The 144179-nt window shown below is 40.6% G+C and overlaps 3 protein-coding genes across 4 annotated transcripts in view; 1 reads left to right on the plus strand and 2 right to left on the minus strand.

Moving 5' to 3' along the window:
* Window positions 1-6121: 6121 nt before the first annotated feature.
* Window positions 6122-78287, plus strand: LOC139765823 (recQ-like DNA helicase Blm). The gene is made up of 20 exons (XM_071693632.1): window positions 6122-6253; window positions 8961-9765; window positions 17196-17299; window positions 21007-21152; window positions 24078-24258; window positions 27487-27615; window positions 28296-28388; window positions 32473-32554; window positions 37908-38055; window positions 42467-42598; window positions 43472-43658; window positions 43783-43860; window positions 45305-45500; window positions 47254-47435; window positions 50448-50604; window positions 52480-52670; window positions 58272-58465; window positions 58781-58911; window positions 60222-60381; window positions 77852-78287. The coding sequence occupies exons 2-20, from the start codon at window positions 9027-9029 to the stop codon at window positions 78177-78179; spliced, it is 3558 nt and encodes a 1185-aa protein (XP_071549733.1). The 5' UTR covers window positions 6122-6253; window positions 8961-9026; the 3' UTR covers window positions 78180-78287.
* A 44505-nt stretch (window positions 78288-122792) lies between these two features.
* LOC139765824 (uncharacterized) lies at window positions 122793-132839 on the minus strand. Of its 2 annotated transcripts, XM_071693634.1 has the most exons (4): window positions 132681-132839; window positions 127168-127284; window positions 126512-126606; window positions 122793-126393 (listed from the first exon to the last, which is right to left on the minus strand). In XM_071693634.1, exon 4 carries the CDS (start codon window positions 126390-126392, stop codon window positions 124203-124205), a length of 2190 nt encoding a protein of 729 aa, XP_071549735.1. In that variant the 5' UTR covers window position 126393; window positions 126512-126606; window positions 127168-127284; window positions 132681-132839; the 3' UTR covers window positions 122793-124202. The 2 variants fall into 2 exon arrangements, with proteins under 2 accessions (XP_071549735.1, XP_071549734.1); XM_071693633.1 differs by having other exon boundaries at window positions 122793-126606; window positions 132038-132751.
* A 6497-nt stretch (window positions 132840-139336) lies between these two features.
* The window catches only part of LOC139765772 (uncharacterized), a 35159-nt gene continuing 30316 nt past the window's right edge, over window positions 139337-144179 (minus strand). Inside the window, exons 4-5 of the mRNA XM_071693561.1 lie at window positions 142582-142710; window positions 139337-140303 (exon numbers count right to left, since the gene is read on the minus strand). Of these exons, the coding sequence (XP_071549662.1) occupies window positions 140256-140303; window positions 142582-142710 (177 nt within the window). The 3' untranslated portion in view covers window positions 139337-140255. The remainder of the gene's footprint in view (window positions 140304-142581; window positions 142711-144179) is intronic.

The following is a 144179-nucleotide window of genomic DNA, read 5'->3' on the forward strand; positions in this document are numbered from 1 at the left end:
ATAGTGAATATGTATGAAAATGCATGGGATATGTAAAATCATGCCTGGAAAAACCATAAAGTGCATAATTTGTTAAGATGTATGAAGAATGAAATCACACTTGCTAAAACTCATAATCATTGTATGCTGTACTTACATAAGGAACATCCATGCCTCCAACTAGAGCTTTCACTGTCCACTGATTACCTTCTCACCCCAAGATATTGGAAAGTATACTACCTTTCAAGGAATTTTTTTATTAACTTAAGTTATAAAGATTTTGAGCAGTTGGGGTCTGAAGATACAGAAAGGTGAGAGGCGTGCAAGGAATAGAGTGAATTGGAATGATGTAGGATACCAGGGTTGATGTGCTGTCAGTGGACTGAACCAGGGCACATGAAACGTCTGGGATAAACCATGGAAAGGTCTGTGGGGCCTGGATGTGGATAGGGAGCTGTGGTTTCAGTGCATTACAGATGACTACTAGAGACTGAGTATGAACAAATGTGGCCTTTTTTTTGTGTCTAATTTCCTGGTGCTACCTTGCTGAAGCATGGGGTATCGATGCTGTTTCCTGTGGGGTAGGGTAGCACCAGGAATTGGATGAAGGCAAGCAAGTATGAGTATGTACATGTGTATATGTTTATCCCTGGGGATAGGGGAGAAAAATACTTCCCACGTATTCCCTGTGTGTCATAAAAGGTGACTTAAAGGGGAGGGAGCTGGGGATGGAAATCCTCCCCTCCAGCTTTTACTTCTCGTAAAGAAGGAACAGAGAAGTGGGCCAAATGAAGATTTTCCCTCTTAGGCTCAGTCCTTTGTTCTTAATGCTACCTTGCTAATGTGGAAAGTGGCGAATATGTATGAAAGAAATATATATATATGTGTATGTGTATATGAGTGGATATACCCTAGTTTGAGCCAGGTACCCATTTCATCGACCACCCCTAGGGGTGGATGAACAGCTGCACTGAGTGTGGACTGACTGCCACAGCCAGGATTCGAACCTATACACTTGACTCTTGGTGACCTGTAAATGTGTCATGGTTAGGAATGCTAACCGCTACACCATGGGAGTCCATGTAAGTCTATATACTGGTATACATGATTTTTTTTATAAAGCTCGTGAAGTTCAGAAAGCAGTTTTACAAATTATTTACAGAAAAATAGTAGTTTAGAGGCAAATGTTGAGTCACAACGTGTTTGAAGTATGGAAGTCTCAAAACCATGCGGCAGTTGTATTTGTCATAAAGTTATTACAAACTCATCTGTGTGATGAAAATGAAGGTGTTGATGATAGATGTTAAAAGAATGAGTGGAAACGTCATTGTGATTATTGTTAATATGATTGAAAAAAATGTTAGGGAGGAGCTAATAGTGTTGTCTGAGGTCTCCCACCTGTTGGCAGCAGTAAAACCAATTATTCTCCAAAGAATAGATTAGACTCGGTTCAGATTAGATTTTCTTTAATCTTCACTATTGATATACGTTTATCAATGAGACATTGTAATTCAGTTGTGAATTTTATGTTGCAGGCTGAGGTTGACTATATAGAGTGTGCTCCTCTCTCCCCTCCTGTGGTATCCTTGAACACACAGGCAGTGGATGACATGGTCAAGTCTAATGCTTTACATCATTCTACACCACGCATACATGGTAATTATTTGCTGTGATTGTGTGAGTTGCCTGGGATTAGATGGTGTAGGAATGAAAAAGTGGAGAGAATTTAGTAGAACTGCAGTTGTCTAGTCATGGTATATGTTTTGGAAAAGAATAGTTTTAAAATTTGGATGATTGAGTGTTCCACTTTATTGAATATATGTCTACTATATTTTCATCACTCCATTTCTTATGCAATGGGGTGGATCAGAATAAGGAAATGTTTAGCATGATGTACATAATCTATTTGAGGCTGAAACCAGAATATACTTCTAAAAATTGGTCTTGCCTAAGAATTGCACGTAGAAATATGGGAGAATGTCCACAGGATGGCAACGAAGATGGTGCAAGAAGTAAGAGATGGTTATATGTAGCTAGGTAATTGATTAGGGTGAGGGATAATTCAGTTGAAGATGGTAAAGGAATGATTGGAGACCATTAGCAATGGAAGTATATAAGATACAGCAGTTTCGTGATTTGAGACTTTTGTCTTGAATCATTTTTGGTATACAGCTTTTCCTTGATTTATGCTCATGTTATAGGCATTTGACTTAATTATATTGAAAAAAGTATGGACACTTTTTTTGTTTACACTTCATGGTTTTTGTTTTAATGCATTTTCATGCATTTATTTTCTTTAAAACTGCAACAGAACTTATTATGTTGCAATGCCTTTGCTACACCACTCCACAGTACAGCTTCACTATTCAGGGCAATGTTAGGTACTGGAAATGTTTTTCATACTTTTTCAGAACAATCATCATGAGTGGAAGACAGATGCAGCAATCCACAGCAGGTACATCCCCCTAGAGGGCTTGTCATATTATGAGTTTGGAGTTGAAATCCATGGGTCATCTGTTCCTGTCCTGAGACTGTTCAGGCAAGGGATTAGGCTTATCAGGTTGACAAAACTCTCCTTTATTCGACTCCCATTAATTATTTATCACAACCCATAATCATTGCATGTACATTATCTGTGAGTCAAAGCATTCTTTTATTCAAAGAAAGTACAATAATCCCTCTTCATCCACTGATAAGTTTTTCAGGTCTTTAGCTTTGGGCATTACTCACAACTTCTTTCATTCTACCTTTCTTTCATTTTTCCATTCTGATGGTATGATGGCTGTCTACCCAGAAGACAAGCAACTGTCTTTGATTCTCGTTTTTCTTCTAACTCTACCCTGGATAGCTTTAACATTCGTTCATCCTTTGATGCTCCTCTTACTCCTCCAATACCCATCCCTATAATCTCTGAGCTGCCTGAAAAGCTTTTCTCTCTCTAGACACAAGCAAATCTTATGGACTTGATGGCATCCATCCCTGTGTCTTGTAAGAGTGTGCCTCCGAACTTACACCTGTGCTTGCTAGTCTGCTCTCTTTCTGTTTACAAACCAGAATTTTTCCTTCTTAGAAATGTGTCTTAGTACATCCTACCCTGAGGAAGGCTGACTGTTCTAACCCCTGCAACTTACTAACTATCTTCTTTTTGCTCTTGACATCTACAATTTCCTAAGTTTTTTGATCCCTCCTCGACTCCCATATCCTCTGACTTCTTGAATTTCACAGTCTTCTCTCTGAGGACCAGCTTGGATTTTGCAAGGCTAGATCCATTGGCAGTATTCTTTCTTATCTTACTAATGTCTGATCATCACCCTTGAAAGATTTTTGGGAATCCAATGTAATTGCCCTTGAGATATATCCAAAGCTTTTGATAGGGTGTGGCATCAGGGTCTCATCTCTAAGCTCCCCTGTTTTGGCTTCCCTGCCTCCCTTTGCAGCTTCATATCTAGCTTCCTTTCTGACTGAGCTTCTTCCCCTCTCTCCATCAATAGTGGTGTCCTTCAAGGTTCAGTCCTGTTTCGTACACTTTTTCCTTTTTATCAATGATTCCCTTATTTCTGATGATTCTACACCACGTTCCTCCACATCTTTCAAATCATAATTTATTCCTCTTTCATGTCTTTCCCAAAACCTGTGACCTGGCACTTTTTAAGAGAGGGTTTTCATTTCCCCAAAAATTTGTAAATATTTTTCCTTGTCTTTTCTGTTTCCCTTTCATACCCTCTTTGTATTTCAGTTAATGCCCAGGCTTGATGTGGACTTTTATCTTGAAAATGGGGAAGGGGATGTCATACACTTAGGTCACCAACTTCAAATGTGTGGATAGTTACTGAATTACGAACTCTGCCAGAATATTGTGTAGCACTGAAAGTATTCCCCACTACTGTTTTTGGCATGTGCAAAAATTTATTTACTTCTATCTGTCTATCTATACCTCTGATCCCTGTTCCCTCTGGGAGCTTCTATGAATGGGATGGTCATGGTGAAAGTCTCTCCTTATCCCTGTTCTTATATGCCTCCTTCACATACACCATTCTACTCATTATTCCACCATTACTCTCCTTTCTGTACTCCACTCCATTTCTCCATGTCACAGGTGGTCTTCCTCTGACTGTCATGCACTCTCCTTGTAAACTCCCTGTCTTGCACTCTTTCCACAAACCCAGATCACCTCAAAGTATTACATTTGACCCACCCATCCACTCCATAGTTCATTCCTTTTACATTCCCTGCCATACAAAATCTCTTATACACTCGCTCATTTCTTTTTTCATTCCATCTAGACATACCACGTTCTCCTCTCAGATAGCTCATTTCCATAGCTGGGATTCTTGACCTCTGTAACTCATTTGATGTTCATGTTTTGGCTGCATAGGTCAGGGTCAGGAGGACTATGCTGTCCCTTAACGCTTTCTTGATGTCCACATTTACACCTCTACTCTTCATTATTCTATTAAGGGACCCAGTGACTACTACCCTGTCCTGCTTTTTAATGTTTTGTTTCACCGATTTTTCCACTCAACAATTTAATCCCTTTGCATTCCCAGCCATACCAGATATCATATATCCCCTTATTTCTTTTTTTCATTCCATCTAATCATACCACATGCTCCTCAGACAACTCATTTTCACAGTCATTCCATATCCATTACCTGTGTGTGGCTGCTGTCCCGTAACCCTTTCTTCAGTTCCACACTTATACTTTCACCCTTTAATATTCCATCAAGAGACCCAGTAACTTCTACCCTGTCCTTCTCTTAAGTGATATGTTTAGTTACTTTCTTTCTTTCTTTCAAACTATTCGCCATTTCCCGCATTAGCAAGGTAGCGTTAAGAACAGAGGACTGGGCCTCTGAGGGAATATCCTCACCTGGCCCCCTTCTCTGTTCCTTCTTTTGGAAAATTAGAAGAACAAAAAAAACAAGAGGGGAGGATTTCCAGCCCCCCACTCCCTCCCCTTTTAGTCGCCTTCTACGACATGCAGGGAATACGTGGGAAGTATTCTTTCTCCCCTATCCCCAGGGATATGTTTAGTTACTATCTTCACTATTTATTTATTTTCACTTATCAGCAATATGCATGGATTTACTCAATTATGTCTTTAGTATTTACTGTAGGTAGATCGGAATGACTAAAATCTACTGCCCAGGAACACATTTTGAGAAAAATTTTGTAGCTTTGAATATTGTGATTTACACTCAGGTTTTCAGGATTGCATTTTAAGGGTAAATAGATGATAAGGTATAAGATGAGAAAGTAAGAAGTGCTTTTACAAATTTTGAAGCCCATGTTTCACTTCAACGCACAGGCCATGGGTTGAGGATGTGTGTGAGTGATATGAAGGTTGTATGCACCTGATCCACCCCTGATTTATTGTGGTGAGTGATACTGTGAACAGATGAAGAAATGGCCTCATTTGCTTACGGCACTAGTGTACACTATTGCTACACCTGAGGCTAACCGTCATGTCCACCAGCCAGCCAGGGCTTTACAGTGAGCAAAAGAGGCCACATCTTTGTCTGTTACTGGTGTTACATCCCAAATGCAGGATATGGTAAACAAGTATGAAAAGAAAAAGAATGAAGTTGAATTACTCTTTGATTGTGAGAGAGTGTTCTTGGTGGATGGAGATGAAGTGGAAAAGTATAGTGAAAAGGATATTTAACATAGATGGTATTATGAAAGAGAATCAAAATTTGCAGTTATTGTTATATTTGTTGAATATTCTACATGTTTTTGGAATGCTGTGTAATGTGTGTGTAGGAGTTTGAATTAAGAGATAATCCTTGATGATATAACAAAAATACAGACGACTTCAGCTCATGCAGCTCTGATTTTGACTGATATTGACACAACTTTTCTACATTCACAACAGATAGTCGAAAGGAAAGAAAGCTGGTAGAGACCGATAGAGATCCTCAGGACATGATGAGATCTCGTATTGAATCTGCAGTCACTAAACAGACTACTGAGTCAACTTCTACACCTTCAAAAGTTGCCTCTGCAGTAGTTAATGTTATGCCACCAGTTGGAGATGAATCTCATCCTACAGTACAAGATGCAGATCAGTTGTCTTCAAGTCTAAAAGATGTAAAGCTGTGTCCTCCTTGCAACACCTGTTACAAGTGGCTATACAGCAGTGCCATCATCACATATAAGTGCCACCCCTCCAGCCTCGCACCAACCAGTTAGAAGTCAGTTTCCCTCCCCACCAATACAATCTACCTCAGAAGAGTTTTCCATTGACCAGATTCTAAAACATCCAGTTCTTAGAGTGAGTTCAGTCTGTCTTCTTAGGGAAGTAATAGTGTCCTGATGTACATTAGAATATTAATTTTACTGTATATATTTTTCAAGTACTAGTTCTTTGTATTTCCTGCAGTTTTGGATTGGCTGTAAAGATGTTGATTGCCTTCATGGAAGTGGGAATGGAATGAAATGTACCACAAACAGAGATCAAATGAAGCTCCTACAGTTTCAATCGCACATGGTTTGGGGTGCATACTTTCAGCCATCATTCCATACTTTGCAAGAAAAAGTTTTGCTAAGAGGATATCTGATAGCGTGTTAAGGAATTAGTCATAGCCATTTCTATGATACATGATGATATATTACAAGATTTCTGTGTTTTTCATGTATAACTGAAGCATACAGGTGGCCACCCACTTGAGGGAGTTCCCAGAGGGAATGGGCATTAGAGACATAGATATATAGATAGATTCCAAGAGCGGGTGACAGAGTCTGGTAGAATGTGTGAGAGAAAGTTAAGAGTAAATGTGATCAAATGTAAGGCTAATCAGGTGCTGCAGGGGAATTTGATGAGATAGTTTGTATAAGTTTGAAAGGGGAGGACCTAGAGGAAGTATAGTGCTCTGGGCACTTGTGATTTTGGTCATGGCAGTGGATCTTTTCTCACCTCATAAGGTTTTACAAGTTTCAGTGACTTCTCGTAGACATATCTTTGATGGTAAATATGATGAATGATATTTACACAAAGTTACATGTCTTTGTGGTTTCATACTTTTGTTTTACTTATCCTCCATTTCCTGTGATAGCACCAGGAGTAGACGAAGAAAGGCCACATTCTCTTACAACCATCCTCTTGTGTAATATTGTCGAAACCACAGCCGTGTGTCCAAAGTTGGGCCCCAGCAAACCTTTCCACGGTTTACTCCAGATGTTTCACATGCCATGCTTCAGTCCATTGATAGCACATCACCCCTTGTATACCACATCTTTCTAGTTCATTCTATCCCATGCATGCCTTTCACTCGCCAGCATGTTCAAGCCCTGATTACTCATCTTTTTCACTCCATCCATCCATCTCCAAGTTGATATCCCTCTTCTCCCATCTTTATTTACACTAAAAGCTGTATGATTTTGTGCAGCACATGTTTAAATATATTTTGTCACCATTGCTGGATTTTGTACTTACCAAGAGCGTGAATGTCCTTGGAGAAATCCCTAGTCCACAAGCCATATTTACACCATGTGCCAGTTGATTTTTTCTGTCACTCTCTGTGTACAGTATGTACCCATGGCACTTAGTATTTTCCCTTTATTCCTGTTGAAGACATTTTCAGAAAGTGTTATGTTCCTTGGCTACCAGCCTGTCTAGAGCAGAAGCAGGGATTTGGTCAGTGTGACCTCCTATTATCCTTAAAGATGCTTACAGACAGAGGCATTTAGATTAATCTTTGATCAAAGAAAAAGTCTGAAATCAAAGTAATTTTTCTTTTTCTTTTCACACTCATAACCCTTAAACTGTAGATTTCCCTCCCTGGTTCAATCCTTTGTGCTGTACAATTTTTTTCCTTTCAGAATTTGTCTTTCATACTATTCGCCATTTCCCGCATTAGCGAGGTAGCGTTAAGAACAGAGGACTGGGCCTTTGAGGGAATATCCTCACCAGGCCCCCTTCTCTGTTCCTTCCTTTGGAGAAAAAAAAAAAAAAACGAGAGGGGAGGATTTCCAGCCACCTGCTCCCTCCCCTTTTAGTCGCCTTCTACGACACGCAGGGAACACGTGGGAAGTATGGTGTATATATGCCAAAAATTAGCGAACTCTGTTAGTGTGGCAAGATGTAGAGTGGATAGGGGAGGGCCTAAGGTGATAGCATGGATGCTGCCTGTATATGATGATTATGTGCTTTTCTAGGCATGATTTCATTTTGTATACATTTAATCACATTATGCAATTTAGATTTTTTTTGTCAAAATTTCACACTAGACATACATATTTTGTATGCTTCTTTCACATATTTTTTGTGTTTATTTACATATACATGTTTTTCTATGTTTACATGTTAGTTACACAGAAAACTTCTTAAACATGAATAGATGAACAAATTACTTTTATTTGTAACAAAAATGTCACACTAATACTGCAGAAATTGTTTTTGTAGTTTAGAACTATCTACATGCTCAGATGAAAAACATGCATGTTATTTTTTTTTCATCTATGGTGGTTGACTGCTTTGAAGACTGTATTTTGTTCTAGTCATGAGCAACTTTCTTCTTTTCTGTCAGCATTTAGTAGCAGAATATTTCTCCTTAAGGCAGAAGCTGATGTTTCAAGATTTGTGACCATATTGATCCCAGCCACAGTGAATGGGTCGTTGGAAGTTACTCCTTTCAAGTGGTAGGATCTTTAGGACCTTCACTCATGATGATTGGAAAGTTTTTCATATAAGTTTGGGACAGCTGTCATATATGGCCCTATTGTGTTTAGCTTATGCTTTTAGACTCTGAAGGGAGCACATGAAATCTCGCCTTCTTAAAGCTTTGAAATGGTAGAAATGCTGACTAATGAGGCCTAGTTTCTGGCTATCAAGGTTTTTTCTTTTGATAAAATTCACTTTCTGAATGTATGATAAGTGTAGTGCTGTTACATACTCAGCATATGTATATTGATTGAGAGAGGTTGGTTCATTTAGTTGTGATAATTTTTCGCTGTTTATTTATATAAGTTTCTCTTAACAGGTTAATCACCTAGAAGAGGAAGACTTTGTTATATTGAATTGCCTAAGATCTTCATTGCTCAGTCTGATGGCTGAAATGTTTTCCAGCATTCCTGTTGATTTACTTCGGCAAGTGCCCAGTTATGACTGTATCAAACACTTAAAGATTTTGAATGCTTGCACAAAAGTAACAAAACTATTTGAGATGGAAAAAGCATACAGGAGCAAAGATTCTGGATCCTTGGTAAATACTTCATTGAAGAAAAATAGTCATGTGTGTCAAATGGAAGCTCATCCATTAAGTCTTAGTCCTAATGATAAGCATTATAAGCAAAGTGGTCATTTAGTGAAAGCTTGCTCAAGCGAAAAAGATAGATTTCCAGATTCATATGAAGAAGAAGAATTTGCTGAAGAAACTATGTCACGTCTTCATAGCCATATAATTAAAAAAGAATTTAGTGGGACAAATTCATTTCATAGAAAGCTGTCAGACATTTCATTAGAAAAAGCGAACAAAAACATTGCCTCTGATTCAACAAGTTCAGGTGGTGTAGGAACTTTACCAAACAGTGCTACAAAAGATATATCTACCTTATCCAGCATTCCATGTGGAGAAAGTTTCTTTGATGTGTCCTTCACCCCAAGTCAGTCAGCCAGGAATGTAGGACAAACTGCAGTACAAACGGCTGTGCCTCGAAGATTCTCGTTTGGAGTAAAGCAGAAGCAAAGGCTGGGCAAAGATAATCCAGAGGAACACAAGGAGTTAGCAAGTGGAAGATCATCTCCAGTTTTCAAGTCTTCTCGCATGAAACGGGAATCTAATAAAGGTACGATATTTGGTTCTCTCTTTACTCAGCTTAGACTTGATTATTACTTTGTTTTGGATGGTTTATGAAGAAGATTAGATGCTTATATAATGTGGTAAGAGAGGATATATGGAGTTCATTAGTTATTGAGACTATTGCTATGGCCATCCCTATGAGGGAATTCCATTTGGGAACAGGTATCAGAGATATAGATAGATAGGTAAGGAACCCCAGCTTAAGAATAAGGTAGTGCTGTAAGTGCATAATTGTGCTGATGGTAGACAAATTGAAAGAAAGAGTGGAAAAGTTGAAACTAAACATGAAAGTGTTTCAGAGAGGTGTGCCCGAGGACAAAATTGAATGTGAATGGAAATATAAGTCTTGCATTATCAGCAAATGTGAAATATGATGGAATGTAGATGAAGGATTCATTATTATTTTTATTTTGCTTTGTCGCTGTCTCCCGCATTTGCGAGGTAGCGCAAGGAAACAGACGAAAGAAATGGCCCAACCCACCCCCATACACATGTATGTACATACACGTACACACACGCAAATATACATACCTATACATCTCAATGTACACATATATATACACACACAGACACATACATATATACCCATGCACACAATTCACACTGTCTGCCATTATTCATTCCCAGCGCCACCTCGCCACACATGGAATACCATCCCCCTCCCCCCTCATGTGTGTGAGCTAGCGCTAGGAAAAGACAACAAAGGCCCCATTGGTTCACACTCAGTCTCTAGCTGTCATGCAATAATGTCCGAAACCACAGCTCCCTTTCCACATCCAGGCCCCACACAACTTTCCATGGTTTACCCCAGACACTTCACATGCCCTGGTTCAATCCACTGACATCATGTCAACCCCGGTATACCACATTGATCCAATTCACTCTATTCCTTGCCCGCCTTTCACCCTCCTGCATGTTCAGGCCCCGATCACTCAAAATCTTTTTCACTCCATCTTTCCACCTCCAATTTGGTCTCCCACTTCTCCTCGTTCCCTCCACCTCCGACACATATATCTTCTTGGTCAATGTTTCCTCACTCATTCTCTCCATGTGCCCAAACCATTTCAAAACACTGTCTTCTGCTCTCTCAACCATACTCTTTTTATTTCCACACATCTCTCTTATCCTTACATTACTTACTCGATCAAACCACCTCACACCACATATTGTCCTCAAACATCTCATTTCCAGCACATCCACCCTCCTGCGCACAGCTCTATCCATAGCCTACGCCTCGCAACCATACAACATTGTTGGAACCACTAATCCTTCAAACATACCCATTTTTGCTTTCTGAGATAATGTTCTCGACTTCCAAACATTCTTCAAGGCTCCCAGAATTTTCGCCCCCTCCCCCACCCTATGATTCACTTCCGCTTCCATGGTTCCATCCACTGCCAAATCCACTCCCAGATGTCTAAAACACTTCACTTCCTCCAGTTTTTCTCCATTCAAACTTACCTCCCAATTGACTTAATAACCTTGCTCTTATTCACATTTACTCTCAGCTTTCTTCTTTCACACACTTTACAAAACTCAGTCACCAGCTTCTGCAGTTTCTCACATGAATCAGCCACCAGTGCTGTATCATCAGTGAACAACAACTGACTCACTTCCCAAGCTCTCCCATCCACAACAGACTGCATACTTGCCCCTCTTTGCAAAACTCTTGCATTCACCTCCCTAACAACCCCATCCATAAACAAATCAAACAACCATGGAGACATCACACACCCCTGCCGCAAACCTACTTACTGAGAACCAATCACTTTCCTCTCTTCCTACACGTACCCATGCCTTACATCCTCGATAAAAACTTTTCACTGCTTCTAACAACTTGCCTCCCACACCATATATTCTTAATACCTTCCACAGCGTCTCTATCAACTCTATATCATATGCTTTCTCCAGATCCATAAATGCTACATACAAATCCATTTGCTTTTCTAAGTATTTCTCACATACATTCTTCAAAGCAAGCACCTGATCCACACAACCTCTACCACTTCTGAAACCACACTGCTCTTCCCCAATCTGATGCTCTGTACATGCCTTCACCCTCTCAATCAATACCCTCCCATATAATTTACCAGGAATACTCAACAAACTTACACCTCTGTAATTTGAGCACTCACTTTTATCCCCTTTGCCTTTGTACAGTGGCACTATGCAAGCATTCCGCAAATCCTCAGGCACCTCATCATGAATTATACATACATTAAATAACCTTACCAACCAGTCAACAATACAGTCACCCCCTTTTTTAATAAATTCCACTGCAATACCATCCAAACCTGCTGCCTTGCCGGCTTTCATCTTCCGCAAAGCTTTTGCTATCTCTTCTCTGTTTGCCAAATTATTTTCCCTGACCCTCTCACTTTGCACACCACCCCGACCAAAACACCCTATATCTGCCACTCTATCATCAAACACATTCAACAAACCTTCAAAATACTCACTCCATCTGCTTCTCACATCACCACTACTTGTTTTCACTTCCCTATCAGCCCCCTTCATTGAAGTTCCCATTTGTTCCCTTGTCTTACGCACTTTATTTACCTCCTTCCAAAACATCTTTTTATGCTCCCTAAAATGTAATGATACTCTCTCACCCCAACTCTCATTTGCCCTCTTTTTCACTTCTTGCACCTTTCTCTTGACCTCCTGCCTCTTTCTTTTATACATATCCCACTCATTTGCATTATTTCCCTGCAAAATTTGTCCAAATGCCTCTCTCTTCTCTTTCACTAATACTCTTACTTCTTCATCCCACCACCCACTACCCTTTCTAATCTGCCCACCTCCCACGCTTCTCATGCCACAAGCATCTTTTGCACAAGCCGTCACTGCTTCCCTAAATACATCCCATCCCCCCCACTCCCCTTACTTCCTTTGTTCTCGCTTTTTTCCATTCTTTACTCAGTCTCTCATGGTATTTCCTCACACAAGTCTCCTTCCCAAGCTCACTTACTCTCACCACTCTTTTCACCCCAACATTCTCTCTTCTTTTCTGAAAACCTCTACAAATCTTCACCTTTGCCTCCACAGGATAATGATCAGACATCCCTCCAGTTACACCTCTCAGCACATTAACATCCAAAAGTCTCTCTTTCGCGCGTGTGTCAATTAACACGTATTGGAAATACTTGGTTTAAAAAGTCACACACACTAAGTACAGGAAACTACATTGTTCAGTCTTTAAGTTTTTAAACAGATCAATGAAGCAGATGGTGAACAGTTCTTCCAGAGATGTGGGGATCGAACAACTGGAGAACATAACATGAAAATAAACAAGGAACTTGTCAAAGAAGATGTATAGAGATTTTTTTATTATATGTGTGGTGAAGAAGGTGGTGAGAGTAAGTGAGCTTGGGAAGGAGACCTGTGTGAAGAAGTATCAGGAGAGACTGTGTACAGAATGGAAAAAGGTGAGAACAATGGAAGTAAGGGGAGTGGGGGAGGAATGGGATGTATTTAGGGAATCAGTGATGGATTGCGCAAAAGATGCTTGTGGCATGAGAAGAGTGGGAGGTGGGCTGTTTAGAAAGGGTAGTGAGTGGTGGGATGAAGAAGTAAGAGTATTAGTGAAAGAGAAGAGAGAGGCATTTGGACGATTTTTGCAGGGAAAAAATGCAATTGAGTGGGAGAAGTATAAAAGAAAGAGACAGGAGGTCAAGAGAAAGGTGCAAGAGGTGAAAAAAAGGGCAAATGAGAGTTGGGGTGAGAGACTATCAGTAAATTTTAGGGAGAATAAAAAGATGTTCTGGAAGGAGGTAAATAGGGTGCGTAAGACAAGGGAGCAAATGGGAACTTCAGTAAAGGGCGTAAATGGGGAGGTGATAACAAGTAGTGGTGATGTGAGAAGGAGATGGAATGAGTATTTTGAAGGTTTGTTGAATGTGTCTGATGACAGAGTGGCAGATATAGGGTGTTTGGGTCGAGGTGGTGTGCAAAGTGAGAGGGTTAGGGAAAATGATTTGGTAAACAGAGAAGAGGTAGTAAAAGCTTTGCGGAAGATGAAAGCCGGCAAGGCAGCAGGTTTGGATGGTATTGCAGTGGAATTTATTAAAAAAGGGGGTGACTGTATTGTTGACTGGTTGGTAAGGTTATTTAATGTATGTATGACTCATGGTGAGGTGCCTGAGGATTGGCGGAATGCTTGCATAGTGCCATTGTACAAAGGCAAAGGGGATAAGAGTGAGTGCTCAAATTACAGAGGTATAAGTTTGTTGAGTATTCCTGGTAAATTATATGGGAGGGTATTGATTGAGAGGGTGAAGGCATGTACAGAGCATCAGATTGGGGAAGAGCAGTGTGGTTTCAGAAGTGGTAGAGGATGTGTGGATCAGGTGTTTGCTTTGAAGAATGTATGTGAGAAATACTTAGAAAAGCAAATGGATTTGTATGTAGCATTTATGGATCTGGAGAAGGCATATGATAGAGTTGATAGAGATGCTCTGTGGAAGGTATTAAGAATATATGGTGTGGGAGGCAAGTTGTTAGAAGCAGTGAAAAGTTTTTATCGAGGATGTAAGGCATGTGTACGTGTAGGAAGAGAGGAAAGTGATTGGTTCTCAGTGAATGTAGGTTTGCGGCAGGGGTGTGTGATGTCTCCATGGTTGTTTAATTTGTTTATGGATGGGGTTGTTAGGGAGGTAAATGCAAGAGTTTTGGAAAGAGGGGCAAGTATGAAGTCTGTTGGGGATGAGAGAGCTTGGGAAGTGAGTCAGTTGTTGTTCGCTGATGATACAGCGCTGGTGGCGGATTCATGTGAGAAACTGCAGAAGCTGGTGACGGAGTTTGGTAAAGTGTGTGGAAGAAGAAAGCTAAGAGTGAATGTCAATAAGAGCAAGGTTATTAGGTACAGTAGGGTTGAGGGTCAAGTCAATTGGGAGGTGAGTTTGAATGGTGAGAGGCTGGAGGAAGTGAAGTGTTTTAGATATCTGGGAGTGGATCTGTCAGCGGATGGAACCATGGAAGCGGAAGTGGATCATAGGGTGGGGGAGGGGGCGAAAATTTTGGGAGCCTTGAAAAATGTGTGGAAGTCGAGAACATTATCCCGGAAAGCAAAAATGGGTATGTTTGAAGGAATAGTGGTTCCAACAATGTTGTATGGTTGCGAGGCGTGGGCTATGGATAGAGTTGTGCGCAGGAGGATGGATGTGCTGGAAATGAGATGTTTGAGGACAATGTGTGGTGTGAGGTGGTTTGATCGAGTAAGTAACGTAAGGGTAAGAGGGATGTGTGGAAATAAAAAGAGCGTGGTTGAGAGAGCAGAAGAGGGTGTTTTGAAGTGGTTTGGGCACATGGAGAGAATGAGTGAGGAAAGATTGACCAAGAGGATATATGTGTCGGAGGTGGAGGGAACGAGGAGAAGAGGGAGACCAAATTGGAGGTGGAAAGATGGAGTGAAAAGGATTTTGTGTGATCGGGGCCTGAACATGCAGGAGGGTGAAAGGAGGGCAAGGAATAGAGTGAATTGGAGCGATGTGGTATACAGGGGTTGACGTGCTGTCAGTGGATTGAATCAAGGCATGTGAAGCGTCTGGGGTAAACCATGGAAAGCTGTGTAGGTATGTATATTGCGTGTGTGGACGTGTGTATGTACATGTGTATGGGGGGGGTTGGGCCATTTCTTTCGTCTGTTTCCTTGCGCTACCTCGCAAACGCGGGAGACAGCGACAAAGTATAAAAAAAAAAAAAAAAAAAAAAAAAAAATGTGTGGTGGATGAGGCAACAAAAGGCTAAGAAGTGGCATGAGTGCACTGGTTATGGAGACTATCCATGAGGGAGTTCCAGGTGGGAACAGGCATTATAGATGTAGATAGATAGGCCATTTATTTTGTTTATGGCCTCTATATTGATGTTATTGATGTAAGGAGTGAATGTTGCATACCTGTCGTTTGTGATATCTAGCATGGTTAGAGTTTTGTTTAGTGAGACTGGTTGATCAGTAAGGGTTTTGGGAGGGTGCTGGTTGGATTTGCATCTGTTGGGGTTAAAAAAGGTAATGGTAGGCTTTTGTGGTGATGCATACATGATGATGTGAGCAAACCGGTTTTCTGGTTGTGTGATATTGTGCTGCATGTTTGTCATTGCTTTGAATAGTGTCAGGGTACATATGTACTTGTGAGGTCATCTGTTCAAGAGATGACTTTCACACCGGTTTGCTTGAGGTGAAAGGAGGTTTGTAGATCATAGGAAAAAGAGGTGATTCTTGGGGTATGTATAGCTCGAGGATTTTGGTGGTGTAGCCTTTGCAAGAACTCTGGCTTGGTAGACTATTTGAAGCTGATCAACCATTTTTTTTAGATTTTTTTGAGGATGACAGGGGATGATGTCGAATGCTTTGTTTATGATTGACCACTAGTGCTGGTTGAAGTCATGCAAGATGCATTGTGTGAAGTTTGTATGCTGTCAGGTAATGCAGTGACTGGGTTTAAGTTAAAGCTTTTATTTGCCTGGGTGAGAGTGGGATGTTTTGGCTGCTTCTGTTTTTGATCAGGTTTTTCAAGAAGAGTTTGATAACAATGACATGGGGCAGAAGGAGGAAGGGGAGTTTGGGGGTTTGAAGGGTTTCAAGATGGTTTCTATTTTAGACATGTTTCCAAATATTTGGGAATTTGTTGTGTAACCAGAAGTCTTGGAGATGATGTATGTGCTTGATTGCATTTGGGCCACTGTCTTATGTGGAAGTGTGCTGTACTTTTGGGACATGTTGAAAGGGAGTTACATAGGGGTAAAATTTTAATTGGATTTTGTGTGTTAGTGGGGATGCAGGACGAAAGAGCAGTAGTGCTGCTGGATTTTGTGTAGGTTTTTCATGCTTGTTCTGTTGAAGGGTATGGTTTATCTGTGCTTTGTTTTTGAGCAGTGTTTCATGAGTATGGTTGTGTGTTCTTTGGGGAGAAGGGATGTTATTGCTTTGGATTAGAAGTATTTCATATATGGGGGCCATGGTGGTGTGAATTTTCATTATCATTTGTTCGAGTCGAGTTCTGTTGGTTTCATGGTATTGTGTTAAGGAAGGAGCGCCAGCTTGCTGTTTTCATTTCCATGATTAGTTTTGTTATGGTGTTGTTTACATTTTGGATTTGTTTTATGGCCTGTATTGATGGTGAGTGGTTTTGTTTGACCTGTAAGAAGTCTTCGTAATACACTGCTACTTTTCTCCTCCCTCTCTTTCCCAAGGATGTATGCCAGCTTGTTTGTATCATGAACCGGCAGGTGTTGTATTCATTAATGTCAAAATTTTTTTTTTTTGAAGAAAACTCTGTTAATACCATTTACTGTTTACATTTTGATAAATTGATATCAATTTATATATCTGTATCTTAATGTTAAATGCTATGATGGGTATCAAATGCTTCAAAACAATGTATTTGCTCATATGATGTTTCTTCCATATTATTCCAGATGCCCCAACACACTATATAGAAAATCCTGATGATGATGCTGATTTTCCAAGCGCTGATATAGAAAATGATTTTGTTGAGATTATCCAGACTGAAGATAATCAGGTTAGTGATTCACTTTTAAAAGAGAAGCAACTTTGTGAAAAGTTATATATATGTATCCGTTATAACCCAGTTATTTAAGATTATTATAGATTTGTTTTTTGAATATGAATAATCTTGGGAGATTTCATTCCAAATTAATTTTTTTGATCAAAGCATTTACGGTTTCCCCACTTTGTTTTGTTGTAGTGTAAAGCTAGGCCACCTAGACATATAATATCTTTTCTCTCGACTATTTTCATTCATTATCCAGAGAAAAGATTGTAGGTATTTCATTTTGAGATGTAAGGGGAGTTATTAGTCCTTTTTGATGAATCAACTTATTATGCAGAGTTAGATGTTAAAACTAAATGGAATGTTGTAGATTCCCTTGTTTACTTTTAGCTCACTGGAAATAGGTTGGAGATTGGGCAAGGGTGATTATTGAAAGAAGGGGTTAAGTTGATGCACAGATGCTTTCATTTAGTAATTTTGAGAACCTTATATGAAGTTCATACACCAAAATACTTGATGGAAGTTTTTAGTGGACCACTTTTTAAAGAAAAAATATAACGTGTGAGAATTGGACTTCAAAATAGAGCTAATATGCAAGTCAAGTTATTGATAAGGAAGATTGATACACAGTAAACACAAACAATACTGTAAGAAATGAGCTAATATGATGGATGAAAGAATTTGGCCGTTTGGATCTATAGTTCACAATGAGAAAGTTGTCTGGAAATGAATCCTGATTAAAGAGAAGTGTGTACATATAGAAATTAGTTGTTTAGAGAAGGCTTCTCAATTGAAAAAGGGAAATAAAGAATGTATAAAGAGTATGTAGTCTAAAAGGAGAGCTTTACTGGAAGCATGTAAGAGCTGTTAAGATCATTGTGTGTTGGAAGTGTTCGTGGGTAAATGACAGGATAAGTTTGCATTATGTTACTGTTGTTAGGTTATTTGGTGATGAACTTTGCAGAACATGTAAAGCAAAAAAGTTTAAGGCTTAGAGTAAATGTGTTAGGAGTGATTCAGTGTTGGAGATGAAATTCAGGAGAGTTTGTATTCTAAGATTTAGCTAAAAGGTGAATTTAATCGAAACATTGTATTCGGGAATAAAAGTTTGAAAATGTGTTTTAGTAGTTAGAAGTCATACAGGGGAAAGTTTAAATCTGTAGGATGTATTAGCAGGAAGAGAACCTGCTAAAAGTTATATTAGTGTAGTGTCTGCATGGAAGAACATTCAAAAGTATTCAGTGATAATACTTTATGGAACAGATTAAACTTTGGCAAATCTACTGTATAACAAAGCACACAGAGAAACAGAGTGGAAGAGTCCTGGAGTGAGGGAGTGAGAGAAACAGAGGAAGGGTGTGTAGAATAGTGTATGCAAGGGAGTCATGTAAGGACAGGGATAAGTGAAAACTCTTTTGCAATGGCTACCCCCTTAATTGGAGTTCCTGGAGGGAATACGCATCAGATATAAATAGATAGAACAGAGCACATAGGATGTAGGTAGATGAAGTTTTATTGAAATATGTTTATTTAGTGATAACAAGTAGTGGTGATGTGAGAAGGAGATGGAGTGAGTATTTTGAAGGTTTGTTGAATGTGTTTGATGATAGAGTGGCAGATATAGGGTGTTTTGGTCGAGGTGGTGTGCAAAGTGAGGGGTTAGGGAGAATGATTTGGTAAATAGAGAAGAGGTAGTGGGAGCTTTGTGGAAGATGAAAGCCGGCAAGGCAGCGGGTTTGGATGGTATTGCAATGGAATTTATTAAAAAAGGGGGTGACTGTATTGTTGACTGGTTGGTAAGGTTAAGGTTATTTAATGTATGTATGATTTATGATGAGGTGCCTGAGGATTGGCGGAATGCTTGCATAGTGCCATTGTACAAAGGCAAAGGGGATAAGAGTGAGTGCTCAAATTACAGAGGTACAAGTTTGTAGAGTATTCCTGGTAAATTATATGGGAGGGTATTGATTGAGAGGGTGAAGGCATGTACAGAGCATCAGATTGGGGAAGAGCAGTGCGGTTTCCGAAGTGGTAGAGGATGTGTGGATCAGGTGTTTGCTTTGAAGAATGTATGTGTGAAATACTTAGAAAAACAAATGGATTTGTATGTAGCATTTATGGATCTGGAGAAGGCATATGATAGAGTTGATAGAGGTGCTCTGTGGAAGGTTTTAAGAATATATGGAGTAGGAGGCAAGTTGTTAGAAGCAGTGAAAAGTTTTTATCGAGGATGTAAGGCACGTGTACGTGTAGGAAGAGAGGAAAGTGATTGGTTCTCAGTGAATGTAGGTTTGTGGCAGGGGTGTGTGATGTCTCCATGGTTGTTTAATTTGTTTATGGATGGGGTTGTTAGGGAGGTGAATGCAAGAGTTTTGCAAAGAGGGGCAAGTATGCAGTCTGTTGTGGATGAGAGAGCTTGGGAAGTGAGTCAGTTGTTGTTCGCTGATGATACAGCGCTGGTGGCTGATTCATGTAAGAAACTGCAGAAGCTGGTGACTGAGTTTGGTAAAGTGTGTGAAAGAAGAAAGTTAAGAGTAAATGTGAATAAGAGCAAGGTTATTAGGTACAGTAGGGTTGAGGGTCAAGTCAATTGGGAGGTAAGTTTGAATGGAGAAAAACTGGAGGAAGTAAAGTGTTTTAGATATCTGGGAGTGGATTTGGCAGCGGATGGAACCATGGAAGTGGAAGTGAATCATAGGGTGGGGGAGGGGGTGAAAATTCTGGGAGCAATGAAGAATGTTTGGAAGTCGAGAACATTATCTCGGAAAGCAAAAATGGGTATGTTTGAAGGAATAGTGGTTCCAACAATGTTGTATGGTTGCGAGGCGTGGGCTCTGGATAGAGTTGTGCGCAGGAGGGTGGATGTGCTGGAAATGAGATGTTTGAGGACAATATGTGGTGTGAGGTGGTTTGATCGAGTAAGTAATGTAAGGGTAAGAGAGATGTGTGGTAATAAAAAGAGTGTGGTTGAGAGAGCAGAAGAGGGTGTTTTGAAATGGTTTGGTCACATGGAGAGAATGAGTGAGGAAAGATTGACCAAGAGGATATATGTGTCAGAGGTGGAGGGAACGAGGAGAAGTGGGAGACCAAATTTTAGGTGGAAAGATGGAGTGAAAAAGATTTTGAGTGATCGGGGCCTGAACATGCAGGAGGGTGAAAGGCATGCAAGGAATAGAGTGAATTGGAACGATGTGGTATACCGGGGTCGATGTGCTGTCAATGGATTGAACCAGGGCATGTGAAGCGTCTGGGGTAAACCATGGAAAGTTGTGTGGGGCCTGGATGTGGAAAGGGAGCTGTGGTTTCGGTGCATTATTACATGACAGCTAGAGACTGAGTGTGAACGAATGTGGCCTTTGTTGTCTTTTCCTAGCACTACCTCGCACACATGAGGAGAGAGGGGGTTGTTATTCCATGTGTGGCGGGGTGGCGATGGGAGCAAATAAAGGCAGACAGTATGAATTATGTACATGTGTATATATGTATATGTCTGTGTGTGTATATATATGTGTACATTGAGATGTATAGGTATGTATATTTGCGTGTGTGTACGTGTATACATGTGTATGTGGGCGGGTTGGGCCATTCTTTCGTATGTTTCCTTGCGCTACCTCGCTAATGTGGGAGACAGCGACAAAGCAAAATAATAATATGATAATGTTTATTTCTTCTTCTCATCATAATACAAGGTTTTCCTATTAATTCTTTTAAAACAGAGACCTGTCACCTCAACTGGGAAGAGTTTTAAAAGAATTATTGACCAAACAGTGCCCATCAGAAAGAATGAAGCCAACAGCGATTGTGTCGATATGGGGGATGATAATGATGTTAATGAGGCCATGTCATTAGCATCACGTGTCAGGTAAGTTTTACTTGCAGTGAAGGAGAGAAGTGTAATACATCACTGAATGTAAATACTCATACATATGGACATGACATAACTCTGGTATCAGACTGTAGAGAGAGAAACTCTCACAACGGATAACAGAATTTGAGAAGTGTGGGAAAGGAATAAGATGAGAGCAAATGTGAACTAAATTAAGATGATTAGATGCAGGTGGGGGGTTGAGACAAAATGTTTTGAGTATAAGTTTGAATAGGAAGGACTTGAAGGAAACTGAGTGTTAAAGGTTCCTGAGAGTGGACTTGGCAGTGGATGGAACCATGAGGGCTATGGTGAGTCATAAGACTAAGAAGACTAAGGTCTTGGGCTGCATTAAGGAGCTTGTTAATTGAGAGGTCAATGATTGTTAGAGTAGAAATAGGCATGTTTAAGGTACATAAAGGCTTAGTAATGAACCCTCCTGATATCCAAATTTAAAGCCTCTAGCATTTCCCTGTAACTCATCCCTATAATTTTGGTACCATCTTAGATGCCCTTCTCAGGACCTTATGCTTCTTCAGGTGCACTGACCAAACTTAAGAGTAGCATATTCTAGTTTTGATCACATGAAGGATACAAACAGCTCACTAACTACTACCTTATCCATTTACTTGAAAGCTATTCTGATATTTGTTGGCAGACAGTTACTCTACATAACAACACCCCCTTCAATTCCACCTTCTCTCTCAGTAAATTTGCCTGTTTTGATTGTACCTCCAGGCTAGATGACTACAAAGCACCATGATTTTATACACCCTCTTATATCTTGATTATAATCACCAATTCCTCTTTTTCCTCTATTACTGAAATTGCATTTGTCAGTTCTATTGCATCCAATAACCTTTTAATGAGAATTTCTTCTTTCTTATAATCTTGATCCAGTCCAAAATTATATAAAGATTTACATTTGTCAAGCCTTCTTGTGCATTAATCTCTTTAAATTTTGTGTCCCCCACATCATGGCCAAGGACAGTGGCTGTGATATGTCAACCACCGAGTTTTGGCTTTCTCTACAATTTCCCTTTCTGCTGAAACCTCTGATCCTGTATGCTCTACACTTTTCTAAACTTTTTATCCTCTGGATCTTAAATTTTCCTGACTTTTCTTTTTACAGCAGTGCATATTATTCGTCTACAGCTTTGCTGAAACCCCTTGGCTCCTCATTTACCTCATTTACAATGTCATCAGGTTCCAGTCCCATTGCCTTAGTCATGTTAAAAGTTGGTTGAGTAACCGCAGAAACTGCTCCTTCTCTCCCTCCCAACCCACTAGTTTCCATAACTTGTGTAATGGACGGTTCCTCTTGCTCAACATTCTCTAGGACATCTAGTATCTTTTGCCCTTTCCATTCTTCAATCATTTTACAGTCTTGTGTCTGGTTATGTACTCTCTGATTTCCCACACGTAATGTGAATCTATGTTGATGCTCAATTATAACTCGCATCAGTAACTCGCATCTTTAATTCCTTGATGAATGCTATGCTAAGCTGGCAGTTTTTTATGAAAAATGAAGACATTCAGTTTTACATAATTTTTACTTTCATTGCAAATCTTTCATTGTATGTTTTATTGTATGTTCAAAATACTATACAGATTTTGAAATATTTCTAAACTTTTTTGAAAACTGTATATGAAAAACACACTATGCATGTTGTCAGTCAGTTTGGACATATAAAAATCCAGATTTTACAGCATATGATGCAGGGCATCATGCACGCATATTTAACATTTGTTTCAAGTACGAATAGTAGAATATCATAACTGCCACAGAGGAGGAGGAATATTTTTCCTGTAACCATGGAGTAAATCCAAGTTTTGTGGTTAGATACATCTGAATTATGCACCAGAATGGTTTACAATATGTGTAGTGTGGAGGGTGTTGAAAGTGAATGCAAAAATCACATAAGATTTTGGTTTTTGAATGAGATGGGCAGTCACAGTGCAACATTTGTTTGAATGAAGGAAAACTGGAAATTATGAACGAGTCTAGGTATATGAGGTTTAAGATCAGTAAAGATGGTAAAGGAAAAGCAGTAGTTGAGAGTTGAGTTGTAATTGCAAAGGAAAAAATGGACACTTGCTGAAAACTGTCATGAATGGAAAGAATTTAACTGCAGAGCAAACTAGAAGCATAGTTGATGCAGTACATACTTCAGGTATGATGTATAGATGTGTATCCCAGATCCTATAGGTTAGGATAGGTAAAATGTAAGGCAGTAATTGTAGACAACTTACGTATAATAGTTGGAATTAGGGTAATTGATAGAGTAAAGATAGAAGATGAGAAAGTTATGTGGTGTGAGGAATCATCAGAGAGGCACTTTGAGGAAGTCTCCAGAGATAGTATTGTTGATGATAGGCTTGTCAAAAAGATTTATACTGTAGCAGTATGGTTGAAGGTAGAGGGGTGAAACCTTAAGTGATGGAGAGATTAAGAAAGAATTGATTGTGGCAAAGAATATTTCAGATTAAAGATTGCATAGGATTCATCTTCTGTTGATTACAATGGATACCGTTTTTGAGTGGAGCCTGTAGTGTGATGGAATGAATCAACTTAATGTGCAATGTACAACAGTAAGAAACTCTTGATCTTATGGAGTTCCATGCTTCACATAAAGGACACTAGACATGGGTTGAGGATGAAAATGTAGCACAGAATATTATTCATATGTTACATATTGGTGATAAATGAACAACATGGGAATAGTCTATTAATGGCAGAATTGAGGCTTTGAAATCAGAGAAACTCATTTGCAACAGATCTCCTGTGTTTAAAGCTTCTTCCAGCAAAAATCCAAAAGTTACATTCATTCATTTAATGCTGCTGATGCAGATTGATATTGTGCTTTTTAAGTTACATTGCCTATCATAATTACTCCCTTTTAAGACTATGATCTTTTTCAGGCAAGGCGAAAATAGCATTGATTATACAAAAGTTCTTTACAAGACTCCAACCAAGGTAGATAAAGCTCCACCCCAGAGGATGAATGACACAAAGGGCCGTTTCCATGGTAGTGTGAGGAATGATGGAGCTACTGGAGAATTCAGTGGCATGAATTATCCGCACAGCAGAGAAATGTTAAAGGTATTATTTAACACATTTTTGTTATTAGTGTCTTTGGTATTTTTTGTGGGTGATAATTGGTAGGGTAGGAAAACTTTAAGTTTGTTTTATTCAGAGTCACTGAATGCAGAGATATTGTTGTCTTTTGTTTTTCAGTAATTTTCAAATATATTCTTATTATATATTCGTGCAGATATTTAGGGAAGAATGCTACTCTAATTATTCCCAAATATTATGCAAAGTGCCATAGAGGGATGGGAGCAGGGGTCTAGAACTTGACCTTATATGTACCAGCTTTATAAAAGGGAGCAGAGGAAAAGGAGTCAAACAAGGATGTTTTCTCATTGCTATTTGTAGAGCATCATTGGGCCCCATCTTTTGAACATTCCTCACTGTCCAGTAACTTTTTAAATATTTGTAAACTACTGGTATTCACAGATTCATTTCTTAACAAATTCCAGCCATCCACCACCCAACATTGGAACAGTATTTCTGCCCATCATCTTGTTTTAGCCTTATAGCCTCTAGTTTCTCTCTTTTACTCCTGAGGGACTGTTCTCTTGTTAAAGGCAGTCAGCTGATTTAGAAACTTGATGGCTTTGATTCGATGACCTCGCTTCTCTCCTCCATGGTGGGATATTTTTTGGCCCCCAGCATCTCACTGTAACTTATCTCTGTTAATTCATGTTGCCTTAGTTGTAGTGATAAGACTTGAGTAGCATAATATAGTTTTAGTTAAATATATGGTGTGAATAGTTTACCAGACATTTCCTTATTCTTACGCTTGAATGCATATTAATACTTGCCAGTGGAGAGGTACCTCCTTAACAATGCTCATGATTTGGAGCTCTGGTCACAGATGAGGCACAGTATTGATCTCCAGTTCTCTTTTATGCACTGATTCTTGTAGCTCATATCCTGCAAAGTAATAGTAACACTACCTTGTAGAGACCAGGTGAGGTGTTACTTTTTTCTTGTAATAGTGTCATTTGCCTTAGCGAGGTAGTATTATGAACAGACGAACCACGACACTTTGGACAAATCCTTTCTGACTGTTATGTATAATGCGCTGAAACCAGGGGACACTAACAAAAGCCATGTCCCACAGATACTTCTTGGTTTTCCCAAACTGCTTCAAAGGGCCTGGTTTATCCTGGTTACAGCATGGCATGTGCCTTATGCCTTAGCATCCATTTCATCCTTTTTCATGACTACCTCATACCCTCCTGAATGTTCAGACCTGATAAACCAAAGCCTCTTACACTCCATCCTCCTATATCCTTTCTCCCTCCCACTTGTAACAAACAAAGGCATTCAAACAGCAACATACTGCTGGGTCCCTTTGAGTCTGTTTGTGATAGTGCAAGAGATATGAAAATCGTAGATCATTGTGGTAAGAGTAGGTCTTCCACGTCAGTCAGTGGAAGAGATATGAAAATCATAGATCATTGTGGTAAGAGTAAGTCTTTTTTCTGAGTCTTTTTTTCACTCATCCTCTTCACATGCCCTGAGTATCTCAATGCACAGCGGTCAGCCTTCTTAGTCATACTGCACTGTTACCATCATTTTCTACTGGATCAACTACCCTTGCACTACAAAATGTCTGAACACATTTGATTTTAAGTGTCCACCCTCTTCCTTTTGTGTGTGTCCAGGGCCTGAGACTTGCATCATTGCAAAGCTGTCAGGACTACTACACCTTCAAACTCACTCATTTTTCAAAGTTTCTGAAAGATGAAAATCTTAAGAAATGCTGATCTGCCATCGCATTTCAAGTTGCCTGATTCTGTAATTGCCATACTCTAGTAATCTGCATTGTACTTGATAGAAGTGGAAAAAAAGAGTATTTTATTTTTACTTATATGCCTACTTCACTGTTATGAATGCAACTCTTCCTTGTTTGTACCAAGGGTTTCATTCTTGTACTTATGTGGACACAAATTACTTATATGTAAAGTTGCTATGAAAGCAAAAAGTAAGGTTCCCTTTAACAAAATTATTACAGTTCACAGGATAGGTAAAGATATGTTTAAAGATTTGCACACATGGCAAGACTGAATTGACCTCTATTCAGTAATGATATTGTCCTCTACATATGTATTGATATTACAGGATTGTGATTTCTGTCCTTTTTTATGGGAAAGTTATTATTTTCAATAGCTATAAATGTGATAGATTCACTATGAGTGAGAAAGCTGCTTTACCAGAGTTCATGCCTGATGCAGTAGAGATATGTCCAGGAGAACCTTCAGAAAATTGACTTCTTTTCTTTTGCATTTCTGAATGAAATATTTATTTGAATATTAATATACACAATGTTACAGCATAAGAATACGGTTGTACAGTAATTGTACTGTACTCACCAATGTGATCACAGGTCCCTTTGGGCTATCATCGAATTTAGTGGACTGGTTCTGATAAATTTAAGCATAGTTTACCGTGATTTGGGTTTCCAGTCAGGTTGATTTTACTGCAGCTGTTTATGATTGTGACCATTTTAGGGTTGTTCATTATTATAATTTGAATGTGTTTGTTTGGAAATCAGTTGTATTTGATATTATATGAACCAGATAGTAAATCTTTTAACAACACTGGTGTGTAATGATATATCCACCAAACAGTAAGTCCTCTTACAGCTTCCTTACAAGTGAGTTGTAGGGATGTTTGCTGCCACTAGCTTGTACTCCCCCCCCCCCCCTCTCTCTCTCTCTCTCTCTCTCTCTCTCTCTCTCTCTCTCTCTCTCTCTCTCTCTCTCTCTCTCTCTCTCTCCCCTCCCTCCCTCCCTCCCTCCCTCCCTCTCTCTCTCTCTCTCTCTCTCTCTCTCTCTCTCTCTCTCTCTCTCTCTCTCTCTCTCTCTCTCTCTCTCTCTCTCTCCCCTTCGCTCCCCCCCCCCCTCTCTCTCTCTCATTAGGAAGGAGGATTAGGTAGTAGTAGTCAGTAGGAACATTAGATAGGAGCCTCTGCTGCAAATACTGTGCTAAAGTTGCCCTTCGCCAGTGGCCTGTTGAGGACGAGGCATAAAGGCTAAGAAGCGACTGTGGAGTCTACTATTTTAGAGAGTACAAGGGGATGAAATTGTGGATTTAGAGTCCCCAGAGATCTTTCACAGCCCATAGCAGTGTGGTAAAGGAACTAAAATACTAACTTAATTGATATCCATGTAAATGGTAACAGAATTAATGTTATCAGTCAATTGATTTGCTTTTGATATTAACATCATTTATATTTATTAATTGATTTTTTTACAGATATTTCATCAGCGTTTTGGCCTGCGCAGGTTTCGGGAGAACCAAAAGGAGGTTGTTAATGCAGCACTTTTGGGGAAGGACTGCTTTGTTCTTATGCCAACAGGAGGAGGCAAAAGTTTATGTTATCAGGTAAAGTGAATTAGAGTTTTGTAGAGAGTATTTGTATGTAAATTTTTTAATCATTGCTCATATCTTCATCCTTTTTTATTAGTTTTGTAGAGAATTAATGTGGAAGAGTTATGTAACCCGTTTAGTTATAATCTGTTACCTTGGCAAGTTAGCAACCCATTATATATACTGTAGTTTACTGTGTACCCAAACCAATAATGCACATTTCATTGTATGTTTATTGTCAAAGACAAAAGTGTGTATGTATTGTGTCACCCTAACCTGTAAACTACAGCATACATCATTTGATGGTTTACAATTAACTGCAATCTGCATCTTATAGGACAAGGTATCTGCACCAATGTTTCAAATTGCCCATCAAGTTTAGCATTCGTAAACAATGTCACATGTCTTAGTTGACCTCCGCACATCACCTGTGCATCACTCAGGCTTAGGGTTTGGTTTTCATGCTGTAGGTGCCAAGCTTTCACAGATCACCAGAAGCCTTCTTAGGTAGTTAAGCCTCCAAGAACATGTTACAAGTACCTAGAGAAGTCTCATTCCCAGAAAGATGCTGCAGTATTTAACCCCACTGATTCAAGAAATAGGCACAGATTCCAGAAAGCACCATTCATGTGCTGTATGAATATACTTAGTATTTTCTTGTTCATTTATTTTGTCTTTTTTTTATTTGCCAACAGCTACCAGCCTGTGTGACAGATGGTGTGAGCATTGTTGTTTCACCACTTAAGTCGCTCATACAAGACCAAGTTCAAAAACTAGCTTCTCTTGATGTGAGTATATCCTTTAGTGTGTGATTTATTAATGGATAAAACAGATATACATGTCTTACATTCCTCTCCTTAAAGTCAGTTGGATATTCTCTGACTTTTACACCCAAGATGATTTTTGTGTACCATATATAGTGCTTTTATTATTATTATTGATTATATTTTTATTTATTATACTTTGTTGCTGTCTCCAGTTAGCGAGGTAGTGCAAGGAAACAGACGAAAGAATGACCCAACCCACTCACATACACACGTATATACGTACACGTCCACACACGCACATATATATACGTATACATCGCAACGTATACACATATATGCACATACAGACATAAACATATATACACGTACATAATTTACACTGTCTGCCCTTATTCATTCTCGTCACCTCCCCGCCACACATGAAATAACAACCCCCTCCCCCCGCATGTGCGCAAGGTAGCGCTAGGAAAAGACAACAAAGGCCACATTTGTTCACACTCAGTCTCTAGCTGTCATGTATAATGCACCGAAACCACAGCTCCCTTTCCACATCCAGGCACCACAAAACTTTCCATGGTTTACCCCAGACGCTTCACATGCCCTGGTTCAATCCATTGACAGCACGTCGACCCTGGTATACCACATCGTTCCAATTCACTCAATTCCTTGCACGTCCTTCACCCTCCTGCATGTTCAGGTCCCGATCACTCAAAATTTTTTTTTACTCCATCTTTCCACCTCCACTTTGGTCTCCCACTTCTCCTCGTTCCCTCCACCTCTGACACATATATCCTCTTTGTCAATCTTTCCTTACTCATTCTCTCCATTTGACCAAACCATTTCAAAACACCCTCTTCTGCTCTCTCAACCACACTCTTTTTATTACCACACATCTCTCTTACCCTTTCATTACTTACTCAATCAAACCATCTCACACCACATAATTGTCCTCAAACATCTCATTTCCAGCACATCCACCCTCCTCCGCACAACTCTATCTATAGCCCACGCCTTGCAACCACATATCATTGTTGGAACCACTATTCCTTCAAACATACCCATCTTTGCTTTCCAAGATAACGTTCTTGACTTCACACATTCCTCAGCGCTCCCAGAACTTTCACCCCCTCCCCCACCCTATGATTCACTTCCACTTCCATGGTTCCATCCACTGCCAAATCCACTCCCAGATATCTAAAACACTTCACTTCCTCCAGTTTTTCTCCATTCAAACTTACCTCCCAATTGACTTGTCCCCCAACTCTACTGTACCTAATAACCTTGCTCTTATTCACATTTACTCTCAACTTTATTCTTTCACACACTTTACCAAACTCAGTCACCAACTTCTGCAGTTTCTCACCCGAATCATCCACCAGCGCTGTATTATCAGTGAACAACAACTGACTCACTTCCCAAGCTCACACCATCTCCTCCTCCCCAGTTATCATTATTATTATTGTTAGTGGTAGTAGTTGTAATATTTTTATTACTATTATAATCATTATTATGGGCAGGGTATGGAGGGAGATGAATTAACTATTTATACAATACACACTCCATCTCCTCTCTTCGTCGGTACCTGTTCCCACTTCCCCGGTTATCATTATTTTTATTATTAGTAGTAGTTGGAATAGTTGTTGTAATATTTGATTACTGTTGTTATTATTATTATGGGCAGAGTAGGAAGGGAGATGAATTAACTATTTATACAATGGTGAGTTAGTTTTACACTTGTGGGGCCTCATCACTTCAACTTTTTTTTTTACTTGTGCAACTCAGATTTATGTATACTGCCTGAATTAACCTTGTCTTCACTCATTTTATTCCATTCATCCACCACTCTTAATCTGTAAAAGTACTACTTATCTTTTTAAACAAGTTTCTTGCTTAATTTTGTGATATGTCCTCTTTGGATGCTCTGTCCTTACATCTCTGAAAGAACAGTTCTCTGTCTGTGTCCACAGTCTGTTTTATAAACTTAGAGGATGTGATAAGGTCATCCCTCACTCAGCAAATTTAAAGCCTTAAACTTTTCTTGTAAGTTTGGTCTTTTAATTCTGATACTATCTTTGTTGCCCTCTTCTGGATCTTCTGTGTTTACTCTTTGTGCTTATTGAGGTGAAGTGACCAAACCTGGAGAGCATATTCTAGCTTTGGCCTCAGATATGATATGAACAGCTTGCTAAATATTTCTGTATCATATACTTGAAAGCTATTCTGATATTTGCTAGAAGATAGTGATTTCTTTTTTCACTACTTTCCTAATGTGGTGCTCTGGTAATAGATTAGGGTGATGCTGACTCCCAAGTTTTTCTCAGAATATTGAAGCTTATTTCCTACCAGTCAGTAATCTCATTAAGGCCTTTCACTTTGTCATCCTCATTACTTTACATTTGTTTATGTTGAATTTCATCAGCCTTGATCAAACCAACTTAGATGGCTGTTTAGTCCCCCTTGTAAGCTGATGCAATCAACCTCACTTTTCACTTTCCTTACAACATTTGCATCATCTTCAAATGTATTCAGGTAATAGTCCAAACCCTTAGGCAAGTCATTCACATAGATTAAGAGAAGTAACGGTCCCAACATGGAACGCAGGTGCACTCCACGCAGGTTGTTGAGGATGTGGGTGCCTGGAAGATGATTCAGTTGCTGTTTGGTGATGACATGATGCAGTTGTTAGATTCAAGTGAGAAACTGCAAAAGCTGTTTTCTAAGTTTGGAAGAGTATGTGAAAGCTGAAAGTTGAGAGTTGATTTGAATAAAAGTAAAGTTATTAAGTTTAGTAGGGGAGAGAAACAGGATAGTTGGAGTATGAATGTGAATGGCAAGAACCTGAACCTGAAGGAAGTGGAATGTTTTAGAACCTAGGAGTGGACATGGCAGTTGACAGAATCATGTGAGCAGAATTGAGCTACAGGGTTGGAGAAGGGCCAAATGTCTTGGGCACATTTAGGAGCATAAGGGAAGAGAGGTCAGTTTATGTGAAGGCAAAGATCAGTACATTTGATGGTCTTGTAGTCCCAACAGTGTTGCGTCAGTGATGCATGTGCCATAGATAAAAGTCATGGAAGGCGGTGAATATTTTGGAAATGAAGTGTTTGAGGACAGTATGTGGGGTTTTGAAGATTGATTATAAAAGCGATGATAGTGAAAGACAGAGATATGGTAGTAACAGTATATATGAGAGGTAAAGAGGCTTTGATGAAATGAATTGCACATGCAGAGGATGAGTGAGATGCTGATGAAGAGGTTGTACATGTCAGAAGTGGAGGGAATATGGGTAAGGGGGAAATTGAGGAAGAGGTAATAGGATGGCTTTAAGTGTGAACGTGCAGGAGGGTTTGAGGTGTGTATGGGACAGAATATGTTGGAACAGTGTGATAAACAAGGGATGAATGCTATAAATGAACTGAAATAGGATGTCCACAGGTAATAGGAACACCATAGAAAGGTATACAGGACATAGTTCCTGGTAAGTGCATTGTGCATGACAGCTACAGTGTGGAAGTGAGCAAGTGAGGCTGTTTTTTGTCTATTACTATTGCTACACTGCCACATAGGCCTCACAATGGATTGAAGTAATGCCCCAGTGGCACGTGAATCAAACTGTTGTTTTAGAAGAAAAATTGTGGAATCCACACTTATTGCCTGTGGTGAAAATTTGATATTTTTTTCAGTCAAAGACTCCAGATACTATAATGTTATCAGCTATTTATATTAGGTGAGAATGGGATGTTTTACTTGATTCTGTTGTGGATCAGTTTTTCACAGAATTTGGATGCTCAAGATAGTCCAATAATAGGAGGGGGAGTTGGGAGGTTTAGAGGGCTGTATGATTGGTATTATGTTGGCAAGTTTTCAGAAGTTAGGGACTTTGTTGTATTGCTAGGAGTGGTTGAAGAAATCTGTAATTGCCTATATTGTGAATGGGCCAAAGTATTCCATATTTGTTTCATGCATTTTCAGGGTTTGTTGTAGTAAAGTTGTTCAGGGTTTTGATGGTGTTGCTTATATCAGTGGGGTTGAAGGGCAGATGGCCATTTGTTTCTGGAAGGGTTTTGTTTAGGTTTTATATGACTTTCCTGACATTTTTTCGTAGATTCCTGCTGCTCATATGTCTGGAGACATAACACTTCGGGAGGAGAACCTCATTTCTACTGAATTAATGAAGCGTGAAATAGGTATGTATTGATAATCAATTCTTAAGATTGCCTTCTTATATATGGTTATAGATTGACTTTTCATGATAAAGGCTAAATATATTGAATACTTGATTATGATTTATTATAAATTGATCAGTGTGTTTATTGAAATGGTAGGAGGGCAATAGATGTCCCTGACGGAATTGGGTATCCTTGCCCTTTGGTAGCTTGTGTAGTTGATGTTGGTATATCTGTTCTGCAGAGGGCGTTACTTCAAAAGGTGCATGCTTATATTAAACAGTTTTTGTGCCATATGTTATGGGAATGGAGCTAGTGATGGATGGACAGATGATTTAGATACTGTAGCATGTTCTTTATTACACAATAGTTTATTGTTTATTCTTATGTTAAACTTCAGAATAATGACTCATGGTTTCCCCAAATCTTTGTGTTTTCCACCATACTGTGAAATTTTTTGCAAATACATAGTTTTGAACTGTCAAGATTATTAAGTACCTGAAATTATTATAGTTGATAAATCATGCAGTTGCCAACAGCCTTAGTTTGGTGTAAATCAACATAGGCTTCTTTCACTGCAGCAGACCTATTTTCCCAGTTTCTTCATCTGTTCATGGTGGTATGTTGCTACTGAGAAATGGTGACCAAATGTGAAAAAACACACATATATTTTTTTTTATTATTATACTTTGTCTCTGTCTCCTGCGTTAGCAAGGTAGCACAAGGAAACAGATGAAAGAATGGCCCAACTCACCCACATACACATGTATATACATACATGTCCACACACAGCACCTATACATCTCAACGTTTGTTATATTTATTTATTTTGCTTTGTTGCTGTCTCCCGCGTTAGCAAGGTAGTGCAAGGAAACAGACAAAAGAATGGCCCAACCCACCCACATACACATGTATATACATACATGTCCACACACGCAAATATACATATCTATACATCTCAATGTACACATATGTATACACACACAGACATATACATATATACACATGTACATAATTCATGGTGAGGTGCCTGAGGATTGGCGGAATGCGTGCATAGTGCCATTGTACAAAGGCAAAGGGGATAAGAGTGAGTGCTCAAATTACAGAGGTATAAGTTTGTTGAGTATTCCTGGTAAATTATATGGGAGGGTATTGATTGAGAGGGTGAAGGCATGTACAGAGCATCAGATTGGGGAAGAGCAGTGTGGTTTCAGAAGTGGTAGAGGATGTGTGGATCAGGTGTTTGCTTTGAAGAATGTATGTGAGAAATACTTAGAAAAGCAAATGGATTTGTATGTAGCATTTATGGATCTGGAGAAGGCATATGATAGAGTTGATAGAGATGCTCTGTGGAAGGTATTAAGAATATATGGTGTGGGAGGCAAGTTGTTAGAAGCAGTGAAAAGTTTTTATTGAGGATGTAAGGCATGTGTACGTGTAGGAAGAGAGGAAAGTGATTGGTTCTCAGTGAATGTAGGTTTGCGGCAGGGGTGTGTGATGTCTCCATGGTTGTATAATTTGTTTATGGATGGGGTTGTTAGGGAGGTGAATGCAAGAGTTTTGGAAAGAGGGGCAAGTATGAAGTCTGTTGGGGATGAGAGAGCTTGGGAAGTGAGTCAGTTGTTGTTCGCTGATGATACAGCGCTGGTGGCTGATTCATGTGAGAAACTGCAGAAGCTGGTGACTGAGTTTGGTAAAGTGTGTGAAAGAAGAAAGTTAAGAGTAAATGGGAATAAGAGCAAGGTTATTAGGTACAGTAGGGTTGAGGGTCAAGTCAATTGGGAGGTGAGTTTGAATGGAGAAAAACTGGAGGAAGTGAAGTGTTTTAGATATCTGGGAGTGGATCTGGCAGCGGATGGAACCATGGAAGCGGAAGTGGATCATAGGGTGGGGGAGGGGGCGAAAATTCTGGGAGCCTTGAAGAATGTGTGGAAGTCGAGAACATTATCTCGGAAAGCAAAAATGGGTATGTTTGAAGGAATAGTGGTTCCAACAATGTTGTATGGTTGCGAGGCGTGGGCTATGGATAGAGTTGTGTGCAGGAGGATGGATGTGCTGGAAATGAGATGTTTGAGGACAATGTGTGGTGTGAGGTGGTTTGATCGAGTAAGTAACGTAAGGGTAAGAGAGATGTGTGGAAATAAAAAGAGCGTGGTTGAGAGAGCAGAAGAGGGTGTTTTGAAATGGTTTGGGCACATGGAGAGAATGAGTGAGGAAAGATTGACCAAGAGGATATATGTGTCGGAGATGGAGGGAACGAGGAGAAGAGGGAGACCAAATTGGAGGTGGAAAGATGGAGTGAAAAAGATTTTGAGTGATCGGGGCCTGAACATGCAGGAGGGTGAAAGGAGGGCAAGGAATAGAGTGAATTGGAGCGATGTGGTATACCGGGGTTGACGTGCTGTCGGTGGGTTGGATCGGGGCGTGTGAGGCGTCTGGGGTAAACCATGGAAAGCTGTGTAGGTATGTATATTTGCGTGTGTGGACGTATGTATATACATGTGTATGGGGGTGGGTTGGGCCATTTCTTTCGTCTGTTTCCTTGCGCTACCTCGCAAACGCGGGAGACAGTGGCAAAAAAAAAAAAAAAAAAAAAAAAACAATTCATACTGTCTGCCTTTATTTATTCCCATTGCCACCTCACCACACATGGAATAACAACCCCCTCCCCCCCTCATGTGTGCGAGGTAGTGCTAGGAAAAGACAACAAAGGCCCCATTCGTTCACACTCAGTCTCTAGCTGTCATGTAATGATGCACCGAAAACACAGCTCCCTTTCCACATCCAGGCCACACAGAACTTTCCATGGTTTACCCCAGATGCTTCACATGCCCTGGTTCAATCCATTGACAGCACGTTGACCCTGGTATACCACATTGTTCCAATTCACTCTATTCCTTGCGCGCCTTTCACCCTCCTGCATGTTCAGGCCCCGATCACTCAAAATCTTTTTCACTCCATCTTTCCACCACCAATTTGGTCTCCCACTTCTCCTCGTTCCCTCCACCTCTGACACGTATATCCTCTTGGTCAATCTTTCCTCACTCATTCTCTCCATGTGACCAAACCATTTCAAAACACCCTCTTCTGCTCTCTCACCACACTCTTTTTATTTCCACACATCTCTCTTACCCTTACATTACTTACTCAATCAAACCACCTCACACCACATATTGTCCTCAAACATCTCATTTCCAGCACTTCCACCCTCCTGCGCACAACTCTATCCATAGCCCATGCCTCGCAACCATACAACATTGTTGGAACCACTATTCCTTCAAACATACCCATTTTTGCTTTCCGAGATAATGTTGTCGACTTCCAAACATTCTTGAAGGCTCCCAGAATTTTCACTCCCTCCCCCACCCTATGATTCACTTCTGCTTCCAAGGTTCCATCCGCTGCCAGATCCACTCCCAGATATCTTAAACACTTTACTTCCTCCACTTTTTCTCCATTCAAACTTACCTCCCAATTGACTTGACCCTCAACCCTACTGTACCTAATAACCTTGCTCTTATTCACATTTACTCTTAACTTTCTTCTTTCACACACTTTACCAAACTCAGTCACCAGCTTCTGCAGTTTCTCACATGAATCAGCCACCAGCACTGTATCATCAGCGAACAACAACTGACTCACTTCCCAAGCTCTCCCATCCACAAAATACTGCATACTTGCCCATCTTTCCAAAACTCTTGCATTCACCTCCCTAACAACCCCATCCATGTGAGAAACTGCAGAAGCTGGTGACTGAGTTTGGTAAAGTGTGTGAAAGAAGAAAGTTAAGAGTAAATGTGAATAAGAGCAAGGTTATTAGGTACAGTAGGGTTGAGGGACAAGTCAACTGGGAGGTAAGTTTGAATGTAGAAAAACTTTAGAAAGTGAAGTGTTTTAGATATCTGGGAGTGGATTTGGCAGCGGATCGAACCATGGAAGCGGAAGTGAATCATAGGGTGGGGAAGGGGGCGAAAGTTCTGGGAGCGTTGAAGAATGTGTGGAAGTCAAGAACATCATCTCGGAAAGCAAAAATGGGTATGTTTGAAGGAATAGTGGTTCCAACAATGTTATATGGTTGCGAGGCATGGGCTATGGATAGAGTTGTGCGGAGGAGGGTGGATGTGTTGGGAATGAGATGTTTGAGGACAATATATGGTGTGAGGTGGTTTGATCGAGTAAGTAATAATAGGGTAAGAGAGATGTGTGGTAATAAAAAGAGTGTGGTTGAGAGAGCAGAAGAGGGTGTGTTGAAATGGTTTGGTCACATGAAGAGAATGAGTGAGGAAAGATTGACCAAGAGGATATATGTGTTAGAGGTGGAGGGAACAAGAGAAGTGGGAGACCAAATTAGAGGTGGAAAGATGGAATGAAAAAGATTTTTAGTGATCGGGGCTTGAACATGCAGGAGGGTGAAAGGCATGCAAGGAATAGAGTGAATTAGAACGATGTGATATACCGGGGTCGACGTGCTGTCAATGGATTGAACCAGGGCATGTGAAGTGTCTGGGGTAAACCATGGAAAGTTCTGTGGGGCCTGGATGTGGAAAGGGAGCTGTGGTTTTGGTGCATTATTACATGACAGCTAGAGACTGAATGTGAACAAAAGTGGCCTTTGTTGTCTTTTCCTAGAGCTACCTCGCACACATGCGGGGGAGGGGGTGGTTATTTTCATGTGTGGCTGGGTGGCGATGGGAATGAATAAAGGCAGACAGTATGAATGATGTGCATGTGTATATATGTATATGTCTGTGTGTGTATATATATGTATACGTTGAGATGTATAGGTATGTATATATTGCGTGTGTGGATGTGTATGTATATGCATGTGTATGTGGGTGGGTTGGGCCAGTCTTTCGTTTGTTTCCTTGCGCTACCTCGCTAATGCAGGAGACAGTGACAAAGCAAAATAAATAAATATATATATATATGATTACTTAGGGTTTTCAATAGTATTATATGTTATGTTGCAAGAGCGACTGCTTGCCAATTACTACATACTTAAGACCTGTTGGAAAATATGTATATAGAAATATGTACCAAATTGTGTGTTAGAGTGACCTGTGATAGAGTAGGAATAAAGGAAGGGTGAGGTTAGATTAAAGCAGGCTAAAAGAGTGTATTAAAGTGATGTAATAAAGTAGATATAAAGGAAGGATGAGGTTAGATTAGGGTAGGCTGAGGGAAAGCATGAGTTAGAAGGTATTTTGATGGAGAAATCTTCAGCATCATACAGAGACTATGGTGTGTGATTCTCCCAAAGCCATTCATCTTTGTGGCAGATGATGTATGGGATATTGAGTAATTTGGTGTAAAGCATTAGATGATTTTGCATGTTTCTGTGGTTGTGAATTTCAAAATTTCATTGATTTTGCAGGACTTAAGCTCCTTTATGTTACCCCAGAAAAGATTAGTGCGAGTCAAAAATTTTCTGGCATCTTGGAATCCTTGTATCAGCGGCAGAAGTTGGCCAGATTTGTCATAGATGAAGCTCACTGTGTATCCCACTGGGGACATGATTTCAGGTAATTTTTTTCTTGATTTTGGTATGTATAGTAACCATTTCACTTGATATGTCACATTTACGAAATTCTCTAAAGGGAAGTTCCTGGGAGAAAGGGGATTCAGAAATACAAAAAGATTGATAGCTACAAGATTCCATAATCTGGAAAGTCCCAAAGATTGCTGAACTTCATGTGTGTTTTTCCTGTCATGCTTATCCCATTATGGTCTTTCGTTCAGTGTTTAACTTTCCTTTTGTTGATGTGCTTCTTCCTTGTGTGGCTAAATATGCTGATGGTGATCAGTGACCACAACACATATTGTTTAGACTGGTAGTATGTATAAACGGTATGTTGAAATTTCGTATACGAATGCTTTAAAACATTTTTTTTTTTTTTTTTTTTTTTTTTTTTTTTTAATACTTTGTCGCTGTCTCCCGCGTTTGCGAGGTAGCGCGAGGAAACAGACGAAAGAAATGGCCCAACCCCCATACACACGTACATACACACGTCCACACACGCAAATATACATACCTACACAGCTTTCCATGGTTTACCCCAGACGCTTCACATGCCTTGATTCAATCCACTGACAGCACGTCAACCCCTGTATACCACATCGCTCCAATTCACTCTATTCCTTGCCCTCCTTTCACCCTCCTGCATGTTCAGGCCCCGATCACACAAAATCTTTTTCACTCCATCTTTCCACCTCCAATTTGGTCTCCCTCTTCTCCTCGTTCCCTCCACCTCCGACACATATATCCTCTTGGTCAATCTTTCCTCACTCATTCTCTCCATGTGCCCAAACCATTTCAAAACACCCTCTTCTGCTCTCTCAACCACGCTCTTTTTATTTCCACACATCTCTCTTACCCTTACGTTACTTACTCGATCAAACCACCTCACACCACACATTGTCCTCAAACATCTCATTTCCAGCACATCCATCCTCCTGCGCACAACTCTATCCATAGCCCACGCCTCGCAACCATACAACATTGTTGGAACCACTATTCCTTCAAACATACCCATTTTTGCTTTAAAACATATTTACCTTTGTAAGAATTTGAAATATGACTTTTTCATGTTGAAGGCTTTGGTCATGAACTAAATTCCTCATCAAGGCTAGGCCTTAACCTTTCATCTGCTCCCATCATCATTTAATGACCCATAGAGGACTGCTTTTAATGTCACATGACAGTTTAACTTTTCTTGCATCTGTTTAAACGTCTAGCCGACTTACCATACCATTAATATCCTGTGGTGGTCTCTTCTTTTGCCAGGAAGGCATAGGCCTTGCATACTTGTTGGTATCATGGAAAATATGTGAATTGTTGGATAACCATTGTTATGAGGAGCACTTATCCGTTGTGAGGAAATTGAAGAAAAAATAACATGAGAAATTTGAAGAAATAAGTGTCTTAGAGAGTTATATTGGTGGGATTACTTGAGGAGGGAGACAATTATGGGAGGCCACCACCACCCATAGCAACCTGGTGGTGGTAGCATTGCCCTTGACAGAGTGATAACCGAGAAGGTATATCGCAACTTCTCCAGGAACTAATGCCAGTAACAAGAAGAAGCAGCAGGACAAAGATGGTGCCCATGGTGCCCTGTGTACACATGCATTCTGAAATGGAAACAGTTGGCATGTAGTGTTGGTTTGTGTATGGTGAGTGCTTCTTTGTATTTCACTACTTGAATGAATACAAATCCAGTAACACAGTGCTGAAAATGTATGATAAGATATTAGTGTACAAAAATATATAAAGTTTATATTGTTAGAAAAGTAGAATGTATGAAAACTATGTAAACGTGTAGCTTAGTATGAATATTATGTATCCTATTCACCTCCAACTCTGTGCCTGTTGAAAATTGTAAAGTTTGAAAGAAACCGATAGGAAACAAACAAACCAGATGGATCCATGGAGGTGTATTTAGTAATTTCAGGTCTGATTATAAGTTAGAATAGGAAGATGCAATCAATGAGATGTCTGCAAGACAATGGGTAACCCTGCTGAGTAGCAAAACAGGAGGGGTGTTTTAAAGACTAGACTACTTTGTTATTCAAAACATTCAACAGATATACATCAATGAGAAGAAAGCACGGAAGGTCTAGGGAACAGTAAGAAATATGGGTATTTTTTAGGAGGGTAAGAAGAAGTGCAGGTCTTTAAAAAGCAGCATTTTACCAAGCAAAGGAAAGATAACCTATCAAATGAACTAACAGACTTTGATCGTAAAATCAGAAAGCTATATGAAATATAGAAAATAGAATACGTGAAAAAAGCCATCGGTGAAACAAGAAGTAACCCACCATTAGGAAGGAGCATTAGGTTGGCACATTGAGTGGAAGTAGTTGGTCGGAAGATTAGGTAGGAGCCTCTGAAAACACGGCACTAGAGTTGCCCTCTGTCAAGGGTGAGGGACCAAAGAAATGTGAGGCAGCACTGAAGTTCAGCAGTAATGGAGACTTTTGCCATGGGAATGGGCATCAGAGATATAGATGGATAAACAGAAATAGCCCACAAGACCTTTGCTCATATGCAAAATGTAAATTGAGGACCACAAACTCCAATGGCCCCTTTAAAACAGAAGAGGGTACCTAACAGATGACTACGAGGAGATGAGTGAGATCCTAAAGAAATGCAACATGAAATGGTTTAGTTTTCAGTGAGCCAAAGACACCTTAAAAACAAATGGCCTGACAGATTTCCTCCTAAATATTAACCCTCCTGTCTTGCACATAGTTGATATCACCACCTCTACAGGATTTCAAGAGGGCCAGTAAGAGCATACCCATGTGTACTGCCCTGAACTGGATTCCTGGAACTTTGTATTCATAAAGAAATGCGACATGCCTCTTGCATGAACCCTCAGTATACTTTGGAGGGAAAGTCTGGAATATGGCATCATCCCTGGAGTTTGAAATCCCCGTAGGAATTATACTGAAATCTCTCCTTTTCCTCATACCTAAATCTGACATTGATGCAAGTGTGAGACAGTTTGATTTTTTCCTTTGCAGCTGATACTAGAATAAGTTTAAAAATAATGTTAGTAGAGTTAAGGCTACAAAGAAACATAAATGAAATCTTCTACTTGACCTCTGAGAACAATATCTTTTTCAACTGAGACAAGTTTTGAATGATGTGAAAGATCTTGTAATGATAATGTTTAATGACCTAACCTTCAGTGATCACAACAAAACATATACCCCCTCTGAAGGTTGAAATCATGGATCCTGCTGACTTTCAAGACAAGAAAAACTAGTTATGATGATTTTCAAGGCACTTGCATAAACAGAATATTGCTGTGTTCTAACATTACCTTACAAGGCATGTGAAATCATAGATTTAGAAAGTGTTCACAAATCTTTCACTGCCCATTTTAAGAACTTGATTACTAGTAATGGCTGAAATCACCAAGGGATACATAAGAACTTAATTACTAGGAATGGCTGAAATTGCCAAGGCTGTACCTCTTGAGTACAAACAGAAGTATATCATCATCTGTACCTGGAAAATCCTCACTTACACCTAGAAATATGTTTCTAGTGGCACAACTTTCATGGAACACACTATAGATTGGCACCTCTGAAATCTGAAAGTGCATTTTGCAGAAAAAGCCATAACACCTGAAGCGTCTAGGGGCTGAGACTCTTCAGCACTGTGTTTGCAGGCATCAGAGATGCCATGCATTAATGGACAGTGAAGTTTAAAAGTGCCATGGATAAGTCTTTACAGAGGCTACCAGATCAATCAGGCTGTGGATTTTACTTCGGCCTGTGGACTGGAACTTCCAACAACTTGGTTGACTGACCACTCAATCCAGCAGCCCGGAACAGTCCAGGTTTAGGGGTAAAAGCTCCCTGAAGACTTCATCAGATATCCAACTGAATGCCTACCCATCTCTTTATAAGGTGAGGAAATGTTGCACCAGAGATGTGGCACCAGTTTCAAGAGCATCATATGCCTACTCCAGAATACTGGCTGGTGTGTCACCTGTACCTAGATATATCCCTCTGCTCCTTACTTTTTGACATCTTCCATTTGGTATATGATTTTTAGCCCTGTTAACTAGCATAATCTGGTCACATATGTTTTTTGATGGTTGAAGAGGGTAAAATCTCAATGATACACTTATTTTTTGTGGGTAGAATAGGTTTTTAACTTCAGACTTACCAAGAGCACATGGTAAAGCTAGTGCATAGTTTCACATCTTTTTAAACCTTTATATGTAACTAAGTTTGTTTTTATATAGGTAAAACTTGTTTGTAGAATTGTTTTCTACACTGAAAGCAGGGTTATTTATGCTAAATCCACCTATAATTTGAAAATAACAAATTTTGGAAACTGAAGAGCAGTACACTGAATATTTGATTGGAATCTATTTACAGGTATCAGATAATTTCACGTTATAATTTATTTTTTAGGCCTGATTATAAGAAGTTAAATGTGCTTCGTCAGCGTTTCCCTGGAGTGCCAACCATTGCCCTCACAGCTACCGCAACACCCCGGGTCAGAGTAGATATTCTTCATCAGCTTGGACTCACTGACCCAAAATGGTAAATCCTGAATTTCTTTTATTTAGTTTGATCTTGCTTGCTTTTATTTTTTTATTTTGTAGGTGTAGGTGTAATGAAGTTTTGTAAGGATCATATAGAAAAACTTAACTTCATAGTAAAGTCATGCAGGGGAGAAAAATTGAGAATTATTTGAAATTTTATTATGTTTGCTGACAGGTTATTTTGTGCTGAAAAAGGACTGGTGATTGGGAGCGACATACATAATTATATATGGATGAGTAGGAAGGATGGTATGTGAGCATCAATAGATTACATACTGATGGAAAAACATGCAAAAGAGAGACTCCTGGATGTGAGCCGATGGAATATCTGATCATGAGATGGTGGAGGCAAGAGTGAAGATTTGTAGAAGTTTACGGCACAGTTTGTTTACGTACCAATTGATAAGCATGCAAATGAGAAACTCCTGGATGTAAGCTGTTGAAATTCCTGACCATTACATGGTGGAGGCAAGAGTGAAGATTTGTAGAGGTTTTTGGAAAAGAGGAAACAATATGTTGACAGCATAGTAAAAGCACATCCTTGAGGAGGCCTTTATGTTCTTCCTTAATGCATAGTATTTTTAAATCTTGCGTATTTGTTCACTACACATCAGTAAATAGCATTGTTTAGATATCTTTGATAGGGACTCAGAGTACTGTAAGGCTGTAGAGCATGGAATGAGGATGTTGTCCCATATGAAATTAATGTACAGAAAGTGATTAGTTTCTAAGGAATCTTATGATGTAGAGGATACATAAAGGGATGGAGAAAAATGTAAGTGGGAGTTGAATTAGAGGTGGTTTTAGGACACTGTGCATATACAGATACAATATTTTGCATGTATGAATTCAGTAACTGTTTCACCCTCAGGTTCCTCAGCAGTTTCAATCGAGCTAACCTTAGGTATGAAGTCTTACCTAAAAAAGGAAAAAAGATAAGTAACGAAATAGCTGCTTTGATAAAAGCCAAGTATTCCAACCAGTCGGGTATTGTGTATTGCCTCTCTAGAAAAGAGTGTGATGCAACTGCTAGTGACCTTGCAAAAGCAGGTATCAAGGTGTGTTTTGAAGTATTCCTTTTGCCCAATGATTAACATCTTGACAAATATTTGCTATTCAATGCAAATTTTATAATAATGGGTTGCACTGTGTTATTTTGTGTATATGAACTACCTGTTGCAGGCTGTGAGTTACCATGCAGGACTGAGTGACTCCCAGAGAATTTCTGTTCAGTCACAATGGATCAACGATAAATATAAGGTTAGTTGACTATAGTTTTTACTTTTATTTATAGTGTATTGTATTTACAAACCTGTTAAGCATTTTGTATATGGCCAACAATCTTCTTGCATTTATTAGGGAGAAAGAGTACTTCCCTCATATTCCTTACTTGTTGTTGAAAGTGACTAAGAGGAGCAGGAGCAGGGGACTGGAAATCTTCCATTTCTTGTATTTCATTTCTAGAAGTTGGAGCAGAAGGCGCTATGAAGAGTGCTCATCCTCTTCGAAGGTTCAGGGTAGGTTGTCTTATTACATGCAAATGTAACAAAGATCAGAAGGGAGAGACAGATGGTATGTTTGAGGATAGGAACCTGAGTGCTTTATCTCTGAGTGAAATGAAACTCATGGGTAAAGTTAGGGGTTGGTGTGAGGGCAAGAGTCAAGGAAAGGATTGCGCTTCTGTTGAAGTCAGGTTGTAAGGAAGGGAACCCCAGAATGATGTGGGTAAATGAAAATGGATAATGACTGGTGAGTGACTAGAAGCGTGCATGCATCTGCCTTGAGAAGACTGAGGAAGAGAGGCAAGTGTTTTGAGGAGCTGAGTGTGTGTGTGTCAACAGTTTTGATGTAAGAGATCAGGCATTGTGATGGGTGATTTGTATGCAAGAATTGGGAATGATACCGTTGAAGGTATAATTACAGGGTATAGGGTATTCAGTGATGTGAATGGAGGTGGAGAACAGCTTTTGGAATTATGTGCTGAAAAAGGATTTGTGATTGGGAATACTTGGTTTAAAAAGAGGGACATCCGAATATGGGTGAGTAGAAATGATGGAAAGTGGGTATTACTGGATTACATACTAATTGATATAAGTATGCAAAAGAGAGACTCCTGGATGTGAATATTGTGGGAGGGGGAGCTGATGGGATGTCTAGAGGCAATGGTGAAGATTTGTAGAGGCTTTAGGAAAAGAGGAACTGATTGAAATGGATGAGAAGACAGCGGTCAAAGTAAATGAGCTTGGAAAAGAGGCTTGTGTGAAGAAATACCAAAAGGTAAGAGTAAACTAAGCCTGGGGAGTGGGGTTATTGGGCAATGCTAATGCCTCTGGTTTCATATTTTCTCTTTAAGCTTCAGCTTGATGTTTCCTATTAGCAGATTCCTGTGTATTTAAAAAAAAATTGTCTATGATAAGGTTGCAGTAAGGACATAGAATGTCTGAGAAGACTAAGGCCTGTAATGCCAAAAAGGATAAGGAAGATGAGAGGGATGGAATGGAGCACACTGTTGATTTTCTGCATTTTCTGAAATGCCAGGAAATTCCTGGGCCCCCTTTTGGACCCCGGGGCCTGGGAATAATGTACCCCCTGCACCCCCCTCTCCAAGACCCTGTTAAAGGCTGTGTCTACAATGTGACATCGAATGCTTGTATTTACTGAAAGTTTAGATAGCATATAAACTACATATTGCATATTTTTGCAGGTTGTGTGTGCAACAATAGCCTTTGGCATGGGAATTGATAAACCAGATGTACGCTTTGTGGTACATTACTCATTACCCAAAAGTATTGAGGGTTACTACCAGGAGTCAGGGAGAGCTGGTCGGGATGGTGAAGTTGCTGATTGTGTTTTGTACTACAGTTATCAGGATATGCATCGTATCAGGAAAATGATTGACAGTAAGTTCCAAGATTATGCTGATATGATAATTTTGGATCAATTTTAATGTTTCCAGCAATGCAAACCTCAACCATAATGGTTAACATCATTACCAGTGATACTTGCACCAATATTTAAGACCCTAGTCAGCTAGCTTATAGACAATTCAGCTGCTCATCTTCCCATCTTTGGGGTAGGTTGACTCTTAATGTGGATTTCCTTTCCAATCCGCAAAATTGTTATTATTAGTATTATTTTTTATTTATTTATTATACTTTGTTGCTGTCTCCCATGTTGGCGAGGTAGTGCAAGGAAACAAACAAAAGAATGGCCCAACCCACCCATGTACACATGTATACATACATGCCCACACACGCACATATACGTACCTATACATTTCAATGTCTACATACATATACATATATATACGTACATTTTTTTTTGTATATTCATACTTGCTGCCTTTATTCATTCCCATCGCCAACCTGCCACATGAAAAATTATTATTGGTATTTGTTATTACCACCATTATTATTATTTTTCTTTTTGCTGTTTTCAACTTAAGTAATTTCAGGAACAGATGAAGTAAAGGCCCTGCCCACTGGTTATACCCTCAACTACTAAATTACCCATTTTCACTTTCATATCACCCATCAGTAATAGTCTCGTGCGTCAAAACTGCTGACACACTTATTCAGCTGCTACTAAAACATTTGCCTCTCTTTATTATCCTTCTTATGGCCAGGTGCATAGGCAATGATAATCACCCACGTCTCGTAATATACCTAAACTTTTACTCACATCAGTTTATGGCTCCACTCCTTACACTCTTTCAGGAAGTCTTACAACTATTAATTCAGCCTACCCATTCCTTAGGTCCTCCTTCACACTAACCCTTGACTTTACCTTTGAGAAATTCCCACACCATTCTTCCCCATTACCCTTGAGCTTTGTTTCACTCAGAGCTAGAACATCTAGGTTCTTGTCCTCAAGCATACTATCTCTCCCTTATCATCTTGGTTATTATTTCCAGACACATTCAGACACCATATCCTTCAAGAAAGGTGATCACTCCTCACATGGCTACTTCTGTTCCAGCTTTTAAAAGTTGAAATACAAGAATGGGAGGATTTCCAATCCCATGCTGTGCTTCTCTCTAAGTGGGAAGTATTCCTTCTCTCTAATTCTCTGTTGTTATTTTTGTTTGTTATTTTTTGTACTTGTTCATAATTTTCTGCCTTTTCAAGGTAGCATCAGAAACAGGTGAAGAAAAGGCCTTATTTTCACTCAGCCATTCTCTAGCTATCATGTGTAATGCATCGGAACCTCATCCCACTCTCCACAGCCAAACTGCACAGACCTGTCTACAGCCAGACCACACAGACCTTTCCATGATTTCTCAAGGCTGCTCTATATGCCTTGGTATCATCATTAATATTATTGTCTCTGTGTCTAGATGTGAAATTTAGATAATGCACTTATATAAAGCATTGTCTCTCCATCCATTTGTCACTGCTGCATTACATTAAACAATGTTATTAAGCCCATACCCTGTTCATTTTGTAATTAAAACATCTATGAGTTTTTGAGAGCATTGTTGCCAAAGATTTTTTAAGTAATGAGATATTAGCTTAAGTTCTTTATTGGTTTAAAGGACCATCTTTTACCACATGTGATGTGAATGTTGATTTGAATTATTAGATTATGCTAAGTCATTAACTTTTAGATTCTTATACATGACATATTAATGCCATGATATTCCTGTTCTTCTAGTGGATAGAGAAAATTGGCAAGCTAGGAAGACTCATTATGATAACTTGTGGCGGATGGTTGCTTATTGTGAAAATAAGGTGGACTGCCGACGTACACAGCTTCTTAACTACTTTGGTGAAATCTTCAGTCGTGAGAGCTGTAAGAAGGATCGATCTACTGTCTGTGATAATTGCAAGTGTTATGTAAGTTATTTGATTTTTGAGAATTAACCCTTTTGGTGTTATTGCCTTCATTCAAGGCAAGCATAGTAAGGTGCTATTGTCTTCATTTGAATAACTTGCTCATCCACTCTTAGTTGAATTCCATGGGCATTTTACACTGTGTAAATGGCATCTCAAACAGGAGATGTCTCTAGAGTGAGTTGCCTATAGACTTCAGTCCCTCAAGTCCTCATGATAGAAAGTCATATGTCAGCTTCAAGGAGCTTGTCATCTCCACATGCAAGCCCACCACCCAGGTGTTACTGAACTCCACCCGCTCAGGGTTACTCCACAAGTGGAAAGTTATCTTTGTGAGTCTGTATCATTGGGAGTATAGTTTTGTCAAAAACCTCACTCCAAAGGAGTCTGCATTTTAATGCTCCTGTGATGAAATTTAGGCAAAGTAAACTTGTGTAAACAAAGAGAGTATGAGAAACCAGCTGTAAATTCTTGAATATAGTTCTGTAGATTTTGCCATATTTAATCTGAAAACTGGCAGACTTATGACAAAGGCAGACAAATCCCTCTCTTGTGATTGGTCACATGGTAAGTGATTGCCTTATATGTACTTGTCTTTTGATTTATGATTGAAAACATCTTTTCATAGGAAAAAGATTGTTTTCACTCTCATATTGTTAAATCTCATAAAATCATATGCCCTTATAAACATTGTTTGAGGTTGCCTTCACAAAACATAGACATGTTCTTATGTTCGTATTTAATCACTTATTTGAAATTACTTGTGTATATTGTACATGTAACTACTTTGACATGCACAGGGTGCCATCTCTTGATCATTAACTATTATCACACAACTTTAGCTTTCTGTAAGTTGTCCACATTAATCATGTCTTCATTCATTTTATTCCATTTATCTACCACTTTTGTACTGTAAAAGTACTTCTTATCTTTTTGAACAAGTATTTTGCTTAACTTCATGTTATGTCCTCTGGTTGTTCTATCCCAGTATCTCTCTCTCTCTCTCTCTCTCTCTCTCTCTCTCTCTCTCTCTGTCTCTGTCTCTCTCTCTTTGTCTCTCTCTCTCTCTCTCTCTGTCTCTCTCTCTCTCTCTCTTTGTCTCTCTCTCTCTCTCTCTTTGTCTCTCTCTCTCTCTCTCTCTCTCTCTCTCTCTCTCTCTCTCTCTCTCTCTCTCTCTCTCTCTCTCTCTCTCTCTCTCTATTGTGATCAGGTCACCCTTCTGTCTTGTCTCTCAGTGGAATGCAAATTTAAGGCTTCTTGCCTTTTCCTGCAATTCAGCTCTCTTAATACTAGTACCATCATTTGTTGCTCTCCTCTGGAGTGCTTTTTAAGGTGTGGTAACCAAACTTGAGGAGCACATTCAAGTTTTGGCCTTATGTATGATGTGAACTGCTTGCTGACTGTTTCCTTACCTATGAACTAGAATGCAGCTCTAGTACTTTTTTGCAGACAGTTTGTTATTTTTAGTACTCAACTAAGATGGGACTTTGACCACATGTAAGGAACAGCATCCACTTTCAAGTCTCTCTCACACTTAGATTCCTGCAACTTATTCCCTGCTAGATGATATTCATATCAAGTCCTGCTTTCATTGACCCATTGGTATTACTTTACATTTGTTCAGTCTAAACTTCATTATCAATGTATCAGGCCAACTTTAAGAGTTTGACAAGGTCCCCTTGTAACATGATGTAGTATTTCAGACTTTTCCCTCCCCTTGTGACCTTTGCATTTGTCTGCAAACATATTCAGATAGAAGTCCATAGCTTTTAGCAAGTAATTTACATAGATTAAGAAGAAGAATCGTCCTAGAACAGAAGTCTGCAGACATTACTTAGATTAAGAAGAAGAATCGTCCTAGAACAGAAGTCTGCAGACATCAGCTGGTGACAACCCATTTAGAGAAGGTCCAGCTGAGATTCATCCTTTGTTCCCTTCCACTAAGTCTTCTTATTGATCAGTCTCCTATTCATTGTCGGATGCTTTTTGGCAGTCCAGATAAAAGTAATCCATTCGTCTGTCTCTTTTATCCAAAAGAAACCTCTTTCTTGCAGAAGTCTAAGAGGATTGTTATGCAAGATGCAAGACCTTCATTTTGGGAAACCACATTTTCTTTCCCTAAGGAAGTCATCCATTGCTTTCTGATTATCGTTTCCAGTGCCTTTCAGACCACATTTGTCAGGGAAACTGATCTGTAGTTCAATGCTTATGTTGGTTTTCTTTCTCTTAGATATGCATGACAGTTGCCCTTTTCCACTATCTTGGTATTTTGCCCTTGTTCCCACCACCCACACACTTTGCCTCTTTGTGGTCACATGGAATAGAACTTGAATATCCAAGCATACTTTGACATTAAGCTCATTTGTAGTAGTATTAGTAGGTTTAGTGTATGCAGTGTAATATTTGTACATTTTTATTTTTTTTAATTTTGCTTTGTCGCTGTCTCCTGTGTTTGCGAGGTAGTGCAAGGAAACAGACGAAAGAAATGGCCCAACACATGGCTCCATACACATGTATATACATACACGTCCACACAGGCAAATATACCATTTGTACATACTAGTACATATACACATGTTATTCACCACCATTATCATGTCTGTCAGAAATAAGAGTAGAGTGTGATCTTCCTAAGTTCAGAAACAGCAAAGGCCTTCATAACCTTCCCTTATATCTTGAGATGGATAAGGAATGTCTGAGATGTACTGCCATAAACCTTGCTTCCACTCGCTTGCTGATACACAACCTCAACACATAGTTTTTTTATGCCTGTCTTTCAATTTATAAAGGATTGTTTTTCTTTTCCTCATGGGGTGTGATTTATGGAACATAACTTGTCATATGTGTTAATTTTTAAAGGGGGTTCTTAAGTGAAATGCTTAGGAAATACTGATTTGGCCACTATGCTTTGAATTTAGAGTTAGCAGTTACAGTAGGGATGGATATATTAGTAAATTTACTCAACGGGTCCTCTTACTGAAATGGATTACCATAGACTTTATGCCTAATTTACAGGAATCTTATGCACAAGTAGATGTAACTAGTGAATGCCGAGCAATTCTACAAGCTGTTCAGCAGCTGTGCACTGGTGGAAAATGGTCAAATAACTTCACTCTCAACCATTTTGTTGATATCTTCAAGGGATCTGAAGCAAAGAAAGTCTTGAACTGTGGTAAGTTATTGAAAGTTGCAGTTGATGTAAATGTACTGATTTATGCATTAAAGGTGTAACAATCTGTATGTTATCATTGAGTATGTTCTCAACTCCAGTTAAATTGATCATGTACTTCCTACCTCTCATTTCACTTACCACATAACTTACTTTCATGCCCCAGGATCTATTTCTTTGGAACTTTGGCAGCATTTAGGAAGCTAGCCACATCTGCTGGGTGGGATCACAGGTCACAAAAAGTGATGATGTTTGTATGATGTGTGTGAAGGACAGTTTAGGAGTTAGTGTTACTTGTCTTTCAGTTGGGAGGTTTATTTTTCTGAATTGTATGTGCCTTCTGTGAGTATCAGAAATATGTTTTTTGTACTGATGACACAGCCCTTGTTCAGAGGGAGCACATTCATATGTTTTATGTATGTATGGCTTCAGGAGTGGTAGAGGATGTGTTTGCTCAGAAGAATTTGTGTGAGAAATACATGTGAGGCATTTATGGATTTGGAGAAAGTGTATGGTAGGGTTGATAGAGACTCTTTGTGGAAGATGTTGCATATACACGGTGTAGAAGTAAAGTTAAGTGAAGCTGTAAGTTTTTATTGTTAGTAAGGCACATGTGTGAGTAGGATGAGAGTAGGGCGAGTGGTTTCTGATGAAGATGGGTCGGCAGTGATGTGTGATGTTATCATGGTTGTTTAATCTGTTTATGAAGGTGAGGAAGGTGAATGTGAGTGTCTTGACAGAATTGCACAGGTGAGGGAGGCAAGTCAGTTGCTGTTTGTTGATGACATGGTTCTGGTGGCTGGTTTGAATGAGAAACTGCAGAAGCTGGTTTTTGAGTGTAGGAGATGGCATGAAAGGAGAAATCTGAGAGGTAATGTGAATGAATGTATGGTTAAGTTTAGCAGTTGTAATATGAATTTGAACTGAAAGAATCTGGAGAAAGTGGATTCTTTTAGGTATTTGGGAGGAGACACAGTGGATGGAACCGTGGAAGCTGAAGTGAGCCATAGGGTGTGTGAGGGGGCTTACATCCTGGGTGCATTGAAAAGTGTGTGACGTCTTTGTCAGTGAGGGCAAAGATGGGTATGTTTTATGGTGTAGTAATCCCAATAGTATTGTATGGATGCAAGGCATAGGCTCTAAATGAAGAAGTGTGGAAGATAGTGGATGTGTTGGAAATGAAATGTTTGAGGTCAGTATGTGGTGTGAAAAGGGTTGATTAAATTAGAAATGATAGGGTGAGAGAGAGGTGTGGAAGTAACAACAGTATGTGAGAGAGAGTTGAAGAGAGTGCGTTGAAATGAATTGAAAATTATTGGAGAGGATGATTGAGGAGAGGCTGACAGAGAGGCAATGCATTTCTGAAGTGGAGGGAATAAGGAAAAGGGGAAACCAAAGAGGAGGTGGAAGATGTAATTCTGTAAATGGTTTCAGATGAGTGTGTGGCTGCATAGAGAACCAAGTATTATTCTTCGAGCAAGTCATGTTGTGTTCCCTGTACACTAGCCCTACCTTTCGGCAAAATTTTGTTATAGGAACTTGTAGGTACATAGGCAGTCCTTTGTGGGAGGTAATCCTCTATTGATACATGAATTTGTAGTGTTTGTAAACAGTATGGCATTGAAAGCTGGGTGAAGTCTTTGATTTCCCATCTGATTGAGTGTATATAATCATTTTTTCTGTATTTTCATTACTTGTATCTGTGTATCCATATTTTGAGTGGTAGTCAAGGACAATCTCTTTAATGATAACCACTATAATGTATGTATATTGGGTTATTAGTGATTTTCATGATTGTGACCACTGATTTTGGGAAATTTCATACCATGTTTTACTTTTTGTTTTATGGGTTTTTATAATTAAGAATATGTTTTAAAGGGCACAACCGGCATCCTTTACATGGAACTGGAAAATCTTGGGCACGGAATGATGCAGAACGACTCTTTCGCCGTCTCATACTAGATGGCTGTTTGCAAGAAGACTTAGTGGTAGCAAAGGATGACATGGCCTTTGCATACATGCGACCTGGGCCTAAATGCAAAGAGTTTCTCAGCAATCCAACATCTAAGGTATATGGAAATGTTTCATCGATGTGATTTATTAAATCTCATGGTATCTTAACAGAGTTTTGTAGTAAAGATGACCTTGGAAAAGTATTTAGCAAAAGGATCTGGAGAAAGTGTATAACAGAGTCGAATGGAATGCTTAAGGAGATATGGTATAGGGGGACAATAGTGATTGTGTGAATGCCTCCTATAGAGGAGTAAATGCATGTGTAAGAGTGGTTGGAGAGTTGAGGGAAAGTTTTGGGATACATGGTGTGAGGCAGGGCTGTGTGATGTCATTGTGGCTTTTTGATATATATGTGGTTGGAGTGATAAGAGAGATGAAAGCAAAACTAGTGAAAAGGGGTGCAGAGATGGAGTGTGGCAGTGAAATATGGTGGGTAGTAGCAAGCCTGTTTATGGATGATTCTGTGTTTTTGCTGAGAGTGAAGAGGAGTTGCAGAAGGTTGTAAGTGTTTTATGATGTGTGTAAGCATAGGCGATTGAAGTTAAATGCAAGTAAAAGTAATGGTGTTTGAAAGGAAACAGAGTGAAAGTATAGATTTTGTAAAACCCTCTAGAGTGAAGGAAGAAAGTTTACTAAATTGTGATTTGGACAAGGATGGAAAAAGACCGGAAGAATTGAGAGAATTTAAGTATCTAGGAGCTGTCTCGGGTAAGTGTGGTGATAGGGAAGGAGAGATAAGGGAGAGAGCAGTACAGGGTAGAAGAGTCTTTGGGTTCCTTAATAGAATAATGAAGGGTAAAGGTGTAAGTATTTAAGTGAAGAGAGAATTAAGGGACAGCATAATCCTCCCAACCCTGACCTATGCCGTAAAACAGGGACGTGGAATGAGTCACAAAGGTCAAGAATCCAGACTGTGGAAACTAGCAATTTGAGAAGAACATGTGTGACTAGATGCAATGAAGAAAGAAATGAAGGGGTGTATGAGGAATGTGGTATGGCAAGGAATGCAAAGGGAATGAATTGTGGAGTGGTAGAATGGGTGAAATGCATTACTTTGAGGTGGTTTGGGCATGTGGAAAGAATGCTAGATTGCAAGTTTACAAGGAGAGTATATGATAGAACAAGTAAAGGGGTTGGTGTGAGAGGAAGACCACCTATGACATGGGCAAGTAGGGTAGAGGAAGAGAAATAGTGGAAGAATGCGTGGAATGATGTATGTTAGGAAGGCATGTATGGACAGTGTCAACTGGAGACTTTTTCCGTGGCCACCCCTTGATGGGAGTTCCCAGAGGGAATGGGCATCAGAAATACAGATAGATCTTACCAATATCTTTTATACTTCTGATGTGCTGTATTTAGTCATTACCATATCTGCACATCTCTTATGTAACTAGAAAAATGACAGAGAGTTAATGTGAGTAAGGTATAAAGAGGAGAGGGAGGGGTGATTGAGGGTGAGTTAGAAAGATAGAATTAGGGCATGTGTGGTTTTTGGGAAGCAAGAAAGGCATTGTGCTTAAAGTTGTGCAAGGTAAAGTATATGGAACTGTTTCATCACTATATGTTAGATATGATATCTGTTTGATATCTTTTATCCTCTTCATTTGATGTATTTAGTCTGCATTTTTTGGATAGAGGAGGAGAGGGAAGGGAACACCAAGAGTTAGTGTGAAAGGTAGATTTACAGATTTTGTGGTTTTGTGGGAGCTATAAATGGCATAATTTTTAGAGTTGTGGAAGGATAAGGAGGCATGAAGATCACTGCATATACTTCCCTGCCAGGTGGTAGGAGATGGCGGATTGGATGTAAATAGAGAGGTAATCATGCTTGTCAATATTCTTTTATAAGCTACCATCATTATTGTAAATCTTATGATGATTATCCCTTCATATAACTTCACAGCTGATAAGCTCTAAACATTAGCTGGGATATTCATATAGAAGTAGTAGATTGAAACATTAGGAAGGAGCCTTTGAAAACACTGTGTTAGAGTTGACCCCTGCCATTAGCATATGTTAAGGGTGAGGCATTAAAGGCTAAGACGCATCAGTAGAGTTCACCGGGTGTGGAGTATCTTTTGCCATGGCTATCTCCATGAGGGAGTACCCAAAGGGAACAGGTGTCAGAGATATAGGTAGATAGAAGCTCTGATTGCTGCGTTCTATACTATCTCACTACTTAAAAAAAAAGTCATATAATGAATTGAGATAGTATGTTTATGTATTTTTGATGTATGAGACCAGGTTATAGTGATGGGTGATTTGAATGCAAAGGTGAGTAATGTGGCAGTTGAGGGAATAATTAGTGTACATGGGGTGTTCAGTGTTGTAAATTGAAATGGTGAAGAGCTTGTAGATTTATGTGCTGAAAAAGAACTGGTTTAAAAAGAGAGATATACATAAGTATACGTATGTAAGTAGGAGAGATGGCCAGAGAGCATTATTGGATTACATGTTAATTGATAGGTGCGCGAAAGAGAGACTTTTGGATGTTAATGTGCTGAGAGGTGCAACTGGAGGGATGTCTGATCATTATCTTGTGGAGGCGAAGGTGAAGATTTGTAGAGGTTTTCAGAAAAGAAGAGAGAATGTTGGGGTGAAAAGAGTGGTGAGAGTAAGTGAACTTGGGAAGGAGACTTGTGTGAGGAAGTACCAGGAGAGACTGAGTACAGAATGGAAAAAGGTGAGAACAAAGGAGGTAAGGGGAGTAATGGGATGTATTTAGTGAAGCAGTGATGGCTTGCGCAAAAGATGTTTGTGGCATGAGAAACGTGGGAGGTGGGCAGATTAGAAAGGGTAGTGAGTGGTGGGATGAAGAAGTAAGATTATTAGTGAAAGAGAAGAGAGAGGCATTTGGACGATTTTTGCAGGGAAATAATGCAAATGAGTGGGAGATGTATAAAAGAAAGAGGCAGGAGGTCAAGAGAAAGGTGCAAGAGGTGAAAAAGAGTGTAAATGAGAGTTGGGGTGAGAGAGTATCATTAAATTTTAGGGAGAATAAAAAGATGTTTTGGAAGGAGGTAAATTAAGTGTGTAAGACAAGGGAACAAATGGGAACTTCAGTGAAGGGGCAAGTGGGGAGATGATAAGTAGTGGTGATGTGAGAAGGAGATGGAGTGAGTATTTTGAAGGTTTGTTGAACGTGTTTGATGATAGAGTGGCAGATATAGGGTGTTTTGGTCGAGGTGGTGTGCAAAGTGAGAGGGTTAGGGAAAATGATTTGGCAAACAGAGAAGAGGTAGTAAAAGCTTTGTGGAAGATGAAAGTTGGCAAGGCAGCGGGTTTGGATGGTATTGTAGTGGAATTTATTAAAAAAGGGGTGACTGTATTGTTGAATACTTGGTAAGGTTATTTAATGTATGTATGACTCATGGTGAGATGCCTGAGCATTGGCAGAATGCTTGCATAGTGCCACTGTACAAAGGCAAAGGGGATAAAAGTGAGTGCTCAAATTACAGAGGTATAAGTTTGTTGAGTATTCCTGGTAAATTATATGGGAGGGTATTGATTGAAAGGGTGAAGGCATGTACAGAGCATCAGATTGGGGAAGAGCAGTATGGTTTCAGAAGTGGTAGAGGATGTGTGGATCAGGTGTTTGCTTTGAAGAATGTATGTAAGAAATACTTAGAAAAGCAACTGTAGCATTTATGGATCTGGAGAAGGCATATGATAGAATTGATAGAGATGCTCTGTGGAAGGTATTAAGAATATATGGTGTGGGAGGCAAGTTGTTAGAAGCAGTGGAAAGGTTTTATCAAGGATGTAAGGCATGTGTACGTGTAGGAAGAGAGGAAAGTGATTGGTTCTCAGTGAATGTAGGTTTGCGGTAGGGGTGTGTGATGTCTCCATGGTTGTTTGATTTGTTTATGGATAGGGTTGTTAGGGAGGTGAATGCAAGAGTTTTGGAAAGAGGGGCAAGTATGCAGTCTGTTGTGGATGAGAGAGCTTGGGAAGTGAGTCGGTTGTTCGCGGATGATACAGCGCTGTTGGCTGATTCGTGTGAGAAACTGCAGAAGCTGGTGACTGAGTTTGGTAAAGTGTGTAAAAGAAGAAAGCTGAGAGTAAATGTGAATAAGAGCAAGGTTATTAGATACAATAGGGTTGAGGGACAAGTCAGTAGGGAGGTAAGTTTGAATGGAGAAAAACTGGAGGAAGTAAAGTGTTTTAGATATCTGGGAGTGGATTTGGCAGCGGATGGAACCATGGAAGCAGAAGTGAATCAAAGGATGGGGAGGGGGCAAACATTCTGGGAGCCTTGAAGAATGTGTGGAAGTCGAGAACATTATCTTGGAAAGCAAAAATGGGTATGTTTGAAGGAATAGTGGTTCCAACAATGTTATATGATTGCGAGGTGTGGGCTATGGATAAGAGTTGTGTGGAGATGGGTGGATGTGCTGGAAGTGAGATGTTTGAGGACAATATGTGGTGTGAGGTGGTTTGATTGAGTAAGTAATAATAGGGTAAGAGATATGTGTGGTAATAAAAAGAGTGTGGTTGAGAGAGCAGAAGAGGGTGTTTTGAAATGGTTTGGTCACATGGAGAGAATGAGTGAGGAAAGATTGACCGAAAGGATATATGTGTCAGAGGTGGAGGGAACGAGGAGAAATGGGAGACCAAATTGAAGGTGGGAAGATGGAGTGAAAAATATTTTGAGTGATCGGGGCCTGAACATGCAGGAGGGTGAAAGGCGTGCGAGGAATAGAGTGAATTGGAACAATGTGGTATACCGGGGTCGACGTTCTGTCAATGGATTGAACCAGGGCATGTGAAGCGTCTGGGGCAAATCATGGAAAGTTCTTTGGGGCCTGGATGTGGAAAGGGAGCTGTGGTTTCGGTGCATTATTACAAGACAGCTAGAGACTGAATGTGAACGAAAGTGGCCTTTGTTGTCTTTTCCGAGCACTATCGCGCACATTTAGGGGGAGGCGGTGGTTATTTTTATGTGTGGCCGGGTGGCGATAGGAATGAATAAAGGCAGACACTATGAATTATGTGCATGTGTATATATGTATATGTCTGTGTGTGTATATATATGTATACGTTGAGATGTATAGGTATGTATATTTGCATATGTGGATGTGTATGTATACACATGGGTATGTGGGTGGGTTGGGCCATTCTTTCGTCTGTTTCATTGCTCTACCTCGTTAACGCGGGAGACAGCGACAAAAGAAAATAAAAATAAATGTAGTATTTTGGTCAAATGTATTTACTTCTTTTATTTTCATATCCATTATACATGACAGCTAGAGACTGAGTGTGAATGAATGTGGCCTTTGTTGTCTTTCCTAGCGCTACCTAGTGTGCATGCGGGGGGGAGGGGGTTGTCATTTCATGTGTGGCGTGGTGGCGACGGGAATGAATGAAGGCAGCAAGTATGAATTATATACATGTGTCTATATGTATATATGTGTATAAGTTGAAATGTATAGGTATGTATATGTGCGTGTTTGGACGTGTATGTATATGCATAAGTATGTGGGTGGGTTGGGCCATTTTTTTGTCTGTTTCCATGTGCTACCTCGCTAACACGGGAGACAGCGACAAAGTATAATGATATTAATGATAATGATTCACTGTTTATTATTGATGTAAATGTAATCTGATATTAGCTTATGATTTTTTATTGATTTTTTCTCTTTGAATTTTACTAACAGTTTGAATTTGAGATGAAAAACATCTCAAGTGGGGAAGGCAGAGGAGACACTTCTGTTGCAGTCCCAGAGGAAGATGATGATGAATTACAGCAGTTACAGAATGACTGTTATGCTGCACTTCTTCAGACAGTTAAGGATCTAGCTGCTGCAAAGGGTGTCAGCTATACAAATATCATCAACATGGTAGCCCTCAGGTAAGCAAGACACCTACAAAGGTTCATGTAGTGTGATTCATTATTCTCTTTCCCATATATCCATAATCTTTATCTAATCTCTCATTATGTTGCTCTTGAGATAGCTTTATCATCTTAATGCTTTCAGCAACATTGCGTACTCTTTTGTTGAAAATATGCGCCAGTCTTGTCTGTATTTTTAACTTGTGGACATATTTGTTTATCATCTAATCGGATGTTTTCTCTGTGTTGTACCTTCTTGATTGGTGCTTGCTAGTCATGTGTTGCCTATGATTTTTGATGTTTACACATACTTAAATTTCTTTCTGTTATCAGATTGATGTCCAGATCATTGCCTGAGAGTGAAGAAGAAATGCTCAAGATTCCTCATGTAACAAAGGCTAACTTTGAGAAATATGGTCAAGCACTGTTGGATATTACACAAAGATATGCTGCTCAAAAACTTGGTAAGTATTTGCTAATACAATCATATTGTAATACTCCATATGAACCCAGAATTTTTAATTACATTTAATGTATGTGGTAGTGGATAGAAACAGTATCAGTGATCAAGCAAGACGTAATAAGTGCTCCTCACTGGCTTTGCCAAGTGGCAGAATCTTGTCATAGGTACTTGTAGGTTAGCTGAATCTCTCCCTCTCTTTCTCTAGTCTGTTTGAACAAGATAAAGCCTCGAGGAGGAATGTTAATTGGTTTTGTTCTCTATTCCACACAGTTATTGAAGAACAAGAGTATGTGGAGGCATACTTAGTATTCAAGGAAAAGAAATTTGAACTAAGTCATGGTGAGCCATGTAACACAGTGGTTATACTTTATAAAGAACCAACAAAAGAAGAATAGTGAAGTCATAGGTAAAGGCCTAGGAGTAACAATGAATGGAAAACTGAAGTTGGAGACTATGTTGTTAAAAAAAAACACTGGTGAGTCAAGTAATGGGTGGATTGATATCGGGAACTTAACCCAAAGAAATAAAAAACTGATGATGGAATTATTCAGTTTATATATGAGCAAACTTAAGTACTGCTTTGTTTTGAAGTTACCGTCAAAGGGAGCTACATTCAACAATTAAAAAGAATTCAGATATGATTCTTCAGCATATTTAAGGTAATGGATCATATGAAGTATCAAAAGAGGTTAAAGAACTCAGACTTTGCATCAGAGGAAGAAGGGAGAGTTACATGATAATTTGCACAAGGCAAAAGATTGAGGAGCCAAGGATAGATTACATAAACTTACTTGATAGCAACATGGGAGAAACAAAATTATTTGATGTACAATAATCCCTTGGAATATCTGAAAAGGCTCGTAAAGGAAAATGCATGAGAGGTAGGCGCAACAAATGTCACATCAGATAAAAATGTGCATGGAATAAGCAGAGAAGCTTTTAAATGAAGTCATAATTAGTGGATAAGAGATGTCAAGGATGAACCAGAGACTGACAGCAATGCAATGTGCATATTGTCAATAAATAGCAGTATTGATAAATTAGATCTTTATTGGCAAAATCTTGCTATAGATATTCTTTTCTTTCTCATAGTTTACAGTCAAATGCTAGTTTGAAATTCAGATACATAAAGATTATTCATCTCAGTGCCTTCTCAGGACTATGGCCATTATGTGTTTAAGAATCAGTATCAGAGAAACTTTATTAGTGATTATATGATAAGTGTAAATGCAGTTATGAAGCATGTAGCTTCCTTTATAGTGAAAGGTTATGTTGTTGTTGATGTTACGCAATGTTGTTCTGTTGTTGCAGTAATCCTGAGTGATCGTGTCGTGGAAAAGTCATTTGATGACTCCACTTTTGAAGAGGATTGTGGAGAAACTTCTGGATGGCTAAATTCAGTGAATGCCCCTGTTCCAAGTGAATCGCCATATTTTGGAAGAGGATCTCCTGGAAGGAGATTTACCAGAGGGTAAGAGTGATGGTTACTTTTTCATCATTACATTTAAAACCATGGATAGTAAACCTAAAATCTAACTTTCTTAATCTGTTCACTGCGATTGGCCCACATACTTAACAGATAAGTCGTGTACTTCTTGGCACCTATTGCCCTAGAATTTCAAGGCTGATAACTTTTTTTATGGGGTAACTTCAGGTCTTAAGTCCACTGCTATAAATAGGCACATGAACATGCACATACACTTTGTTGTCCCAAGGGAATGATCTCTTCCAAGACTATCCTAGATCTGTCACCAAGAGCTCATTAGACATTTTTTTTCATCTGTATACAGAAAGTATAACCTGTCCCCTCCTCGCAACTTCTTGCCAGTGCACACAGAGATTCAAGAAATTTGCACTGAAACCATAGCACTGTTTTTGAAAAATGTCCAATGTATTCAGACCCATTTCCCATCAGTAGCTAGTGGCTACTCTTCATCTTTACTAATGTTAAGGAAGCAAGCTTTTGTTCACACAGAATTCATTATAGTACATCCTATTCTGATGGTGGATTTGAAGAAAATCTAGAAAGTTTTAATTGCCATTTCCTGTGTCAGCAAGGTAGGCCAGGAACAGACTGAATAAAGGCTCCATCTTCCCACATTCATTCTCTAGCTGTCATGTGTAATCATGGAAACTACAGCTCCCTGTCCAAAACTAGGCCCCACAGACCTTTCCATGGTTTACCCCAGACACATCACTTACCCTGGTTTAGTTCATTAAGAGCACGTTGACAAATGAAATATATTCCGGAAAAAATATTATCCCATCAGTCGGCAGTTTCTTTCCTGCAGAGGAAAGGAATGAATTATTAGCAGTTGGGTATGGTTTGCCACACTCTATGTCTTCTTCTAGTTACCTGTGGCACTTTTGTTAGATTTGCTATCTTGAATTTGGCATCTTTCTTGATGTGTCTACATCTGTGTATGGGAATAGTTGTCATGCCCTTTGGCTGCTTCCTTATTGTGTCTACAGAAGATGGATGAACAGACAGATAGGAGAGCCTTTTTATAGTACAGGTTAGTTGGTGTGTGAGTTTAGAGAAAACTTGGAGGAAGTGAAATGTTGTAGATACCTGGGAGTAGACATGGGAACAAATGGAACCATGGAAGTGGAAGTGAATCATTGGGTGGGTAAGGGAGTGAAGGTTCTGGGAACACTAAGAAATATGTGGAAAGAGATAATGTTTTGTTGGAGGGCAAAAATGAGTATGTTTGAAGGTATAATAGTCCCAACAATATTACGTGGATGTAAGGCATGGGCTATAGATTAAGCTCTGTGGACGAGGGTGGATGTGTTGGAAATGAAATGTTTTGCAGACAGGATATGATGAGGTGATTTGATCAAGTACTTATTGAAAAGGTAAGAGAGAAGTGTAGCAATAATGAGAGTGTGATTGAGAGAGCTGAAGACAGTATGCTGAAATAGTTTGGACTTATTGGAAAGAATAAGTGAGAAGAGGTTGACAGAGAGGATATATGACAGAATTGGAGTAAACTAGGAGAACAGGGAGATCAAATTTGAGATGGAAAAATGGAGTGAAAAAGATTTTGAGGGATTGGAGCATGAACATGCAGGATGGTGAAAGGGTTGTACTGGACAAATGAACTGGAATAATGTAGTATACAGAGGCTGACGTTCTGTCAGTAGACGGAACCAGGGTGTGTGGAGTGTCCGGGTTAAACTATAGAAAGATCTGTGGGGCCTGGTTGTGGATAGGGAGTGTGGTTTTGGTGCATTACACATCACAGCTTGACCATGGATGTGAGTGGTTGATGGCAAACAAGTATGAAGGTGTACATGTATATATATGCACATGTATGTGTATATATATATATATATATACCCCTGGGGATAGGGGGGAAAGAATGCTTCCCACGGATTCCCTGCGTGTCATAGAAGGTAACTAAAAGGGGAGGGAACGGGGTGCTGGAAATCTTCCCCTCTCGTTTTTAGTTTTCCAAAAGAAGGAACAAAGAAGGGGCCAAGTGAGAATTTCCCTCAAAGGCTCGGTCCTCTGTTCTTAACGCTACCTCGCTAATGCGGGAACTTAACGCTACCTCACTAATGCGGGAAATGGCAAATACTATAAAAAAGAAAAAAAAAATTGTGTGCCTGTATTATATATGTATATGTGAGTGGATGTTACTTTCTTCATCTTTTTCATGGTGCCCTCACAATGTAGAAAACAGTGATCAAGTATGAAAAATGAATATGCATAAAAGATTGTACTGTGAGTGTACTGAGTCTGTAGTGATTAGTGGTATTTGGCAGAGTACTGTAGTTAGACCTTAAGTGGGTACCACATTGTGCATGGTTTGAGGATGTGTGTGAGTGATATTTGGCAATAGTTAGTAGGCAGCCAATGACAAGGGAGGTACATTACCAGTACTACACAAGTGGGTATCTGGAGGGTTAGTGATGGCTTCTTAAAGAGCCAGCACTTCAGTAGTTGTCTAGTTGCACTCTGACCCAGGTAGCTGTCTTATCATTCTGCTTCAACCACACATGGACTACTGGCATTCTACAAACATACAATCTCTCCTTGTAATACATAATGCTTGACAACACTTAACTCACACAGTTCATTCCGCGTAACTGTAGATTTTCCTGTTGTGAGTGCTGTGTGCTAGCCCTGCCTTTTGGCAAAATGATAGGTACAGTCGATAAAAGTAGTAGACAGGAATATTTAGGCAAAAACTTTAGGTAGAAGCAGTAGGTAGGAACATTAAGCAGGTGCATTAGCCAAAGCTAGTCAGTAGGAACATTAGGTAGGAGCCTCTATGAACACTGCACTAGACTTGCTCTCTGCCAGTGGCCTGGTAAGAGTGAGGCACTAAAGGCTAAGAAGTAGCATTGGAGTTTGCTAGTTATAGAGATTCCATTCCTATGGTCACCCCCTTGAGGTAGTTCCAGAAGGGAACAGGGGTCAAAGGTATAGATAGATAGATGTATTAGTTTAACATCAGATTTTATATTATGCATCTTCTCTGGCTCATTCGTGATTTGGGATTAGTTTGTTGACATCCTAGCTTAAATGATTGCTCATGGTATCACTGAGGATGGGTATCTCAAATGTCTTTTGCCAACTTAACTGGCATCTTTGTTGAAATATTTTCATTCTTAAGATAATTTCAACTTAAAGTAAAAGTATATTGTTACACTGACTTTTTTATACTCGACTGGTGCTGATGTATTAACTTATTTATTGACAATGTTATCCTTTTAGTGCATCTCAGGTCTCCTTATTGGGGTGTTATATTAGAGCTCATGGGGAAATAGAGTGGAAGGGTACTGGAGGGAGAGATAGGTAGAAGAATGTGTGGAACAGTACATGTAAGGACGGGTAAGTGGAGAGACTTTTGCTGTGGCCACCCTCTTGATGAAAGTTTTCGAAGGGAACGTGCTTCAGAGATGTAGATAGATAGACAGATAGAAAGGGGATAGAAAAATGAATGTATAAAGTCATTTATGGGGTAGGAGGATGCAATGTACTACATAATACAACTGTTTCTGGTGACAGTATTGGGCTGTTACTTAAAATCTTTCCTTTGGTAGTGAGTTCTTTACTGTTTGTTGACCATCACTAATTTCATGTTATACACTGGGTGTAGTGCATATTCAGTCCAGCCTTATCCCATCGTAACCATCATGGCAGTACTGAATTTGCTTACTGTATGTCAGGCACTTAAGGAAATTCTTGTGAATAATGGGATACAAGTTTCAGTGAGGGTTTGTATAGTGCTTAATCTGGAATGCAGGACATCATATACACATATAACTACCATATTATCCATTAGTCATTTGAGCATTTTAGAGGGTTGTGCATATTTTCAAAAAGTTCGTTGATTAGCCATGCGTCTGTGCTTTTTCTCTTACATGCTTATCGTCATTGTGAATGTTTCAAAATATTCAGATTTCCTAAATCACATTAACCATAAACAGTAGTTTTTGAGAAGAATATCATATACCACAGGGAGTCATTGAGATGATGTACCAAGTGCTGATGATAAAATTAATTCAGTTATACCTTTTCTGGGACCTTGATTTCTATCAGCATCATTTAATAATACAGGTATTAAGAATTTGTAAAGCCTTTGGCAGATCTAATGATTATGCTTGAAGTTTTTGTAGATACTACAATACTTTTTTTTTTTCTTTAGAACAGATAAATGAACATTTAGAAATGTCTGCAATAAATACAGAATTGTTTTTGTAGCCTTGGAATCCAAAGAGGTATTATTTGGCTTTCAGATAGTCTTTCTCATCCATTAAGTAGTCCTAAAGATCTCCAAGAAAAGAGATAGAGAAATGTCGTCTGTGCTGGGGTAGTGTTATGCAGTTGATGATTGTTTTAAGTCTTCAGTAGAATAGTACAATCTAAGTAGGAAGGGTACTTTGTGTGATCAACTCTTGTTTTTTTTTTCTATAGGGATGGGGCTCTATATCTTGCACTTTCCTCACTGTCCAGAAAGCTAAATTTGTGTAAGTTTGTAGCTTCTTTTGAACATAAGCTAGATGCATGTACAAAGGAATGCAAAAGAATGCAGACAGCGAGAGACCACTAGCTCCTTTCAAAGCTGTATGTGATATTGGAAGGGATCAGAAACAGATTAGTGGGGTAAAAGTAGAAAGTCATTCAGATCAGTAGAAAGTCGAGGAGATGATTTAAAAGAAAAATATTTGTAAACTTTTCTTGTAAATAAGGAGGCACAAACAATATCATTCCTGGACTTGAAGTATTATCAAGTCTTTTTGTAAATGGATCCATGCTGCTGCTTTTAAGTACTGTTATTGGTAAATAATTTCATCTGTTAACTCCTGTTGAAGAAAAAGTACTTCTCCACATTCCGAGTAAAACATTTGCCCATGAATTTGTATCCATTACTATGAGTGAAATTAGTCATTTTTTTTTTTTTTTTTTTTTTTTTTTTTTTTTTTTTTTAATACTTTGTCGCTGTCTCCCGCGTTTGCGAGGTAGCGCAAGGAAACAGACGAAAGAAATGGCCCAACCCCCCCCCCCCCCCCCCCCCCATACACATGTACATACACACGTCCACACACGCAAATATACATACCTACACAGCTTTCCATGGTTTACCCCAGACGCTTCACATGCCTTGCTTCAATCCACTGACAGCACGTCAACCCCTGTATACCACATGACTCCAATTCACTCTATTTCTTGCCCTCCTTTCACCCTCCTGCATGTTCAGGCCCCGATCACACAAAATCTTTTTCACTCCATCTTTCCACCTCCAATTTGGTCTCCCTCTTCTCCTCGTTCCCTCCACCTCCGACACATATATCCTCTTGGTCAATCTCTCCTCACTCATTCTCTCCATGTGCCCAAACCATTTCAAAACACCCTCTTCTGCTCTCTCAACCACGCTCTTTTTATTTCCACACCTCTCTCTTACCCTTACGTTACTTACTCGATCAAACCACCTCACACCACACATTGTCCTCAAACATCTCATTTCCAGCACATCCATCCTCCTGCGCACATCTCTATCCATAGCCCACGCCTCGCAACCATACAACATTGTTGGAACCACTATTCCCTCAAACATACCCATTTTTGCTTTCCGAGATAATGTTCTCGACTTCCACACATTTTTCAAGGCTCCCAAAATTTTCGCCCCCTCCCCCACCCTATGATCCACTTCCGCTTCCATGGTTCCATCCGCTGACAGATCCACTCCCAGATATCTAAAACACTTCACTTCCTCCAGTTTTTCTCCATTCAAACTCACCTCCCAATTGACTTGACCCTCACCCCTACTGTACCTAATAACCTTGCTCTTATTCACATTTACTCTCAACTTTCTTCTTCCACACACTTTACCAAACTCAGTCACCAGCTTCTGCAGTTTCTCACATGAATCAGCCACCAGCGCTGTATCATCAGCGAACAACAACTGACTCACTTCCCAAGCTCTCTCATCCCCAACAGACTTCATACTTGCCCCTCTTTCCAGGACTCTTGCATTTACCTCCCTTACAACCCCATCCATAAACAAATTAAACAACCATGGAGACATCACACACCCCTGCCGCAAACCTACATTCACTGAGAACCAATCACTTTCCTCTCTTCCTACACGTACACATGCCTTACATCCTCGATAAAAACTTTTCACTGCTTCTAACAACTTGCCTCCCACACCATATATTCTTAATACCTTCCACAGAGCATCTCTATCAACTCTATCATATGCCTTCTCCAGATCCATAAATGCTACATGTCATTTTTTTAGCTTGTCAAATTTTTTAGCTTGTAAGATTGAGGTAATAAGAGCCTTCAGTAATTTTGGATCACCTCTGAACAACCTCTTTTCTCAGCTAGATATGTTTAAGAAATTTACATGGTTCTTACAGGATTTGCCTCTCATTCTGGTAATCATCTTGGTAGCTCGCTGTTGTACTGTTTCCATCCCCCCTGACTTTTTTCAAATAGGATGACCCACACTGAACACAGTATCCAAGGTCAGAACATATCAGTGAATTGTAGAGTGAGGTTGTATGGTTTCAAGAATTTTGCCCTTTTATTTTTTAGCACCACTTGCTTCATTCTTTTTCCCCCTTTGCCTTTTGTAACTTAACAGAATTTGTACTGTATCTTGCTTTCATAACTTTACTGGTAGTATGTAGAGCTTCACACATACCATTGTTAGAAACCATATGCCACTTGAGTTTAGTCCATAAATTTGTCATTGTCATGTCAAATTTCTGTTGTAGTTTTATTTCCGGGATTAGTTTCACCTGTAAATGTTGATATTATAAACTACAGACCATTATTAGTATCATTAATGTATATGAGATAGAAAACTAGTTCCAAGGCCGATCCCTGTGGCACACCACTTGCTACATCTATTAATTTTGAAGCTTGACCATTTATCATTACTTTTTGTTTATGGCCAAATCAGCCAGTTTTGTTATCACCTGAGAACAACCCAGTCTGTACCATATGACTTAACTTTTGCAAGCAATCTTTGGTGTGTTACTTTATGAAATGGATTTAACTTTTGCAAGCAAACTTTGATATGTTACTTTATGAAATAGTTTTTGGAAATCTAAATAAACATCAACTGCTTATTTTTGTCATACATGCTGATTATATCTGAAAAATTAAGCATACTTGTTATACATGAACAATTTGATTGAAAACAAAGTAGAGAATCATTTAGTAAGTGGTGATCCACTAAATGATTTTCAATTTTGTTTTGAATGATGGTTTCCTTTAAGTGACTTTGTTTCTCAGTCTGGGAATCATCTTGGTAGCTTGCCATTGTACTCTCTCCATTTGATCTCTGTCTTTTTCAAGTTGGTGACCTAAACTGAATACAATGTTCAGGGTGGGTATGTATGCACTTGTGAATTGTGAAGAGAGGAGATTTTCCTCAGACTTGAATTTAAAAGCCTTACCTATGAATCCAAGTTTATTAATGTTACATTGCCAAACTGCTAATCCTCCAAAACTTTCCCCTTAGCAAGTGACATTGTTTCTCAGACTTGGTATCATCTTGATTGCTTTCTGCTGTACTCGCCTCATTCCGTCATGTCTTTGTGAGATGGATAACCTAAAATGAACTCAATTTTCAAGGTGGGGACTTACCTCTGAATTGTAAATTGTGGATGATTTCCTTAGACTTGCATATAAAAGCCCTCCCCATGAATTCAAATTAATAGCTACAGATGTTAAGTTGATTGGGTGATAATTTGTGGGCAGAGACTATTTTTTTTTTTAATATCTATGTTACATTGGCAAACTTCCAATCCAATGGAACTTTCCCCGTTGCAAGTGACTTAGTGAAAAGTGCAGTCATGCTGAATATTTAGTTTTTGCCTCCATTGTCCTCATATAAAACTTATCTAGGCGTATCATATTACATGCTTTTATTCCATTTATTACTGATGGTAGGTCTTTAACTTTTAATGTCAATATGATGTAGAATGTTTTCCTATCTAAGTAGTGGAATTGGATTTGGGGCATGAATTGTCTTCATTCATAATATAGATGCAATAAAATCATTCAAGATGTAGGACTTCATTCTCTTGCACTAAGTCAGCATTTTCTGTACTTAATAGACTTGATGACTGGGTAACAATTCTTTTGCTTCTGACTTAGCTGTAAAATTCCACAGGGTTGCTTTTGGTATTCTTAGCAATATATGCATTTTACTTTTCTTTACTTTCATGTATAAGGATCTCTGTTTTTCTAAACAGATTAACATAATTTATTCTAATCATGTTAGTTATTGTTCTCTTTGAGTTCCTTAAGTGTTACTTTTTTAGACAGTAGACACTTTCAGTGTTTCACCATTTTGGCATAATTTTGGGAAAAGATTTAATGTGAATTGGCACATATGTTCCCTGTACTACATTGAAAGTATTATTGGAGCCTTTCCATGCCTTGTGCATGCCATTTTCATCAATGGTATTAACCCAGATTTTTCTGTCAAGAGCAGTGCAGAGATCACTAGTATTTGCAAGTCTAAAATCTGGTATTTTTCGTAACTTTCATGCTGAGAATAAGTACAGGTAGTGTTGAAACTTCCCTCTAAAGTAATATGTTGGTGGTCACTTTTACTGGACTTCTCCCTAAATTTGACATTATTTATGAGAGCTTCATTTGTAGCTGGAAGTATAAGTGATAGGCTCCATCAGGCACATTGAGTTAGAGCAGGTGCCAAGAGCTACTGGAAATAGATTCTGTCTGCCTAGCTACCAGTATTTAAGAATCTCATGCTATCATCGAATTGTACTTATTGCAGATTTCTGATGACTGATCTTAAAGTCATTTGTCTTCAGCTGGTGTTTGTGCAGGGGGGGGGGCTTATAAGTTAACTATTATTATTTTCTTACAAAGTTTGTCTTTCATTTCTACAAAAATTAAGTAATAATCAACAGCACAACATTTCTAGGCAAATGGTTAAAATGATTATTATTTATTTTTATTTTGCTTTGTAGCCTTTTCCCGCGCTAGCGAGATAGCGCAAGGAAACAGACGAAAGAATGGCCCAACCCACCCACATACACATGTATATACATACACGTCCACACACGCAAATATACATACCTATACATCTCAATGTATACATATATATACTGTCTGCCTTTATTCATTCCTATTGCCACCCCGCCACACATGAAATAACAACCCCCTCCCCTCTCATGTGTGCGAGGTAGCGCTAGGAAAAGACAACAAAGGCCACATTCGTTCACACTCAGTCTCTAGCTGTCATGTAATAATGCACCGAAACCACAGCTCCCTTTCGACATCCAGGCCTCACAGAACTTTCCATGGTTTACCCCAGACGCTTCACATGCCCTAGTTCAATCCATTGACAGCAGGTCGACCTCAACCCCGGTATACCACATTGTTCCAATTCACTATTCCTTGCACGCCTTTCACCCTCCTGCATGTTCAGGCCCCGATCACTCAAAAGCTTTTTCACTCCATCTTTCCACCTCCAATTTGGTCTCCCACTTCTCCTTGTTCCCTCCACCTCTGACACATATATCCTCTTTGTCAATCTTTCCTCACTCATTCTCTCCATGTGATCAAACCATTTCAAAACACCCTCTTCTGCTCTCTCAACCACACTCTTTTAATTACCACACATCTGTCTTACCCTATTATTACTTACTCGATCAAACCACCTCACACCACATATTGTCCTCAAACATCTCATTTCCAGCACATCCACCCTCCTCCGCACAACTCTATCCATAGCCCACGCCTCGCAACCACATAACATTGTTGGAACCACTGTTCCTTCAAACATACCCATTTTTGCTTTCTGAGATAATGTTCTCGACTTCCACACATTCTTCAACGTTCCCAGAATTTTCACCCCCTCCCCCACCCTATGGTTCACTTCCACTTCCATGGTTCCATCCGCTGCCAAATCCACTCCCAGATATCTAAAACATTCCACTTCCTTCAGTTTTTCTCTATTCAAACTTACCTACCAATTGACTTGACCCTCAACCCTACTGTACCTGATAACCATGCTCTTATTCACATTTACTCTCAGCTTTCTTCTTTCACACACTTTACCAAACTCAGTCACCAACTTCTGTAGTTTCTCACATGAATCAGCCACCAGCACTGTATCATCAGCGAACCACAACTGACTCACTCCCCAAGCTCTCTCATACACAACAGGCTGCATACTTGCCCCTCTTTCCAAAACTCTTGCATTTACCTCCCTAACAACCCCATCCATAAACAAATTAAACAACCATGGAGAGATCACACACCCCTACCGCAAACCTACATTCACTGAGAACCAATCACTTTCCTCTCTTCCTACACGTACACGTGCCTTACATCCTCGATAAGAACTTTTCACTGCTTCTAATAACTTGCCTCCCACACCATATATTCTTAATACCTTCCACAGAGCATCTCTATCAACTCTATCATATGCCTTCTCGAGATCCATAAATGCTACATACAAATCCATTTGCTTTTCTAAGTATTTCTGACATGCATTCTTCAAAGCAAATACCTGATCCACACATCCTCTACTACTTCTGAAACCACACTGCTCTTCCCCAATCTGATGCTCTGTACATGCCTTCATCCTCTCAATCAATACCCTCCCATATAATTTCCCAGGAATATTCAACAAAGTTATACTGCTGTAATTTGAGCACTCACTTTTATCCCCTTTGCCTTTGTACAGTGGCACTATGCAAGCATTCCGCCAATCCTCAGGCACCTCACCATGAGTCATACATACATTAAATAACCTTACCAGCCAGTCAACAATACAGTCACCCCCTTTTTTAATGAATTCCACTGCAATACGAATCTAAACCCGCTGCCCTGCCGGCTTTCATCTTCTGCAAAGCTTTTACTACTTCTTCTCTGTTTACCAAATCATTTTCCCTAACCCTATCACTTTGCACACCACCTCGACCAAAACACCCTATATCTGCCACTCTGTCATCAAACACATTCAACAAACCTTCAAAATACTCACTCCATCTCCTTCTCAGATCACCACTACTCGTTATCACTTCTCCATTTGCCCCGTTCACTGAAGTTCCCATTTGTTTCCTTGTCTTACGCACTTTATGTACCTCCTTCCAAAACATCTTTTTATTCTCCCTAAAATTTAATGATACTCTCTCACCCCAACTCTCATTTGCCCTCTTTTTCACCTCTTGCACTTTTCCCTTGACCTCCTGCCTCTTTCTTTTATACATCTCCCACTCATTTGCATTATTTCCCTGCAAAAATCGTCCAAATGCCTCTCTCTTCTCTTTCACTAATAATCTTACTTCGTCATCCCACCACTCACTACCCTTTCTAATCTGCCCACCTCCCACTCTTCTCATGCCACAAGCATCTTTTGCGCAAGCCATCACTGCTTCCCTAAATACATCCCATTCCTCACCCACTCCCCTTTCGTCCTTTGTTTTCACCTTTTTCCACTCTGTACTCATTCTCTCCTGGTACTTCCTCACACAAGTCTCCTTCCCAAGCTCACTTACTCTCACCTGAAACAGGAGTGGTGGGAGTATGTGATAGAGTGTAAGAAAGTAAACTCTAGATTGATATGGGTAAAACTGAAAATGGATGGAGAGAGATGGGTGATTAGTAGTGCATATGCACCTGGGCATGAGAAGAAAGATCATGAGAGGCAAGTGTTTTGGGAGCAGGTGAGTGAGTGTGTTAGTAGTTTGGATGCACGAGACTGGGTTATAGTGATGGGTGATTTGAATGCAAAGGTGAGTAATGTGGCAGTTGAGGGAATGATTGGTGTACATGGGGTGTTCAGTGTTGTAAATGGAAATGGTGAAGAGCTTGTAGATTTATGTGCTGAAAAAGGACTGGTGATTGGGAATACCTGGTTTAAAAAGAGAGATATACATAAGTATATGCATGTAAGTAGGAGAGATGGCCAGAGAGCATTATTGGATTACTTGTTAATTGATAGGGGTGCAAAAGAGGTGCAACTGGAGGGATGTCTGATCATTATCTTGTGGAGGCGAAGGTGAAGATTTGTAGAGGTTTTCAGAAAAGAAGAGAGAATGTTGGGGTGAAGAGAGTGGTGAGAGTAAGATTAAAATGAGCTTTGACTAAAAGGAAGACTATCGAATACTTTATTTCCTTTATTGCTGTTAAGTAAAGTACACCCGAGCAAGGAAATACCAGTTATACCTGTTATATCTGCTGATAATGTTGTCCATACATAAGCATTGCCTACTTACTGCTTTAAATTTGCTCCAGAAAAACAGGTTTTATGCAAAACAACTGGAAACAAACAATATTTTCCCATGAAAAAATGATGTAAATAGGTTTGATTCTTGGGAAAAGGGGAGAAAGAATACTTCCCATGCATTCCCTGCTTGTCGTAAAAACCAACTGAGTAGGATGGGAGTGGAGGATTGGAAACCCCTCCTTCTTGTATTGCGATTTATAAAACCTGGAACAGAAGGAGCTAAGTGGGGAGTGCTTATCCTCCTGGAAGGCTCAGGTTAGGGTATCTGAATGTGTGTCATTGTAGCTAAGGGGGTAGAGATCAGTAAGTATGTATGTCATAGGAGAGAAATCTGGTTGTTCTAGCTGTAGGGTAAATTTAGGTGTTAGTGTGAGGGTGAGAACCAATTTATGGGTAGTACTTCTGTTAATGGAGTTGTGTGAACATGTGAAAGAGTGTAAAGCAAGTTCCAGACTGATGTGGGTAAAATTGAAAGTGGATTATGAGTGATTGTTAGGGCTCATATACCTGGCCATAAGAGGACTAAGAGAGGCAAGTGTTTTGGGAGGAGCTGAAACAACGTGCTAGCAGTTTTGATGTGAGCAGTTGGGTTTTAGTGATGGATGGTTTGAGTTTGAAGGTGGGAAATGTGGTAGTTAAGGTCATAATTGAGGGGCATGGGGTATTTAGTAAGGTAATTGGAAATGGTGAACATCTTGTGGAGTTGTGTCCTGAAAAAGGACTGGTGGTTGGTAATACATGGCATAGAAAGGACATACATAAGTATAGGTGCAGGAGGAAAGATGGTAAGTGGACATTATTAGATTATATGTAATTGATAGGCATGCAAAAGAGAGATTCTTGGATGTGAATGTGCTGAGAGGGGCAGCTGGTGGGATGTCTGATCATTTCTCGATGGAAGTGAAGGGTGAAGATTTGTTGACTCTTTTAGGGAAAAAAAAATGTTATGGTTGAGAAAAGGGTAAGCTTGGAAAAGAGGCTTGTGTGAAGAGTTACCTGGGGAGATTGTATGTAGAATGGAAAAAAGTTAAAATAAATGCATCTAGGGGAATGGGTGAGGAATGGGAGGTATCAAGGAAAGCAATACTGGTGGGTGCGAGAGAAGTGTTTGGCATGAATAAAGTGGGAGGTTGATAGGGTGGAAAGGGTAGTGAGAGGTGGGATGAGGAAGTTAAGTTGCTAGTGCTAGTGAATGAGATAGGAAAGGTGTATGGGTGTTACAGGGAAGGAGTGCGAGTGATTGGGAGATGTACAGGAGAAAGTGGCAGGAAGTCAAGAGGAAGGTGCAGGGACTGAAAAAGAGAGTGGATGAGAGTTTGGGTGAGCAAGTATCAGCAGACTCAAAGAAGAGTAAGAAAATGTTTTGGAAAGAGAACAAATGGGTACATCAGAGAAGAGGGTAAATGGGAAAGTGGTAACAGGCAGAGATTAAGTGATGAGGAGATTGAGTGGATACTTTGAAAGACTGTTAGGCATGTTTGATAGAGTGGCTGATGTGGGATGTTTGGTTAGGCAAGTATGTGAAGGTTGAAAGTATGGTAGTTGGTTTTGTGGAGGGGAAAAGATGGTGAAAGCCTTGCGTAAGATGTGGATGGTAAGTATTGCTGAGGAATTTTTGAGAAAGTAGGCGACTGTGTTGTTCATGGGTTACTTAGGATTTTTAATGTATGTGGAGCACACGTTGAGGTGCCTGAATACTTGAATGGTGCCATTTTATAAAGAAGGGGGACAAAAGCGTATGTTCAAATGACAGAGATATAGGTTTCTTGAATGTACCTGGTAAGTTGTATAGGAGAATAGCGATTGAGATGTTGGCATGCATAAAGCTTTAGACTTGGGAGGAACAATGTGGTTTCAGGAGTGGTAGAGAATGTGTGGATCAGGTGTCTGCTTCAAAGAATGTGTGCTAGAAGTACTAAGAGAAACTGGAAGATTTTTATGTGATGTTTATGGATCTGGAGAAAGTGTATGGTCGAGTTGATAGAGATGCTCTGTGGAAGATGTTACGAAAGTGTATGGTAGGGTTGATAGAGATACTCTGTGGAAAGTGTTTACAGATATATGGTGTTGATGGAAAGCTGCTAGAAGTACTGAGGTATATTTATCATGAGGATAAGATGTGTGTGTGAGTAGGAAGAGAGTCAGGTGAATGATTACATACACACCCACACACACACATACACACATATTTTTTTTTTTATACTTGATTTCCATTTGCTGCATTAGAGGGAGCATCAGGAACAGACGAAGAAAGACCGCATCCGCCCTCACACATTTTCTAGCTGTTGTGTGTAATGCATTGAAACCACAGCTCCCTATCCACAACCAGGCCTTACTGATCTTTCCATGATTTACCCCGGATGCTTCAAATGCCCTGATATAGTCCATTAACAGCACCTCGACCCCAGTATACCACATCATTTCAATTTACTCCACCTTGTGCATGCCTTTCACCCCACTGCATGTTCATTCCCCAATTGCTTAAAATCTTTTGTACTCCATCCTTCCATCTCAATTTGGTCTTCCTGTTTTCCTTGTTCCATCCGCTTCTGACACAAATATCCTCTTTGTCAACCTTCCATCTCTCATTCTCTCCATATGTCCAGACCATTTCAGCACACCCTCTTCAGCTCAACCACACACTTTTTATAACCACACCTCTTTCTTACCCTATTATTACTTACTCAATGAAACCAGTTCAACAATTACAGTTCCAACACATTCCCCATCCTCTGCGCAGCCTTATGTATAACCCATGCCTTGCATTCATATAATATTGTTGGTACTACTATTCCTTGAGACATGCTCATTTTTCCCTCCCAAATTATGTTCTCTTTTTCCACACATTCTTCAGCTCTCCCAGAACCTTCATCCCCCCACACCCACCCCTATGACTCACCATTAAACCTTCCCTTAAACTCTAACCAGTTAGAGTTTAAGGGAAGGTGACTCATATCTCTCGTCAAAACTTTATAGATTATCAGAATATTTTCTTTTATGGAGCACAATTATCCACAAAAAATATTCACAGAACACATGATATTTTGATGCCTATAATTTATCTAATATTAAGTGAAAATGCTGAGAAAAGTTATTTGAATTCTGAATACGCTTACATATTGACTGCATGGGTTATGGGTTACAGCTGATTGCTGTTCATTTATATTCTTTTACCATGGGCAGAGGTATAAGTTTGTTGAGTATTCCTGGTAAATTATATGGGAGGGTATTGATTGAGAGGGTGAAGGCATGTACAGAGCATCAGATTGGGGAAGAGCAGTGTGGTTTCAGAAGTGGTAGAGGATGTGTGGATCAGGTGTTTGCTTTGAAGAATGTATGTGAGAAATACTTAGAAAAGCAAATGGATTTGTATGTAGCATTTATGGATCTGGAGAAGGCATATGATAGAGTTGATAGAGATGCTCTGTGGAAGGTATTAAGAATATATGGTGTGGGAGGAAAGTTGTTAGAAGCAGTGAAAAGTTTTTATCAAGGATGTAAGGCATGTGTACGTGTAGGAAGAGAGGAAAGTGATTGGTTCTCAGTGAATGTAGGTTTGCGGCAGGGGTGTGTGATGTCTCCATGGTTGTTTAATTTGTTTATGGATGGGGTTGTTAGGGAGGTAAATGCAAAGTTTTGGAAAGAGGGGCAAGTATGAAGTTTGTTGGGGATGAGAGAGCTTGGGAAGTGAGTCAGTTGTTGTTCGCTGATGATACAGCGCTGGTGGCTGATTCATGTGAGAAACTGCAGAAGCTGGTGACTGAGTTTGGTAAAGTGTGTGGAAGAAGAAAGTTAAGAGTAAATGTGAATAAGAGCAAGGTTATTAGGTACAGTAGGGTTGAGGGTCAAGTCAATTGGGAGGTGAGTTTGAATGGAGAAAAACTGGAGGAAGTGAAGTGTTTTAGATATCTGGGAGTGGATCTGGCAGCGGATGGAACCATGGAAGCAGAAGTGGATCATAGAGTGGGGGAGGGGGCGAAAATTCTGGGGGCCTTGAAGAATGTGTGGAAGTCGAGAACATTATCTCGGAAAGCAAAATTGGGTATGTTTGAAGGAATAGTGGTTCCAACAATGTTGTATGGTTGCGAGGCGTGGGCTATGGATAGAGTTGTGCGCAGGAGGATGGATGTGCTGGAAATGAGATGTTTGAGGACAATGTGTGGTGTGAGGTGGTTTGATCGAGTGAGTAACGTAAGGGTAAGAGAGATGTGTGGAAATAAAAAGAGCGTGGTTGAGAGAGCAGAAGAGGGTGTTTTGAAGTGGTTTGGGCACATGGAGAGAATGAGTGAGGAAAGATTGACCAAGAGGATATATGTGTCGGAGGTGGAGGGAACGAGGAGAAGAGGGAGACCAAATTGGAGGTGGAAAGATGGAGTGAAAAAGATTTTGTGTGATCGGGGCCTGAACATGCAGGAGGGTGAAAGGAGGGCAAGGAATAGAGTGAATTGGAGCGATGTGGTATACCGGGGTTGACGTGCTGTCAGTGGATTGAATCAAGGCATGTGAAACGTCTGGGGTAAACCATGGAAAGCTGTGTAGGTATGTATATTTGCGTGTGTGGACGTATGTATATACATGTGTATGGGGGGGGGGGGTTGGGCCATTTCTTTCGTCTGTTTCCTTGCGCTACCTCGCAAACGCGGGAGACAGCGACAAAGTATAATAAATAAAATATAATAAACCATGGGCATCTGGAGATGGCAGCGCATACCAGGTTCTGGCCTTCATTGCATGAATTGGAGTAGATGATAGATTGCTAAAGAAAGTTTTTCTTATATAACAACGGTAGACTACAGTCAACTCTTGCATTTGACTGTTATATGACTTTTGTCAAATGGAGGTGACCAGTGCACCCAAAGGATTAATGATTGCTTTGCTTTCAGAAGTTTGGTTGAAGCTCCCTGCTATGAATTCAAGAAATATCTCAGTACTGATAATCAAGTTACTAGAAGTCTTAAGATTGATTCTATAAATCTTTTTTATATAACATGAGGTGTTTGGCAGCAAAAGGAGTATTGTAATACATGCCATATCTTACTTCCTATATATGTTCTGTTACTGAAATTCCATAATCAGAGTACATACACTAAAAGGATCATGTGAAGAACTCAATTGGATTGGACTACCTGATGTTAGCTTGGTACTTTATTTTGAAGAATGAGGATAATTTTTAAGATTAACACAACATTGACTTCATTCTAGCATGAAACGCAGAAAAAGATTCGGAGGTGGTGGAGGAAGGCGTGCAAAGCAGGCCAAAACAGGGAATGGAGATGAGACGAGCTACAGCACCAGAAAGAGCCCATCTAAAGTTTCAAGACACGCAGCGTCACGCTATAAGGCAACAGCAGCATCTATGTCGAGGAGAGGACAAGGTCGAGGAACAAGGGGAGCTCAGAGAGGTTGGGAAGGATCAGTTGGAGTGAGCTCAACAACTGGAAGGGGAAGAGCAAAAAGTACTGGGCTTGGTCTTCTCAGTATTCCAACTCCAAGATCATTCCTTCCTCAGCCTAGAATTGTTCAAATTTAGATGTAAATTCTTGTATTCGGAATATTCGGATAAAGCCAATTTTGCATACGTTCATTAAGGTTACATAACCTTATTCATTTTTTATAGAAATAAAGGGTTTTAACCTTTCCTATCTTTTGAATAACCTTAACACTTTAGGAAACGACTTAACCAGTGCCCAAAAGGGAGAAATGCCATGGTGATGTTCTGTAGTGGCATCAGAAGTGATATTGGTAATATACTGTCCCTCTGTAGTTATCTCCTCTTAACTTTTTGATACCTACATCATCAGGTGGTCTGTCATTGGTCTATGCCTAACTTCATTGCAAAATCTCTTTGTATGTACTTGTAAGTGCTCTCTTGAATGTGTAACTGTTTGAGAAACAGAACAAGTCATTGATTGACCAGTTCTAAACAGTGAAGGAGTGATACTCATTTAGAATAATCATGCCTAGGAGTGAAAACCAAATAATGTTTGAGAAGTGCTCATAGAAAAGAGAATTGATGGTAGCAAAAACACTTGAAAAGAGACTTTATTTGAAAAATAATTTGATTTGAAGAATGATAAGGTATAAATGGGATGTTTGATGCTAAAGACAGGGAAGTATCATAAACTTAAGAAAAAGAATTGGTCAGTAATTTGTGTTGGAGTGGTGGCTGTAGAAAGGAAATGTTTATATGAAGGTGAAGTAAAATAGCAATCAATAATAAAGAGGAAATGTCAGCATAATGAACATTGTGGATGAAAAGAAAAATATCACAGTGGAAAGAAAGTGTAAATGTTAGTAAAACTATTACTGAAGTACCTTAACTGATAAAGTATTATGAATATGGTAGCAAATTGAAAATTGAAGATACAAGAGAAAAATGATTAATGTTAACAGTCTTGAGAAGTTAGTATGACTCTAAAAGCCAGTTAGGCATTTGAATCAGAAAATGTGCATGCAACAAAGTTATCAAGAAACAAAAACAAATTCTGTATTGTGCAAATACAATAAATAGAACATTGTCTTCTTTGTTTATATAGGAATCCAGCATGTAAATAATAGGGATATAACACTAGAAATGCTATGTGAATTGTGGAAAAATGACTGCGAAGCTGAGGATATATCCAATAAGTACTGAGTAAAACATGCAAACAAGAAGTAAAGACATGCAAAATGTACAAAATAGGCAAGGAGGGAGAAAAAGATGATGTACATGAAAATGATGAAATTGATATGGAAAAAGGAATTGACAATGGAAACACTTAAGTATAGAGTGAATGGATATGGGCAACAGAACTGGAGGAACTGTAACTAACACATATTGGAAGACTAAATAAAACTGCAGGTGAGAGTGAAAAAAAAGTTCTAATAAAGACTATGGAAGTGTAGAAAATGAACATAATCACCAGAAATGTGGAGAAAATGTGAAAAAATGAATTGAAAGGGAACATGAAATTACTGATGAAAGTGATAAGTGTGAGAAATAAAACCACGAGAATAAAGTCAAAGGTTGATGGAAAAAGAAAACAAAAATGTTGTACGAAGAGACTCCAGCAAATATGTCGAAAGGTAGTATTACATGCAAGTAGTAATTATGACACTGATGCAGGCACTTTGGTGAATGAGCTTAATCACCCCAAAGCAACACTTTAGTTTGGATTTCTTGATGCTAGAGGATGTTATAAAAAGGCAGAATGTGAATGTGCTACAACTACAATAAATAACACATTTTCACGTAGGTTGAAGAATGTATATACATGCACCTTCAAAGCCTAGACCAGACACACATTTTCTTCTATCGTATGAGTCATCTTCTTTGGCCAGCCTGTATTTAGCCCTGACCTTATATTGGATCATTTAGAACTGAAACCTGCTGTCATCTGCTCTTGGAAGAATTCATCAGAGAAGCATCATGCCTCATACTCTGTCAGATCTCTTTGAAACCTTTTAGACTTGAGCAGAGATTATCAAGTGGACCATTTGTTTGTGCATCCTGGAATCTTGAAACCTCTTTTGGTGAGGAATATGTGTATGTGGATTTTATTGGCTCAACCTTGACCTTATACTAGAGGACATGATGTTGAAGATAGATAGATGGGTATTTAGTTTTGCTTTTGCATTTCATCTTCTTTGAAAGTTTTACTTTACCACTTCCTCCGTGTGAGTACATTGCCATGCTTGCAGAACAGACCACAGAAAAGAGAATTGTAGGTTTTGAAAGATGAGGCAGTGCCCTGTGATTTTTTCAAGCCTCCTGCCTGTTTTTTTTTTCTTTTTTTTTGAAAAATTTCTATCAACTATGACTGCTTTTGGTTTGATGTCCATGATCTGCAAATTCTGCACTGCTGGTGGCTAGGTGTGAGTGGGTTGATGACATCATCTGTCTGATTGACTGAAGGTGGACCCAAAAAGTGCTGTTGCTACCATGGATGAAAGGTTTATGAAGGGTGGGGAAGGCCAGCACTTTCTCGCTGAAATTACTATAGGACTGATGGTCCTAAGCCAGATTTTCACACAAGTGTCCTAGAGTATCTCATGTTCATTGGACCCTTTCATCATTGCCCTTTTGTTCTTGACATTCCATGTTTTTGTATTACTGTTCCAGCACTCTTTCAACTCCATTTTCCTTAACGTTTTTCTTGTTCAATTAATCTCTTTACTTATCTTTGTCTGTTCCAGTTTTTGTATAAACATTTTATTAGATTTTTCATTGTCTTTTTGTTTGTTGGCCTTACAGTTTCATTCTTGATTTGAATAGTTAACCCATTGATTATACAGTACTTCATAAATTTCTGTCCCTAGTGTAAAGCAAAATGATATAGATATAGATAGAATATGTCTTATACATTATTAAAGAAAACATCCAAAAAAGTAATATATTTTCCTTTATGTTGGTGTCAGAATGTGTTGTTGAGTGGATTGGGATGGACCTGGGTTGGTAACATAGATGCTCTCTGTTTAAGTATAGGGTTAACTTCTTTTTAAACGAGGTTTGATTTCAAATGAAGTCTGCAAAAAGATATTGGAATGCAGCCTACAGGTATATAGCTTAATGTTTTCAGTGTGAATTTCAACTAAAGCCTTTGCCAAAACTTATGCACATATGATACAATTAACATGAAGCATACTTTGAGGAGAATCAAGAACTTGGGATGGCATTTTGATTTGTCCGTGAGGGCACCCTCTCCTCTGTTATGCTAAATGAGATAGCATGGCACCTGAATATCCTAATAAAGGCCATCTCATTTACACTATATATATATATATATATATATATATATATAGAAGGTGACTAGAGGGGATGGGAGCGGGGGGCCAGAAATCCTCCCCTCCTTGTATTTTTTTTAACTTTCTAAAATGGGAAACAGAAGAATGAGTCACGCGGGGAGTGCTCATCCTCCTCGAAGGCTCAGACTGGGGTGTCTAAATGTGTGTGGATGTAACCAAGATGTGAAAAAAGGAGAGATAGGTAGTATGTTTGAGGAAAGGAACCTGGATGTTTTGGCTCTGAGTGAAACGAAGCTCAAGGGTAAAGGGGAAGAGTGGTTTGGGAATGTCTTGGGAGTAAAGTCAGGGGTTAGTGAGAGGACAAGAGCAAGGGAAGGAGTAGCAGTACTCCTGAGACAGGAGTTGTGGGAGTATGTGATAGAATGTAAGAAAGTAAATTCTCGATTAATATGGGTAAAACTGAAAGTGGATGGAGAGAGATGGGTGATTATTGGTGCATATGCACCTGGGCATGAGAAGAAAGATCATGAGAGGCAAGTGTTTTGGGAGCAGCTGAATGAGTGTGTTAGTGGTTTTGATGCACGAGACCGGGTTATAGTGATGGGTGATTTGAATGCAAAGGTGAGTAATGTGGCAGTTGAGGGAATAATTGGTATACATGGGGTGTTCAGTGTTGTAAATGGAAATGGTGAAGAGCTTGTAGATTTATGTGCTGAAAAAGGACTGGTGATTGGGAATACCTGGTTTAAAAAGCGAGATATACATAAGTATACGTATGTAAGTAGGAGAGATAGCCAGAGAGCGTTATTGGATTACGTGTTAATTGACAGGCGTGCGAAAGAGAGACTTTTGGATGTTAATGTGCTGAGAGGTGCAACTGGAGGGATGTCTGATCATTATCTTGTGGAGGCTAAGGTAAAGATTTTTATGGGTTTTCAGAAAAGAAGAGTGAATGTTGGGGTGAAGAGGGTGGTGAGAGTAAGTGAGCTTGGGAAGGAGACTTGTGTAAGGAAGTACCAGGAGAGACTGAGTACAGAATGGAAAAAGGTGAGAACAATGGAAGTAAGGGGAGTGGGGGAGGAATGGGATGTATTTAGGGAATCAGTGATGGATTGTGCAAAAGATGCTTGTGGCATGAGAAGAGTGGGAGGTGGGTTGATTAGAAAGGGTAGTGAGTGGTGGCATGAAGAAGTAAGATTATTAGTGAAAGAGAAGAGAGAGGCATTTGGACGATTTTTGCAGGGAAAAAATGCAATTGAGTGGGAGATGTATAAAAGAAAGAGACAGGAGGTCAAGAGAAAGGTGCAAGAGGTGAAAAGAGGGCAAATTAGAGTTGGGATGAGAGAGTATCATTAAATTTTAGGGAGAATAAAAAGATGTTCCGGAAGGAGGTAAATAAAGTGTGTAAGACAAGGGAGCAAATGGGAACTTCAGTGAAGGGCACAAATGGGGAGGTGATAACAAGTAGTGGTGATGTGAGAAGGAGATGGAGTGGGTATTTTGAAGGTTTGTTGAATGTGTTTGATGATAGAGTGGCAGATATAGGGTGTTTTGGTCGAGGTGGTGTGCAAAGTGAGAGGGTTAGGGAAAATGATTTGGTAAACAGAGAAGAGGTAGTAAAAGCTTTGCGGAAGATGAAAGCCGGCAAGGCAGCAAGTTTGGATGGTATTGCAGTGGAATTTATTAAAAAAGGGGGTGACTGTATTATTGACTGGTTGGTAAGGTTATTTAATGTATGTATGACTCATGGTGATGTGCCTGAGGATTGGCGGAATGCGTGCATAGTGCCGTTGTACAAAGGCAAAGGGGATAAGAGTGAGTGCTCAAATTACAGAGGTATAAGTTTGTTGAGTATTCCTGGTAAATTATATGGGAGGGTATTGATTGAGAGGGTGAAGGCATGTACAGAGCATCAGATTGGGGAAGAGCAGTGTGGTTTCAGAAGTGGTAGAGGATGTGTGGATCAGGTGTTTGCTTTGAAGAATGTATGTGAGAAATACTTAGAAAAGCAAATGGATTTGTATGTAGCATTTATGGATCTGGAGAAGGCATATGACAGAGTTGATAGAGATGCTCCGTGGAAGGTATTAAGAATATATGGTGTGGGAGGCAAGTTGTTAGAAGCAGTGAAAAGTTTTTATCGAGGATGTAAGGCATGTGTACGTGTAGGAAGAGAGGAAAGTGATTGGTTCTCAGTGAATGTAGGTTTGTGGCAGGGGTGTGTGATGTCTCCATGGCTGTTTAATTTGTTTATGGATGGGGTTGTTAGGGAGGTGAATGCAAGAGTTTTGGAAAGAGGGGCAAGTGTGCAGTCTGTTGTGGATGAGAGAGCTTGGGAAGCGAGTCAGTTGTTGTTCGCTGATGATACAGCGCTGGTGGCTGATTCATGTGAGAAACTGCAGAAGCTGGTGACTGAGTTTGGTAAAGTGTGTGAAAGAAGAAAGTTAAGAGTAAATGTGAATAAGAGCAAGGTTATTAGGTACAGTAGGGTTGAGGGTCAAATCAATTGGGAGGTAAGTTTGAATGGAGAAAAACTGGAGGAAGTAAAGTGTTTTAGATATCTGGGAGTGGATCTGGCAGCGGATGGAACCATGGAAGCGGAAGTGGATCATAGGGTGGGGGAGGGGGCGAAAATTCTAGGAGCCTTGAAGAATGTGTGGAAGTCGAGAACATTATCTCGGAAAGCAAAAATGGGTATGTTTGAAGGAATAGTGGTTCCAACAATGTTGTATGGTTGCGAGGCATGGGCTATGGATAGAGTTGTGCGCAGGAGGATGGATGTGCTGGAAATGAGATGTTTGAGGACAATGTGTGGTGTGAGGTGGTTTGATCGAGTAAGTAACGTAAGTGTAAGAGAGATGTGTGGAAATAAAAAGAGCGTGGTTGAGAGAGCAGAAAAGGGTGTTTTGAAATGGTTTGGGCACATGGAGAGAATGAGTGAGGAAAGATTGACCAAGAGGATATATGTGTCAGAGGTGGAGGGAACGAGGAGAAGTGGGAGACCAAATTGGAGGTGGAAAGATGGAGTGAAAAAGATTTTGAGTGATCGGGGCCTGAACATGCAGGAGGGTGAAAGGAGGGCAAGGAATAGAGTGAATTGGATCGATGTGGTATACCGGGGTTGACGTGCTGTCAGTGGATTGAATCAGGGCATGTGAAGCGTCTGGGGTAAACCATGGAAAGCTGTGTAGGTATGTATATTTTGCGTGTGTGGACATATGTATATACATGTGTATGGGGGTGGGTTGGGCCATTTCTTTCGTCTGTTTCCTTGCGCTACCTCGCGAACGCGGGAGACAGCGACAAAGCAAAAAAAAAAAAAAAATATATGTGTATATATATATATATATATATATATATATATATATATATATATATATAAAAGACAAGGGAACAAATGGGAACTTCAGTGAAGGGGGCTAATGGGGAGGTGATAACAAGTAGTGGTGATGTGAAAAGGAGATGGAGTGAGTATTTTGAAGGTTTGTTGAATGTGTTTGATGATAGAGTGGCAGATATAGGGTGTTTTGGTCGAGGTGGCGTGCATAGGGAGAGGGTTAGGGAAAATGATTTGGTAAACAGAGAAGAGGTAGTAAAAGCTTTGCGGACGATGAAAGCTGGCAAGGCAGCGGGTTTGGATGGTATTGCAGTGGAGTTTATTAAAAAAGGGGGTGACTGTATTGTTGACTGGTTGGTAAGGTTATTTAATGTATGTATGATTCATGGTGAGGTGCCTGAGGATTGGCAGAATGCTTGCATAGTGCTGTCGTACAAAGGCAAAGGGGACAAAGGTTAGTGCTCAAATTACAGAGGTATAAGTTGTTGAGTATTCCTGGTAAATTATGTGGGAGGGTATTGATTGAGAGGATGAAGGCATGTACAGAGCATCAGATTGGGGAAGAGCAGTGTGGTTTCAGAAGTGGTAGAGGATGTGTGGATCAGGTGTTTGTTTTGAAGAATGTATGTGAGAAATACTTAGAAAAGCAAATGGATTTGTATGTAACATTTATGGATCTGGAGAAGGCATATGATAGAGTTGATAGAGATGCTTTGTGGAAAGTATTAAGAATATATGGTGTGGGAGGCAAGTTGTTAGAAGCAGTGAAAAGTTTTTATCGAGGCTGTAAGGCATGTGTATGGGTAGGAAGAGGGGAAAGTGATTGGTTCTCAGTGAATGTAGGTTTGTGGCAGGGATGTGTGATGTCTCCATAGTTGTTTAATTTGTTTATGGATGGGGTTGTTAGGGAGGTGAATGCAAGAGTTTTGGAAAGGGGCAAGTATGCAGTGTGTCGTGGATGAGAGAGCTTGGGAAGTGAGTCAATTGTTGGTTGCTGATGATACAGCGCTGGTGGCTGATTCATGTGAGAAACTGCAGAAGCTGGTGACTGAGTTTGGTAAAGTGTGTGAAAGAAGAAAGTTGAGATTAAATGTGAATTAGAGCAAGGTTATTAGGTACAGTAGGGTTGAGGGTCAAGTCAATTGGGAGGTAAGTTTGAATGGAGAAGAACTGGAGGAAGTGAAGTGTTTTAGATATCTGGGAGTGGATTTGGCAGTGGATGGAACCATGGAAACAGAAGTGAATCATTCGGTGGGGGAGGGGGCGAAAATTCTGGGAGTGTTGAAGAATGTTTGGAAGCCGAGAACAGTATCTCGGAAAGCAAAAATGGGTATGTTTGAAGGAATCGTGGTTCCAACACTGTTGTATGGTTGCGAGGCATGGGCTATGGATAGAGTTGTGCGCAGGAGGGTGGATGTGCTGGAAATGAGATGTTTGAGGACAGTATGTGGTGTGAGGTGGTTTGATTGAGTAAGTAATAATAGGGTAAGAGAGATGTGTGGTAATAAAAAGAGTGTGGTTAAGAGAGCAGAAGAGGGTGTTTTGAAATGGTTTTGTCACATGGAGAGAATGAGTGAGGAAAGATTGACCAAGAGGATATATGTGTCAGAGGTGGAGGGAACGAGGAGAAGTGGGAGACCAAATTGGAGGTGGAAAGATGGAGTGAAAAAGATTTTGAGTGATCGGGGCCTGAACATGCAGGAGGGTGAAAGGTGTGCAAGGAATAGAGTGAATTGGAACGATGTGGTATACTGGGGTCGACGTGCTGTCAATGGATTGAACCAGGGCATGTGAAGCGTCTGGGGTAAACCATGGAAAGTTGTGTGGGGCCTGGATGTGGAAAGGGAACTGTGGTTTTGGTGCATTATTACATGACAGCTAGAGACTGAGTGTGAACGAATGGGGTCTTTGGTGTCTTTTCCTAGCGCAACCTCGCGCACATGAGGGGGGAGGGGGTTGTTATTTCATGTGTGGCGAGGTGGCGATGGGAATGAATAAAGGCAGACAGTATGAATTATGTTTATGTGTATATATGTATATGTGTGTGTGTGTATATATATGTATACGTTGAGATGTATAGGTATGTATATTTGCGTGTGTGGACTTGTATGTATATACACATGTATGTGGGTGGGTTGGGCCATTCTTTCGTCTGTTTCCTTGCGCTATGTCACTAACGTGGGAGACAGCGACAAAGCAAAATAATAATAATGAATATATACAAAAAAAAAAAAAAAAAAAAAAAAATATATATATATATATATATATATATATATGGATGGATGTGCTGGAAATGAGATGTTTGAGGACAATGTGTGGTGTGAGGTGGTTTGATCGAGTAAGTAACGTAAGGGTAAGAGAGATGTGTGGAAATAAAAAGAGCGTGGTTGAGAGAGCAGAAGAGGGTGTTTTGAAATGGTTTGGGCACATGGAGAGAATGAGTGAGGAAAGATTGACCAAGAGGATATATGTGTCGGAGGTGAAGGGAACGAGGAGAAGAGGGAGACCAAATTGGAGGTGGAAAGATGGAGTGAAAAGGATTTTGTGTGATCGGGGCCTGAACATGCAGGAGGGTGAAAGGAGGGCAAGGAATAGAGTGAATTGGAGCGATGTGGTATACAGGGGTTGACGTGCTGTCAGTGGATTAAATCAAGGCATGTGAAGCGTCTGGGGTAAACCATGGAAAGCTGTGTAGGTATGTATATTTGTGTGTGTGGACGTGTGTATGTACATGTGTATGGGGGGGGTTGGGCCATTTCTTTCGTCTGTTTCCTTGCGCTACCTCGCAAACGCGGGAGACAGCGACAAAGTATAAAAAAAAAAAAAAAAAAAAAAAAAAAAAAAATATATATATATATATATATGTATTTTATTAACCGCTGTTTCCTGTGTTAGCGAGGTAGTGCAAGGAAACAGACGAAGAATGGCCCAACCACCCCATACTTACATATATATATAAATGCCCATACATGCACATATACATACATACGTATAATTTCAACGCATACATACATGTACATACACAGACATATACATATATACACATGTACATATTCATACTTGCTGCCTTCATCCATTCCCATCGCCACCCCGCCAAACATAAAATAGCATCCCCTTCCAGCTAAGTAGCACCAGAAAAAGACAAAAACGCCTTATTCATTCACACTCAGTCTCTAGCTGTCATGTGTAATGCACCAAAACCACAGCTCCCTTGCCATATCCAGGCCCCACAGACCTTTCCATAGTTTACCCCAGATGCTTCCCATGCCCTGGTTCAATCCATTAACAGCACGTCAACCCCGGTATACCACATCATTCCAATTCACTCTATTCCTTGCACGCCTTTCACCCTCTTGTATGTTCAGGCCTGATTGCTCAAAATCTTTTTCACTCCTTCCTTCCACCTCCACTTTGGTCTCCTACTTCTCCTTGTTTCCTCCAACTCTGACACATATATCCTTTTTGTTAATCTTCCCTCACTTGTTCTCTCCATGTATCCAAACCATTTCAACACACCCTCTCTCTTTCAACAACACTTTTTTTATTACCACACATCTCTTGTACCCTCTCATTACTTACTCGATCAAACCACCTCACATATTGTCCTCAAACATTTCCAACACATCTACTCTCCTCCGCACAACCCCATCTATAGCCCATGTCTCGCAACCATATAACATTGTTGGAACCACTATTCCTTCAAACATACCCATTTTCGCTCTGTGAGATAATGTTCTCGCCTTCCACACATTCTTCAATGCTCCCAGAACCTTCGCCCCCTCCCCCACCCTGTGACTCACCTCCGCTTCCATGGTTCCATCTGCTGCTAAGTCCACTCATGCATTGTAAAGGAGTAATTAGAAAAGTGCACAAATGAGTCTTAGGACTTTTAGGGTGGTGTAGTGATATAGAATGCATGACAGAGAACAAGCTAGTAAAGAAGATAAATGTCAAAGTAGGAGAAGGTACAAAAAGGAGAGAGATTCTGTGGAAGAGAAAGATGGGTATCTATTTACAAGTCAAACTATCCATATTTCTGATGCCTGTTCCAACTCGAGCTCCCTCAAGGGGGTTGCCATGGCAATAGAGTCTCCAAAGCTAAAGAATCCCAGTGCTGCTTCTTAGCCTTTAATGCCTCACCCTTAACAGGCCGCTGGCAGAGGGCAACTCTAACACAGTGTTTGCAGACGCTCCTACTTCAAGTTCCTACTGACTACTTCTACCTTATGCTCGTACTTACTGATTCTGCCAAATGCTTGTACCTAACTTTCTAGCTTAAATGTTCCTACTTATTATTTCTATCCACAGCTTCCACTATTTTGCCAAAAGGCAGGGCTGGCACATAGTGCTCACCCAATAAAATCTACAGTTACAAAGAATGAGCTGTGTGAGTTCAATGTTATCAAGAGTTATGTATGACAGATTGTATGTTTGTGGACAGAATGCCAGTAGTCCACGTGTGGGTTTGGCAGAAAGAAAAGACAGCTACCTGGGTCAGAGGAGTGCAGCTTGACAACTGCTGAAATGCTAGTTCACTACGTAGCCATCACTAACCCTCCAGTTACCCAGGCTGTTAGCATATGAGGGTACAGTTAGAGAACTGATTAGGGCAAGCAGTATTTCAAATGAGTGGGGTTTGGATGCGGTGGAAGAATTGTGTGTATAGATGTGGTGGGAATGCAGGTGTTGGTCTCGCTTGAATCAAATTGGTGTGCATAAAGAAAAAGTATAAAGTACTTCTAAAGTGTGGAAGACCAAATTTCAGTGTAACACACTGCACATGGGTTGAGGATGTGTTTGAGTGATGTTTGATGGCTATATGTACCATATACAAACCAGCATTGGTAATAGAGCAATGGTTATAAAATATTATATGCACAAAGAACCCTACTGTCAAGGAAGGATCATGTGTCTTGTAGTAGTTCATAGATTTACATGCAGGTCTACCCTTAGGGGCATATGATTTATTCTAGTAAACAGTTTATTATAACTATATACCGTGGACCAAAACTTGATTTCATAAGGCAGGTCAAGTGCATACAACCTTATACTTCATACAAAACATTATCTTAGTGTAATGACTTCAACATTTGAAGTCCTTACCATAAAACCACTTTTCTAAATTAAGTTGCGATAACATCCTATCGCCAAGGATAATTTAGTTGTCTTTTTTTCATGTCAGACAATACATTTTTTTGAGTGAAGTAAATAGGAATATCTTTATTATGTTGTATCTCATTATGTGTAAGTTTTCATTTGATTTCTTCTCAAGCAAGTAGCTTAAGCTTTATTCAATTAAGTCGACAAAATTTTCTCTTGACATATATGTATACTCTTAGACCTCCATTGTGATGTATTATATTTTATTCTTTTTTCCTATGTAGATTAGCACTGTCAGCTCTTTCCTTTTCATCCTCTTTTGTTGCAACCCTCAAGCTATGTTATTTGCCATAGCCTGTCATATTAAACCTTATTATAAAGAAGAAAACATGCCTGTCAACCTTGTAACTCTTACCTTGAAAGACTATTGTGTCTGTGACCACTCTTACTGTATGTACCACTCACTTAAGATTGTCCCACTGCTTTTAATTACTTTTCATCCTTCAGACGGTGAATTTACAGTACTTTAATTTTTTTCAGAATCATTTTAATAGTCATGCACCCACTTAACATTTTCATATATTTAAACCATTCACTCATTAACTTGTTCCATGTTTGACTTTGACACACTGCTTTAAACATTGCTAAAACACCTTTAGTGTGACACTTCACATATTGCTTTTTTGTTATCATAGCATCCTTACCTCTTAACCCTTTTAACAGCTATTTTTACTTGGTGTTGAAATTCACTCATGATCTTATAAATCATGAATGCAGCTTAAAAATCAGCAGCATCCCTATATATTCTACATTGTAATCATATTATTCGTTCTCATCACTGGCATGGGCATCTTCCTAAAATCTGTACTCCTTGTATTTGCTTTATATATCAACTTATTTGTGGTGCAACTTCAACTTTTTATGAATCTTTATTGAAATACAAATGGGTATGTACCATATAAGACTAAAGATATATGATTCAAACAAAACATAAGTGCAGTTATTCATTTGTTCAGTCTGACTTCAGTCATAATAAATTCTTCCACACTAATTATAAAATGGACCAACATGTTGCCTTCCTTTTAAAAGACTTAAGCTCTTCCATAGTGTACCCTGATGTTATCAACCTTAACACCGTCATCACAGGTGCTCCAAGAAAAGACTGGGTAATGAAAATACTGGATTAAAGAGATACCTTAATATACTTCATAAACACCTTTAACAACATTAAATATTTCATTCTGTAAGTGCTGATTCTACCATGAACAAATAGATTTTTTTCACTGTAATCTGGTGATATCAATAGAAAAATTGCAGCTCATATTAGGTCCTAGACATTTCAGACATAAATGCATGGAAGATAACCATTTATAGATATATGTCTACAAAAAAATACATTTGTGCCAAGATATTACAAGTCATAATGCAACTGTTACTGTGTTGACACAGCATCAACTACAGAAAAAGCATTTGGTACATTGTTACCATATTGTGAAGATAGGACCATGCTAGCAAAATCTCTCAGTCTGCTAAGATGCATAATGCCAAAGTCTTCAGACTAACAGTGTAATTATTTGCTCGGACTTCAATTTGGATATGTTTATTAATGAAGGCCACTGTTGTAAAAACACTGAACATGCTATAGTGTACTTTTAGCTTAACATGGCACTTTGAATGCTCCGCTGGTAGCCACCTGGGATTCTTTCAAATGGATTGACATTTGCACTTGGAGATATACCTGTAATAAACAATATAGCACCTGAATATTGTTTTAAAATCTACTTCTCAGCATGACCTGCATATTATATATTATTGTGACGGCACTTAAACCATACACAAAGACCAACTTTTTTCCTTATTTAAAGAATCTTCTTTACCTACTCATGAATAATTTCATGAACAATTTCAGAAAGAAACAGAAAGGAAACCAAAAACATAAGATTGAAAGAGCACATATCACAAAGGACACCTAAATATGAACTGTGAGAGACATCACAATTGGTCTCAAAATCTCATATGAACAGGCTTACTGTACAGCCAAGAAATAACAAACAGATGAAGCCGAGATTTTTTACCTTGTCTTTCATGGAACTTAATGTCCTCATTTCACTGCTATGTACAAAAAGAATTCACTTTATGAATTGTTTACCCCAGTTGAGGTGGATTGTCTCCATGAAATGTGTAGTACTGCATGTATAGAAATATCACGTTAAATAAGATTATCTGAACTCCTACTGAATTGGGATTTCACCTTCATAACAATCATCATGGACTAGTGTGATTATCATGTACATTTGAATAAACATAGAACTGGAAGTTTATCTATATTGTCTTTAAATCATTCAGTACACAGTATGAACTACAAGTTTTGTACACATATAATGTTAATAGACTATGAAATCTGCAAAAATCCTATAATAAAAGATAATCATTATACACTTGAAGACATTCAAAGTGGTCACAATACTGTACTAATTGCAGTAGCAAATGCAGATAAAACATTGAAGCATTAGTTATCATTGGTTCCCTTAAGATCAGGCAACAAGGAAAATGTGTGAAATGGAAATGAAATACTAAATGGTCAACAGGCTATTTAGAATTGGCATCACAGTGGGAATTATGCTATAAACTGAATTGACCATTTGAGCCGAGCTGGCAGCAGATTTTGTGAAGGAATCGTTGTAATGACACATCAACTATACACTGAAGTTTGCATTATAAGTCACTTTATGAGAAAAAAGTCATCTTGTTTTTAAACATATACAAGGATAATGTTCCATGTATAATGATGTTAGTCATCTATAAATGTTTCCAGTATTCCTGCAACAAGTTGATTATAATGATATAAAATCTTTGTGCCATGGAATGTCATTTGCACTCTATTATTTGGGATGTACATCTGTAGCAGCTGTTGTAATATCATTGCTACAACAGTCAATCATATTGTCTGAATGGAATATAAATGGTCCTCACTACTACTGCAACTGTCATCTCTGGTTTAATGTAGTTGTGAGTGCACAATAACAACCAAACCTTGGTTTACTGTACTGGTATATAAATCAGTTCAGTGAAGTCACTGTACAGCCTCTCAGGTGATGAATTACATGTAGAGCCTAAAACAAAAATTTTCGTTGTAAAGAATTGGAACATTGACAAGTGACATCAAAGGTACATCCATCTACATATAACCAAAAATCTATATTCATGAAAGTCCTGCTTAATTGCTAAAGCAGGGCTTGCTAATGGCAGCTCGGGGTCAAATGTTTTACTAATAAGGATGCACAAAGCATATAGTAGTAATTTTGCATCCCAGAAGTGCGCTTTACAAATTCTCTGGTTGACAAAATGTGCTGGCCATGGGCAGCTGTACCAAAAATGGCATGGGCTTTGATGTTATGTAATGGCAAATTAAGCTGAATGTAGAGATAACACATGAAAATACCCATATGCCAGAGGCAGAATTAGATATAGCATAAGGTGGTCATAAAAAAACATTTCTGTCTAGAAATATGTTTTGACCTTAGCACAAAGGCAGTACCCTGTGGATCCGTTGTTCACTAGTAGAATAACACAGTAATTCAAGGTTTTATCTGGAAGGTAATATAAAAGACCACAAATTAAGGTCCATAAGGAAGAACATATGGCTACATCAGCAAAGCTGTGTTTTTTGTTCCTTTCAGTGTTTATACATTTTTATACATCTGGTCCTCCTGAATCCAAAGAGGCAAAAACATATAAAGAACCACCAGAGTTGCAGTTTCATGCTAAAAATAAAGCTATGATGATTTCTTAAAGATAACTGATAGGTACATTTAGCACTGTAATGTAAATGTTTTAAGGCAAAAAGAATTTATCAGTATCTAAATGCATCAGAATACTTCTTAGATGAAATAATATCGAGTAAATAAGTGTGTCAAGACACTCGGTGATGAGAGACTTCTTGCAAAGCAGTTCAACTTCAGTAGTACAAAAATTAAACTGTAAGCCTACTAAGTATAAGCATATTACAGAAAGCAATCCTATTTGAATAGGAAAAAAGTTGCATGATAAAAGAGGCATTCCCAAGTAAAGCAAAGGAAGAGCATTCCACAGCACGTAGGAAATAGTTTAAAGAAATTTTTATCAGGCGAGGGGTAGCGTAATTAACTCTTTACAGGTACATGAAAGTAAGAATTCAGGTGACCAATAACAGTAAGGGGTAGCAAGAGTAGCACCATGTATGTAAGAGAAGGCAAGAGCAACCTTAAGCAGAGATAAGGAAGCAAAAACAGCTCCTAACAGGTAAAGGGTGACAATAGTAACCCTTAGTAGGCTGATACCTAATTAGTTCTTAGCAGGAAAGTGGAAGCAACCCTTGTAGGCAATTAATGACTACAGTTGAAAATTTCAGTTGTAGCCAAAAAAGGGAAGAAAAACTAATTACAACAGTTTGGAGGTAGCAAAACCCCCATAACATACAATGAGTATCCCATAACAAAAAGGGAGTAACGATTGTGTCTTAAACAGAAAAATCAGCACCCGGTAATGAAGTCAGCTGGAGGCCATTTCTGTTAGAGAGTAGTGGCAGGTAAAGGAAAGTGAGAGATACAAAGTTTGAAAAATATATATCGTAATTCTGGGTGTACATTATGCTTCTTATGCCACAGGACATGATGAGCACTATTATTGGCCAGACCAAGTGGTCTGATATGATTCTTTAAGTCGCTAGAATTGGCAAGATTTTACAAAGATGTGAGCATGGGTTGGTTGGTTGGTTACATCAGTTAAGACACTAAACTTCTTAATAACCTCAGGTACTTGGAAGCTTCCTACCCAACTTGCTGGGACACCAAAAAATTGATGTAAAATTTTAGTTTTTCACCTTGAATGTTTGTTGAACCAGATATGGGATTATCCGCAAAAGAAATATCGTTGAGTTTAATGAACGCAATAACTTCTCATAAAATGAGTTGTGACTTTTTTATGTAGCTTTCTCATGATAAAATGTTTTCTCCATTTTGATTCTTTAAAGCCACAAATAATTCTTCCCCCAGATTGGCCTAACAGTAATTTATTCCTAACTGGATTTCTTACTAGTTGCACATTTCTATAAATCTGATAACTACTCTTAAATCTAAATGTTGAAATCTAAAATTATGGGCAACACAAGTTTTCAAAATTGGAAGTGACCTACATATTGAGATTATTTTAATTGCAAACTTTGAAATAAATCACATTTAAATCATGTCTTGCTTTTCTAACAATCATTACTGGAATGGTAATATCTATACAATACTTCTTCCTGCTATATTTGTTGACCTATGTCTCTATGTGAACTGTTTACTGGTGTAATAACGTTAAAGCACTCTGCAAAAATTCATATTATTTACTGTATGTAGAAAGTACTCAAAGTTAAGAGTTGCAGTTAGTGATAGAAAATAGGTAAACCAGGTAGGTGTATGATAGGAGGGAAGAGGTTTTGATACTCAAATTCAACTTTCAGTGATATTCATTTGTACAGTGAACTTTGTAGCTCGAGAAATGATCAATAACTTCATTTTCCCTTAATGTTTGAAATATATTTTTTGCTACCTTGGGTAAAAAGCACCATGATCTAATTCCTAAATTTTGATAAGGCATTTTATGACTTCCATCTTACACCATCATAGGGGCAATGCATGACAAAGTTCCTACGTTTTGATGGAGCAATGTATGACCTAGATTTTACACCATCATGGGTGTCGTCCATGATCTAGATCCTGGCACAGTATTTAATTAATTATGCGTAAAGGAAGTTTACTTTAGTAGGACCTCATTTTTTAACTCTTCTTTCTGATTATACAAAATCCCAACCTTAATGGTCTTAGCATTCATATTTCTTTGCTTACCTTTGCCCACTATTCTTTAACAATACAAACATTCCTAGAATCTTTTTAGAGTTCTCCTTGGTGTTTCCTTTTGTCTTTTCCAGTTAACTGCTTCCTGCCTCATTGAAAAAAAAATGCATGTCAAAATCTCAAATGAATCTTGAAAGTTGTAATTACAGCCTTTTTTGCCCTCTTATATCAGTATGTCTTTTCATAGCCCAGCTCATGCATTTATGGTACAAGTTTTGTTGCCCATCGTTGGACTTTAGCAAACCTACACGTTTTGTCAAATGAGGTGTTCTCACTTTTGATGCATAATTAAATAAGGGTCAGTTGTATGGTGTGAGTATATATTTTCTTTCATATCTCTTTGTATACATGAAGACAATTTTGACATGCACCACTTATGGTTTACTTTACGATACTCCTAATGTAGTTTTTTGGTGATGGAATGTGCATATGAACCATATATCTCGCCAGTGTTGGAGTATGTCTATGTTGTTTAGTAAGTTGGCGTAAACACTGAGCACCTTTCATTTTCCATATATGCACAGCATTACCTGATAATATGCTTAGATGTGATTGAAGTCCCTCTGGCAAGTTATTTACACATTGAAAAAGTAGCCTAAAGACTGAGCCATGCTTAACACCAATTTTGTTAACCCAGTTTGAAAATATGTACGGATTTTCAGACTCTGAAGCCATGGAACCTGTATGTTAAAAAGAAAATAAAAATTCTGGAATTTTGACCAAGTGGTAAAGCTTTAATGATAAATGATAATAATGCAAAATTTATACCCATTGTAATTACCATTTGTGTAATTTATGAAATTTTTATGTACGATTATTTGAATTTCACTGAAAATAATATAACAAAAAATATAGTTCATCAACTTTCATGGAAACCTCAGGTTCCTTGGAACTCAGCTTGAAAACCTTTGCTCTATGTCATCTGTCCATTTATTTATGTAGTTTGTGATTCAACAAAGGAGCTCTCTCCTTTTTGCTATTCAAAAACAACACATTCAACTAACTTTTTTTTTTCAATGAAAAAATGGTTTAGGTAAGGTTACACATTGCTCTTGGGCAAATGTACACTCCTGTGTAAACTTTCCACTTTACTAGGACCCTGGCAGTTTGGAAAGATTTGATAATTTTTTGTTAGCTAAAATAAATTAATGTTAGTGTATTCACTTATCTATACGCATGTATTTTTTCATGCATGTTTGCTATTTCTCGCACAAGCAAGGTGGCATCAAGAATAGATGAATGAGCATTAGAGGAAAAATCCTCCTTTGCCTTTTCCTCTGTTTCTCCTTTTGTCTTCCACTTCCTACTTATGCTTTCCTTAATTTATAAAGTTCTTGAAGTGACCCTTACCACCACAAAATAATCATGTGTCAGTACCTGAGACTATTTTGCATTTTTGACAGTTATTCCCACACAAGCAAATTTATTTTCTAGATATAAAACTTGTTTAGGTAGTACTGACAGGTCTCTGACACTTGGGGATGTAGGGGTAGTCAACGACAAAACATTTAAGAAGATTGTGTGCGGTGTATTCTACTTTGAACAAGGGTTGAGATGATACACAGGTATCTGTAGCATGGAGCTACAATCCACCTCACTCTAATCTCACATACAGTGCACTAGATAATTAGCAGGTCATGGCGATTAGCATTCTTGACCATTACCTTGTAAAAACTCTCCCAGCCCACAACCAACCTAGCAATTCATTCTTTCTTTGGTCCTTGTTGATAAATGGATACCTACCTTTGGCTAGGGTAAATATGTCTTTTGCTAATTCTAGCAAGGTAGTGTCAGAACTGTTCACTGAACCTAGGAATATTTATATATTTTATTTATAATTACTCTGGGACTGTATTCAGAGAAATAGTCCAGGTGTTACCCGTGATCTCTTTCAAGAAGCTCCTGCATCCCAAGGATACTTCCTGTAGCAAGGAAATGTGGACTCCTTGGGGGTAAGTTCTTTTTTTTTATTGTGTGGACAGGAAGGGGAACCATTTACAAATTTGGCCCATAACAAAGCTATCCAGTTTATATAGACCTTCACTAATATAAATGTTACAATTCTTTATTTATTTAATACTAGAAGATTCGATGATATTTCTTGTGGTAAAAGAGTTACAGAAAATAACTGAATTAGCATTACTCCAGTCAATACAGTGGTCATGATTTTTAACAAGGAAGGAGTGCAAATGACTGAAAGATGTAAGAGAAAGCAGCAGGAGGTCAAGAGGAAGGTGCAAAGGTTGAAAAAGAGGGCAAATGAGAGTTGGGGTGAGAGTATCATTAAACTTTAGGGAGAATAAAAAGATGGTTGGGAAGGAGGTAAATATTGTGTGCAAGACGAGAAAAAATGGGAACATCGGTAAAGGGGGCAAGGGGGTAAGTAATAACAGGTAGTGATGACGTGAGGAGGAGATGGAGTGAGTATTTTGAAGGTTTATTCAATGTGTTTGATAAAGTGACATGTAGAGTGTTTTGGTTGGGCTGGTGTGCAGTGTGAGAGAGTCAGGTTTGGTGAAGAAAGAAGAGATGGTGAAAGCCTTGCCCAGATAAAATCCAGCAAGGTGACAATTTGGATGGTATTGCAGTTGAATTTATTGAGGAAGGGAGTGACTGTGTTATTGATTAGTTGGTAAGGATTTTCATTATTTGTATCGATCATGGTGAAGCGCCTGAGAATTGGTGGAATGCATGTATAGTGCCATTGTACAAAGGCAAAAGGGATAAAGGTGAGTGTTCAAACTATGGAGGCATAAGTCTGTTGAGTATTCCTGGAAAACTGCATGGGAGGGTATTGATTGAGAGGGTAAAGGCATGTACAAAGCATCAGATTAGGGAGGAGCAGTGTGGTTTCAGAAGTGGTAGGAATAAGAAGATTAAGTGTTTGCTTTGAAGAATGTGTGAGAAATAGTTAGAAAAACAGGTGGATTTGTATTTAGCATTTATGGATCTGGAAAAGACATATGATAGGGTTGATAGAGATGCTTTGTGGAAGGTCTTAAGAGTATATGGTGTGGGAGGTAAGTTTCTAGAAGCAGTGAGAAGTTTTTATCAAGGGTGTAAGGCATGTGTACAAGTAGGAAGAGAGGAGAGTGATTGGTTCCCACTGAAGATCGGTATGCGGCAGGGGTGTGTGATGTCTCCATGGTTATTTAATTTGTTTATGGATGGGGTGGTTAGGGAGGTAAATACAAGAATTTTGAGGAGAGGGGCAAGTATGCAGTCTGTTGGGGATGAAAGGGCCTGGGAGGTGCATTAGGTGTTCACCGAGTGAAAAAGATTGTGAGTGATTGGGGCCTGAGCATACAGGAGGGTGAGAGGCGTGCAAGGAATTGAGTGAATTGGAACAATGTAGTATACTGGAGTCGACTTGCTGTCAGTGGACAGAACCAGGGCAGGTGAAATGTCTGGAGTAAACCATGGAAAGTTTTGTGGGGCCTGGATGTGGAAAGGGAGCTGTGGTTTCGGTGCATTATACATGATGGCTATATATATATATATATATATATATATATGTGTGTGTGTGTGTGTGCGGTTCATGGTGAAGTGCCTGAGGATTGGCGGAATGCATGTATAGTGCCATTTTACAATGGCAAAGGGGATAGAGGTGAATGTTGAAATTACAGAGGTATAAGTTTATTGAGTATTCCTGGGAAACCATATGGGAGGGTATTGATTGAGAGCGTCAAGGCATGTAAAGAGCATCAGATTTGGGAGGAGCAGTGGGGTTTCAGAAGTGGTAGAGGATGTGTGGATCAGGTGTTTGCTTTGAAGAATGTATGTGAGAAATACTTAGAAAAGCAAATGGATTTGTATGTAGCATTTATGGATCTGGAGAAGGCATATGATCAAGTTGATAGAGATGCTCTGTGGAAGGTATTAAGAGTATATGGTATGGGAGGTAAGTTGCTAGAAGCAGTGAAAAACTTTTATCGAGGATGTAAGGCATGTGTATGAGTAGGAAGAGAGGAAAGTGATTGGTTCCCAGTGAATGTTGGTTTGTGGCAGGTGTGAGTGATGTCTCCATGGTTGTTTAATTTGTTTATAGATGGAGCTGTTAGGGAGGTGAATGCAAGAGTTTTGGAGAGAGGAGCAAGTATGCAGTTTGTTGTGGATGAGAGGGCTTGGGAAGTGAGACAGTTGTTGTTTGCTGATAAAACAGCACTGGTGGCTGATTCATGTGAGAAACTGCAGAAATTGGTGACTGAGTTTGGTACAGTGTGTGAAAAAAGGAAGCTGAGAGTAAATGTGAATAAGAGCAAGGCTATTAGGTACAGTAGGGTTAAGGGAAAAGTAAATTTGGAGGTAAGTTTGAATGGAGAAAAACTGGAGGAAGTGAAGTGTTTTAGATATCTGGGAGTGGATTTGGCAGTGGTTGGAACCATAGAAGCGGAAGTGAATCACAGGGTGGGGGTGGGGGCGAAAGTTCTGGAAGCGTTGAAAAATGTGTGGAAGTCGAGAACGTTATCTTGGAAAGCAAAAATGGGTATATTTGAAGGAGTAGTGGTTCCAACAATGTTATGTGGTTGCGAGGCATGGGCTATGAATAGAGTTGTGTGGAGGAGGGTGGATGTGCTGGAAACGAGATGTTTGAGGACAATATGTGGTGTGAGGTGGTTTGATCAAGTAAGGAATGAAAGGGTAAGAGAGATGTGTGGTAATAAAATGAGTTTGGTTGAGAGAGCAGAAGAGGGTGTTTTGAAATGGTTTGGTCTCATGGAGAGAATGAGTGAGGAAAGATTGACAAAGAGGATATATGTGTCAGAGGCGGAAGGAACGAGAAGTGGGAGACCAAATTGGAGGTGGAAAGGAGTGAAAAAGATTTTGAGTGATCTGGGCTTGAACATGCAGGAGGGTGAAAGGCGTGCAAGGAATAGAGTGAATTGGATTGATGTGGTATACTGGGGCCAACGTGCTGTCAGTGGATTGAACCGGGGCATGTGAAGCGTCTGGGGTAAACCATGGAAAGTTCTGTGGGGCCTGGATGTGGAAAGGGAGCTGTGGTTTCGGTGCATTATTACATGACAGCTAGAGACTGAGTGTGAACGAATGTGGCCTTTGTTGTCTTTTCCTAGTGCTACCTCGCGCACATGAGGGGGAAGGGGGTTGTTATTTCATGTGTGGCAGAGTGGCGATGGAAATGAATAAAGGCAGACAGTATGAATTATGTACATGTGTATATATGTATATGTCTGCGTGTGTATATATATGTATATGTCGAGATGTATAGGTATGTATATTTGTGTGTGTGGACTTGTATGTATATACATGTGTATGTAGGGTGGGTTGGGCCATTCCTTCATCTGTTTCCTTGCGCTACCTCGCTAACGCGGGAGACAGCGACAAAGCAAAATAAAACAAATGATAAAATGATATACTGTATATGTATATATATATATATATATATATATATATATATATATATATATTTTTTTTTTTTCAAACTATTCGCCATTTCCCGCGTTAGCGAGGTAGCGTTAAGAACAGAGAACTGGGTCACTGAGGGAATATCCTCACCTGGCCCCCTTCTCTGTTCCTTCTTTTGGAAAATTAAAAAAAAAAATTGAGAGGGGAGGATTTCCAGCCCCCCGCTCCCTCCCCTTTTAGTCGCCTTCTACGACACGCAGGGAATACGTGGGAAGTATTCTTTCTCCCCTATCCCCAGGGATATATATATATATATATATATATATATATATATATATATATATATATATATATATATATATATATATTTTTTTTTGCTTTGTCGCTGTCTCCCGCGTTTGTGAGGTAGCGCAAGGAAACAGATGAAAGAAATGGCCCAACCCACCCCCATACACATGTATATACATACGTCCACACACGCAAATATACATACCTACACAGCTTTCCATGGTTTACCCCAGACGCTTCACATGCCTTGATTCAATCCACTGACAGCACGTCAACCCCGGTATACCACATCGCTCCAATTCACTCTATTCCTTGCCCTCCTTTCACCCTCCTGCATGTTCAGGCCCCGATCACACAAAATCTTTTTCACTCCGTCTTTCCACCTCCAATTTGGTCTCCCTCTTCTCCTCGTTCCCTCCACCTCCGACACATATATCCTCTTGGTCAATCTTTCCTCACTCATTCTCTCCATGTGACCAAACAATTTCAAAACACCCTCTTCTGCTCTCTCAACCACGCTCTTTTTATTTCCACACATCTCTCTTACCCTTACGTTACTTACTCGATCAAACCACCTCACACCACACATTGTCCTCAAACATCTCATTTCCAGCACATCCATCCTCCTGCGCACAACTCTATCCATAGTCCATGCCTCGCAACCATACAACATTGTTGGAACCACTATTCCTTCAAACATACCCATTTTTGCTCTCCGAGATAATGTTCTTGACTTCCACACATTCTTCAAGGCTCCCAGAATTTTCGCCCCCTCCCCCACCCTATGATCCACTTCCGCTTCCATGGTTCCATCCGCTGCCAGATCCACTCCCAGATATCTAAAACACTTCACTTCCTCCAGTTTTTCTCCATTCAAACTCACCTCCCAATTGACTTGACCCTCAACCCTACTGTACCTAATAACCTTGCTCTTATTCCCATTTACTCTTAACTTTCTTCTTTCACACACTTTACCAAACTCAGTCACCAGCTTCTGTAGTTTCTCACATGAATCAGCCACCAGCGCTGTATCATCAGCGAACAACAACTGACTCACTTCCCAAGCTCTCTCATCCCCAACAGACTTCATACTTGCCCCTCTTTCCAAAACTCTTGCATTCACCTCCCTAACAACCCCATCCATAAACAAATTAAACAACCATGGAGACATCACACACCCCTGCCGCAAACCTACATTCACTGAGAACCAATCACTTTCCTCTCTTCCTACACATACACATGCCTTACATCCTCGATAAAAACTTTTCACTGCTTCTAACAACTTGCCTCCCACACCATATATTCTTCATACCTTCCACAGAGCATCTCTATCAACTCTATCATATGCCTTCTCCAGATCCATAAATGCTACATACAAATCCATTTGCTTTTCTAAGTATTTCTCACATACATTCTTCAAAGCAAACACCTGGGGATAGGGGATTATCCCTGGGGATAGGGGAGAAAGAATAATTCCCACGCATTCCTCACGTGTCATAGAGGGCGACTAAAGGGGACGGGAGCCGGGGGCTAGAAACCCTCCACTCCTTGTATTTCATCTTTCTAAAAGGGGAAACAGAAGAAGGAGTCATGCGGGGAGTGCTCATCCTCCTCAGAGGCTCAGATTGGGGTGTTTGAATGCGTGTGGATGTAACCGAGATGAGAAAAAAGGAGATAGGTAGTATGTTTGTGGAAAGGAACCTGGATGTTTTGGCTCTGAGTGAAACGAAGCTCAAGGGTAAAGGGGAAGAGTGGTTTGGGAATGTCTTGGGAGTAAAGTCAGGGGTAAGTGAGAGGACAAGAGCAAGGGAAGGAGTAGCACTACTCCTGAAAACAGGAGTGGTGGGAGTATGTGATAGAGTGTAAGAAAGTAAACTCTAGATTGATGTGGGTAAAATTGAAAGTTGATGGAGAGAGATGGGTGATTATTGGTGCGTATGCACCTGGGTATGAAAAGAAAACATGAGAGGCAAGTGTTTTGGGAGCAGCTGAATGAGTGTGTTAGTAGTTTTGATGCACGAGACCGGGTTATAGTGATGGGGGATTTGAATGCAAAGGTGAGTAATGTGGCAGTTGAGGGAATAATTCGTATACATGGGGTGTTCAGTGTTGTAAATGGAAGTGGTGAAGAGCTTGTAGATTTATGTGCTGAAAAAGGACTGGTGATTGGGAATACCTGGTTTAAAAAGAGAGATATACATAAATATACTTATGTAAGTAGGAGAGATGGCCAGAGAGCGTTATTAGATTACATGTTAAGTGATAGGTGTACAAAAGAGAGACTTTTGGATATTAATGTACTGAGAGGTGCAACTGGAGGGATGTCTGATCATTATCTTGTGGAGGTGAAGGTGAAGATTTGTAGAGGTTTTCACAAAAGAAGAGAAAATGTTGGGGTGAAGAGAGTGGTGAGAGTAAGTGAGCTTGGGAAGGAGACTTGTGTGAGGAAGTACCAGGAGAGACTGAATACAGAATGGGAAAAGGTGAGAACAAAGGAGGTAAGGGGAGTGGGGGAGAAATGGGATGTATTTAGGGAAGCAGTGATGGCTTGCGCAAAAGATGCTTGTGGCATGAGAAACGTGGGAGGTGGGCAGATTAGAAAGGGTAGTGAGTGGTGGGATGAAGAAGTAAGAAGTAAGCTTGGGAAGGAGACTTGTGTGAGGAAGTACCAGGAGAGACTGAATACAGAATGGGAAAAGGTGAGAACAAAGGAGGTAAGGGGAGTGGGGGAGAAATGGGATGTATTTAGGGAAGCAGTGATGGCTTGCGCAAAAGATGCTTGTGGCATGAGAAACGTGGGAGGTGGGCAGATTAGAAAGGGTAGTGAGTGGTGGGATGAAGAAGTAAGATTATTAGAGAAAGAGAAGAGAGATGCACTTAGACGATTTTTGCAGGAAAATGATGCAATTGAGTGGGAAATGTATAAAAGAAAGAGGCAGGAGGTCAAGAGAAAGGTGCAAGAGGTGAAAAAGTGGGCAAATGAGAGTTGGGGTGAGAGAGTATCATTAAATTTTAGGGAGAATAAAAAGATGTTTTGGAAGGAGGTAAATAAAGTGCGTAAGACAAGGGAACATGTACAGAGCATCAGATTGGGGAAGAGCAGTGTGGTTTCAGAAGTGGTAGAGGATGTGTGGATCAGGTGTTTGCTTTGAAGAATGTATGTGAGAAATACTTAGAAAAGCAAATGGATTTGTATGTAGCATTTATGGATCTGGATTCTTCAAGGTTCCCAGAATTTTCGCCCCCCTCCCCCACCCTATGATTCACTTCTGCTTCCATGGTTCCATCCGTTGCTATATCTACTCCCAGATATCTAAAACATTTCACATCCTCCAGTTTTTCTCCATTCAAACTTACCTCCCAATTGACTTAACCCTCAACCCTACTGTACCTAATAACCTTGCTCTTATTCACATTTACTCTTAACTTTCTTCTTTCACACACTTTGCCAAACTCAGTCACCATCTTCTGCAGTTTCTCACATGAATCATCCACCAGCGCTGTATCATCAGCGAACAATAACTGACTCACTTCCCAAGCTCTCTCATCCACAACAGACTGCATACTTGCCCCTCTTTCCAAAACTCTTGCATTCACCTCCCTAACAACCCCATCCATAAACAAATTAAACAACCATGGAGACATCACACACCCCTGCCGCAACCTACATTCACTGAGAACCAATCACTTTCCTATCTTCCTACACGTACACATTCGTTACATCCTCGATAAAAACTTTTCACTGCTTCTGACAACTTGCCTCCTACACCATATATTCTTAATACCTTCCACAGAGCATCTCTATCAACCCTACCATATGCCTTCTCCAGATCCATAAATGCTACATACAAATCCATTTGCTTTTCTAAGTATTTCTCACATACATTCTTCAAAGCAAACACCTGATCCACACATCCTCTACCACTTCTGAAACCACACTGCTCTTCCCCAATCTGATGCTCTGTACATGCCTTCACCCTCTTAATCAATACCCTCCCATATAATTTACCAGGAATACTCAACAAACTTATACCTCTGTAATTTGAGCACTCACTCTTATCCCCTTTGCCTTTGTACAATGGCACTATGCAAGTATTCTGCCAATCCTCAGGCACCTCACCATGAATCATACATACATTAAATAACCTTACCAACCAGTCAACAATACAGTCACCCCCTTTTTTAATAAATTCCACTGCAATACCATCCAAACCTGCTGCCTTGCCGGCTTTCATCTTCCGCAAAGCTCTTACTACCTCTTCTCTGTTTACCAAATCATTTTCCCTCACCCTCTCACTTTGTAGACCACCTCGACCAAAACACCCTATATCTGCCACTCTATCATCAAACACATTCAACAAACCTTCAAAATACTCACTCCTTCTCCTTCTCACATCACCACTATATATATATATATATATATATATATATATATATATATATATATATATATATATATATATATATGTTGGGGATGAGAGAGCTTGGGAAGTGAGTCAGTTGTTGTTCGCTGATGATACAGCGCTGGTGGCTGATTCATGTGAGAAACTGCAGAAATTGGTGACTGAGTTTGGTAAAGTGTGTGAAAAAAGAAAACTGAGAGTAAATGTGAATAAGAGCAAGGCTATTAGGTACAGTAGGGTTAAGGGAAAAGTAAATTTGGAGGTAAGTTTGAATGGAGAAAAACTGGAGGAAGTGAAGTGTTTTAGATATCTGGGAGTGGATTTGGCAGTGGTTGGAACCATAGAAGCGGAAGTGAATCACAGGGTGGGGGTGGGGGCGAAAGTTCTGGAAGCGTTGAAAAATGTGTGGAAGTCGAGAACGTTATCTTGGAAAGCAAAAATGGGTATATTTGAAGGAGTAGTGGTTCCAACAATGTTATGTGGTTGCGAGGCATGGGCTATGAATAGAGTTGTGTGGAGGAGGGTGGATGTGCTGGAAACGAGATGTTTGAGGACAATATGTGGTGTGAGGTGGTTTGATCAAGTAAGGAATGAAAGGGTAAGAGAGATGTGTGGTAATAAAATGAGTTTGGTTGAGAGAGCAGAAGAGGGTGTTTTGAAATGGTTTGGTCTCATGGAGAGAATGAGTGAGGAAAGATTGACAAAGAGGATATATGTGTCAGAGGCGGAAGGAACGAGAAGTGGGAGACCAAATTGGAGGTGGAAAGGAGTGAAAAAGATTTTGAGTGATCTGGGCTTGAACATGCAGGAGGGTGAAAGGCGTGCAAGGAATAGAGTGAATTGGATTGATGTGGTATACTGGGGCCAACGTGCTGTCAGTGGATTGAACCGGGGCATGTGAAGCGTCTGGGGTAAACCATGGAAAGTTCTGTGGGGCCTGGATGTGGAAAGGGAGCTGTGGTTTCGGTGCATTATTACATGACAGCTAGAGACTGAGTGTGAACGAATGTGGCCTTTGTTGTCTTTTCCTAGTGCTACCTCGCGCACATGAGGGGGAAGGGGGTTGTTATTTCATGTGTGGCAGAGTGGCGATGGAAATGAATAAAGGCAGACAGTATGAATTATGTACATGTGTATATATGTATATGTCTGCGTGTGTATATATATGTATATGTCGAGATGTATAGGTATGTATATTTGTGTGTGTGGACTTGTATGTATATACATGTGTATGTAGGTGGGTTGGGCCATTCCTTCATCTGTTTCCTTGCGCTACCTCGCTAACGCGGGAGACAGCGACAAAGCAAAATAAAACAAATGATAAAATGATATACTGTATATATATATATATATATATATATATATATATTTTTTTTTTTTTCAAACTATTCGCCATTTCCCGCGTTAGCGAGGTAGCGTTAAGAACAGAGAACTGGGTCACTGAGGGAATATCCTCACCTGGCCCCCTTCTCTGTTCCTTCTTTTGGAAAATTAAAAAAAAAAATTGAGAGGGGAGGATTTCCAGCCCCCCGCTCCCTCCCCTTTTAGTCGCCTTCTACGACACGCAGGGAATACGTGGGAAGTATTCTTTCTCCCCTATCCCCAGGGATATATATATATATATATATATATATATATATATATATATATATATATATATATATATATATATTTTTTTTTGCTTTGTCGCTGTCTCCCGCGTTTGTGAGGTAGCGCAAGGAAACAGATGAAAGAAATGGCCCAACCCACCCCCATACACATGTATATACATACGTCCACACACGCAAATATACATACCTACACAGCTTTCCATGGTTTACCCCAGACGCTTCACATGCCTTGATTCAATCCACTGACAGCACGTCAACCCCGGTATACCACATCGCTCCAATTCACTCTATTCCTTGCCCTCCTTTCACCCTCCTGCATGTTCAGGCCCCGATCACACAAAATCTTTTTCACTCCGTCTTTCCACCTCCAATTTGGTCTCCCTCTTCTCCTCGTTCCCTCCACCTCCGACACATATATCCTCTTGGTCAATCTTTCCTCACTCATTCTCTCCATGTGACCAAACAATTTCAAAACACCCTCTTTCTGCTCTCTCAACCACGCTCTTTTTATTTCCACACATCTCTCTTACCCTTACGTTACTTACTCGATCAAACCACCTCACACCACACATTGTCCTCAAACATCTCATTTCCAGCACATCCATCCTCCTGCGCACAACTCTATCCATAGTCCATGCCTCGCAACCATACAACATTGTTGGAACCACTATTCCTTCAAACATACCCATTTTTGCTCTCCGAGATAATGTTCTTGACTTCCACACATTCTTCAAGGCTCCCAGAATTTTCGCCCCCTCCCCCACCCTATGATCCACTTCCGCTTCCATGGTTCCATCCGCTGCCAGATCCACTCCCAGATATCTAAAACACTTCACTTCCTCCAGTTTTTCTCCATTCAAACTCACCTCCCAATTGACTTGACCCTCAACCCTACTGTACCTAATAACCTTGCTCTTATTCCCATTTACTCTTAACTTTCTTCTTTCACACACTTTACCAAACTCAGTCACCAGCTTCTGTAGTTTCTCACATGAATCAGCCACCAGCGCTGTATCATCAGCGAACAACAACTGACTCACTTCCCAAGCTCTCTCATCCCCAACAGACTTCATACTTGCCCCTCTTTCCAAAACTCTTGCATTCACCTCCCTAACAACCCCATCCATAAACAAATTAAACAACCATGGAGACATCACACACCCCTGCCGCAAACCTACATTCACTGAGAACCAATCACTTTCCTCTCTTCCTACACATACACATGCCTTACATCCTCGATAAAAACTTTTCACTGCTTCTAACAACTTGCCTCCCACACCATATATTCTTCATACCTTCCACAGAGCATCTCTATCAACTCTATCATATGCCTTCTCCAGATCCATAAATGCTACATACAAATCCATTTGCTTTTCTAAGTATTTCTCACATACATTCTTCAAAGCAAACACCTGGGGATAGGGGATTATCCCTGGGGATAGGGGAGAAAGAATAATTCCCACGCATTCCTCACGTGTCATAGAGGGCGACTAAAGGGGACGGGAGCCGGGGGCTAGAAACCCTCCACTCCTTGTATTTCATCTTTCTAAAAGGGGAAACAGAAGAAGGAGTCATGCGGGGAGTGCTCATCCTCCTCAGAGGCTCAGATTGGGGTGTTTGAATGCGTGTGGATGTAACCGAGATGAGAAAAAAGGAGATAGGTAGTATGTTTGTGGAAAGGAACCTGGATGTTTTGGCTCTGAGTGAAACGAAGCTCAAGGGTAAAGGGGAAGAGTGGTTTGGGAATGTCTTGGGAGTAAAGTCAGGGGTAAGTGAGAGGACAAGAGCAAGGGAAGGAGTAGCACTACTCCTGAAAACAGGAGTGGTGGGAGTATGTGATAGAGTGTAAGAAAGTAAACTCTAGATTGATGTGGGTAAAATTGAAAGTTGATGGAGAGAGATGGGTGATTATTGGTGCGTATGCACCTGGGTATGAAAAGAAAACATGAGAGGCAAGTGTTTTGGGAGCAGCTGAATGAGTGTGTTAGTAGTTTTGATGCACGAGACCGGGTTATAGTGATGGGGGATTTGAATGCAAAGGTGAGTAATGTGGCAGTTGAGGGAATAATTCGTATACATGGGGTGTTCAGTGTTGTAAATGGAAGTGGTGAAGAGCTTGTAGATTTATGTGCTGAAAAAGGACTGGTGATTGGGAATACCTGGTTTAAAAAGAGAGATATACATAAATATACTTATGTAAGTAGGAGAGATGGCCAGAGAGCGTTATTAGATTACATGTTAAGTGATAGGTGTACAAAAGAGAGACTTTTGGATATTAATGTACTGAGAGGTGCAACTGGAGGGATGTCTGATCATTATCTTGTGGAGGTGAAGGTGAAGATTTGTAGAGGTTTTCACAAAAGAAGAGAAAATGTTGGGGTGAAGAGAGTGGTGAGAGTAAGTGAGCTTGGGAAGGAGACTTGTGTGAGGAAGTACCAGGAGAGACTGAATACAGAATGGGAAAAGGTGAGAACAAAGGAGGTAAGGGGAGTGGGGGAGAAATGGGATGTATTTAGGGAAGCAGTGATGGCTTGCGCAAAAGATGCTTGTGGCATGAGAAACGTGGGAGGTGGGCAGATTAGAAAGGGTAGTGAGTGGTGGGATGAAGAAGTAAGAAGTAAGCTTGGGAAGGAGACTTGTGTGAGGAAGTACCAGGAGAGACTGAATACAGAATGGGAAAAGGTGAGAACAAAGGAGGTAAGGGGAGTGGGGGAGAAATGGGATGTATTTAGGGAAGCAGTGATGGCTTGCGCAAAAGATGCTTGTGGCATGAGAAACGTGGGAGGTGGGCAGATTAGAAAGGGTAGTGAGTGGTGGGATGAAGAAGTAAGATTATTAGAGAAAGAGAAGAGAGATGCACTTAGACGATTTTTGCAGGAAAATGATGCAATTGAGTGGGAAATGTATAAAAGAAAGAGGCAGGAGGTCAAGAGAAAGGTGCAAGAGGTGAAAAAGTGGGCAAATGAGAGTTGGGGTGAGAGAGTATCATTAAATTTTAGGGAGAATAAAAAGATGTTTTGGAAGGAGGTAAATAAAGTGCGTAAGACAAGGGAACATGTACAGAGCATCAGATTGGGGAAGAGCAGTGTGGTTTCAGAAGTGGTAGAGGATGTGTGGATCAGGTGTTTGCTTTGAAGAATGTATGTGAGAAATACTTAGAAAAGCAAATGGATTTGTATGTAGCATTTATGGATCTGGATTCTTCAAGGTTCCCAGAATTTTCGCCCCCTCCCCCACCCTATGATTCACTTCTGCTTCCATGGTTCCATCCGTTGCTATATCTACTCCCAGATATCTAAAACATTTCACATCCTCCAGTTTTTCTCCATTCAAACTTACCTCCCAATTGACTTAACCCTCAACCCTACTGTACCTAATAACCTTGCTCTTATTCACATTTACTCTTAACTTTCTTCTTTCACACACTTTGCCAAACTCAGTCACCATCTTCTGCAGTTTCTCACATGAATCATCCACCAGCGCTGTATCATCAGCGAACAATAACTGACTCACTTCCCAAGCTCTCTCATCCACAACAGACTGCATACTTGCCCCTCTTTCCAAAACTCTTGCATTCACCTCCCTAACAACCCCATCCATAAACAAATTAAACAACCATGGAGACATCACACACCCCTGCCGCAACCTACATTCACTGAGAACCAATCACTTTCCTATCTTCCTACACGTACACATTCGTTACATCCTCGATAAAAACTTTTCACTGCTTCTGACAACTTGCCTCCTACACCATATATTCTTAATACCTTCCACAGAGCATCTCTATCAACCCTACCATATGCCTTCTCCAGATCCATAAATGCTACATACAAATCCATTTGCTTTTCTAAGTATTTCTCACATACATTCTTCAAAGCAAACACCTGATCCACACATCCTCTACCACTTCTGAAACCACACTGCTCTTCCCCAATCTGATGCTCTGTACATGCCTTCACCCTCTTAATCAATACCCTCCCATATAATTTACCAGGAATACTCAACAAACTTATACCTCTGTAATTTGAGCACTCACTCTTATCCCCTTTGCCTTTGTACAATGGCACTATGCAAGTATTCTGCCAATCCTCAGGCACCTCACCATGAATCATACATACATTAAATAACCTTACCAACCAGTCAACAATACAGTCACCCCCTTTTTTAATAAATTCCACTGCAATACCATCCAAACCTGCTGCCTTGCCGGCTTTCATCTTCCGCAAAGCTCTTACTACCTCTTCTCTGTTTACCAAATCATTTTCCCTCACCCTCTCACTTTGTAGACCACCTCGACCAAAACACCCTATATCTGCCACTCTATCATCAAACACATTCAACAAACCTTCAAAATACTCACTCCTTCTCCTTCTCACATCACCACTATATATATATATATATATATATATATATATGTTGGGGATGAGAGAGCTTGGGAAGTGAGTCAGTTGTTGTTCGCTGATGATACAGCGCTGGTGGCTGATTCATGTGAGAAACTGCAGAAGCTGGTGACTGAGTTTGGAAAAGTGTGTGGAAGAAGAAAGTTAAGAGTAAATGTGAATAAGAGCATGGTTATTAGGTACAGTAGGGTTGAGGGTCAAGTCAATTGGGAGGTAAGTTTGAATGGAGAAAAACTGGAGGAAGTGAAGTGTTTTAGATATCTGGGAGTGGATCTGGCAGCGGATGGAACCATGGAAGCGGAAGTTGATCATAGGGTGGGGGAGGGGGCGAAAATCCTGGGGGCCTTGAAGAATGTGTGGAAGTCGAGAACATTATCTCGGAAAGCAAAAATGGGTATGTTTGAAGGAATAGTGGTTCCAACAATGTTGTATGGTTGCGAGGCGTGGGCTATGGATAGAGTTGTGCGCAGGAGGATAGATGTGCTGGAAATGAGATGTTTGAGGACAATGTGTGGTGTGAGGTGGTTTGATCGAGTGAGTAACGTAAGGGTAAGAGAGATGTGTGGAAATAAAAAGAGCGTGGTTGAGAGAGCAGAAGAGGGTGTTTTGAAGTGGTTTGGGCACATGGAGAGGATGAGTGAGGAAAGATTGACCAAGAGGATATATGTGTCGGAGGTGGAGGGAACAAGGAGAAGAGGGAGACCAAATTGGAGGTGGAAAGATGGAGTGAAAAAGATTTTGTGTGATCGGGGCCTGAACATGCAGGAGGGTGAAAGGAGGGCAAGGAATAGAGTGAATTGGAGCGATGTGGTATACCGGGGTTGACGTGCTGTCAGTGGATTGAAGCAGGGCATGTGAAGCGTCTGGGGTAAACCATGGAAAGCTGTGTAGGTATGTATATTTGCGTGTGTGGACGTATGTATATACATGTGTATGGGGGGGGGTTGGGCCATTTCTTTCGTCTGTTTCCTTGCGCTACCTCGCAAACGCGGGAGACAGCGACAAAGTATAATAATATAATAAATAATATATATATATATATATATATATATATATATATATATATATATATATATATATATATATGCAGCCTCAAAATCACACCACATCTTCCTAACCACAGCAGCAACATGAAACATCGAATAGTACATTAGACAACTGGAACAGTGGCTCACCAAGAACATAATGTCTGCATCTCCTCAGAAGTCTTCAGTTACTCTCTGAACCCCAGACAAGAATCTGGCTCGAATCCTTCAGTAACCTAGTATGGAGTGTCACTCCCTGTGACCATAACACTAACTATACTAGGGTTTATGTACATGGCATTTGCTCCCCACATCAACAGAAAAGCATCACAAACTAAATGCCCTCTGAACACTAACTGACACTAGATTTATATAAGAAAAGTAATCCTCTATAAACATTTCATCAGCTCCACTTTAATTCATGCCTCCCATGCCTCGTCTTCCAACCTTTCATAAGCAGACATAATGAAAGCTGCAAACCTAGGAACCATAAGCACTCTACTACAGTCCCACCTTAACATGACCAGCATCTGATTCTATGAAACAGTGCTACACCCCTTCCTTCCAAGGCACTTTAACCAACAAACCTCATGTAGAAAATAAAAGCTTACCGTTACCTCACACATACAACCTGAATATCTCAACAAGTATTAAACAGCTGACTTCCCACTTCATTCTTAAATCCTAGCCTCCTAGACATGTAGCCATCAGAAACACTCCCCAGACACACGTCCTACTATCCCATCTATGTTGTGGACATCACTCATCACTTCAACAGCACAAACAATATTTCAACATATCCCAAGACTCTTCATGCCCCCAGTGTAACTACCGTAAGGAAGACACAGTGCTTGTTACTTAAGTGGCCGCACTCTTTGTATTGAGATGTACACACATCACATCACTTCATGACCTGTTGTCCCGACCAGGGGATGTAGCAAGCTTTCCAAGTTCTGCAGGAGCCCCATAAAGATAAAAGGGACAACTGGGGCAGGAATTAAAGAAATGAGATTGCCTTGATTAGGGCATTCAGATGTCTGTGCCATCTCATTATCATAAAAAAGATCTAATTCAATATTTTATACGTATACAAAGGCTATGAAACTATTCAACATGTGACACAAAACTGTTTGCATCATGACAGATTCAGCTAGAGAAAGATGGATATCTAATGCTGAGATGCATGACACAATGAACAAGGTTGTAAGTGTGATGTTAAAACCATACCACTTCCCTGCCTGTGAGACTATCTTAAGGACTCTACCTTGATATATGGCCATATGCCACCACATTGCGAGATCTCCATCAAGACCCTTCCCTTAATTGCTTAATCCAACCATTTTATATAAGTTAAAGGGCAATGTAATGTAGGAGATGCTACTAGCAAGCTGAAAGCAGGCACTTTGTAAAAGATCAGTTTGGAAGTCTTATATTTCTATATAAAATCAGCCATTATCATGTTAAAAATGGATGAGTTAAACATATAAATTAACTTTACCACATCACATGCTGAAAGATAACCATGATGAGACATAAGAACATGCATAAATTTGCAATAATTTTTTTAGAGTATAACAGGCAATTAGAATAAGATTATTGTATATGTCTTTATTATGTTTCTTACTAATTGGAGTCATATCTAAATACATGGTCTATAGCTTTAGGGAAAACTGACCTAAAACATATTCAAGCTTTTGAGTTGACTACATAGACAGAAAAGAAAAAAATAATCCTACTCAACCTCTTCTTTCTTTTTTTTTTTTTACTAAACATTCAGATTCTTTAGACTGTCTTGAATTTCCTACTGTTCAACATATGTATCTACCTACCTACATTTACTATCCCATTTTCCATGTTTAAACAGGGCCAGCTTAACTAGCTTCTCAATGTGCCTTTAGCATTGCATGTGTCTGCACATAAGTATAAAAGAAACCAAGTAATTACTTGCAATATTTGTTAGATGCTACAATATCTAGTCGAAATGTTGACAGATTTGGCAAGAACCAACCTATGTTTAAGTATGGGAAATGGCTTTCTATACAGAGATACAAATTCAGTTACAGGGGTCTTGATAATTTTGAGAGGAAATTAGTAAAACATCAAGATTTGTTAAAGTCGAGATGAATCAAAAGCATATTATATATATGGGAGTAGATATACAGTAATGATGATTCATTAGATTGGGAATAATTAGTAAAAGTAAGGTGTGGATAATCAAAAGTGTATCTGAAGGCTATACAGTGGCAATGAGGTCTGGGAGTATTAATAAAATGAGGTGTTCATTAACCAAAACTCTGTTTTATATTGTAATGAACTTATTTAGATATGAAGGGGTAAGCTTACATTATCTGCTTATATTTTCCTCATAAGGTTGTTAGCTATACCAGCATGGCTGGGAGGCCATCAATAACGGTTGTAACAAGGCGACTGTTGAGAACAAGTAAATGGTTGTAAGCAGTATGTGGTCTTCAAATATGGGAGTTTCTTTAATCTGGGCAGAAATTCAAACAGTTGGCATGGATCTAATAAGGCTGACAAAAGTAATCTAAGGACTCCAATTTGTGATGAAAACATCATTTAATTCCACTATTCTGCAATAAACTAAAAACCTCACCAAATTATAAAAAATGCAGGTACAAAATGCAAAAATAATATACATATTGAACCCTTGGTCAGAAAAAAAGGTTTCAGCAATTACCTTTAGTGATACTGTTATTAAGTAATTTTATGAAATGGAAACTCAAGCAATATGTTTAGTAAACCTGATAATGACCAACATTGAAAAATGATCAGTATCAAAATCATGGACTGTTAAAACAATGCAATGGAGTTCCAATTTTTGGCACTACAAATGCCCTAAATAAGGCAGGACTTCAAAAATAATACTCTTCATAAAAAATGCAAAAGTACAGTCCTTTGGTGAACTGGTTAAAAGAAATGCAGAATACAGCAGGCAAGAGTATTTGGCTTGCAAAAGCCCAAGTTTCTCTGGGTTACTAAGCATTTCCTTTAAAACAGTTTTGAGAGACACCTCCAGTCACTGTTCCATGCATGAAAAGATGTATATCATATTATGCAAAGCAACTGAATCTGTAGTTATATATATATATATATATATATATATATATATATATATATATATATATTTTTTTTTTTTTTTTTTTTTTTTTTTTTATACTTTGTCGCTGTCTCCCGCGTTTGCGAGGTAGCGCAAGGAAACAGACGAAAGAAATGGCCCAACCCCCCCCCCCATACACATGTACATACACACGTCCACACACGCAAATATACATACCTACACAGCTTTCCATGGTTTACCCCAGACGCTTCACATGCCTTGATTCAATCCACTGACAGCACGTCAAACCCTGTATACCACATCGCTCCAATTCACTCTATTCCTTGCCCTCCTTTCACCCTCCTGCATGTTCAGGCCCCGATCACACAAAATCTTTTTCACTCCATCTTTCCACCTCCAATTTGGTCTCCCTCTTCTCCTCGTTCCCTCCACCTCCGACACATATATCCTCTTGGTCAATCTTTCCTCACTCATTCTCTCCATGTGCCCAAACCATTTCAAAACACCCTCTTCTGCTCTCTCAACCACGCTCTTTTTATTTCCACACATCTCTCTTACCCTTACGTTACTTACTCGATCAAACCACCTCACACCACACATTGTCCTCAAACATCTCATTTCCAGCACATCCATCCTCCTGCGCACAACTCTATCCATAGCCCACGCCTCGCAACCATACAACATTGTTGGAACCACTATTCCTTCAAACATACCCATTTTTGCTTTCCGAGATAATGTTCTCGACTTCCACACATTTTTCAAGGCTCCCAAAATTTTCGCCCCCTCCCCCACCCTATGATCCACTTCCGCTTCCATGGTTCCATCCGCTGACAGATCCACTCCCAGATATCTAAAACACTTCACTTCCTCCAGTTTTTCTCCATTCAAACTCACCTCCCAATTGACTTGACCCTCAACCCTACTGTACCTAATAACCTTGCTCTTATTCACATTTACTCTTAACTTTCTTCTTCCACACACTTTACCAAACTCAGTCACCAGCTTCTGCAGTTTCTCACATGAATCAGCCACCAGCGCTGTATCATCAGCGAACAACAACTGACTCACTTCCCAAGCTCTCTCATCCCCAACAGACTTCATATATATATATATATATATATATATATAAATATATATATAATAGGAAAGATGGGACTCCTTGGAGTGACAAATTCTTTGAAGAGATTGTATTTTTTGTCAAGTGATGATGTAACAACCTCCTCTAAGGTGATTTTTTTCCACTTTCGGTGTGATCAGTGCATTGAGTCTCGTGATGTCTGTATATATGTTATATTTATATTAATTTATAACTGCCTCAGGACCCCTTTCCCAGGAGCTCCTGCAGGTACAAGGCTGCACTAATTCCTGTAGTCGGGAAAGGATGGACTCCTTTGGAGTGAGTTCTTCAGCGAGACTTTACTCCCTTTCATCAACAAATGATGATAAGTTCTCCAGATATGACTTTTTATTCATAGTGTAACCAAAGGCAAGCAGAGAATGGAAACACACTTAAGCTGTACAATGGAATTCCCCAAGGAGCCATTCTTTTTCCAGTTATCTTCCTACATGACTTCCCATTACCGCAGGCAAATCTCAGCATGAAAGTCCTTTCATAAGCATATAACTTCACAATCATATCACGAACCCTGACATTACAATCGCAACATGCAGCTCTGCATTACACAGTGACTTACCGAGAACAGAATATCTGCACCTCCACAAAAGCCTTCAGTCGCTCTTTTAACCCCAGACATGAATCCACCTCAAACCCTCATCAACTCCAATGGACATTCTCTCTCAGTGAACAAAACAACTACCATTCTAGGCATCATATACAACACAAAACATTCATTCCCCATGTCAGTAACAAAAGCAATACACAAACTAAAGGACCTCAGAACACTAATAGATACCAGATTTGGACAAGAAAAAGAAAACCATTTAAACAGATCACCCTAGTATAGTTCCACCTGAACATGCTTGGCACTCAGTTCAAAGCAACAGCAGTACATCCCTACCATCTGACCCTCTCTGTAATTGACCACCGAGTAGAAAAATCCCTGCCATCCAAACCTCCCTGTAATTGTCCACCAAGTAGAAATAAAAAGATTACCCCTGCATCACACTTCATTAACCTCTACTCACTGATCATCCCATCCTCAGCAATTATAACACTGGCAAAACACATACACACCAAAATGATCCAACAAACACTACATAAATGACCTCCCAACCCCATCTTCAACCCATGAGACACCATACCCTCCAGACAAATAAAGTAATGCTTTCCCTTCTCCACAATGAATGTCACCCATCACGACAACAGTACAAACACAGTTTCAACATATCCCAAGACCCTTTATGAATATGATGCAACTACCATACAGAAGACATCAAGCACTTACAACTCAACTGGCCAGCATTCTCTACACAGACACACACACACATCACATCACTTCATGACTTCTGCTCGATACTGGTTGATGTGCCAGCTTCTTGCATGCTGCAGGTGCTGGGTAAAATTTTATAGAAGGGATTCCCAGGGCAGGTACAGTGTACACCACCAAAAATAATTATTTTGGTGCAATATACTTGGGATTTTCAAGTGCCTGAAGATTGGCAGAATGGTTTCAGGAGTGGAAGAGAATGTATGGATAAGGTCTTTACCTTGAAGAATGTGTGTGAGAAATACGGAAATAATAGGATTTGTATGTGGCATTTATGGATCTGGAGAAAACAAATGAAAGGGTTGATAGAATTGCTTTGTGGAAGGTGCTTTGAATATATGATGTGGGAGGAAAGCTATTAGGAGCAGTGAGAAGTTTTTATCAAGAGAGTAAAACATGTGCAAGTGGGTACAGAGAAGGGTGAGGGGTTTCAAGTGAAGGTGGGTCTACAGCGAGGGTATGTGATGTCACCGTGACTGTTTAACATGTTTGTGGATGGGATATTGAGGGAGGTGAATGAAAGGGTCTCGGAGAAGGGAGCCCTTATGCAGTCTTTTGGGGGCCCCGGGAGATGAGTTAGTTGTTTGCTCATGATACAGCACTATTGGCAGATTTTAGTGGAAAACTGCAGAAGCTGGTGTCTTAGTCTATGAGAGTGTGTGAAAGTTCTCAAGAAATCTGACAATATATGAGAGAAAAAGCAAGGTTATTAGCTTTAGCAGTAAAGAGAGACAGGTTAGTCAGGGATTGAGTTTCAATGGAGAGAACTTGGAGGAAGTGGAGTATTTTAGATATCTGGGAGTAGACATGGTAGCAAATGGAACCATGGGAGCTCAGGGTGTCATAGAGTGAGTGAGGGGTGAAGAAGGTCTTGGGAACATTGAGGATTGTGTGGAAAGAGAGGGCAAAATGGGAATGTTTGAAGGTATAGTAATCCCAATGGTGTTGTATGGATGTGAGGCATAGTCTGTAGATGAGAATGTATGGAAGTGGGGGAATGCATTGGAAATGAAATGTCTGATGACGTTATATGGTGTGAGTGTGTGTGTTGGGTGGGGGGGCATTATTGAATAACAAATGATGTTGTTGTAATAAGAAGAGTAAGTACAAGAGAGGTGGAGAGGGTGTGCTGAAATGCTATGGACATAAGGAGAGAATGAGTGAGGAGAGGCTGACAAAGAGGATCTATGTACATTAAAAGTAGAAGGGACAAGGAGCAAGGAAAGACCGAAAATGAGATACAAGGATGAAGTGAATATGGTTTTCATTAAGGCCTGAATATACAGGAAGGTGATAGGCATGCATGGGTTAAAGTAAATTGAAGTGATGTGGTACAGAGGGGGGGTGACACTGTTAATGGACTATACCAGGGTACACAAAGCAGCTGGGGTAAAACATGGAAAGGTCTTTGGGGCATGCTTGTGGGAAAGGAACTGTGGTTTTGGTGCATTACGCGACAGTGAGACTATGAATGTGAGCAACTGAAGCTTTTCCTTCATCTGTTCTCAGTGCTACCTCACTAACGTAGGGGGTTGCTACTTCCTGTGTGGTGGGGTAGTGACAAGAATGGATGAAGTCAAGTATGAATACGTACATGTGTATATTTGCATGTCTGTGTATGCATATTTTGTTATGTATATGTGCATGTATGGGCATTTATGTATGCCCTGATTCAATCCACTGACAGCACGTCAACCCCGGTATACCACATTGATCCAATTCACTCTATTCCTTGCCCTCCTTTCACGTGAACCTCCTGCATGTTCAGGCCCCGATCACACAAAATCTTTTTCACTCCATCTTTCCACCTCCAATTTGGTCTCCCACTTCTCCTCGTTCCCTCCACCTCCGACACATATATCCTCTTGGTCAATCTTTCCTCACTCATTCTCTCCATGTGCCCAAACCATTTCAAAACACCCTCTTCTGCTCTCTCAACCACGCTCTTTTTATTTCCACACATCTCTCTTACCCTTACGTTACTTACTCGATCAAACCACCTCACACCACACATTGTCCTCAAACATCTCATTTCCAGCACATCCACCCTCCTGCGCACAACTCTATCCATAGCCCATGCCTCGCAACCATACAAAATTGTTGGAACCACTATTCCTTCAAACATACCCATTTTTGCTTTCCGAGATAATGTTCTCGACTTCCACACATTCTTCAAGGCTCCCAGGATTTTCGCCCCCTCCCCCACCCTATGATCCACTTCCGCTTCCATGGTTCCATCCGCTGCCAGATCCACTCCCAGATATCTAAAACACTTTACTTCCTCCAGTTTTTCTCCATTCAAACTTACCTCCCAATTGACTTGACCCTCAACCCTACTGTACCTAATAACCTTGCTCTTATTCGCATTTACTCTTAACTTTCTTCTTTCACACACTTTACCAAACTCAGTCACCAGCTTCTGCAGTTTCTCACATGAATCAGCCACCAGCGCTGTATCATCAGCGAACAACAACTGACTCACTTCCCAAGCTCTCTCATCCCCAACAGACTTCATACTTGCCCCTCTTTCCAAAACTCTTGCATTCACCTCCCTAACAACCCCATCCATAAACAAATTAAACAACCATGGAGACATCACACACCCCTGCCGCAAACCTACATTCACTGAGAACCAATCACTTTCCTCTCTTCCTACACGTACACATGCCTTACATCCTCGATAAAAACTTTTCACTGCTTCTAACAACTTGCCTCCCACACCATATATTCTTAATACCTTCCACAGAGCATCTCTATCAACTCTATCATATGCCTTCTCCAGATCCATAAATGCTACATACAAATCCATTTGCTTTTCTAGGTATTTCTCACATACATTCTTCAAAGCAAACACCGGATCCACACATCCTCTACCACTTCTGAAACCACACTGCTCTTCCCCCATCTGATGCTCTGTACATGCCTTCACCCTCTCAATCAATACCCTCCCATATAATTTACCAGGAATACTCAACAAACTTATACCTCTGAAATTTGAGCACTCACTCTTATCCCCTTTGCCTTTGTACAATGGCACTATGCACGCATTCTGCCAATCCTCAGGCACCTCACCATGAATCATACATACATTAAATAACCTTACCAACCAGTCAATAATACAGTCACTCCCTTTTTTAATAAATTCCACTGCAATACCATCCAAACCTGCTGCCTTGCCGGCTTTCATCTTCCGCAAAGCTTTTACTACCTCTTCTCTGTTTACCAAATCATTTTCCCTAACCCTCTCACTTTGCACACCACCTCGACCAAAACACCCTATATCTGCCACTCTATCATCAGACACATTCAACAAACCTTCAAAATACTCACTCCATCTCTTTCTCACATCACCACTACTTGTTATCACCTACCCATTTGCGCCCTTCACTGAAGTTCCCATTTGCTCCCTTGTCTTACGCACTTTATTTACCTCCTTCCAGAACATCTTTTTATTCTCCCTAAAATTTAATGATACTCTTTCACCCCAACTCTCATTTGCCCTCTTTTTCACCTCTTGCACCTTTCTCTTGACCTCCTCTCTCTCTCTTTTATACATCTCCCACTCAATTGCATTTTTACCCTGCAAAAATCGTCCAAATGCCTCTCTCTTCTCTTTCACTAATAATCTTACTTCTTCATCCCACCACTCACTACCCTTTCTAATCAACCCACCTCCCACTCTTCTCATGCCACAAGCATCTTTTGCGCAATTCATCACTGATTCCCTAAATACATATATATTTTTTTTTTTATACTATTCGCTATTTCCCGCGATAGTGAGGTAGCGTTAAGAACAGAGGACTGGGCCTTTGAGGGAATATCCTCACCTGGCCCTCTTCTCTGTTCCTTCTTTTGGAAAATTAAAAAAAAAAATAGTGCTACCTCACGCACATGCGGGGGGAGGGGGTTGTCATTTCATGTGTGGCGGGGTGGCGACGGGAATGAATAAAGGCAGCAAGTATGAATTAAGTACATGTGTATATATGTATATGTCTGTGTATGTATATATATATGTATACGTTGTAATGTATAGGTATGTATATGTGCGCGTGTGGACGTGTATGTATATACATGTGTGTGTGTATATACATGTGGGTTGGGCCATTCTTTCATCTGTTTCCTTGCGCTACCTCGCTAACACGGGAGACAGCGACAAAGTATAATAATATATATATTACCTCCAATGATATACAAGTGTTGCTCAAAAGGAATGTTTTTGATTAGTTTATATTTTTTTTGTAAGAGTTATGAATGTTTGTTATTTTCAAATGATACAGGGGTTAAAATTGGATTTTGCAACTCTTGGACCAATTTTTGGGAGTGACTTTCTCAGAAGTTGTCAAAATGAATCATGATATTCAACTTGTGCTAGTAAGGATAGGAGCAGTCTTTACAAATTTTACAAATTCAGCTTAGGGTAAACATAGATTACTGGCTGCTTTCTTTGTATGGTATTACAGTAAAACTTAAGAGAAAAGATACTCAGATGAGTTTTCAAAAGTTTTACTTGCTGTAGTTAGTAAATGCATGAAATATTAACATCTCAGTATGACTATACATTCAGTATGATCATTAATTAAAATCATTGAGTTTTCAATTTTATTTACAGCTCATGAACATTATATCCACATATGCTTCCTACAATGGAGTTTTTCATAGTTGTTCCCTGTTTCCCTCGTTAGCAAGGTAGTGCCAGAAACAGGTGAAAAATGACCTCTTTTATGCTCATATAAGTATAATGCACTGAAAAAAAGGCATATGTTATCTATTATCTCCTGGATTTAAATATTAAATCCTGCCTTGACCTGGAAAAGCACTGGAGACTTCTGAAGATATTAATAACTAAAGGATTCCTACTCACCTTTGAATATAACATAAGAATATACTATAATTTCCATGAAGAAATAATACCTAAGATAAGAAGCACAAACATCCCTTTAACTAAAGTTTGACAGAGACAATGCTACTACAAATAATTTAGAGAGAGAGCTATATGCCAACATACGAGTAGATACCAAACCTACATACAAGCCTTATACCCTTGTCTTGGATCATGACTGCAATGCAGTGACTGAGATCAATATACTACAATAAATAGTTTTAACCAATAAAATTTTCTTTGGCATAATTACAGCATCAGTACTTCAGGTATCTAGAATTTTTCATTCCATCTTAACTACGGAAACATTAAGAACACTATTTAATTCTATTTTGATAGTTATTTGTTGAGTACTAAAAGACAGTCAGATACTCATGACAGCTCCAAAAGGTCAATGGTTTTATTAGAATGTGTATGTTAATATTATACAACTAACCCTATCACACAGCAATCTAATGTATTTATTCACTAAAATCAATACGATTTATTTTGAGTCTGCAACTCTAAAATCTTAGCTTTATTTTCACTGAAAATTTAACAAGGCTACTTCATAAATAAACCACTTTAGTAACAACAAGGTAACAACAGAAGAAACTAACACAAGTGAGATAGGCATAACAATTCCTTCTTTATCACAAGTAATATAATTAGCTAGTAATTGCACACACTTCCTGAATAACAGCCCTTTAATGAAAGAACATTTTACTTACACAACAGGCTGTTTCCTATGGACGGACTCAGTCTTGACACCAAGTATCTGTACCATATACATACAATATTTCCATTAAAGTCTAAAACTTTTTAAGATATTAATATATATTTATATGTATATATTTAAAAAATTTTCCATTAAATATTCATCCATGATTTTATAATCTAAAAGAAACGATTTCTTATAAAGTCCTAACATATTTGTACATATTGCACGGTGCACATGTGGATAACCAACATGGCATAATGATATCATCTGGTTTATTGTGGGAAGCACAGTCATATAACGCACTGTAAAAGTCCACCGTCAGGCTGGCAGCTTCTCCTGCATCACACTGTTTTGCAAATTGTCAACACTACATGGTAGTAATTTGTGAGGGCTGGAAGTTTGGGGATCTTCATTACAATGAAAGAGTATTTGGTGATTAGAGAGATCCACCCCAGAAGAAAACTGAAGATGACAGACCTGGCATTCAAAAGTATCCTCCTCACACTCAATCTTACAAAGAACATCCTCATCACATTCAAGCTTGATATCTTGTTCACACTCAGCTTTACACACAGAACCACTGCCATCAAAAACAGAAGCTTGAGAAGAGCACTGTTTAACTGTTGGTATGTTCATGTGTTCAATAAAGCTTTTCTTGTCTTGTGTTTCTTCTGTATGACATTTTCCAGGCAGCTCAGTGCTATCCTTCCCTCCAACAAGCATTCCTCTTAAAATACTGGGACCAGGACGACCTTCTTTCCCTCTCACAGGATTTTTCTCCATTTGGCTAGATTCTGCTAAATTTTTGAAATTTTGCAGTAAACGACTAAACAAAAAATTTGTTTCAACCTTAGGTATATCACAATTTTCTCCTGGGGTAATTTCCTCACCAGCTGGCTTTAAGAGATACTCCTTTAGTAGACTCATAGGTTCATTTCCTGTTGCTGTACAGTGTATATCACCTAAGGAATAATTTTCTTGTGCCTCACTGGTAGCCCTTGACATTTCCCCTCCCTCTTTCTGTGCCCTTTCAATATGAGAACTATTTTCTGTACTCTGCAATTTTTTTAAGCAGGTGAGAGTATCTTTCTGTATGCTATTGAGATTATTCTTTCTTTTTCCCTTTTTTTTACTTAATTTTGAACTACGTCTACGTGACTTTCTACTCTTCTTCACTTGCAAGACCCCAAGGGATTCTTCACTTAAAGAATCCCCAGAGTCATTATGTTCATTCCCCATAATAAGCTGAAGAAGCCTTGATGGTGGTATTGGTGATGATGATGTGTGAAACTCATTCTCAAAATATCCAGTGGGACCTGAATGTCTCTGTACAGTAGTAGTTAAACAATTCTGAGAAGAGCCAGGTACATTTAAGCAACTAGAATTCACATTAACAGCATGCTTCTTCTTTCTTCGCGATTTTCGCTTCTTGGGAATGTTTACACTGCTGGACACTTTCTTGGCTAACCAATTTGTTGGCTTCCACTCTAAATCATCCTCTTCAATATGGGATGACTCGCTTGTGGAACTTTCCAAGATGTACTCCACATCACTACTGTCAAGGGTAGAGCTTATAACTTCTACCATTTGATTCTGCTGTGCAGACAGAGACAACTTCTGAAGTAAAGCAGATGAGTGCAGCTCACCAGGAGGGGGGTCATCTTGTGACTGTGGCATGCAAGTCTTTAGGATCTCTCCTATTCCCTGACAATCTATGACTGAATTCACAGTTTTTCTTGACTGGTTACTTGTGTAATCTTGCATTTTCTGTTGCATCACTACAGCTAACAGCATAGTACTAAATGGTGCATCAAAGCTCTCAATTTGAGAATCCTCTTTGTAATGTGAATCTTCACCAATTTTAGTTGGATAGTGAAGATTTCTCATAACATCAGCAATCCCTAAATCACTTGAATCCTGCTGATATGATTCTTCTAATGTGGACGGAATGTTGGTAGCCTCAGCTTCAGCATTCTGATGGAGTTCTTCCAGAAGGGATGCATAAGGGTAATGAACGTCATCATGCCGAAGTTGGTCAAATAGTCTTGTGGGAAACGAATCTAATACTGGACTTTCTACATTACCTACTTCATCACAAAGTTTCTTCAGACAAGTTGCATAAGGATAATGTAATGCATCGTCTGAATTATTACTTGGCTCTAATGCCAAAGTAGGTTTCCATGCAAATTTTTGTTTTTTCCTCTTATTTGTCACTTTATTTGAACCTATTCGGGGATCATATATATCATTCAAGTCACCTAGAAAATCTTTCCTTCTGTTTATTACTTTCTTATGTGTATAATTTCTTTGTCTATCTGACAAATTTCTTGTAATCCCTACATCTTCACTTTTATCAGATTTGTACTCTGTCTCAACAAAATCCATCACATTAAGCTCAGTCTCATCCTCCTGCAACATTTCAGTGACTGGAAAAGAAACCGAGTCTTTTGCCACAGCATGCATTCTTCCTGCATGCAGTTCTGAGTTGCCTGTTTCCCAGTCAACCATTCTGCAGGAAGATATTTACAAAAAAATAACAATGTTTCAAACACATGTTGCAAGTGATTTAGATTTTCAAAATGGTCTGTTTCAGCACACATTACTGTTTACAAAAATTCATTCATTACCTGTTTCTAAACTTAACTAAAGAGACCTACAGAACTAGATACTTCACATTCTGGTAGTCTTTAGGATAATCTTTCCTTAAACAGCACATCTTGACCTGGGGAAAAAACAGAATCATGATATAAAACTGATAATGTTAGAATTTGTGTCAATATATTAGGTACATTTGAAAACACGGCAAGTTCTTTCATGCATGACTTCCATCGTGTAAGGATCAGATTAACAAAGTTATTTTAGTATATAATCACAGCAATATTCAACCAAGTTCAGGTATTGCTTTGCTATCTGCAATAGTATGACTGATGTTTGAATAAAGTGATACTAAATTCAGCTTTTAGACCATTCCACTCATATTTTGAACAAGTGTTAACCTGTAATGTTGTGCTAATTCCTTAAGCAGCCACTATGCTAAAATATAAAAGATAAAGAATATCGTATTATGAGCGCTGCAGTTTTAATCAATGGAGTTTGACCCTCTAGCAAATTTAAATGAGTGAGCATTTTTCTCATACATGATTCCATTTGAAATGGTATATCAGGAGTAAACATTTTATCTTGTTCATTAACAGCTGACCCTTGCCCAAGGGTAAGCATTCCTTACTACCTCACATGCAGCTTAAGATCTGTCTTACTACTGATTAAAGGTTCTGTTACTCACTGTGCTGTCTTCTTTTGCAAGAAGTGAAGAAGGGTTTCTTGTCTCCCAGAGCATGAACGCTGCAACGTCCAGGTTAACATTGGGACGAAATAGCACCAACTTGAGGGTTTGTTGTAACTGTAACCAATACAAGCAATGTGACTATTACTGTGAAAACAGTCCAGTTATAAATAATGTACAGTTCCTATGATGAGGCCTCATGTAAAGAATATCTGTGTTTTGAAATTATGCATATGATTAGGAGGACATTCTTTGTCTGCTTCCATCTGTATTCCTGTATTTGATCCCTTACTTACTGCAAATGTTTATTTACACAAGCTGAACACCTCTACACACAAATTTATGCATTGAGTTTTGCACCTGTTTCAAGTATGTATGTAATGCTTGAATGGTGGCCAAGGTGGCAATGCACAATAATTTCTACCCACAGTCTTTCATCCTCCAGCCATACCAATGACAGCATATTTTCATGTATTTTCTATGAGGGAAACTGAACGGCTTTCAGCTAGACTTACAAGACTAGAGAGATGATCCTTAAATAACTGACAACAAGGATCTGTCTTCAGATTGAGTAGGAAGTGATTTCACACACTAGCCCTTCCAACATTGAGAGTTGACCACGATGAGGCAGGAGAGGGTGTTTCTAGCAAAAGTGGAGCCAGTGTTGTAAACATTTGCCTGACCTTAAGTAACTGTCTGCCTGAATCTCAGATGCCTTCTCCCTCATGGAACTCTTTCAAAGGGGTGGTCACAGCAATAGAGTCTCCATAACCATTGAACTCTAGTGTCGCTTCTCAGTCTTTAGTGCCTCATCCTTAAGAGGCCACTGGCAGAGGTCAACTCCAGTGCAGTGTTTGCACAGCGCTGCTGATGATAGTAGTGAAGTAAAATGGGGGTGGAATGAACAATTTGTCAAGCCTTTCAAAGTAAATTTAGCCTTTTCAGTATGTGATATATTTGTTTGTTGATGCATATGGCTATTATATTACATATTTCAATGTTTTTAAGTGGATCTCACTTATAGGGTGCATTAATATGAAAACAATGTTGCTTACAAGGTGTCCATCAGTAGCTGGAATATGTTAAGATTTTAATATTAGTTATTTTGCTCTGGTATCATTAAAATTTTTTGTTATTTTTTTTGAATTTCCAAAAGAAGGAACAGAGAAGAGGGCCAGGTGAGGATATTCCCTCAAAGGCCCAGTTCTCTGTTCTTAACGCTACCTCGCTAACGCGGGAAATGGCAAATAGTTTGAAAGAAGAAAGATCATTAAAAATGAAATTATAACAGAAAACTTTTCAGTATAACTGAATATTACATAACAAAGAAAGACAGTATTTGTAAAACAACATTTCTTCAAATCTGTCACTGATTTAAAGATTTGTTACAAAAATACACCTTAACTGTCAAACGTAACTATTGGGAAACATCATTGTGTGAACTATCCGTTGGCAGGGACCCCCCAATTGTACAGTTTTTTATAATATTGTTATGAAGAAAATAGATAAATGAATCACATTGATTTTAATAAGATTCATAATGTAGGTTCAGCATAATACAATCAAATTAATTTTTCGGGGTAGGTAAGATAAATGATAAAACATTCACAGCAGCAACTCACTTGGCATTCAAGCTTCACTCCAGCACTTTTATAAGCACATTGTGCTGAAACATCAACATAACTGCTTCACATTATTAGCGTGTAAGCAATGGATGAAATATATTTGTTTTTTTTTTTTTTTATCTGTAAAATAAGATCGAGTGTAAACAAATGTGGCCTTTTTTTGTCTGTTTTCCTGGCACTACCTTGCTGAAGCAGGGGGTAGTGATGATGTTTCCTGTAGGACGGGGTAGTACCAGGCATGGATTAAGGCAAGCAAGTATGAATATGTACATGTGTATATATGTGTATGTATATGTTGATATATATTTTATGTACATGTGCATGTATAGGTGTTTATATGTATATAAACTAAATTTTGGAGAATTCAAAAGAAAACTGTAGTTAAGAGTTACAATACAGGGTAGTATGATGACATGTAACTTTTTTGTGCTGTTTATATTTAATGGTTAGTTAATACTATTATTATGTTTCACACTTATCCAGTACTGTATCTATATAACAGGGCTAAGGATGGATGATCCTGTTCAGTGTTATTCACATTTTATGCTTCCTTAACCTTGGTTCAGCATGAAGCGTTTAAATCATTTTGCCGCATCATTATAATTCTGCGATGTTCCCCCAAATTCATCAGATCTTCATGAAAAAATTGCTCTTAATATGACCTTAAAGTGATATTTATAAAGTTGGCACTGAAATTTCTTGAAAACAATACTTCGTAGTGGAAGATCAGATTTACAACAAAATTTGTCAAAATGCTCTTCAATGCGTAATACTCAAATTAAGGAAAATTATTCATTATGAAGCCAAATATATTCCAAAAGCTTGAGATTGCATATGAAAACACTAGCAACTGTAACTCTTAAATTCTTGTGCTATATATATATATATTTTTTTTTTTTTTTTTTTTTTATATACTTTGTCGCTGTATCCCGCGTTTGCGAGGTAGCGCAAGGAAACAGACGAAAGAAATGGCCCAACCCCCCCCCCCCATACACATGTACATACACACGTCCACACACGCAAATATACATACCTACACAGCTTTCCATGGTTTACCCCAGACGCTTCACATGCCTTGATTCAATCCACTGACAGCACGTCAACCCCTGTATACCACATCGCTCCAATTCACTCTATTCCTTGCCCTCCTTTCACCCTCCTGCATGTTCAGACCCCGATCACACAAAATCTTTTTCACTCCATCTTTCCACCTCCAATTTGGTCTCCCTCTTCTCCTCGTTCCCTCCACCTCCGACACATATATCCTCTTGGTCAATCTTTCCTCACTCATTCTCTCCATGTGCCCAAACCATTTCAAAACACCCTCTTCTGCTCTCTCAACCACGCTCTTTTTATTTCCACACATCTCTCTTACCCTTACGTTACTTACTCGATCAAACCACCTCACACCACACATTGTCCTCAAACATCTCATTTCCAGCACATCCATCCTCCTGCACACAACTCTATCCATAGCCCACGCCTCGCAACCATACAACATTGTTGGAACCACTATTCCTTCAAACATACCCATTTTTGCTTTCCGAGATAATGTTCTCGACTTCCACACATTTTTCAAGGCTCCCAAAATTTTCGCCCCCTCCCCCACCCTATGATCCACTTCCGCTTCCATGGTTCCATCCGCTGACAGATCCACTCCCAGATATCTAAAACACTTCACTTCCTCCAGTTTTTCTCCATTCAAACTCACCTCCCAATTGACTTGACCCTCAACCCTACTGTACCTAATAACCTTGCTCTTATTCACATTTACTCTTAACTTTCTTCTTCCACACACTTTACCAAACTCAGTCACCAGCTTCTGCAGTTTCTCACATGAATCAGCCACCAGCGCTGTATCATCAGTGAACAACAACTGACTCACTTCCCAAGCTCTCTCATCCCCAACAGACTTCATACTTGCCCCTCTTTCCAGGACTCTTGCATTTACCTCCCTAACAACCCCATCCATAAACATATATATATATATATATATATATATATATATATATATATATATATATATATATATATATATATACCAGAAATGAAAAAAAATTGCATAATTTTAAAAACTTAGCATCATCTGGCTTTTCAACTTTTCCTTAATGATGTAGGCTAGTGTAAAGGGAGAAGGGAAATTTAAAAGAACATACACCAGCTTATAAAATGAGCAAAATTTATCGAACCTATTCTGGGAATTTAGGAAAAGGTCCAAATTTGAAAAATGAAAAAAAAAAAGGATGAATGGGAACTTTGTAAATAGTAACACTATTCAGTTACGGGAAGACTAGGTGCTTGTTGTGTATCATGTGAAAATACTTTTGATCATTCTTACAGAAAAAGTCATCCACTTTCACTTTTGAAGATCCTGCCTGAGAAAAAAAATCGTTTCACAGACAGTTTTGACCTAGGATTTTTTATGGGACTTGAGGGAAAACTTTGATAAATCCCTGTTTTATTACGATATCTTTGACTTTTGCAACACTATAAACATTTATAATTTATATGATCATATATATATAATAATGTATATAATGTACATAACTCTCCTACCTTATCTTAAAAAACAATGCTAATGCCATTATAAATCAGTACTGTATAGACTGCGTGGGTGACATTTAAGTTCAAAGTTAATGTTTGTGTTTACCAAGTGTTTCGCTTCTATCACTTAATAATAATTTTCTGTTTATCATTCTGAATATACAGTATAAACATTTACACTTCAAATGACGATATTATGGTTTACATAACTAAATCATTGCAAAACCATTAATATTTAGGCAGTGCTTGTGTGCCAGATGACATTTGTCTAGTTAATATTATGTTTTTTGAAGCCATTGCTTGGTCTAAACCAGGGAAAGGATGTTGACTGCCACAGTAAAGGGAAATTTTGGGGGCTAGTTGGAAGAATACTCGTCATATGCAGTTTGCAGTAATGGGACTTGAGCTGACTTCGGCTGACCGCCTCTGCGATCGGTTAAACTTTCTAGACCAAAGAAATACCATGGGGAAGGTAACCACATAGAAGGCCTAGATTGACATGGATTAAGGATTTGAAATGTGATTTGCAAGTTAGAGGAACATCAATTGAGGGACAGAAAAAAGTTAAATAAATCGTCAGGCTGGGCGTAAAGAAATTATGAAAATGGTGATCACTAGGTAAGAGACCTATATAATATCAGGCATGTTAGTGAAAAACTGTATAAAAAAATCGGATTATATTGTTCTTGTCTTTCGCTTACCTTTTACCCGCACATTAAGCCTCGTATCATCATCAATTTAGCTTTTAAAGCGCACATTAAGCCTCGCATCATCATCAATTTTAGCTTTAACGTACAAATTTTCAAGGAGAGCAATAAACACTCGCATATGCCTCATTAGCTTCAATTTTCCACCTTTTTGAGATATATTGTGGCGTCATGACATCCAGTAACTTATTATGAATCACTTTCCTACATGGATCATATCCTCAGAGGAAGACCCAATGTCACTTCAGTGCATTAAGCATTGCATCTATAAATTCTCAGAAAATTCCATTCGTCCAATGTCTCCAGCTTTAAAAAAAAAAAAAATACTCATTTTGATTTTTTTTATGTCTGCACACTCAACATCACTTAGACAAATTATAAACTTTTTCCCCTCAAGTCTATACTGCCATCAAGTTTTTTGGGGGGAGGGGAAGGGGAAGGGGGGGCCTAAAGATAAGGCGGGCCACTAGCCTAACCCAAAACCCCCCTTCCTTGTTACTCTGCCATCGCCTATCAAATTTGGGTGTGTGGGGGAATGGTTGCAGGGTCCTGGGAGCCGGCAGTCTTTTCAATCATCCCTCCCGAGTCGGTCGTGAGGCGACGGGGGAAAAGCAGGCCAGAGTCCCTGCGCACTCACTAGGGGGAGGTGAAATCGTTGGCGAGGCGTAAGTGGGACAGACGAAAACACCTTCTCCGACTTCGATCTGATGCCCAAAGGTTGATCAACAAACGACGCCTGTCACGTCTCACCCGACCTTTCTCCTGCGGGGTCACAATTCCACACCGCCAACCCACCCCATTTTCTTTCCTTTTTTTCCCATTTAGGTAAATGGTAATGACGCCAGTTTATAGTCACTTGCCCTCGTTATTTCCTCCGGTTGGTGCTGGACCCTCGTCTGGTCTCATTTCTCTCGGGTGTGAAGTATTTAAAAGGTTTTTTGAGATTGATTTGAGGAGAAAAGTTAATATGGTGTTTTGTGGACTTTTGTCATTTCATACAAGTATTTCTTTTGCTTTAGAACCCGATTGTGATGTTCGTAAATTGTTTTCAGAGGCATTTCACAGCCTTAAACCCTCGATGACATATTTTAGCAAGGGTTTCGAAGCACAGAAGTGCGAGTAAAGTAGAAAAACCATCCATTATTCCCAAGCTCGACCATATCTTAATATAATCATTAATCATTCTCCCTGATCTCTGCCAAGCCTAACCATTTCTAATATAACCCCTTCCTAGCAGCTGGATGCCCTGCCAATCCCATCCATATCTATTATAATTTGTAGAGTTGAACTTAGAGGCGAAATTATCCACTTATCATTTTCATTCTTTCTTTTTTCTCGAGGAAATCCATGGGAAAGTTCCTATTCGGCCATCTAAATCTATGAAGATGTCAGTGTTGGGGTTGTATTAGGTGTACTTTAGAATTTATTGATTCTTTAGAACGTAGGAATTTACATCTTTCCTTTTTATTTTTGACCTAAGACATCCCGCAGAAGGAGCCGGCCGGCACCCAAATGAGGAAGGCTTTTAGCGCGCACATAACTTAACCCTTTTAGGATACCTACACCCTTAGAAAAGGATAAAAAAAAAAGTATTAATTATTTCGCTAGTTCTATCTGTGACAGATGTATCTTTTATTTACGCTCTTCACCAACCATATAGGTTTGCTTTAGGGTCTAGACTACAGGTGTTCAGGCTGACCCGCCATTTATCCTACCAATTACATGACCAGCGACCGGTTTTACCTCTAAGAATGACCAATAGATCAGCGGAATTACCTTTTTGTATGAACAATAGAGCAGTGGAATTACCTTTATGTATGAACAATAGAGCAGTGGAATTACCTTTATGTATGAACAATAGAGCAGTGGAATTACCTTTATGTATTAACAATAGATCAGTGGAATTACATTTAAGAATGACGATAGATCAGCGGAATTACCAATATGTGTGAACAATAGATCTTGCTTGATTTCATATTATGTCCTTTGGATGGTATTTTGCTACATCTTTCTAGTAACTTTACTGCCTACGTCACCAGTCTAGTTTAAAAACTGAAAAAGGGATGTGAACGCCTCCTTCCTCCTGTAGCAGCAGCACCACAGGACCTTAGCTACGCCTCCTTCCTCCTGTAGCAGCAGCACCACAGGACCTTAGCTACGCCTCCTTCCTCCTGTAGCAGCAGCACCACAGGACCTTAGCTACGCCTCCTTCCTCCTGTAGCAGCAGCACCACAGGACCTTAGCTACGCCTCCTTCCTCCTGTAGCAGCAGCACCACAGGACCTTAGCTACGCCTCCTTCCTCCTGTAGCAGCAGCACCACAGGACCTTAGCTACGCCTCCTTCCTCCTGTAGCAGCAGCACCACAGGACCTTAGCTACGCCTCCTTCCTCCTGCAGCAGCACCACAATGCCTTAGCTACGCCTCCTTCCTCCTGCAGCAGCACCATGGGGCCTTGGGAACGGCTCCTCCCTCCTGCAGCAGCACCACAATGCCTTAGCTACGCCTCCTTCCTCCTGTAGCAGCAGCACCACAGGACCTTAGCTACGCCTCCTTCCTCCTGTAGCAGCAGCACCACAGGACCTTAGCTACGCCTCCTTCCTCCTGCAGCAGCACCACAATGCCTTAGCTACGCCTCCTTCCTCCTGCAGCAGCACCATGGGGCCTTGGGAACGCCTCCTTCCTCCTGTAGCAGCAGCACCACAGGACCTTAGCTACGCCTCCTTCCTCCTGTAGCAGCAGCACCACAGGACCTTAGCTACGCCTCCTTCCTCCTGCAGCAGCACCATGGGGCCTTGGGAACGCCTCCTTCCTCCTGCAGCAGCACCATGGGGCCTTGGGAACGCCTCCTTCCTCCTGTAGCAGCAGCACCACAGGACCTTAGCTACGCCTCCTTCCTCCTGTAGCAGCAGCACCACAGGACCTTAGCTACGCCTCCTTCCTCCTGTAGCAGCAGCACCACAGGACCTTAGCTACGCCTCCTTCCTCCTGCAGCAGCACCACAATGCCTTAGCTACGCCTCCTTCCTCCTGCAGCAGCACCATGGGGCCTTGGGAACGGCTCCTCCCTCCTGCAGCAGCACCATGGGGCCTTGGGAACGCCTCCTTCCTCCTGTAGCAGCAGCACCACAGGACCTTAGCTACGCCTCCTTCCTCCTGCAGCAGCACCATGGGGCCTTGGGAACGCCTCCTTCCTCCTGTAGCAGCAGCACCACAGGACCTTAGCTACGCCTCCTTCCTCCTGCAGCAGCACCATGGGGCCTTGGGAACGGCTCCTCCCTCCTGCAGCAGCACCACGGGGCCTTGGGAACGCCTCCTCCCTCCTGCAGCAGCACCACGGGGCCTTGGGAACGGCTCCTCCCTCCTGCAGCAGCACCACGGGGCCTTGGGAACGCCTCCTCCCTCCTGCAGCAGCACCACGGGGCCTTGGGAACGCCTCCTCCCTCCTGCAGCAGCACCACGGGGCCTTGGGAACGGCTCCTCCCTCCTGCAGCAGCACCATGGGGCCTTGGGAACGGCTCCTCCCTCCTTCAGCAGCACCACGGGGCCTTGGGAACGCCTCCTTCCTCCTGTAGCAGCAGCACCACAGGACCTTAGCTACGCCTCCTTCCTCCTGCAGCAGCACCACGGGGCCTTGGGAACGCCTCCTTCCTCCTGCAGCAGCACCACAATGCCTTAGCTACGCCTCCTTCCTCCTGCAGCAGCACCACAATGCCTTAGCTACGCCTCCTTCCTCCTGCAGCAGCACCATGGGGCCTTGGGAACGCCTCCTTCCTCCTGTAGCAGCAGCACCACAGGACCTTAGCTACGCCTCCTTCCTCCTGCAGCAGCACCATGGGGCCTTGGGAACGCCTCCTTCCTCCTGCAGCAGCACCACGGGGCCTTGGGAACGCCTCCTTCCTCCTGCAGCAGCACCACGGGGCCTTGGGAACGCCTCCTTCCTCCTGTAGCAGCAGCACCACAGGACCTTAGCTACGCCTCCTTCCTCCTGTAGCAGCAGCACCACAGGACCTTAGCTACGCCTCCTTCCTCCTGCAGCAGCACCATGGGGCCTTGGGAACGCCTCCTTCCTCCTGCAGCAGCACCATGGGGCCTTGGGAACGCCTCCTTCCTCCTGTAGCAGCAGCACCACAGGACCTTAGCTACGCCTCCTTCCTCCTGCAGCAGCACCACAATGCCTTAGCTACGCCTCCTTCCTCCTGTAGCAGCAGCACCACAGGACCTTAGCTACGCCTCCTTCCTCCTGCAGCAGCACCACAATGCCTTAGCTACGCCTCCTTCCTCCTGTAGCAGCAGCACCACAGGACCTTAGCTACGCCTCCTTCCTCCTGCAGCAGCACCATGGGGCCTTGGGAACGCCTCCTTCCTCCTGCAGCAGCACCATGGGGCCTTGGGAATGCCTCCTCCCTCCTGCAGCAGCACCACAATGCCTTAGCTACGCCTCCTTCCTCCTGTAGCAGCAGCACCACAGGACCTTAGCTACGCCTCCTTCCTCCTGTAGCAGCAGCACCACAGGACCTTAGCTACGCCTCCTTCCTCCTGCAGCAGCACCATGGGGCCTTGGGAACGCTTCCTCCCTCCTGCAGCAGCACCATGGGGCCTTGGGAACGCTTCCTCCCTCCTGCAGCAGCACCATGGGGCCTTGGGAACGGCTCCTCCCTCCTGCAGCAGCACCACAATGCCTTAGCTACGCCTCCTTCCTCCTGTAGCAGCAGCACCACAGGACCTTAGCTACGCCTCCTTCCTCCTGTAGCAGCAGCACCACAGGACCTTAGCTACGCCTCCTTCCTCCTGCAGCAGCACCATGGGGCCTTGGGAACGGCTCCTCCCTCCTGCAGCAGCACCATGGGGCCTTGGGAACGCCTCCTTCCTCCTGTAGCAGCAGCACCACAGGACCTTAGCTACGCCTCCTTCCTCCTGTAGCAGCAGCACCACAGGACCTTAGCTACGCCTCCTTCCTCCTGTAGCAGCAGCACCACAGGACCTTAGCTACGCCTCCTTCCTCCTGTAGCAGCAGCACCACAGGACCTTAGCTACGCCTCCTTCCTCCTGTAGCAGCAGCACCACAGGACCTTAGCTACGCCTCCTTCCTCCTGTAGCAGCAGCACCACAGGACCTTAGCTACGCCTCCTTCCTCCTGTAGCAGCAGCACCACAGGACCTTAGCTACGCCTCCTCCCTCCTGCAGCAGCACCACGGGGCCTTGGGAACGCCTCCTTCCTCCTGCAGCAGCACCACGGGGCCTTGGGAACGCTTCCTCCCTCCTGCAGGAGCACCACGGGGCTTGGGAACGCTTCCTCTCTCCTGCAGCAGCACCACGGGGCCTTGCGAACGGCTCCCTCCTCCTGCAGCAGCACCACGGGGCCTTGGGAACGGCTCCTCCCTCCCGCATCAGCACCACGGGACCTTGGGAATGCCTCCTCCCTCCTGCAGCAGCACCATGGGGCCTTGGGAATGCCTCCTCCCTCCTGCAGCAGCACCACGGGGCCTTGGGAACGGCTCCTCCCTCCTGCAGCAGCACCATGGGGCCTTGGGAATGCCTCCTCCCTCCTGCAGCAGCACCACGGGGCCTTGGGAACGGCTCCTCCCTCCTGCAGCACCACCACGGGGCCTTAAGGGCGCTCCCTCCCCCCTGCAGGAACACCACGGGGACTTAGGAACGGCTCCTTCCTTATGCATTACAACTACGGGTCATAGCAACGCCTCCACCCTTCTACAGCGTAACTATGGGACCTGAGCAACTCCTGCTTACTTCTACAGCAGAAACAGAGGACCTTAGCAACGCCTTCCTCCTGCAGCAGCGGGACCTTGGCAACGCCTTCTTCCTCCTTCAGGAGTACCACGGGGCTTTCGGAGCGCCTCCTCCCTCCTGCAGCAGCACCACAATGCCTTAGCTACGCCTCCTTCCTCCTGTAGCAGCAGCACCACAGGACCTTAGCTACGCCTCCTTCCTCCTGTAGCAGCAGCACCACAGGACCTTAGCTACGCCTCCTTCCTCCTGTAGCAGCAGCACCACAGGACCTTAGCTACGCCTCCTTCCTCCTGTAGCAGCAGCACCACAGGACCTTAGCTACGCCTCCTCCCTCCTGTAGCAGTACCATTGGACCCTACATGGACTTAAAGTAAGGGGGTCTGTAAACTGGACCACTATATTAAGTGGGGTCTGTGAACTGGCCCACTATATTAAGGGGGTCTGTAAACTGGACCACTATATTAAGGGGGGTCTGTGAACTGGCCCACTATATTAAGGGTGTCTGTGAACTGGCCCACTATATTAAGTGGGGTCTGTGAACTGGCCCACTATATTAAGGGGGTCTGTGAACTGGACCACTATATTAAGGGGGGTCTGTGAACTGGCCCACTATATTAAGGGTGTCTGTGAACTGGCCCACTATATTAAGTGGGGTCTGTGAACTGGCCCACTATATTAAGGGGGTCTGTGAACTGGCCCACTATATTAAGGGGGTCTGTGAACTGGCCCACTATATTAAGGGGGGTCTGTGAACTGGCCCACTATATTAAGGGGGTCTGTGAACTGGCCACTATATTAAGGGGGGTCTGTGAACTGGCTCACTATATTAAGGGGGTCTGTGAACTGGCCCACTATATTAACGGGGTCTGTGAACTGGCCCGTTATATTAAGGGGGGTCTGTGAACTGGCCCACTATATTAAGGGGGGTCTGTGAACTGGCCCACTATATTAAGGGGGGTCTGTGAACTGGCCCACTATATTAAGGGGGGTCTGTGAACTGGCCCACTATATTAAGGGGGTCTGTGAACTGGCGCACTATATTAAGGGGGGTCTGTGAACTGGCCCACTATATTAAGGGGGTCTGTGAACTGGCCCACTATATTAAGGGGGGTCTGTGAACTGGCCCACTATATTAAGGGGGTCTGTGAACTGGCCCACTATATTAAGGGGGATCTGTGAACTGGCCCACTATATTAAGGGGGGTCTGTGAACTGGCCCACTATATTAAGGGGGGTCTGTGAACTGGCCCACTATATTAAGGGGAGTCTGTGAACTGGCCCACTATATTAAGGGGGGGTCTGTGAACTGGCCCAATATATTAAGGGGGTCTGTGAACTGGCCCACTATATTAAGGGGGGTCTGTGAACTGGCTCACTATATTTGTCACACACCTCAAGAATTAAACCAGTGTAAGCACCATTAACCCACTACATCTAGCCTCAAATGATAGGTTATATTTAACCATTTCTTTTTCTCTTTTTCAAACTATAATGTGGCTTTCTTTGGATAGTAAACACTACAGGTTTTAAGGATAGAAAACACAGGTTAGATTTCGTACTGTATAATTATGTAACAATTAATTTTCCTCAAAGGTCCCTGTATGGACCACCTGGTCTGGGCCAACAGGGTTGGTCGACGACAGAATTGGTTGATATGGAATATGTCACACTTGGGTAGCCACATCTTGGACATCGTGTTGTGTGGAGTATACAACAGAAGGTCCTCCTGTTAGGTTCACTTTTCATCGCCCAGCCTCAGAAGGGGAGGGTTGAACACCTGCGTTGGGTGGTGGACCGACAGCCGTGGCCCAGGATTCGAACCCTGGATGTTGATGGCCCGTGTGTTTGATGTAGTGGTGGTATGTGTGGAGGGGGTGGAATAGGGTTGGTCTCTGTGGATCAGGGAGACTAATGTGGCTGGGGACGTGGTGAGGCTGGTAGGCAGGTAGTGGAGGTGTAGGTAGGTAGTGGAGGTGTAGGCAGGTAGTGGAGGTGTAGGCAGGTAGTGGAGGTGTAGGCAGGTAGTGGAAGTGTAGGCAGGTAGTGGAGGTGTAGGCAGGTAGTGGAAGTATAGGCAGGTAGTGGAGGTGTAGGCAGGTAGTGGAGGTGTAGGCAGGTAGTGGAGGTGTAGGCAGGTAATGGAGGTGTAGGCAGGTAGTGGAGGTGTAGGCAGGTAGTGGAGGTGTAGGCAGGTAGTGGAGGTGTAGGTAGGTAGTGGAGGTGTAGGCAGGTAGTGGAGGTGTAGGCAGGTAGTGGAGGTGTAGGCAGGTAGTGGAAGTGTAGGCAGGTAGTGGAGGTGTAGGCAGGTAGTGGAAGTATAGGCAGGTAGTGGAGGTGTAGGCAGGTAGTGGAAGTGTAGGCAGGTAGTGGAGGTGTAGGCAGGTAGTGGAGGTGTAGGCAGGTAGTGGAGGTGTAGGCAGGTAGTGGAGGTGTAGGCAGGTAGTGGCAGTGAGTGGCTGGGGTCCTCACTTGGTGAACCAGTCGGGTTGGTACACGACAGACGACAGGTGCTCCTGAGGGGTAAACAACACTCAGTGTTAGCCTATCGTGAAGTACTGAGAACAAACAACACTCAGTGTTAGCCTATCGTGAAGTACTGAGAACAAACAACACTCAGTGTTAGCCTATCGTGAAGTACTGAGAACAAACAACACTCAGTGTTAGCCTAACTTGAAGTACTGAGAACAAACAACACTCAGTGTTAGCCTATCGTGAAGTACTGAGAACAAACAACACTCAGTGTTAGCCTGTCGTCAGCTACAGATAATTCTGGGGTAATCTTCAGCCTTCCCTGCTGTAGGTGATATGTGTATTACCTTGCCCTTATGATATAGTAATGCACCTCTTTTCATTGACAGAATTGTGTCCTAAGATAATAGGTTTAGGAATGTAATTTTATTTTGCCTTTTTTTATTGTTAGATTTTCCTAAACTTCTGAGTGTTTAGTGAATGGATTACCTCAACCTATCAATTCATCCAGAGTGGTTGAAGGTTTCCTAGCACCTGTTTCTTCACTGGATGGTTGAAGGTTCCCAGCAACTGTCTCTTACGTCATTGGATGGTTGAAGGTTCCTAGCAATTGTCTCTTACTTCACTGGATGGTTGAAGGTTCCTAGCAACTGTCTCTTACTTCACTGGATGGTTGAAGGTTCCTAGCAACTGTCTCTTACTTCACTGGATGGTTGAAGGTTCCTAGCAATTGTCTCTTACTTCACTGGATGTTGAAGGTTCCTAGCAACTGTCTCTTCACTGGATGGTTGAAGGTTCCTAGCAACTGTCTTTTACTTCACTGGATGGTTGAAGGTTCCTAGCAACTGTCTCTTACTTCACTGGATGGCTGAAGGTTCCTAGCAACTGTCTCTTACTTCACTGGATGGCTGAAGGTTCCTAGCAACTGTCTCTTACTTCACTGGATGGCTGAAGGTTCCTAGCAACTGTCTCTTACTTCACTGGATGGTTGAAGGTTCCTAGCAACTGTCTCTTACTTCACTGGATGGTTGAAGGTTCCTAGCAACTGTCTCTTACTTCACTGGATGGTTGAAGGTTCTTAGCAACTGTCTCGTACTTCACTGGATGGTTAAAGGTTCCTAGCAACTGTCTCTTACTTCACTGGATGGTTGAAGGTTCCCAGCAACTGTCTCTTACTTCACTGGATGGTTGAAGGTTCCTAACAACTGTCTCTTCCTTCACTGGATGGTTGAAGGTTCCTAGCAACTGTCTCTTACTTCACTGGATGGCTGAAGGTTCCTAGCAACTGTCTCTTACTTCACTGGATGGTTGAAGGTTCCTAGCAACTGTCTCTTACTTCACTGGATGGTTGAAGGTTCTTAGCAACTGTCTCGTACTTCACTGGATGGTTAAAGGTTCCTAGCAACTGTCTCTTACTTCACTGGATGGTTGAAGGTTCCCAGCAACTGTCTCTTACTTCACTGGATGGTTGAAGGTTCCTAGCAACTGTCTCTTCCTTCACTGGATGGTTGATGGTTCCTAGCAACTGTCTCGTACTTCATCTCCCTTTCATGAGGTTACACAGCGAGTGAATCAGCCATCACTGTCAAGGCTGTATTGTCGTCAATTGACACAACAAGAATATAATTCTGAAGAAGGAACTTGCTTCAAAGGAAGTCCATCTGACCCTGCTACTGAGTGTAGCGCAGCCCTCGGCTGTAGGAGCCCTGGGTTTACCCAAGGATCTCTCTTTTTGCAGAGTCTCCTTCAGCCCAAGGTTGCGGTGCTTCCAGCAGCAGCAGGGAAGTGTGAACTCCTTAGGAGTTAGGCCTTCGACGAGACTGAATTCCCCATGACTGATGGGGGTCTGGGTGGAAGGCGCCCCTAGAAGGCGCCCCTGGAAGGCTCACGGCCCCCCCACACACCTATATACCCACCAGGAACTTCTCCAGTTTGGTCAGGAGGCGCCCCTGGGAGGCGCGCGCCCCACCACACACATATACCCACCAGGAACTTCATCAGTTGGGTCAGAAGGCGCCCCTGGGAGGCAGGCGCCCCCACAGACACATATATATACCCACCAGGAACGTCTCCAGTTGGGTCAGGAGGCGCCCCCACACACACCTATATACCCACCAGGAACTTCTCCAGTTTGGTCTGGAGGCGCCCCTGGAAGGCGCCCCCACCACACACATATACCCACCAGGAACTTCATCAGTTGGGTCAGAAGGCGCCCCTGGGAGGCGGGCGCCCCAACGCACACCTATATACCCACCAGGAAGTTCAGTTGGGTCAAGAGGCGCCCCTGGGAGGCGGGCGCGCCCCCCACACACATATACCCACCAGGAACTTCTCCAGTTTGGTGAGCAGGTCCTTGCGGGAGTAACCCTGGTTCAGGAGGCGAAGGAAGAAGTGGCGGTGGTGGTACAAGAAGTCGGCGTACTCAGACGACGCCCTGGTCTTGCGCCGCGGCTGGAAGAGAGAGAGAGAGAGAAAAGGCCGCTCACTTCGCGAAGGTCTTGCCCCCTTTTTTATTTTTTTACCCCCCCTTTGGATGGATGGCTGAACAACCCTACTACCTCCTCTCGTTACGGTTGGTTAGCGTGATTACGACGTCATTTGCCTGTTTCGTAAGTTATTCGAAGTTAGCGTGATTACGAGGTCTTTTGCTTGTTTCGTAAGTTATTCGAAGTTAGCGTGATTACGAGGTGTTTTGGATGCTCCGTAGTTATTCGAAGTTTCAAGGGGGGGTTCACCCCCATGAACTTGGGGGGGGGGGTTATCTTGTGAAACGATCGTGTGGTAGTTAGGAGCCCGGGAAGGAAAACAGCTCGGGAAGGTAAAAAAAAGGTCAAAGAACAGTTAACGCTAGGAGTTAGGTTGGCAAGATGGCCTAGCTGCTAGGAGTTAAGAGGAGCAAGATACAGCCTAGCTGCTGGGGAGTTAGAGGAGCAAGATACAGCCTAGCTGCTGGGAGTTAGAGGAGCAAGATACAGCCTAGCTGCTGGGAGTTAGAGGAGCAAGATACAGCCTAGCTGCTGGGAGTTAGAGGAGCAAGATACAGCCTAGCTGCTGGGAAGTTAGAGGAGCAAGATACAGCCTAGCTGCTGGGAGTTAGAGGAGCAAGATAGCCTAGCTGCTGGGAGTTAGAGGAGCAAGATACAGCCTAGCTGCTGGGAGTTAGGTTGGCAAGATAGCCTAGCTGCTGGGAGTTAGAGGAGCAAGATAGCCTAGCTGCTGGGAGTTAGAGGAGCAAGATACAGCCTAGCTGCTGGGAGTTAGAGGAGCAAGATACAGCCTAGCTGCTGGGAGTTAAGAGGAGCAAGATACAGCCTAGCTGCTGGGAGTGAAGAGGAGCAAGATACAGCCTAGCTGCTGGGAGTTAGAGGAGCAAGATACAGCCTAGCTGCTGGGAGTTAGAGGAGCAAGATGCAGCCTAGCTGCTGGGAGTTAGAGGAGCAAGATACAGCCTAGCTGCTGGGAGTTAGAGGAGCAAGATAGCGTAGCTGCTGGGAGTTAGAGGAGCAAGATACAGCCTAGCTGCTGGGAGTTAGAGGAGCAAGATACAGCCTAGCTGCTGGGAGTTAGAGGAGCAAGATACAGCCTAGCTTCTGGGAGTTAAGAGGAGCAAGATACAGCCTAGCCGCTGGGAGTTAGAGGAGCAAGGTACAGCCTAGCTGCTGGGAGTTAGAGGAGCAAGATGCAGCCTAGCTGCTGGAGTTAGAGGAGCAAGATACAGCCTAGCTGCTGGGAGTTAGAGGAGCAAGATACAGCCTAGCTGCTGGGAGTTAGAGGAGTAAGATACAGCCTAGCCGCTGGGAGTTAGAGGAGCAAGATACAGCCTAGCTGCTGGGAGTTAGAGGAGCAAGATACAGCCTAGCTGCTGGGGAGTTAGAGGAGCAAGATACAGCCTAGCTGCTGGGAGTTAGAGGAGCAAGATA

This window comes from Panulirus ornatus, chromosome 56 (assembly GCF_036320965.1).
Source record: "Panulirus ornatus isolate Po-2019 chromosome 56, ASM3632096v1, whole genome shotgun sequence".
Classification (NCBI taxonomy): Eukaryota; Metazoa; Arthropoda; class Malacostraca; order Decapoda; family Palinuridae; genus Panulirus; species Panulirus ornatus.

Excerpts from the sequence above, each read along its gene's own strand:
- LOC139765823 (XM_071693632.1), top strand. The coding sequence starts at position 9,027 with ATGGCTGAAATGTTTTCCAGCATTCCTGTTGATTTACTTCGGCAAGTG. Across the intron at positions 21,153-24,077 it reads TCATTAGCATCACGTGTCAG|GCAAGGCGAAAATAGCATTG; the intron begins GTAAGTTTTACT and ends GATCTTTTTCAG. Across the intron at positions 52,671-58,271 it reads TCAGCAATCCAACATCTAAG|TTTGAATTTGAGATGAAAAA; the intron begins GTATATGGAAAT and ends TTTTACTAACAG.
- LOC139765824 (XM_071693634.1), bottom strand. The coding sequence starts at position 126,392 with ATGGTTGACTGGGAAACAGGCAACTCAGAACTGCATGCAGGAAGAATG.